This window comes from Prenolepis imparis, unplaced genomic scaffold (genome assembly GCF_030444845.1).
Source record: "Prenolepis imparis isolate NDT839.2.m4 unplaced genomic scaffold, iyPreImpa1.0 SCAF_10, whole genome shotgun sequence".
NCBI classification, from domain to species: Eukaryota; Metazoa; Arthropoda; class Insecta; order Hymenoptera; family Formicidae; genus Prenolepis; species Prenolepis imparis.
Window position 1 is genome coordinate 7,043,544 of NW_028141168.1, and position 112,670 is coordinate 7,156,213.

At 28.3% G+C, this 112,670-nt stretch overlaps 3 protein-coding genes across 5 annotated transcripts in view; 2 read left to right on the forward strand and 1 right to left on the reverse strand.

Annotated features, from left to right (window-relative positions):
- Nucleotides 1-32,099, reverse strand: part of Rsh (Rap GTPase activating protein radish) — a 145,065-nt gene extending 112,966 nt beyond the window's left edge. For 2 of the 3 annotated variants that reach the window (XM_083048154.1, XM_083048152.1), the window contains exon 1: nt 31,997-32,032. The gene's annotated coding sequence lies outside the window, so the exon portion shown is untranslated. Of the gene's footprint in view, nt 1-31,996 lie in introns of all 3 variants that reach the window. The other variant, XM_083048153.1, reaches the window with a different exon arrangement.
- Nucleotides 32,100-50,293: 18,194 nt separating this feature from the next.
- On the forward strand, nt 50,294-111,614 carry LOC145941826 (aminopeptidase N-like). Its single transcript, XM_083048157.1, has 10 exons — nt 50,294-50,369; nt 50,551-50,597; nt 51,397-51,689; nt 52,393-52,442; nt 86,307-86,780; nt 87,083-87,278; nt 87,662-87,812; nt 88,121-88,202; nt 110,971-111,149; nt 111,232-111,614. Exons 5-9 carry the CDS (start codon nt 86,446-86,448, stop codon nt 111,107-111,109), a joined length of 903 nt encoding a protein of 300 aa, XP_082904283.1. The 5' UTR covers nt 50,294-50,369; nt 50,551-50,597; nt 51,397-51,689; nt 52,393-52,442; nt 86,307-86,445; the 3' UTR covers nt 111,110-111,149; nt 111,232-111,614.
- On the forward strand, nt 89,264-92,171 carry LOC145942099 (aminopeptidase N-like). Its single transcript, XM_083048586.1, has 4 exons — nt 89,264-89,420; nt 89,904-90,184; nt 91,526-91,716; nt 91,856-92,171. Exons 1-4 carry the CDS (start codon nt 89,264-89,266, stop codon nt 92,169-92,171), a joined length of 945 nt encoding a protein of 314 aa, XP_082904712.1.
- Nucleotides 111,615-112,670: the final 1,056 nt, after the last annotated feature.

The following is a 112,670-nucleotide window of genomic DNA, read 5'->3' on the forward strand; positions in this document are numbered from 1 at the left end:
ATTATACATTATATATTATATATTATATATTATATATTATATATTATATATTATATATTATATTTATATATTATATATATTATATATATTATACATATATTATATATTATATATTAAACTCTTGATAATATGCATAACAAATTTTACTTTAATAAATTAATTTTATTTTAGTAAATTTTTGTTATTGCAAAAATAATACAGTAAATGGAGATAAAATTTAAAGAAAAATAGAGTCTCGAAGTATTTTTTTATCGTTAAATATGACATGAACAATCAAGTTTTTATGTATGGCATAATAATAATTAAGTGCTGACATATTGTTAACGTATCGCTCTAATTTTAAATTTATTACTTTTATCATTTAGAATTTGAGAAGATAATTGATATTAAATATGGAGATGCGCTAATTTAATATTATACTAGCACCTTTACCTCCGAAAAATTATAATAAATCGTAATTAAAAACAAATATATCAGAATTGATTGATAATTCACTTAATATGTGAATAATTGATATAATATGTACTAATTGATTGATAATCACTTAAAGATTTCAAAAATTTCATAAAATTTTTATAGATAATATTTTTTAGATAATTTTTTTATAGATATAGACACTAACAGGGAATATTATAACTATATAAATTAAAAACAAAAAGTTAACAGTATTAGTTTGACATCAAATTATTTCCCGAATTAACTGCTATCGAAATATCCTAGTTTCGAATTTATTACTTACGAAATATAAGCTCAAGAAGTAATTGAAAATGCTTCAACGTCTACATACAACGTTACGATACAAGAGAGAAACCATGTTAGTTCAAGTTAATTGCTCTTTCGATTTTCGTATCAATTAAAATGTTTCCCAGGTTATTTGCTGTCGAGATGTCAAATTATTAAATTATTACATCATACATTGAAATTTCTCGCAGTAGAGATGCAAGGTTGACGGAGATTTCGAACTGCACCCTTATTTAATGTACACGTGACTCATAAACGCGGACAACCATCTAAACATAGTCCGTGATTAACAAACTCTAAGCTTTTGTATCTCAAAATGAGTAAAGAGTTACTATTGCGAAAATAAGCGAGCAGTAAATTCTACGAATAATAAAATAATAATTTAACAACTTACCCCACGATTGTTCCGTTATTGTACGATATTTGCTCGAGTCTTCTCCTTTTCTCCTGTTTGTTCATTCCTTTGCTACTCCTTCACACACTCACTCGCGAAAACACAGTTAATTACGATCGCGCGCACACTTTAATGTAGCACTCCAGGTGTTATTAATTGCACACGACGCGAACTTCATTTTATAACCCGAAAATTACTAAATTATGTGCTGCTTTGCACTGAGAAATCGCGCGACCGAATATACTATTTCTATTATTTATGCATAGCTCACACATGCATTTTATTATCAATTTTATTATCTCTTGTTGTAACTGCGATAATCGTAAGGAATCATCGTTTGCTATTTTCTAGTAATTGTTGCGATAATTATTCAATAAAGATAACATTTGATCGCGTAATTTTCGAGACATAACTTTGATTTTCAGGTAATAAAATTGCAAGATAAAATAAAGTGCGCGTCATATATGATGTACATTCGGAATATTATGAAGAATATCACGTGATCGTTGTATTTGGATCATATTAATACGCGATCGTAATTAATATTTTGTGTTTTTCGCGAGTGAGTGAAGGAAAAACAAACAAAAGAGGAAAAACAGACCAGAGAAGACATCGAGCGACGACAATTCAATCATAGAGTGAATAAATTTATTCATTAAAATTTGATTAATTTATTATTTATTATTTGTAAAATTAACTGTTTGTTTATTTTCGCGATAGTAACTCAATTTGTATCATTTTAAGATATAAAAGCTTTGAATTGACCAATTATAGATTGTGTTTATTATTATTACGCACTTCGAGACTTAAATTTGACATCTCCACTACGAGAAATTTGCATGTATAGCATAATTAAAGTATTAATTTATTGCGAATTTATTGTTCTAATGCTGCATTTATTGTTCCTATCACAATTAAGGAAATTGAAATTAAATACGGAAGTGCTGACATAACATTATTTAGCATCTCAATTCGCGAAACAATACTTATAGCAAACAAAAGATAAAATTAATTGTTAATTAATTGTTAAAAAATATTGCAAATATTAATTGTTTAAAGATATTGCAAAAAAGATATTAAGTTTTTCTAAATTTATCAACACACATATAGAATTATAATTATAATTATATAATAATAAAGTAGTTAAAAGTTGACAATATTGGCATCGAATTGTTTTCAATTTATTGTTCGCAAATTAAATTTTAAAAAATAATTAAAAACGCACTAAGCGTTCCACAAATAAATTCGGCATATCTCGGTATACCTCGAGAGCACACAAATTCGAGAAACATTTTAACATCAAAATTGACATAGCATTATAATGGCATTAATAGTTTATTCTTTATAACCAATTAACAAACAATTATAATGGCAAAATTAGATAATTTTTTTATAACAACATGTGTCGGAGTGTTTTCCATTAATCCTTAAATTTATTTGTTCGAAATTACACACGCGGAATTTCGGACAAATTTTTTACAATAGTTTAAATGAGTTTGAATGGAATATTTAATCTCAGTTTTGATATGCAAATTGTATTATTCTCGAATTAATTGCGCTTGATTGTGAGAGAAATGAAATATAATGAGTTTCTTCAATTATTTTACGCGACGCGCGCGGCTAGTCTGGCCAACGACGTTCTTTTACTACTAGCAGACACGTGGCTCATCAGTAGAATAGATCAATTCATTCGTCAGCCATGCGTCGCGTCAATCCTGATCTTTACTACTGAAAAAAATATTCTCTCGCTATTAACAACTGTATATGCCTATATTGAATTAACTTAACTTTTGCAATAAGTAATATTATGTCGCATATTAAATCCATATACAATTTTTGCGTTTATTTCTGTTTTGTGCGGATGATTTAGCTGCAGAATCTCTCTCTCTTCACTCTCGATTTGATCCGCATTTTTTTTCGCTACGCTAACACTTACATCGGTTTTGAAATTTCTTTTTTTTTATTTCCACCATCCCGTAGCTGACGTAATGCGGATTAATCGGAAATATTCGTCGAACATGTGTGTGTTTGTCGAGTGGTCATGTAACGGCTCAACGAACGAACACGTTTCGAGATGGAGCGATTAATGCCGGTGCTATAAAAATATTGTTACTTGCGGCTGTTATAAATAATCGAGAGTAATATTATATAATATATATTATTGATGTCATACAATTTAAACGATTCTTTTTTACAAGCTTAAACAATTCTTCCTTACAAGCTAATTTAAAAGAAAATGCTAAATGTTTTATTTCCATTTTTATTATAATATTAAATTTCGCGCGATTGAACATTTGTCGAAATTATCGTTCGATATTTTGTTAAAACCACTTAAAGAAACAAGAATCGATGCAAAAATGTATTTCCGTGCAATTTTGTTACGTACTTTTATAAATGTCGGCAACAATGCAATTCTAAATATTGAAAATCACAGTATTCAACAATCTCAGCGGAAAAATGCGCAATATCGGAGAATTACGGAAGAAAGATAGAGAGAGAAAGAGAATCACATCCGAATTGTAAATAATTTCGATCGATTGATACGAAATCCTGAAAGGCATTATTCAAAATTTACGCGCTTATACACAATTGTGTCTAATTAAAATACATACGTGTTCCTTGTTTCGCAGTATATATTTGATATCGCGAAAACTGGAATATATACCCGAAAAGTTGGTCGCGAATCTGCAAAGGAAAGAGGCGGGGGGGGAGGACGCAAAACAACCAAACGTCACAACACACGCGTGCAAATAACCGCGTGTTCCGGCCAGATGACTCCGTATATATATATGTATATTGTATATACGGATTATTAAGCACCCGCCAAACTTTTTGATGCATGCGTTCGTTTATTAGGAAGTCCGTGAAATTCCTCGACGTGTTCCCGCCGCCGCGAAACTTTACGCATCTCACCCAGCATCAGGAATACTTGCGCGAGAGTTTATACTCCCCAAGATTTTATCCAGCGCAGCCCGAATTGGGAATCCTTGGGAGGAAGTTTGCGGTGCTTCATGCCGCGAGAAGTTCCGTCTCTCTACGGCCAAGCTCCGATAAACTTGTCGTAACATCACTCTCTCCTCCTTCTCTCTCTCTTCTTTTTCCATGTCTATTCCTCTATGTTTTCGATAACGATATTTGCGTTGGCTTTCCACCGCGAGCCTGGATGTTGTAATTAGCGGAGCGTGACATATATATAAAGCGCGATGCGCGGAAATAACGCGGAATTGCGCGGAGGAGCTCATCCGCGCTTCATTGCAGTTCGGTTTGGTTCCAAGCGCGCACAATCCCGCGTTATTTCTCGCGAAGCGTTTAGTAAAACGCGCCCGGCAATTTATAAGCGCGTAAAATCGAAATACGTATGTATGTTATATGCCGTATTATTCGATCGCGCGCGAATGCGTGCCCGGTATTAAAACCATGATGATGAATCCGGTATTTAAATTCATCATCCTCCTCTCGTGAGCGAGACGTAGCCTGCGTGTAACTGATTCCTGGTGCGGAATGCGATCGAACGCGGATGCGAAAGGTAATTTGAGCGTTTCGACAGATGAAAAAAATGCATTCCGTCCGGCCTCAGTTAGTAATTCGAGTAACCGATACATTGTTCTCCACACACACACACACACACACACACACACAATCTCTCGAATGACAAATATATAATATTATGAAATATTGATAAGAAAATCAAATCTGTAAATAATTCTACAGATTTTTTTCTAGTAAATATTCCTACAGATTTTTTTCATATTAGATTATTTTAAATGACATTAATATATATTATAATTATTATTGTATTATATATAATTGTATAATATATTAGTATAATAATAACGAAGCAAACTGTCAAGATAAACTTTAAATTTTCCACAATCTCTCGAATGACAAATATATAATATTATAAAATATTGATGAAAACCAAATCTGTAAATAATTCTACAGATTTTTTTCATGTAAGATTATTTTAAATGACATGAATATATATTATTATAATTATTATTAATATATTAGTATAATAATAACGAAGCAAACTGTCAATAAACTTGAAATTCTCACACACACACACAATCTCTCGAATGACAAATATATAATATTATGAAATATTGATAAAAACCAAATCTGTAAATAATTCTACAGATTTTTTTCTAATAAATATTCCTACAGATTTTTTTCATATTAGATTATTTTAAATGACATTAATATATATTATTATAATTATTATTATAATATATTAGTATAATAATAACGAAGCAAACTGTCAAGATAAACTTGAAATTTAGATTAATATATTTATATATACTTTTTTTACGTTCAAATAAGACCAGATATAATTTTTCTAAATATTTTTTTGAATTAATAAAATGTGAGAACGAGGACAAAATTTTAGTGGGCTCGTATCTATTTAACGAAACGTGAACATTTCGGTTTTGCAAGGATATTAAATTATTATTAGATTATTAAAATGGCCAAAGGTCAGTCCGCGTCCTCCATGGGTTATTTTTGCCGATATGGGGTATCTGATATGAAAATAGAAATTAGAATAATAACCACATGAGACGATCAAATCGTATAATATAACACCGCGGGTCTCTAATATCGGACACCTCCAGACTGATCTAACTACGACATTCCGTGCTGGAACAATAATTAAACAATCGCAATGAATGATATAATAGCGCTGTTAAATAAGCCTGCCAATCCTCTTAACATTTCTGTAAGCCTCGCTTATGCACAAGTTGTTTATGAAGTGTAGCAAGGCCTTTGTCATTAATTGTTCGATATTGCATCAGCTCAATGAACTAGCGATCGTCGATCGAACGGGTCTGAATAGACCTCGTGGAGGATTTTTCTTTTTTTAGAAATGTAAAAGTGAAGAGACATCGAAAAACCATAAAAGTAAATTAATAAAAACCCATAATAATGATAGAGAGAGAATTTCGGGAACATAATTGACCGTAATTGAAAGGGGACAGAAAGTACTTCATCATGTTACGAGATAATATTAAAGGCACAAGGGATTTACGAAAATACGACGCATAGAATTATGGGATTAGCCAGCGATGGATATCATCCCTTATTTGGCCGACTCGAACGTTAATTTTATTATGAAAAATAATGAATCTCTGTCTCAATCGGATTAGGAAACATTTTGACATTTTGCAGTTTAATTATGTCAAAATAAATCTATTTTGTATCCCTGTATTTTTGCACAACTCGGAGAGGAGCGCAATTAAAAGTTTTTTAATTAATAATTTTTTGTTTTAATCCCTCAAAAGTAACAATATGATGATTCCGAATTGTTTTGACTGTTAGTACTTTAGAATCAATTTGCTCTATATTCTCGCAAAAAAAAAAAAAAAATCAAATTCCGCTGTATTATAAAATAAACTACATATTTTCACAGTCGGTGGAGTATTGAGCTCTCTCTCGTTTTATAAATAATCGAATATTGTGGCAGATTAAATGCATATCCGTTATACAATCGCGTGTTTTTAGTAACGAAACCTGTTGATACACGTTCTTATTAACTCCACTATTCCGGATATCGAATCTATATACAGAGCATGTTGTTAAGCTTGCATTTAACGTCGCGAAGAATTATAAATAAATAAAGGAATATCTATAAATATGATGTCCGATTTAATTTTCATAGATTGCCAAAGTATCGGAAATATTTGTAGAATATGCAAAAGAATGTAGATGAAATACATCAGAAATTTTATTAGAAATTCTCTGATACGGTATGCACACGTACAAGCGATTCATTATTTGTTATCAATAATTTGGTCGCAAAAAATCGCGCGGCTTCTCGGTGTCGGCTTCTCTCGGCAGAAGGGACTGAACGCGTCTGGACGAGAGTCTGATACCGCTAAGAGGTGCAAGTGTCGACCCAGTTAAATGCTGGCCTGATAGTCTGACCCACTTTTTTGCGGCCACGTCGTCGGCGACGGAGTTCGCTTAGCGTCGCATCTGCGCCTAGTCGGGCGTGTGTTGTAGAGTACAGTTCTGTTTAAAGAGAAAGAGAGAGAGAGAGAGGGAGGGAGAAAGAGAAGTAGCCAGTCAGGTAGCTCGAACACAATATCGGGAAAACGCGTGGTGTAGAACGATGACGTGCGTCCCGTTGTACATACAGCTCGAGCACACGGCCAACAGGTTGTGCGCGTCCGCATCCCTGGCTCTCGTATAAATAGACACAGCCGGGATCATCCCTGGACCGACTGCGAGCCGTCCCGACTCTCCTCCTCCTCCTCGTCGCCCTCCTTCTGTTCTCTTGCCGCCGTCCGACACCCCTCGCGCGTCCCTGAAACTACCCCTGTCATTCGGTCCAGTGTGTTTTTCTCTCTTCGCTCTTTTTCTCTTTCTCTCTTTTATTCTCTCTCGTTCTCGCTTATTGATAATCGAGACTTCTCACGCAACCGGTGATCTCCCTCATCGATACCTTTCGCTCCTTTACGTGTCCTTATAGTGACAGATGAGACTCTCTCTCTGTCTCTTACTTCCTTAGAAGGGAAAGAGGTATTTGTTTATTTTTTCTTTATTTTTTTTGCGTGTTCATTCTTTCCATTTTTTTTGCGATAAGGCTCAAGCGATGAGCTTTCGGTTAATTATCGCGAGGTTCTCGCAAAACACTTGGATTTACTCCAAGTAAGTTGAATCGTCTAGTGCTAATTGATATTAACGAATCTACTGAAGGGTGAATTCCATCAATCTAAAAGTTTGAAATGTTATAGGAAAATAGGTAAAGATAACAATGACAGCTTACTATTGGTCCGAAAAGAGATGAAATAAATTATAATAAAATAATAAATGTAAAATTTTTGCTAGTTTTTGATTTAACAATTTATTTTGCGATAATACCTCGTCACTACTTTGACACATATATATTTTTTAATATATATAAATTAAATAAAATATTATTGTGTGCTCGATAGCAACATTATCAACTGAAAGGGTAAAATCCCATGCGGCTTTTTCAATTTCAATCAATTGCGAAAAGATGAGAACTTTGCGTACGATTGCAATATACTGGCCAGCTATTATTCGATTTATTTTCTTTGCGTCCACTTTCTGTTTCGCGACTTTTGAGAAAAAGAAACGTTGCCTCATGTGGACTACTAGACGATATTTCTGCTCCATTACCTCGATTTTCATGTAACAAGCATCTATTTTCTATTCGTTTTCCTTCGGCATCGACTACGACTTACTCGGCCTCTAAACGTTTTCATATAATGAGATCTGTCAAGTCGCGAGAGATGTGCTGCAAAAATCCTTCAAATACGATAAACATTTTTCTAGATGTAAGTTTCTTCTTCCTCTTGTCCTTTAGCTTTGTCAGCTTATGATATTCAAACTAACAAAACATCCTTATGCAAATAATTTTGCTATTTAAATCACAGATTTTGTGCAATTTTTATATTCTGAAAAATTTCTTTATTTAAAGTTTATCTGATAAATTTCTTTTTTTTTTTAAGCGTAAATTGATGTCATGGTTTTTGAGAACAAATTTGTTTGTTTTTTTCTTTTTTTTATGTGATCTGTGATTAAAACTCACAATAATTTTCAAAACTTTGTAATTCTACACTGATTATCGAACCGAAGAACTAAATAAATCAACCGGGTATAAACTTTTAAGGAAATAAAAGACAACACTGTACGATAAAAACTTTTCTTGTTACATGGAGTATTCGTATTGGAAAAGAAAGACATTCCAAAAAAATGTTTCGAGCAAAACTTGGTTTCATTTCCGTAACTGTCTACTATTTCAGATGCATATCTTAAATATTCAAGTTGAAAGCCGCACAGAATTCTCATAGAATCCTCGTTAAATCCTTATATTTTCTTATACGTATTAATTAATTAAATCTGTACGAATGTAATTACGATATGGCGAGTTTGTCAGCAGTAACAAACTAGCACATCTCGTTCCATATTGGCTTCTCATCAGTTTGAAGCTATTTACAAGATGTGGATCAGTTGTCCGCGATGGAGGGAAATGTACTTTAGAATATGCCTATTTGCGTCTCGCGAAGTAGTCATTGGTTTTCTTTATGTCATCGGGGAAAATGGCCGTTTCAGGAAGCATTGTGCATTTACCGTCGCGCGTTCAGTTCCGCATCTCTTCGAAAGTAGGACTCACGCGAAAATAGGACTCGAGTCACATATGTTGGGCAAATAATTTCTACGTTAACTTGAACTCGATATCGGAACCAGGTCGCCGATTGTCAAATTTAAGATAAAAGAGATAAAAGAACGTGAATAAAATTATTAAATAAAATTATTTAATATTTAAAAAATATTTTCATAGGTACATATTTCTCTGTATATTTTTATATATTATAAATATTATATTAGAATAATAGTGTCCAAAAATATATTTTCATATTATAAGAATGTCAATTATAAAATATAACTTGTATTGATAAAAAAATTTCCATTAAAAAAGAAACTCTCTCGTTATTATGTTATTATATTCAGTGGGGAAGTAAGAAAAAAACATTTTAATCTCAAATATTTAATATATGTAAAATAGAAAAATAGAATTGTGTGCAGATTCTCCGAAATCGAGGTAACCGATGTGAAAAAAAATTACATCGTAGCTTCTAAAGGCGATTAAGCGTTTTGCGCGTAAATAACGAGCGAGATAAAAACCCATGATTGCCCTACCGTTGACGGAAATTTAATTGAGGCGGGGGAATTAATAAAAGCAGAAAAAAATCGCACTTTTTATCTCTTTATCTCTCTCTCTCTCTCTCTCTCTCTCTCTTTCTCTCTCTCGTATCCATTATCCACGTTACAATAAATTATATGCGCGTATACGTAAATGACGGTTTCTTTCTTGCATGCATATAATCACAAACTTTATGTTCATAAGAAGTCTAAAGAATTGTATAATGTTTCAATGACATACACAACTTTGTGAATTAATTTTTAAATTGCGCCACTTTTGATTTATTAGATGCAGTTACGAACCTTTAGCCGGGCCTTTTCTGCATCTCTGATTAGCTGACAATTTATTCTTCGCACTTGCAAATAATCGTCATTGATTACTGCTTTGATATAAATCACGAGTCTACGATAGAAATATTGTATAATAAAATTATATGATATAGAATAATCGATATCGCGATTAGATAAGATTTGCACATCGTCAAAGAAAAATTAGTATAAATTTAATGCATCATAAAATAATTTATTGCTTTATTTATGTAAAGCTTATCATATAATTTTTTTATTATATTTCTTTTAATATTCTGTTATTATAAATTTTAATATAAATAGAAATAAAATTTAAGGAGATAATAATTTAGAAAGAATCAATTTTGAAGTATTTTTCTCTGTGTATCTTGGAAGATTAGATTTTGAAGTAACTTTTACGGCTGGCTATGGTTGACTACGACTACTTGCTAAACGTCCGAACCTCGACTATGACGTTTCTAAATTAAATTCTTTATCAAAGAAAAATTAGTATAAATTTGATGCATCATATATACACACACAAAATAATTTGTTGATTTATTTATGTAAAACTCAACATAAAAGTAATTTTTTTATTATATTCTTTTTAATCCTCTATTGTAAATTTTAATATAAGAAAGGAACAAAGTTTAAGGAGACAAATAATTAAGAAGTAATCAATTTTGAATTATTTCTTATGTGTGTGTATCTTGAAAGTATATGTTGAAATAAATTTTATGGCTGACTATGGCCGACTACGACTACTTGCTGAATGTCTTGAACCTCGACTATGACATTTCTAAATTAAACGACGTCTTTAGATCAAACTTGAAAAATTAATTCTTTATTAATCATCAAATATGAAATAAAGCTCTATACAGTTTTCGAGAATTTATATAATAGTTAAACATATTAATTGATTAAATTCGAATGTAATATTTTAAATTTGATTAATAAGGATTATTAATATAAATCACAATTATCTATAGGTATACACAACACTATATATTTTTATCTCATTTTATAAAATATAATTTTTATTATATTTTTATTCAATATAATTTTTATTATTATATTTTTATTGAATATAATTTTTATTATTATATTTTTATTAAATATAATTTTTACTATTTTCAATTTTTTCCCGTCTATAAATCGTCTGAAATTTCTGAGGACAGTCACATGCACTCGGCATTTTCAATCAGCTATATATTCGCAGTGTATCAAAGCCAAATCAGGCGGTGGATTGTTGTCATAGACATATAGCGCGAGATCTAAAGGATTTCGCATCTCCAATGCGATATGATCAGGATTGCAATTCCCGACTTCTACGAAGTCCCGATTTCTACGAAGTCCCGGTTTGCTCTCGCGATGGGATTTGCCACCGCAATACAGCCGTCGTCGTCGTCGTCGTCTACTAATTCGCACGTGTCGCTCGAAATTGACATTCGAGACTCGTCCTGTTGTGCTGTAATACCGTAAAACGTTCTTCACGTTCGCGCGACAAATTTTATACGAATTTCACATGCACGTTTTCCCTCATCTGCTGTTTTTCTCGCGTAAAAGCAGCCGCAATGCGTTCACGACGTGTTTTTCACTGAGGGAAACGCGTCCCATTTAAGCGCCCCGCGAAAAGAAAAGCAACAAGTAAAAGGGATAGGAATGGGAGGGGGTGTCGCCTGCCACTTCACTGCCGCGTGTGTCCTCCAAACCTCCCCATGTGCGTCAACGCTGATTAGCAACGAACGGGGTAAACCTCTGACTATACCCGCTTCTCGATGTTATATTAAAGCTGGCTCGGTAATTGTAAAATAAATAAAATTCTCGCGCGAAGAAAAAAAGAATAATTAAAAGAAATAAAAAAGAAAGAATTAAATGAAGATATAATTAAAACAGCCAAATGTAAAGAAGGCGATTGAATTAAAATAAGAATAATCCTGTGGTGCTAATTAAAATTATGTATTACAAAATTTTCGATTTGTTCAGATTTTTATTTTTGTTCTGCAAAAAATTTTTTTCTCACAAATTATATTTCTCTCTAATAACGCTTGATGCATGACTAATTGACTATTGACGTCTGGTTACAACGTTGTAAAATATAAATCACGTTATATATATGCATAGCTCGCGCGGATGAGGTGAAAATTGAGTCGTATATCGAAAAGTAATCTTCGATTTATATTGCGCGATCCCATCTAGATTTTTTAACGCGTGTCATGGGACACACGTACACACTTATCCGATTTGTGAATTTATCGCACACCTTCGAGAATTAATGTGACTTAAGAGTTTATGGCGCGCGTTTTTCTCATTTATTGGCAGCATGTGTATTAGACGTTTGTATCTTCGTATAAATTAAATATGAACAGATGGGATTGGAAACATGCAAAAAAATGCAGACACCTATGGAAAATATCGTCTGATTTATATCGGGCGATGTAAATGCAGTAGAGAGGAGGCTGCGCGTTTGGATAAATAATTCACCGTGATGTAACGCGCGATGTGACTAGATTGAATTTAATTATGGCTGATTCGCGCGCGCTATATACGCTTAAACGCGATGAATCTCAGTTCTTATTAAATTTCGTCACAGTGCGAATCATAAATGATCATCATTGCGAAACGCGTGCATATAAATTCCAAGATTTATTTAAGTGATACGTGTTAAATTGTGCTGTAACGTAATAATTGCTTTGCATAATATATCAACGCGCTGAGCGTGAATTTTCGTATTCCTATACGCTATAATAAATCATATTACTTCGTCAGAATAACTCTCTCGTAATATAATTAGCTATCGTGCAAAAATTATTATGCATATCACAGAATGCAAGCTTGAAAAAATTTGCATTCGCGAGATATCGCAAAAGAAATGTGAGATAAATAACAGCTGATTTTATCTTTCACCAACTTTATTTAAGTTACCGAGCAATTAATATTTTTCTCTCTCTCTTTCGTTCGAATAATTTTCTTGATAAGACTTCAAATTCGCCTTTTAATCAATGAGAAATCGGGATATAGAATGTGATTGCGCAGTATCGACTTTTATACTCGCTCTTACAATAATTCACTCGGTTGGTTTGTAAATTGTAATTTTTGAGAACGCGGTTCGTGCCAAACTGTGGCATCGCAAACTTGGGTCCCGGGTGTATTTTAACCCGGAAAAACTTTTCTCTCTCGCATCCCACGCGACGAAACGACACCTCTTCCCGAATCGTCGACGAGCCGTGAACCCAGTTTTCCCTTTTCCGCTCCTGTGAGAGTTATAAACTCGAGGACTTACCGATGGCACGATCGAGTGACACGCGATGAAATGGAACCGGATATACAGATGACAGTGCGATTAAATATCTTTTTTTTTTCGATTGGTGGAATATATAGATGGGTGTTTTTCGTCGTTTATTCTCTCGACGTGGCGTTAAACGTCGCTGTATAAATTCGACGCATTCCAGGGAACAGCGACTGGCCCTTTGATGTTTAGCGACACACACATACATACAGATCGTGCAGTTTATTTCCGTTTCTCATCTTTTTTTTGTTTTTTTATTGACTCCCGCGTCTGATAGCTGTAATGTTTGCGCGTAGGATGTATTCGTAATTTGCATTGAAAATGCAGACAAATTTCTATGATGCATTGATATACGATGTATTACTTTTCTGAACAAACGATATACCTACATAATAAATTTTCAATATGGGATTCGAGTGAAAAAATGTATTAAAAAGAATAATTTACTCTCAATATTAATTTAAAAAAACGAGCGAGATTTTATTTTTCATATTCATTTTGGTATTTTATTTATAAATTGTATAAAATAAATCGAGTAAATTTAGTTTCAATTATTCGCGCGTATTTTCCGAAATTTTGCGATAAAAAATCTTAAAGGTAGAAAAAGTGAGGGAGAGAAACGCGAACGCGCATAAAATTGTTTTCACGATTGAAATCTTTTGCGACTAAATTCATGAGTCAATGTTGGATGCTGGGGCGGATCTCGAATATTGTTGAGGAGAGCAAAGATTCTTCGGGCGTAATCGGAGAAAAGTATATGTATAAAGAAAAAACATACTTGTAGAAACTCTTGAACACGAGATTATCGTTCTTTTTCCCGATTATTCTTTAAATAGAAAGGAATGCGATGATAAACTTGTTAATTATCCTTCTCTTACTAATTTTAAAAGCTAAAAGCTAAAAGAAGAAATAACGCGACAAAAAATTAATTATAAATTATATATATATAATTATATATAAATTCTCTCAACTGGATTTTGCTTATGGTAGCGCCTGCACGTGTACACTGCAAAATATTATCTCTTATTCCTAACGGTATTTAACTTTATGAATTTATATTACAGTTTAAATTAACGAAGTAGTATATTACTATACTCCTGGGAGCAACTTCTTTGCAATTATATGCGATTTTATATTATGTTTATATTAAAACAAACAATTGTTGAAACGTGATGAAAGAAAAAATGTAATAATATAAAAATAATAATATGAAATAAATAATAAATAAGTCTCAGTTTATTTAGATATTTTAATATTTAAAGTTAATAATAATTTAATATTAATGTAAAGTGTTGTGTTTTCGCACCTTCGCAAAATATAATGAAATCTCCATTTAAAAAGACGTATAATAAATGGTGCCATGCTGTTTTATTCGAGAGATAGCAGTTCTTAGCACTTCCCATCATACCGCGCATTGTCCCGAGGATTTAACTGACAACTCAGAAATCTTAATACGGCATAATTTCCTCTTTTTTTTTATAAAACGAGTGTCTTGGAATCAATATATTCACTTGCGTCAGAGGTATTCTTGATAATTGAAATATTATCGGGCCTGAGTTATATTTGAACTTCAGAAAAAATTCCCCCTTGTGATAAACTAGAAAACAATGAAGCAAGACAATATTGCGAAGTATATTTTTTTATAATTCAAATATTTCCCATTGAAAATACTCGGGGAAATTCAACGAATTCTACAGGATGATATTAATTAGCCGGCGTAATCGAGTTTTGCGTAGAAATTATTTTCGGAAAAAAAAGATATACCGCGAAACAAGTAATAAACACGATATAGCAATTCCGGATGACCCAGTTTATTATTCCTCTTACGCATACGTATTTAATTCCGCTGTTATATTTAATGGCGACGGGGAAAAGTATATAGTATCACGTAAGATTTCCAGATGAACTCGCGAACGAGATACATACGTATAAGAGTACACAACGAGCACATATTTTAACAAGAGTGCTGTCTTTTTCTTCTGTGTTGCGCGAATCTCTTCTGTGAATTTTATTAAAGCGACGGCGTTTGGCTGCATTAAAACGGGAGAAGACTTTGTCGACGGTGAAAAGTCGGCTTTTATACGGAGAGAGTCGAGATTTCTCCATGAATTCCAATTACAATAATAATCCTCAATATATATACATATATACGTTCATCTACCCCGTATGGTAGCTTCTCTCATTTTATTGCACTCCGACCGAGAGTTCTCTCGCTGTGCTGTATGCCGCTTAACTTTAATTCTAAGTTGATGGATTTAATTCCTCCGAACTCTGGGGTGAAATTAGGGAAGCGAATTTATATAGAATTATCCGATGATGCTCGCGCGTAGGATTTGTTGCGTAATATGATCAAATATGTATCAAAATACGCAATCAAAATAAAAAAAACAAAAAAAAAACTAAAGCTTCTAATAATATCAAAAAAGAGATTTGATTAGCGCAATCGAGCTTATCTGATTTGTTTATAAATGATTAAAGCTCTCCTAGCGTAGTTCGCGATTCTGTGAAGCAAAATTCTCTCTCGCAAAACACATGTTACATCTCTCTTTCTGTATAAGAGCTTTAACGATCACAAACTGACTCTCTTGAATTCTTTTGATTTTCCTTCTCGCGACGAAACGGAGAGATGCAAGAAGGTTTCGAGTGCGTTTGACGGGAAAGAGAGAGAGAGCGAGAGAAAATGAGAAAGAACGCACAAGAGAAAGCTATTAATTACTTCAATTCAGTTGACAACAAAGCGCTTCATACGTGCGTCATAACGCGTTGTTGGACGAGCTTATCGTCGAGTTTGTTAGTCTCAATAGCGGTAAAATGGTGCGCCGTTACATCAAACCGGTATCATCAAAGTAACGTCACCAGCTTGCTTGAAATTTTAGCACGGCAGCAAAGCAAAAACGCTTTAACGTCAGGTTCCCAATTAGTGGCGGCGCGCACGACGAGAAGATACGATATACATATATTGACTCATTGTCAGTATATTTCGGCCCCGGGGCGAATCTTTCATCTCTTGTATATGAACGAAACGCGAATTGTAATCAAATTGCCCGGAGCCAGCCGATAACTAAGATCATTTGACAGCAAAGTATCAATGCAACGATCTGCTAGCAGATCGGAAAAAATGCCTCGATTAATTAATTTTGATTGACAATTTTTTTAAACTAGAACAACATAAGAGCGCGTTACGCGCGCGCCATTCTTCGGTTTTGTGTTAAAAGAATGATATTTTTTAAAAATAAATATAAAGTTTGTTTAAACTATTAATTGTTAATATTTTTTCGTGTTAATTTACTAATTAAATTTTAAAATAATATGTTAAAAAATTAAAAGTAATATAGTAATATATATGTAAATAATATATTATAATATCTTATTCTCCATATTTTTTGACAGAAATCAGCTGATAACTGTCAAAAATATTAATCGAGTTTAAAGTATTATAACATATTATTTAAAACATATTATATTATTTTAATTTTTATAACATATTATTATACTTTAAAAAGCAATTAGCGAATTGACGCTTTAATCAGCTGATTTCTGTCAAAATTATTAATAAAGCGAAAATTTGCTAATTAAATATTCTAGCTTACATATTTAAATTTATATTGTGTATGTTATAATGCGAAATAATAAGATTATTCCAATATTCTAATATATGTATGTATTTTATTTGTTACAGGTAGCATTGCGATTCACGCATCGCGTCGGGAGTACCGTGTAAAGTGTCGCGCGTCGGGAGTCCCGTGTAAAGCTTCGCGTGTCGGGAGTGTCGCGTAAAGTGTCGGATAATCGTAATTATTCGTATTTTCGCGAGTGTCGTGAGTGCTACGAAGGAGCAATGACGATCGACCAAGAGAGGAGGAGGAGGCCCGGGGAGGCATCGGGCGACAGCGGAGCAACTGTGAGGTATGCAAAATAAAAACATTTTTTCTAAACTGCATTGTTCGACACACACATATGTATCTACATAATTTGAATATTTTGTTTTCAGATCAATGTGCTGTATACTACAACTCCGCTGTTCTACGTATCGGTGAGTGAAAATTGTTTAATTTATAATATTTCTATAGCGATAATGGGGATATATATATATATATATGTTGAAATTATTAAAATAGTAACATATGTTTTAAATAATATGTTATAATATCTTATCCGCGATTAATATTTTTTGACAAAAATCAGCTGATAATTGTCAAAAATATTAATCGAATTTAAAATATTATAACATCCCTTTCTAAAAAAGGCATGTTAAGTCGATTCTCGCGAGTATTGTTGCCTCTTTTTCGTGATGTTGATTAGCTGCCTCGATTTGCGTTGTGCATTATATTTATAGCATCGAGAGGCTGTTATCGCGAAGGTTAGTAGTTTAACAGTTTGTTCAAAATAAAATAAAATAAAATTATATGTTTGAAATAATATGTTATAATACTTTATCCGCGATTAATATTTTTTGACAGAAATCAGCTGATAACTGTCAAAAATATTAATCGAGTTTAAAGTATTATAACATATTATTTCAAACTAATATTATTATTTTATTTAATTTTATTTTGAACAAACTGTCAAACTGCTAACCCTCGCGATGACAGCCTCTCGATGCTACGAATATAACGTACAACGCGAATCTTGACAGCCAATGAGCATTGCGGAAAAGCGATAACAATAAACTTCGATATATCAACTTTACATATCTTTTTTAGAAAAAAATAGGTAGGTCTATTGCTCAATACAATGATTTTTACTCGTAAGCAATATTGACCTAATTTAAGTAAGGAACTCGGTTATGGGTACACCTTTCTTGTTACGATGTAGCTCTAATGTCAATCTGGCGCATTATTGCGCTTGTCAAAGAGTTACTGGCCCATTGCGAAGTTTATATACAAGATCATTCATATAATGTCAACGTCCGAGATTTATTACAAACTCGGTATTACGGAAAATCGATTTTCCATAAATCAAAGAATATTGAACGAGTCGCGTCAATTAATATCATTTTTCGATAGCGATGCATGTTAATTTAGGTATGGAGTAGTTTGCTCCGTAACTAAAAAACGTGATTAAAAATATGCTAAAAAATGCGAGGGAAAAATATTTCCCGCTTTTAATCGATTCAATATATATTATTTATATAATAATCCTGAAAAGTTCGAGACTAATAATCGTCGGATTAAAGCTTGTTCTGGCGCATAATTGCGATACGCGATATTAACGAAATGTGAAGCACAGATAAATACGCGTTTAATTATAATTGCAAAGCAATCTTGCGCTAAAAGTTTGAAAACCGCGTAGATAGTTTGAACGTCAGCGGGCCCCAATTATGAAACGATTCCATTATGCGGTAAATCACGATGCGCACTTTACAATTTCAAGATTATAAGCTGTGTATATCTCTACTCTCGATTGGTTATATGAAAGCAGGATTGAGTTTGCATCCCGCTTATTTGTGTGAAAACAGGTAGGTATATACATATATAGAATAAAATTCGCACTGCATATTTAATTCTTTTGTTTCCTTAATCCAATAATCAATTCTTCTTTTTAGCTGCTTTATGTTAATTATCTAAAACATTCTAAAACTTTTGAACTCTGACACACTAAATATTTTTTCTCCTCTCCTTCGGAGTTTTTTAAAATTTCCATAAATCGATAAAATCGGATAGAGAGCATTAACATTTTTTGTCTCTCCTCAGAAAGATACCAACTTCCGTCAAGAACGATTTTCCAACTCTTCTAGTTGTCAACTTTCCTGATCGAAATTTTTACAAAACAACTCTTTGAGGGAGACTTTTAAAACTTTTAATCCACGATACTGCTTGAGCAGTGCTTATTTTAAAGACCGTTCAATTCAAAATTTTCCATAGAGGAAAGGAATATTAGTTACAAAAATAATATATACCGAGAAGATTAATAATATAATTTATTTCGAACAATTCAGATTTCAGCTTTCAACGAGAATTCAAAAGCCCGCGATAATTTTTACTCATATTAAAAAAAGTAAATTTAAATGTCCTTAATAAAATGATTAAATACTTTCGATAAAAGCTCGAAAGACGCGATATTAGTTTCATCGAGTGTAATTGTGACAGCCGATTTGATATCGGTGCTTCAGATCCCTCCGTAATTTTTGACGTTGGGGGCAAAACTTGGCCGGAAATTGTCGCCTTCCTATCTCGGGAAAAGGCAGGAGTCGAATCTGAATTGCCGGATTTCCGATTTCCGCGTTCGACGAGACAAGCTGTCGCATTTCTTTTCGTCGTTTTACAGTGCACCCTTTCCGCGACAAATATCTCAAAATAAATTGAAATTGTTTGATCATTATGCTAAGACTATCATACATGATGAAATGAAGAAACATTTTTTTAAATCCTCCCATAAAATCCTCGATAAAAATGGGCAAATATAAAGAGAGGTAGAACATAAAACTCATAATGACATCATGATGACGTCACTTAAAAATAATTTTGCAAAAAATTTTTTATATATTACAATTATTTGTTAATTCTATTGTTTACACATATTCTAACAATATTCAAGCAACATACATTTTTTGAAAGTCATATAATGCAATTCTTATATTAATATATCTTATATTAAGGGGCTTTAAATTTATGATTACTTTTGTCATCTTTAAATTATTTTTGAATCATTTTTATCCAGATAATTTTTAAGTGACGAATAAAATCATAATGACGTCATTATGAATTTTATGTTCTACCTGCAATCCTGCGTCTTACAAGCATTTTTTATAATTTTTTACAATTTTTTACAATTTCGATTAATCGAAAAATAATTGCCCTCGCCGATAGATCGTCTGAATAACCGAGTTGAACGATGAATTTGTTAGAGTTAGATGATGAAAGAGAACGTCGCGTGCCACTTGTTGTTTCAACTAGCCGCAGAGTTGGAACTAGAACATTTTAATCAGCGTGTGTGCGCGCGCGCTGATTTAGTTTAGCAAAGTTGCTCCGCTGCTTAAACAGGTGCGTGCGCGAATGTGTATGTGTCTTTGTAGGTAGGCATTGACATTTTTACACCGAGTTATAGATGCACGATGAAAAAGTTCACGAATATGTACCATCGATATACCGTAGACGGAGCCAGGGAAATTTATGCGTCCGTAGTTCGAGAGGAATTATCGTAAGATGTAAAAGATACTCATCGCACTTTATATATGCGCAGTTATTTTATGCATCATTTATGCACGACGGCACATTTTATGATTATGAAGCACGATATTGTCACGCTAAACGGGCTTCTATTAAAATAAAGCGGTACATAACTCAATAAATAAGAAATCTCGGTATATGTCAGTTCTCTCTCGCGTATAATTATTTATTTACTTTGATGCGCGATATAAAATTTTATATCTCTCTATTTGAGTAAACTATGGAAAAAAAGATGCTACAATAAAATAGCCAATTCAATTTTTTTTTCTTCAAAATATCGTATATATGTGCGTCAGCTCTGCAACGACTCAATTGCAAAATTTTTCACATTTTTTTCCTTCGCTTCGATATTCTCTCAATCAATATTTCTATGGTCAAAGAATACATAAATGAATATTTCCGATATAAATGTCCGAAATTCGAATATATATTCGTTCAACGAAGGACTATGGAAGGAACGCGACGATATACGCGTTAATGAACTGTCACAGCATAATTTCGGACGAAAAACGAAACGAAACGTTATTTCCGCTATTTGCAAATGAAGAGGCGCGGAGGATATAACTTTTGAAAAATACTTTGCGAGTCGCAGTTTTGCGAAAAAAAATTCCAATTTCTCAGATCGCGCGATAACACGTTAATATGTTACCGATTTAATAATACGTTAATATATGTAACCGAGAAACGCGAGTGAGAATGAATTTTATTCGCGTTGATTCGCCGTGCGCGAAATAAAATGCGCGTTTAAATGATTGACCTCGGGGGCAAATTGACAGGGATAATCGCGTGACATTGTGATTGGAGATTCCCGTCTGTAATGGATGTGCTCGAAGCGTTTATTTGTCGCATTTACGTGCGATCACATCGAGTTGTCGGCAGCAATTACTTCGTTTGTCCAAATTCGAGCGAATTATTTTATCGCGTTACTTTGTAAGGGAATTTTTGCTCGAATTCCCTCGCAATTGTGATTACAACCTCGTTAATATATTGTATATATATATATATTTTTTACCTATCAATTTTCCGCTCTAATCTTATAAATATTTGAATGGATAAAGTGATAAAGAGAGATTACGTAAATTCACTTTTAAAAAGGATAAAGTTTTCGTTATTTTTTATTATTATATACAGATATATATAATATATATAGAATTATTAAAGATCGCTTCCTTTATCTGTATATTTTTTATATAATTTAGTTTCTTTTTTCGGCGCAAATTTAATTTAATTATCGGCTTTTTTTTCAATTTTCAATACTGATTTGTACATATAATAATCTTTTAATAAATTTCAAAATTAAAAAAATTTTAAACTCAATAATTATAAATAATGTTCCACATTCATTCGCTTCTTTATCAATTCCATTTACGAATATATATTTATCAGTTTGTAAAACATATTTGATATACATTTTCGCAAGTACTCTATTTAATTTCACGTTGATGAAATTGCGAAAGAAATGGCTGAATAATTCCAAAGATTTCTCTAACTCATAGAATCGCGTGAATATGTGCTAATCAATAACTTTTCTTTTCCACGATACGTGCAATATATTCATTCCCTGTCGATGACGAGCAACGCCATTAGTGTAAGAACGAGATGAATATAATTGTCCAAGCTGTAATTTTCTCTCGCTCGAACTAGGACGTTACATATTCTTCGTATTCCGCTTATTGTTATCCACTATTACTTCTTCGAAGAGGCGAGAACGTAGCGAGAATTTATAATTACCGTCGCGGTGTTTTATCAAAGCGCGCGTCCTCTCGCCGATATATCGACTAAACCCCCTGCTAGTCTATCACCGTTAAATCCATTAATTTACGCTAAGTAGGTTAAACGAGAGGCGCTACACAACAAGACGAAATAAAATTAAATTTTATCTTGTCCCACGCGAGAGAGCTGCGAGGCTGTTCGTTTCTTTTTGTTGCCGTCGGCCATTCTCGAATCATTCTCGCCGATCGTTAACCGTCATCGTCGGTTTATTAATTCCAACGTGTCGACCAACACCGCCCGTAAATCACATTTCCTCTCTCGTTATTCGATTAGTGAGCCGTGCGCGGTTAATTAACGACTATCGAGTTATCGAAGAAAAGGAATCCGGCGGGATATCCACGAAAATCTCGTAAAGCCGAAATGTTCCAGCGATGACGATGCGATTCGCGATGTATTATTTAGTTTGTTTCTTCAATACTGCTCTCCATGAGAGATAATTAAATGGTGTAAAAAATTTAGGTGAAATAATTGACTGGCTTTATTATTATAAAAAAAAAAAAAAAAATATTAAATATTTGTGATATTCTTAATAATATAATATTAGTCAATGTCATGTTCTTCATAAAAAAAGTATTATAAAAATTTTAACAAAAAATCTGTCGTATTTATGATAAAAATGAGAGAATTTTTGATGTATTAAACTATTTTTATTTTCTAAATTAAAGTCAGATCCATAGATTTTTATCCATTGATATAACGAACAGTTTTTCATTATAAAAATTTGTTATGATAAAAAATTCGATCGATATAGAATAAATATAATTTAGCTTTACGAGGAAATTATCGTATTACAAACTTTCACAATATGCAGCATAATTCCACAGTTTTTAAAGTCAGCTTATCGCGCGTGCTTTAAGTGTTTAGCCAAACTTTACAAGTTTTTTTTATTATTATTTTATAATTAGTTGTATAAAAAATATACTAATTAAAGTGGCACGAAAGTAGAAGAGACTTTGTGTTCATCCTGAAAAAAAATTCACATTTCTTATTTCTCTTATATGTTTGCTCGAGAACGTCGCTGCAAGAGTAAACTGTGTTAATGCAATTAATTGCATTAACTTTTTTGATTTCGGTATTAAAATGTTTCTTGAATTATTTGCTCATGAGGTACATATTACATTGCCGACCTTATTTCTCATCGTTTAATATAAAAAGATAGACGTAGCGGCTAGCTCGTCGCACGAGAATATGTTAATGTTCTTGATATGAATATTAAAGAGCAATTAAATTCTCTTATGATATTGATCTCTCGAAACGTTTCCTGAATTAATTGCACTCAATCGTACGATTATTCTCTTTAAACTAAATGATGCGGAAAAAGATAAACATTTCCTATAGCGATCCCTCTTTTTTGCATCCACTTTGGAAGCCTTGTAACAATCGAACACATGAATTACGCAAGTGATTGAAAAACTTTGCGCCAGTTAAGCGCCTCCGAGTCTCTTTTTATCGATTGAATTTACGTTAATTTGAAATCCCATCTAAAGCTAACGCCGTAAGCTGTCCCTCTACGCGTCAAACGACGGAAATGGATTGAAATTGGTCGAACGGTTTCCGCGAGTTCAGATTTTGATGTCGTAAATGTGCGTAAAAAAATTACCTTTGCATAATTATTGCCCCCGATAAAAGAACCCATAAATTATTGATATTTTAATAATTTTAATACAATTTATTTTATTTTATTTAATAATTTATTTTATTTTATTTAATAATTTATCTGATTTTATTTAAAAATACACTTTAATAGTTTATTAAATTCAACTGTTTTATTGTAGTATTTTTCTATTGTAGCAGTTTATCGTAGTCCTATGAACTCTAAGCTTTCATGTTTATTTTTGGCATTTTGCGTTGCCTTTTGAAATCGCAAATGTACATTATTGTTGCATCGTGGTAACTCAGCAAAATACACAACTAGGACGATTTCGAGAGAATGCCGAGGTGTGTGTTTATGTGATAGCGAGAAGCTATTCGAAGGAACGGTGCTTTAATCTCGCATCGTTGATCAAAGGAAACGGCGACAAATCACATTTCTGGCTCTCGTCAGACCTTACGTAAATACCTGTAACTCGTTATCCTTCGAAGGATTACTTTTAAGGTTCGAGCGACATGAAACTGGACCCTACAAGGATCCATAACAGATATTTAACGAGAAAATGATGTAATCGGGATTCGTTGTTTGCACTCATTAGATAAATCAAATTTAGTATATTAAATTTATAATAAGAAAGACACACATTATTATATAATTATTAGATTATTTAATAAAAATTATAAAAATAAGTTTAAAACCTTTTAAGTCATCGATCGCGCGCGATTTATGATAGCGACGTTTCGTTTTAATGAACACATCGCGCTTTGGGTCTATTGTTTAATGCATTACATTTAATGCTGATATTGCTATGGTGCACACAAGGTACGTGCAATATAATCTCTCGCAGAAACGCATGTTTCATTCAGCCTACGGGTCCTTTATGTACGCCGATACGCGTGTCAGGCGCGAGCTTACGCGAACAGCTCGCGAATTGAGGCTGTCGCATCGCAAATACCGCCGTATAACCGGAATATCTGCGATAGCGATGGGGCGGGATATAGCGGGACGAGCCTAAACGGTCGATATCGCGAGGCGAAACCGGGGCACAATTCGCTTTTGCTTTTCACACAGAGAACAATACCTCGGCCGGACCACCGTCGGTTGTGCGACACACCTGCGTATAACGCAACTTCGCTTAGGAAATCGAGTTTGTCTCGCCTAGGTATAAAGTGCCCATTGTGGATATACACGAGGGAAAAAACACTTTAAACGGATACGCATGAATGTCCTTTCGATTTCGATTTTTTTCGACGAAATATCAGATTAATTCGAAATAAAAGACACTCGCATTTATCGATCAGAATATCTTTTAAAATATAGAATAGTAAAAATATTATAGAATTATAAAATATATATGTTAAAAATATAGAATAAAATATATATAATAAAATTATTATAGAATTATAGAATATTAAAAATATAGAATAATAAAAACTATACATAAAATATATTTGATAAAAATAATATATATTTATATAATAATAAATTAAAATATTTAATAAAAATATGTGTTACAGAAAGAGAGGGTGTTTGCGATATTAAAAATATAAAGAAATATCTTTTTTCTAAAGATTTTCCTTTACAGGAAAATCTAAATGTAGTTCTAACTTTTAATTTTTAATTTTTATTTTTGCTAAAAAATAAGTAGAAATTTTTGGAAAAAGAATTTTTTAATAATTTTCTGTAGAGACTCCTTTTAGTATAAAAATATTTGTCAATTTCCACGATCATTTTGTTCCATATTTTTCTTTCATACATGTAAAACAAAAGAATATTTTTATTTTTATAGAATGAGAGCTTATAATAGATTTTAACATCTCTCTAAAATTAAAATATTGAATTATCTTGTATCAAATCCACAAAATTCCAGAATTTCAAGTCTTTTAATGCCTTTAAACTCATTAAGTCCATTATATACATACATACACTTTTTAAAAATATTTATACTCTAAAACTCGCTCATCCAAAAAAGCTATGTTTTTCCATTTAATGCTCTTTCGTTGTAAATCCGCAATATGCGTTCGCGGTTCCAAGTGCGACTTCCTCGTACGAAAAAAAAACTCCGAATCACAATAAACGTTAACGCCCAAAACACGTTATGGAATGAAAAACAGGTCGACGCATTGATGCGCAATACCCGTTATCCGTTATTATATTTATACGCATGCATGACAATTTTTGGGGGAGATACATTTTTTTTGAGGGGGGAAAACACAAACTTTCAACTTGCCGTAGAAAATCTCGGGCATTCGCTACGACAAAATGCTTTGAAATAAATTCTTTCGAAATAGTTTTACCCCTTTTCCCATTTTTTATTATAATACATAATTTACGATTCTTTCTTCTTGTGTTGTTTTTTTTACCTACAATGAAGAATTATTTGACTTTTTGAGAAGAACTTTTTGTTTCATTAGATTGGTAAAAAGATTTTTTTATCGCGTAAAAAAAATAAGCACATACTGCGATAAAAAAAAGCATGATATAAATGAGTCGTTCACTCGAAAACCGACTTGAGTTTTTGCACAAAAAAATTGAAGATTCAACTATATGATTCAAGTTATTAAACATTTTGTTACTCAGGAAAATAGGAACATGTATATTAAAAAATATAAAAGCTGAACAGCATAATGTTTAATAACTCAAATCACACAGTTGAATCTTTAATTCAATTTTTTGTGCAAAAACTTAAACCGACTTAAATCGTTTTTCGAGCAAACAACTCAAATATTTAATAAATAGATTCTAAATTCCCTTTTATTTTATACATGCGAATTGTGCGAGAAGCTATAATTTAAAATCAAATACGATGGGATCGAGAATGCGATTGATACTACACCCCACGGTGGGATCATTCATCATTTCTACGCTGTAAAGCGTGTCGTGAAACAAGTGAAAAATCTCCGCGCAAATGTAACGTGACTTTCCTCAAACGCATTTCTCGGCATCTCTCATTTATCGGAGGCATTACTCTTCGTAGTATCCGCCTGATCGATAGTTTCCATATTCAGAAACACGTCTGTGTGTTCCCGGCTTAACTCTCGTTCCAACTCCAAAAAAAAAAAAAGAAGAAAAAACATCGCCTTTCACGTCATATTTTCGCCAAACTAATCTTTAAATTTATATTCAACGACGAAGGGATCGGTATACGATGCTTAGAGGATGCTGCGCAGGCCAATAAGAAATAAATTGTCGATATTCCGCGCGCTCTGCGCTTCGTGATCGGCATGTACTATCCTCCTTTCGCTCAGGATCTCGCTCTATCGCGGATCTTTGCTTATCCACCGGAGCGAATTCAGCAGCGACACGTGCCAGATGCTTTTATCGCGGCTGATTCGGCAGACTCTTCTCTCCGGTGCTGTAGTATCGTGACACGATCTCCACGCACTTGCGTAAGCACTCTAACGAGAGACGAGAGGATGAGGATGAAGAGGAAGCAATAAAGGCGCGTCGTAGATTGCACTTTCCCTTTTCGCTGCTGGGATAAACAGCGCGTTTTCCCCTCCGTAGTGGCTTTAGAATTATTGATCGAAGGGGTGAAATTGCATTTTCATTGGAGTAATGAATATCAATTTTATTAGATTTTTTGACAATTTTTTACGCCGCGATTTTTTGGCTCTTCGATTAGAATTTTACGTTTTTCTTTTTCGGACAGAACGATCACATCGTTCTCGACGTTTCACACGTTTATAAGAATTTATCGGGAAGCTTCTCGAGCGAAAAGATGCATCTGAGAGAGACGCTTACGTTATTCTTATTTATCAAACTGCTCATCTATCAAGATAAGGTCCATCGGACCGACTATGATGACATAATATTTTCCAGTCAATATTTGTCCGCGATTTTGCGTATTGATATGAAGAACCGGCGATGCACCAAGGAAATATCGAGTCAATATTAACGGCTTATTGTGATACTGATCCGTTATATACACCGACGTCGTCTTCGTCGTCAGCACAGTGGCTTTTATTACCTATATATCGATGTGTGTGCGCGCTCGTCTCAAACAATATAAATATCCGCCCCTCGGGAATAACTCGTGCACGTTGTATAGTGAGCGAAAATGGATGATGGCTCGCAAGCAGATCAAATGCATAAATGCGAATCGCAAGAGTCACTGTTTTTATCCATTTCAAGGATAAATAGAGACCATCGATTCGATCTTGTTTACCGGTATTATATACTCTCTATCTCTGTCCGCGATATAATGATACGTAAGATGAACGATGCGATTTATCTTGAAGCGAGCGATCCTCCCCGATATAGTTTTTTAATTTCGCCGAACGTCCAATAATCGTCTAACGCTGAAATCATGACGTTACTTTATCGAAATCCGCGAAATTTTTTAATAAAAAAAAGTTTTTATCTTAATCTCTTCATGACTAGAAGTCAAATATATGCAGAGCAGATATTATGTAAAATATTGGATGTGTGTGCGAAATTTATTTGCCTTTCCTACTTTGCTAATATTTCTATAACGCAAAATATTTTTTATTCGCTATTATAAAAAGTTAAGAGAAAAATAACACATTCACATGACGTTCCGCCTGTTGAGATAAATTCTGTAACATTATTTATTTGCATTTTATTTATCGAGGTCACGCGCGTATTACGTACGCAAAAATTGACGTCGCTACAACATGACGAAGATTGTAAATTATGTGAAATTACATTAAAAAACCAGAGAATGACATATGATTTTAAAATAAAATTAAACGCGCAGCAAATCGAATGTCGAGATTGATCAATTGATTCGATATATTATTCAACAATTACTCATAATGAATTATTTCGAGTATCGATATTTATATTTCGGGACAAAGCAGTTCGTCATTCTATAGTCTATGGTCTTTAAGGTCCATTGAAATAGTAGACCCTTGAATAATCTTTTACAAAGTTGTAGCGCGCGCGGGAGCCCGTTATTACGTTGTATTATTAACTTAACCCTCACACACATAAAGCTCTTCCTGCGTCAATGGATTTTCGCCCAACAATTATTATCGGTAATCCATATTGTGTTTTGTGTACAGATGCATAATATATTCACCTGCCACAATATTCTCTCCAGGCCCGACACGTGTGTAATCAATTGTTCGTTACAGAAGTCAGGGTTTAGTGTTAGCAATTGCCTCTACGTGATCGCGTGTATTTTAACTTCCACCTCTAATTATTATGACAGGGTCGAAATCGATCCTGACAACAAGCGTAGGTATTTTATGAGTTTTATGAAATATCTCTTCTAGTTTATTGTTTTTTTCCCCGTGTATTTTTCTTCATTTTATGCGTGACCTACTTTTTTCTATTTCGCCATAAAGATGAGAGTTATTAAACATAGTCAATTTATTTACGGTTTATTTATACTTGTCACGGTTCGATAAATAATAATTGCTTTTCTTTCAACCACGACAGGTTGAGGTTTAAAAAATTGTTATATATTACATGTCATTATATAGATATATTCTCTCTCTGAAATTTTAGAAATATTTGAGCTACAAATAAAAGAGATAAATATTTTGTCACAGATTATATATCTAACATTTTATAACAGAATATTTCGTATTTCTGGGTAACTATAACGGCTGCATACACAAGTGGATTTGGTGTAGTGCTTAGATATTTATCGTGAATCACATTTAGATATATATTATATGTATATATGTTCAAGGGAACAACGTATATTGTGAGGGGGTCCAAGCTTTTGATTCATTTATATAGAATGTCCCAAAAATCAGATATTTCTTTAACCAATATAGCTTTGTATATAATTGTCAATTGAAAATAACACTTTGCGGACTAAATTTTAAAGTAACAAATACAACAATAAAATTATATATTTTAAAATTAATTTTAAGTGTATTTTATTTTAACGCGCTTTTTATGTGTGATTCAAAAAAATTATATAATGTTAAAAATTATGATGATAAATTTATCGCTAAAAAGACAACTCGAATTCTAATTGAAAATTAAAAAAAATATGTGATTAAAAGAACATCCAATGCTTTTGGGACGCTCTCTGTGATACTTCGCGCACGAAATGCGCGAAAATATTCTCATGAATTTTAATAGATACGATATACATAGATAGATCTGATGAGTTTTAACGGAAGTAGGACCCGTGGTAGACGACCAGCTGATTCCTCTTCCGGCGGCGAAACAAGAGGACATCTCGTAACATAATCTCGCGCTCGCCTAACTTCGTTTCCTCGATCGTTCGAAACTTCCGACAATCGCGAAACCCCCGTCTGCCGAAACGGAAGTCCTTATTTCTTCGCTTCGAGAGTTCGTTGTAGCGCGACGGCACCTCGGATGATCCCACGTTACCATAATTGACTAAATCATTCGCGCGACACGATTCTGTGCAGAGGATGTAACATGTCGCCAAGTGAGAATCGATATCGTGATTTTGTCTCTTGTAAAACTTTGTACGTCTTCCGTGATATCTATTTTTTTATTTTTTTGTTGTCTAAATCTCCAACATCTTGTACAATTAACTTTTTTCAATCCTTGTAAGACTAGCGTGTGACTATTATTTGTATACCATTGGAAAATAATTTGAATCCTGAAATCTCGATGATTTAGTAAAATTGTCAGAAAACGGAGAGTAGCATTAAAATAATAAATAAATTTTTCATTTTTTTGTCGAATTTTACATCACATTTAACATCTTATTTTTTATGATATAAGTTATGAATAATTTTTTTTAATTTTGTTATTTAAGATTGAAATATGTAGTGTTGAAAAATTAAAAAAAAAGTGTAATTACTTTTATGTTTATAAATAATTTTTAAAGAATAAAAAACACGAAAGATATGGATGAGAAATTCAAGATCCTTTGGATTTATAAAAAAGATAGTATATAAATATATGGATATTTATGTTTTTAATATAAAACTAGTTTACACGATCGTTAACTCGACTTGGAAAAAAATTTCCATGAAGACTTTATTACTAACTTTGCCTGAGTTTAACTTACGAGATAACAGCATCAATAACAGCTTAAGATCTAAAAACTTTAAGTACATCTATCATCGTGATTTAGAAAGATACTTTCCGGCGACCGATATTTATATAAGATTAAATTTACATAAGATTTAAATCCGAAAAAATGTTATATTTTTGTGATGATAAATTACGAAACTTTACACGCAGCATCTTTCCCTTCAACATGTAATTTAATTCTAAACTTGGCAAAATTATTATATAAGTACTAAAAAAAAAAAAAAAAATTAAGAGATCTAATATATTAGAAAGGTGTGAAAACACATGTGCGAGCAAAAATTCTTCCTTACTCATATTATTATTTCGAGATACACTTATTCTTTATAGAAATGGAGCTAATAAGGATTGAAAAAGTTATGCAAATGTATCTTACGTAAATCTTAAGAATCGTCTCTCATATACAATGTTGCGAAAGTGTTTTACACAACACATGACTATGAGATTGCTTTGGCGATAAAGCTAAACGATTTGCCGCCAATAAAAAATTTGCCCCCAGCAACTTCCGATCAAGGAAACGAAGCTTTACGACTCACGCATTATTCGCTCTCCCTTTCTCTCTATAAATAAACAAATGAACATTTATATAACCTGAATTTCTAAAATTATTTTCTTAAACTTTTTTTCTTAATGGCGATAAGTAACATGATTATTTCACACAACTGCGCAAACTTAAACGATTGTTAAACCCGGATCAATGAAATGAAAGATTTTACAGATCGCACGTACTATCGGCATTCTCTCAAATTATTCCCTACAATTGTCTTCGCTGTTCCGACAATCGCGAGTGATACGAAGCGAGTTTTACGCGACGTTTTCCAGTCGGGCGCGTAAACTGAAAACGGAAAACTTGGCCGGTTTCGCGTACCACGGGACCTCCTCGCAGAAGAGATAAAATCGAGAGGTAAAAATCGCGACGAGAGTGGTAGGAAAAGAAGAAAAAAGGTAAAAAAGAGAGAAAGATAGATAAGAATCGACGGGGACACATTACATAAGAGACGGAAGAAGAGAAAGAGAGAGGGGGAGAGAAACCTAGCGGGGAAAGGTGGAATAGAATGAGAGAAGATCGGCGAGTTTGCAAATTTACTCACGATTGTGTGGTACGTTTTGGCGGTGCGGCAGGACTGTCGTCGCCGAGGGTGGAAAAGCACGTCGGATCCCCCGTGAAAGAGGCTCGCTCCTATCCCGGTCCTCATCGCGCAGACGTGCCTTCCATCCCCTCTGCGTTTACGTGTATACACGAGCGGAGAGAGAGAGAGAAAGAGAACGAGCTTGTGAGGGCGGGAAAATAGGGGGATGAGGGAGCGAGCAGGTGGAGGCAGAACGAAGGGATGAGGCTTCTCTCTTCTCGGAGCTCTCTGCGATAGGGGGGCACGTTTAGGGATATGTTTCCGGCCTAACAAGAGTTCGCGTAACGTGGAAATAAATCGATGCACCATATCCTATATGGGACATCGGTGCAGATGTAATCGATATATTTTACCGATTGAAAATTGAAAAAAATTTCTTTGCACTTCTTTACATGGTTTCTCTTTGATTCCTGTTGTAGAGAATAAAGAGAAACTGAGTCTCTAACTTGCTTGTCATAAGATTATAAAATTGCAAAGGATTAAATTATCTTGTTAATAATCGATTTTTTACGAGTTCTATTTTTTATATTGCTAGTCTTGTCAATTGTTGATATTAACAATTTGAGAAATAAATTTTCTTATGTTTTCTTGCGAACAAATAATTTTTTCAACAATTAATCGCGGAAGGATGCAATATATTAATTATCCATAATGTAAATCACTCCACAATTAAAGATTCTTATTATTTTCTTGACGTTCAAGATTGAGAGTGTAATTTGTGGATATTGAAGAGTGTGTTGCGATATATAAGTATTTGGAATAGGGATATTTGGAAAACATATATTTATTACAATCTCTGATAAAACAGTCCGCAATGAAAAAGTCATGTTGTACGTTCGATTCTTTCAACAACGCGAATTGCGTTGATTGCAAATAATTAATTACATCGCTCTATGAGTTTGCGGTGATTTTCGGTCAATGAAATATAAATTGTCGAACATGCCTTCTATTATACACGCGACAATGCACACACAAATTACATTAAATATTATGTCGCGAATTCGCGGCATGGCAGGCTCCCAGAATCCCTATTTTGTTTAAAATATTTCATGCTCGATTGTTGTCCCGATTCGCATGCGTCACATTTCGATACCCTCTTCCATATGTTCAACACTGTATAGCGAAAAATATGTATACTTATTTAATTATCGGTATGCCAAGAAGAGAGATCCGACGGCGAAGAATTAATATCGCGCAAAGTGAGCAAATATTTGATCACATTAATTGTATAACGATATTGCATTTGCCGAACAATATTACATTCGCTGTCTATATTGCGTGAGCGCGATATTTTACATATAAAATGTTCCGAATGTTACGTCGACAATTTAATAGTATGGCCTGATACCCGTATTTACATTTGCTTTTTTCATTTGTTTCGACGTACAAAGTTCAAAAGGACACACTATTGTTGCAGGCAAATAAGGTTAACATTTTCTCGAACACGTATATAATAATATAGATAATATGAGATTCATACATTAAAATAATAAATCGAAAAGGGTCTGGTGTATATAAATACAAATTCGAGTATGAAAAGATATATCTAGTAAGAGTTAGGCACAGATGTGCAACAAAATTATTTTTAAATTTCTTTATATTTATTTTGTCTCTATACTTTATATTATTTTAGTTTATATGTTGGCAGAAAAAATAAATATAACATCTAGCTCTTACTAGTCTATTTCATACCTGAATAATTCATACATATTATTTGATATGTGTGTGTATTTATGTTACGTAGTGTGTATTTATGTTACGTTTTGGAACATAAACTCAACACTCTTGTAAATGAAAATGGTCGAGGAACTATAAAGTATTGAACTCCTGACTTTAATAACATTATTTTTTTCTTTGATGAATTCGAAGTTGATTAGGAGGGAGGAAGGAGAATTTTTTTTTATACAACTTCTTGATCGAGATTATATACTTCGGTATAAATGAACCTGGAATTAAAATTCTAAACAGATAGAAGTCTATCCGAACTTCGATGACAAAGTTTTGCTTTTTTAACCTCTCATGTTCTATTAAAAAGAAATAAAAAAAGAGATAGCAGCCAGTTTTGTTGATCAAAGAAACTGCCTAAAATTAAGATCGAAAGTTTCGGGAGCTTATTCGAGAGCTGACTATGCGGGTGATGTCAAAGTTTTCATTGCTTAACCGGCGAAATCGGTAAAGTTGAGTTTCTGGGCCGACGTGATATAATGAAGGGATGGATAAGGGGGAGAAAGGATACATCGCCTAAATACGAAGGGTCAGAGGGAGTTTTATTACGGGACACAAAATTCTTAATCGCCAGGACGAGACAATATAAAGGGACGAGTTCATTAGGTAACTGTTCTTCCGCCGGAAGAAACAGATCCTGCAGGATTTCCCGAGATACCTCTTTGAAAATTGCGGCTAATTTTCCGCCGCTTAAAATCTTAATCTGTCCCGAGAGGCTCCGGCAATCGCCTCGTTAATATAACATTAATAAAGCACCCGAAAAATGTAGCGAGCGTTTTATTTTTCGATCTTTATACGATTAATAAAATTTGTTATCCATTTATAGCGAAATTTCTTCGCGAGATGCAGCTTCGTTCAACAATGTAACATCACTGTATTATGTGACGAAGTTTTTAATTACATTAAAGAGTTACTCGTTACTGCTTTCAACACTTTTTGTTATAATTAATACGTAATTATCGCACTGTCGTGTCTTTGAAATGCGGTATTTCATGTATCAGCAAAGTAATCATCTAATAAAACAAGAAGGCAACGTAAAGTCGTAATAAACTCATTTTGCTATCGCGCGAACTTTATCCGACACTGTAATTTTACATACGATGTTGTGGATTAATAATTGGATTATATTCGATTTTAGATATCGACTCCGTAATTAAATTTCACATTAAATAAATTCGGTTAAAAAGTATCTGAAGTGAATTTTCCGTCTGAAATTTTACCATAAATTCTGCGAGAATGTGGATTAAAGATTACTTTGGGTTCCTCGGAAGGAACATTTATTCGCACGCGAAACATTTATTCCTGTCTCGTATCGCATCTATACAAGAGTGATCCCTTCACATTTTCCCGGCTGCTGCGCCCTTATTTCAGGGGAAGAAGCCCCCCTTCGAAGGAGAAGAACCTCATCTTTTCGTCGCCCTTCGCGATTTCCACCTGTCTTCCTTTCATACACAGCCATATTTTCTTCTTTTTTCCCTACATTCTAACGCTCTCTCTTCGATCGTATTCGAAATATCTACTGTCCAAAGTATCACAAGAAATTAAATTATCGCAGCAAACGATAGTTCGAACAATTATCGTGTCTTTCGAAGATACACGTCTCATCTCGAAATATCCGTTTCTATAGGGTACAGTATAAATAAAAAAAAATCGATAAAGGATCATTGTCTCAATAAATGTTTGATGACATTCTGCTGAAAGAATCGTCGTTGTTTATCGACGATTTAACTTCCGGGAAAATACCTAAGCTTCCATTTACGAGACACTGAAAACGTAGCGTCCTAAACAATTAATTCTATTCGTGTAAATACTTACAGGTAATCCTCTCCAAGAGGCTATATTTCTGCACTATTAAGTACAATTTCTTAAGGGATACCGTATCGTTATATCCTTTCTATTTAAAATGCGATGTATACATGTGAATTATCTTGCATAGCTATAAATATGTATATCTAATCCTAATAAATTATTTTGTAGAATATATACTGGAAATTCAATGCGAAATGCTTCTTACACGCATTAAGATAAAATATTCTTGCCATTTTTATAACTTAGCTACGCACAGTTAAATATTTTCGCGGCTAATGCGATGAAATTAAGTCGCCGGGATAGACTGATTAATTTCAGCGTCGCGCGTAAACTACGCCGTTAAATCTTTATTTCGTGTTTAAGATGCGACGCAAACATTTGCCCATTTGCCAAACATACGGGTGGTGCGAATGACATTTCTCTCGCCCGATTTCGTTTTGCATAGATTGCGCGAGATACGCGCGATGAATCAAACTTTAGCACCGTACTAAAAGACACTAAAACGTTAGAAGTAGACAAGCTACTCTGTGTAATGGATGACAGGGTACCTAAATCTATAAACCGGAGGATATATATACTGGTAGTGGATCCAGAGACGTAAAAAGGAGAAAGAACAGGCGAATTTACACGGTCAGATCTTTGTCAATCAAGGTAAAAGAAGACTCGCGCACACTATAAACTTGATCTGAGTCTTGAATAAATAACTATACTTCTTTTTTTGACTTGAATCAAGATGTAAAACCTCTTCCTCCTCGTTCATTAATTATATCTTCGAATTATAAATTAAGATTTCAATTAAGTATCAAAAATATATAACGATTGAAAGAATTTTTTATTTTTTATAATTTATTTTTTTAATGTTTTAGATTAATTATAAGGATAATTAAAATTGAATTTAAAAAATGGACTGAAAAGATTTAATCAGATTATTACATGGAGAGAATTTTTTCTTAGAATTTACCCTGAAAATCATGATAATCGTGGAACAATATGATATGGAAAGAATTTTATGAGAATTTCTCTGATTAATATTTATCACAATAAAAAATAATAATATCTATCACAATAAAATATAAAATGTTTGATTAATTTTACTAAAAGTATGGTAAAATTAATTAAACATATTTTATAGATTACCATGATTTTCAGGGTAAATTCTAAGAGAAAATTCTCTCTGTGTAGCTTTTAAGTTTATCGGGAAATTCGACGCACTGTGTGATGATGATTGAATTAAGAAAAAAAAAACTGAGGAAAAACTTTAAAATTCGCCAGATTTCGAGCTGTACTGCATAATGGTACATACATGTTCTCTTTTCGCAAAAAAAAAAAAAAAAAAAAAAAGAAAAAACACCGTTCTCACAAATCTAATGAGATTACGTTTGTCTCGCCATGGGAGATGCGCGACGCGCTTTTCCGGCGTTTACCTGCGCTCATTAAGCGGAAACGCATCAATTATACGCCGTGTGCGCTTTAGCTACACCGGGGCTAAGAGAACCTTGGGAAAATCGCCTAATCAAAAAGTTGCGTCGGCGAGGTTCGTCCGCTCGTGAATCTTTCATGTCCGCGCGGGACCGCGCTCGTCCATTACGTTGCCGGCGACGTTTTTCCACCTGCTCCCGAAAGAACGAAAGAACGAAAAAAGAGAAATGTGTGTCGGAGAGCCAACTGAAAAGCGAGGTGAGAGGAAAAGCGCGACCGATTGAAATACGGCCTCCTCTTCCAGCCTCAGTCGCGACACTTTGTGACTCGCGTACTTTTGAAACACTAGATCAAGACTGAAAACGTAGAAAGAACCGTAAAAAAGTCCGATCTGATGTAAATCCGTTAATTAGAAAATTATATAAAGATTAATAAAATTGAAAATTATATTGAAAATTATATAAATGCATTTTGTCGCTAAAAGTTGTTCGAGATAAAGGTACGTCTGACTAAATCACGGTGATACTACTTGATTTAAAATATCAGCGAACGAAAGATCGAATTTCAATTTGCGGAGGATACATCGTCTCTTTGATTTATTTCTCGGATACCTCTGTATGCCTCGTATTTTTTTCATCACTCAAAACTGATACTGACAGAACGATATTTTTGTACATGAGAATTTTGACAAAAAACAGAACATCCGATTGATACACCCCCAGGCGGCTGCCAACTCGGTTTTTGCAGTCGATCCTTCATCCCTTCGTTCCTACACCAAGTGAAGAGCATAATAAGAACAAGAAAGAGAGCTCTATCTATTCGCGAAGGGTGCGAAGATCTTGATTCCTCGCGTATTCGAGAAATCGCACGTATTCCACCCAAACGTGCTCGTTCTCGATGCCGAGATGCTGACAGATTCATTAAAAAAAAAATATTGGAAGGAGAAAAAGAGAGGGGAATGGCACTGCTCTCTCGGATAACGATTGCTCCGCTAAGTTCATGGGATATTTTAATAAGGGAACGGGAGGGAGAGAGCTTATTCATATCCCCTGTACGGCGCAAGCGCCGAAAAGCCACCTGTAGCCCCAGCCTCCAATCAATACGTCACATATACACTGAGAGAGCGAGGCGATATCGTGGCAGTCTGCCTGCCTGCCTACCTCCCTGTCTGCAAGAAGGAAATCGGAACAGAGAGAGAGAGAGAGGGACAGAAAGAACGTGTGCGTGTGCCTGTGTCTGTGTATGCGTGTCGAGACCTACTTTGCGCCGGAGAAGTTGCTGCCTGTTGCTACTGGTGTCGACCCCTGCGTACTGATTTTCGGCGATCGCTCGCTTCGGAGCATCGAGATCGATATCACTTTCGCTATGCGAGGGCTCGCCGGGTTTAGCGGCGAAAATACGCAATTTCGGTTCGCCGGCGATGAATAGGGCGAAACAATTTTCCGGACGCGCATTCCTCCGCGTTTTGCCAGCCAGAGAGCATATATACATGCAACGATGCTGTCGCGATTAATTCCGCATTTTTTTTATCCGCGTGAGACAACTTTTTTCATTAATGCGCCATGATAATCTGAATTTTCGCGGATTAATTTTCGGTCTAAAAAGAATGTCCGAGTCAGCAGGATTTTTTTTAACCAAGATGTCCGCAATTTGCTGCCTTTATTGTAATCTATTACGTTATTTAATTATAATTATATATAATTTATTGTGACAAAACATAAGTTATTTGGGAATATTTGTATAAGCTGATCGAAACGTCATATCACGATGGATGAAAATTCAACTCACCTCACCGTATGTTGCAAGTAATTTTTGTACATTATATTGCGGGCCGCAAAGGGCGTCAATCTCTTGTTTCCTTACTTACACTTACCTAAGCGCCGCGGGCATGATTGCAGCCACTTCGTCGAGGTCACTTGTTACTCGGTAAGAGGATCTTTGACCCTCGTTTCACCGTGATGTTCTCTAAAGAAACTACATAAAATCGCTCTTCTTATACGGCCGCCGACTTGACTCCTACGTTCGTGGATACGAACCGGGTTTGTTACTTAAATATCAAGAACGACATAGACCTCCTAAGAACTTCCCAAGTCCAAAAAAACGCGCTTTAGGCCATGAATAATTATTTAAATAATTTTCGTGACATTCAAGTAATTTATACTTGAACAAAGTTGTTCATTGCAATGTCGTATGTCAGACATTTCCTATATTGTTTGACCACTCTGGCTCAAGAAGATAAATTTACTTGCTTGATTAATACATTTTAATGACACATTTTTATTTAATTTATTAAAATTTTTATTATTACAATATTTATTATAACTTTTATTATTACAACATTTATTATAATTTATTATAAGATTCTTCTTTAAAGAAAAATTTGAAATGGCGTGTCAAATGCCAACACGATTGTGGGAGAGAGACTCTCTCTATTGTACAAATGTCAAATTTCAATCATTTATTAGTACCATTATTACATCTTCTCCCTGCAACGTTTCATTTGCTTTTCATTGGCAATTTTGCATATCCCCCGCAAATCTCGGCGTTGAAAATTATTATCGCTGTCGATGAATCGATACAACACTGTTTCGCTTCAATATATCGTTAACGTTGCTGCCGAATAAATTAATTCCACGTAAGGCTCCAAACCGCGATATTGCCAATTAGTCGAAAGTTAAAAGTACGTAAACTGTGCATTTATTAATTGCAACATGAGTATGTAGTATCGTTTACAAATCGTCGAAAACCAACTCTCGATGCGACATCGGAAACGCGTTTGCTTTTTTCTTTTTTTGCGATTTTGATAACCGGTGCGAAGCGTAGAAACGCAAGCTGGTCCTTTCGGAGTCGATTGGTTGAGAGAGATTTATAGGCATATTTTTTTGTATTAAAAAACAAAAATTTATTCGAGTTTATTTCTCTTGTCACGACGCGGTTCCTGCAAAATTACATGCATATTGGGACATATTGATAGTTTTCAGCATTCACAGAAAGTTATATTCACGTGGAAAGTAAACTGTATATCGAAGCGTTTTTTATTTGATATCCGGTTGTTTAACGTTACTACGGCTATCGAGTATCGCAATAGCCAGTGTTATTTCTCCGTCACGCTCGAATAAACCGGAAAAATGTGTCCGTAAATGGTGTAATCACATGGAAGGAGGGAAAATTCACGTGAAATGTATCATTGAATACGATATACGATAACTGCGTTAAAATATGCCTATAGAAAATTAATAACAAAATAAAATATAATATTTGCGATAACGCGAATTCTTTTCATCGTTCTTGATCCCGCTATTTGTTTTTTCACATTTCTTTGTTTTTCACAAGCGCGCGAAAAAAATGTTTGTCTCTGTTGAAAAATGCATGTCCGGGAATGGGCTCTGTATCGAGTATCGCCGAGACAAAGAGAAGGTTTTTTGGAGATTTGTATTTCCGTCTTGTTTGCTGATGTAGCATCATCGATCGTTCATTCTGCCATTATTTTTCGTTGAGTTCCTTCGATATTTTTATCATATTCTTCTCGAGTGTGATCAAAAATAAACGTGAAAATAAAAAGAACGCGTTCGCTCTCGATAGTATAATATTTATCAGACGAGAGAGAAGAAGGCACAAGATTCTCTGACAATAAAGAAAATTATAGATTAGTTATCGATAAATTTTCTCAACATTGAATATAACAATATAAATGAAAACTCCATTTTCACCTACAAACATCATGTAATTTATCGTTCTTTGTTTTACAGCAATATTTGAACCATGACTTTTCCAAATAACAAAAAAAGAGGAAATAAAAGAGAATTTCGCAACGCGAATAGAGCGAAAAGGGCGATTCAATAATTAAATGGAAGCCAGGAGCGTAAAACCTCTCTTGAGGTCCTCGAGTGCTCTGACATATGGCCAGCACTTTGGGTTGATTCTTTCTCTGTTCGATGAGAGTCCACTGTGCCAATCACTCATTCTGCCAGTCTCTCGCGACAGGTCGTTCGATATTTCTATTATAGGTCTCTTCCGTACACGAGAGAAGTCGTGAAACGGCGCGATAGAGGGATGGAAAAAGAGGGGGATTCTAAGGGAAGAAGGAAGCGAGTTGAGAGGCAAGTTTTACCCTCTCGATAAGTGACGATAAGATTTTCGCGCTTTTCTTGTATTAAGTTATGCTCTGCACATTCTCTGAAAAATTATACAATACAATACCGACTATTATAAGAATAGTTGAAACTTTTATTAAATTTTATCCATATTTCTTCAGATTTGAAGATATTTGTTCCCTCTGTTATTATATTAATTTATTGTCTATAATTTTTATCAAATGTAAAGATATTTGTTTTCTGTGTCGTATTGATGATTTAGAAATTATTTAATTTTTCAAATTTATTATACATCTGTAACTTTTTGTTTTATTATTTTATTTATATTTTTAAAACTCTTTATATATACCTATATAATTAATAAAAATATATACATATGTATGTGTGTATCGTATTTTTGCATTCGCGTGAAAAACACGTGTGAAATATGTTGCTATTTGTTGTACTACAAAAGTGGACAATATCCCAGAAAAACAATTCAACGCGAAAATGTTCAATTCGCGAAGGACTAGTTATATACGAGTGAGAGATTGATTATCCTTTACGACTACTTTTTTTAGGACCTCTACACAACAATGTCTCGTAGGTTAACAACGTGCACTCGGCTGATACAAAATCTACGCGCGTATCTTTATCCTTCAACGTATCCAATTTCGTACGTGCCATTTTATCGATTTTATTATTATTTATAATGTTAAAGAAAAAAAGATCGGATTAAGGTCGCTTATCGGATTACAATTAAGGTCGCTTTTAAGTAGAGCGTTTTTTTTTACGAGAATTATTGAGAGAGATATTTCGATGATTTTTCTGATAAAATTTTGTTCTAATATTGCAGAGAGATTTGCTTCTTTTTTAGATTCTTTGTAGTTATGTATATATATTTTTTTTTAATTCTTATATCCCTGTCTTACAAATTTCAGCTTGACAATCAAAAATAAATACGCAAGTTTGTTTATCTTACTTTTTCTTTTCTTGAAACCTTTTCGCTACAAGACCTAAAAGCTATTTGTGATATGACGATAAAAAATAAATTAAAATTATGTTTTAAATTAAAATTATTATGTTTATAAAAGAACATTATATATTCTTTATTTTGTAAATAATTTTATCGTACTTTTCTTCATTTGAAATACTTGTATGATAATAGCTTATTGAATATTCACAAGAAACTATTTTATATACATAATATAAAAAATATTATATATAATAATCCTATATATCCTATTTTCATATTCTTCTTCTTTTGTATATCAGTTTCAGAAAAATCGTATTATCACCGTTATATGTTTTGTGCCAGGATAAAGGATTTTCCAAATCCGGTTGTCTCGATATTTTACGTTCGCATAAGCCACAAATCTCAGATCTTATTATTTCTCTCTCTTATTTTTATATCTCTCGTCATATTTTCCATCGTATTTTGGCCATAGTCATATAAAAAATTACTGGTGTACTATATATTCCCTCACTTTCATACGTCAACTCAAAAGCGTATTCCCTTAAATGCCTATCAACCTTTATGAATGCAGAATTATTCGCAATTTGTTCCGATAGAGATAACTGTGCTTGCTGGTTCTCGCACTCGATTATCTATACATAATTGGCTGATCGTAATAGATTTAAAAGCGCATCTCGATAATTTTTTAAATAAATAGTATCGCGCGTGCGAAATTATGATTGCTTGACATAAAGCTATGCCATAGAGAGATGGAGGACAATGCGATTTTATTTTTTCCGATCGATTCCACCGTATGACGGAGTGTGCAATTGGATGCACAAAGTCGCGAGAAATGCATCATCTCGACTGCAATTCAATTTTGCAATGTATATAAAGCTACTCTCTGCCCCGAAGATGCTTCACGTCGAGGAGTAGCATCACTAACCACGTTAATATCGGTTTCCAGGGGCAATTGAGCGAGCTTCGCTGTTGTACGCTGCCACTTGATGACGGCGAAGGGGTGAGGGAAAGAAGGGTCCATCTAAATATAACATTCCAGCGAGAGCTCGCGTGTATCGAGGCAAACCTGGATAATATCGATCTTTGAATGTGCGCGCTTGCGACACACGGTATTTGCGAAAATACAATACCTACCGCGAGAGAATATCGGAGATAGAAAGTATCTACCGTAGATAGTCAGACGCTGTATCAGCTGATGCTGACAGCAGAAACTGACAGTATGAACGAAAGATTATTCGATTGTGTGATAAGTGACTTTCAGGACATATATTCGCGAAAAATTAGAGTATATCATTTATAAAATTATAGAAAATAAATATAAAGATTATATAAAAATTATATATAGAAAAATTACAATGAAAAATAACTAACAATAAGAGAATTATATGATAATAGACTACATAATTTAATGGAGAATATAATGTATCCCTATCTAAAAAAGGCATGTTAAGTCGATTCTCGAATGTATCGAAGTCATCTCGAAAGTATCGAAGTGTATTGTTGCCTCTTTTCCGCAATGCTGATTGGCTCTCTGTCGATTTGCGTTGTGTGTTATATTCGTAGCATCGAAAGGCTGTCATCGCGAGGGTTAGCAGCTAGCAGTTTCACAATTAGTCCAAAATAAAATTAAATAAAATAATAATATGTTATAATACTTTAAACTTGGTTAATATTTTCGAGGAAAAAAGGCAACAATACTTACGAGAATCGACTTAATGTCTTTTTTAGAAAAGAATTAGAACAACACAAGCGCGCGCTACGCCATTCATCGATTTTATATAAAAAAGAATGATGTTTTTATATAAAATTTGTTTAAACTTGATTAATATTTTTTGACAGAAATCAGATGATTAAAGCATTACTTTGTTAATTAAATTTTAAAATAAAAATATTTTATAAAAATTAAAATAATAATTTTATAAATAATATGTTATAATGCTTTATCTGCGATTAATATTTTTTGACAGAAATCAGCTGATAGCTGTCATAAATTTTAATCGAGTTTAAGGAATTATAATATACATTATATAAACATATTATTATTTTAAAAGTTATAACATATATTCTTATTTTAAAACTTAATTAGCAAATTAACGTTTTAATCAGCTGATTTCTGTGACAAAAATATTAATCGAGGATAAGGTATTACAACATATTATTTACAACATATTGCTATTTTAATTTTATAGTTTGCTGAATTTTCCCGATAAACGATTAAACTTGAAAAGATTAAGGCCTCTATAAAGCCTAAAACATTTTCTGTTCTAGGCTTTATAGAAGAGATCTTTAAAAGATTTCTTCAAGCCTACAAAACGAGCCGACAGAAAATGTTTTAGGCTTTATAGAGGCCTTAATCTTTCCAAGTTTAAACGTTCTTTTAAAGATCTCTTCAAGACGAACTTTTAAGGATCTTTTAAAAATCTCTTTAAGACGAACAAAATGAGTCCTCAGCAAATGTTCTACGACTTACACAGACTTTAATTTTTGAATTCAAAGTTTAAACGTTTTTTGCGAAAATTAAGGCCAGTGTAAGTAGTAGAACATTTTCTTTGGGCGCGTTTTAAAGGTCTCTTCAAGATCTACAAAATAAGACCTCAGAAAATGTTGGACGACTTACCCAGGCCTTAATTTTCGCAAAAAACGTTTAAGTTTTCAATTCAAAAATTAAGGCCAGTGTAAGTCGTAGAAAATTTAACATCATAATGTGCAGACAATGTAATGTTGAAATATATGAAAGAATAATTTTTGGCGCGTTTTAAAATATTGAAAATTGAAACTTTTAAGCCGCGATTCCCATACAGCGCACAATTATATTACATATATTATATCAAAAAGTTTGTACGCTGGTATGCTGATGGTACCATCATAATGTGCAGATAATGTACTGTTGAAATATATAAAAGATTAATTTTTGGCTCGTTTTAAAATATTGAAAATTAAAATGTTTAAACCGCGGACCCCATACGGCGCACAATTATATTACGTGTATTATACCAAAAAGTTTGTAGCCTGGTATGCTGATGGTACCATTATAATGTGCATATAATGTACTGTTGAAATATATAATAGATTAATTTTTGGCTCGTTTTAAAATATTGAAAATTGAAACTTTTAAGCCGCGATTCCCATACGGCGCACAATTATATTACGTATATTATATCAAAAAGTTTGTACGCTGGTATGCTGATGGTACCATCATAATGTGCCGATAATGTACTGTTGAAATATATAAAAGATTAATTTTTGGCTCGTTTTAAAATATTGAAAATTAAAATGTTTAAACCGCGGACCCCATACGGCGCACAATTATATTACGTGTATTATACCAAAAAGTTTGTAGCCTGGTATGCTGATGGTACCATTATAATGTGCATATAATGTACTGTTGAAATATATAATAGATTAATTTTTGGCTCGTTTTAAAATATTGAAAATTGAAACTTTTAAGCCGCGATTCCCATACGGCGCACAATTATATTACGTATATTATATCAAAAAGTTTGTACGCTGGTATGCTGATGGTACCATCATAATGTGCCGATAATGTACTGTTGAAATATATAAAAGATTAATTTTTGGCTCGTTTTAAAATATTGAAAATTAAAATGTTTAAACCGCGGACCCCATACGGCGCACAATTATATTACGTGTCTTATACCAAAAAGTTTGTAGGCTGGTATGCTGATGGTACCATCAGAATGTGTAGACAATGTACTGTTAAAATATATGAAAGAATAATTTTTGGCGCGTTTTAAAATATTGAAAATTTGAATTTTTGAACCGCAAACCCCAAACGGCGCGGATTCAATTTACGTATATTATATCAAAAAGTTTGTACGCTGGTATGCTGATGCTATCATCAAAATGTGCAGATAATGTACTGTTGTAATATATACTAGATTAATTTTTATATATATGAAATATATGAAATATATATGGAATAATTTTTGGCGCGTCTTAAAATATTGAAAATTAAAACTTGTAAGCCACGAATCTCATACGGCGCACAATTATATTACGTATATCGTATCAAAAAGTTTGTAGGCTGGGATTCTGATGGTACCATCATAATGTGTAGACAATGTGCTGTTAAAATATATAAAAGAATAATTTTTGGCGCGTCTTAAAATATTGAAAATTAAAACTTTTAACCCGCGAATCTCATACGGCGCACAATTATATTACGTATATCGTATCAAAAAGTTTGTAGGCTGGCATTCTGATGGTACCATCATAATGTGTAGACAATGTGCTGTTAAAATATATGAAAGAACAATTTTTGGCGCGTCTTAAAATATTGAAAATTAAAACTTTTAAGCCGCGAATCTCATACGGCGCACAATTATATTACGTATATCGTATCAAAAAGTTTGTAGGCTGGTATTCTGATGGTACCATCAGAATACCAGCCTACAAACTTTTTGATACGATATACGTAATATAATTGTGCGCCGTATGAGATTATGATGGTACCATCAGAATACCAGCCTACAAACTTTTTGATACGATATACGTAATATAATTGTGCGCCGTATGAGATTCGCGGCTTAAAAGTTTTAATTTTCAATATTTTATGACGCGCCAAAAATTATTTTTTCATATATTTTAACAGCACGTTGTCTACACATTATGATGGTACCATCAGAATAGCAGCCTACAAACTTTTTGATACCATATACGTAATATAATTGTGCGCCGTATGAGATTTGTGGCTTAAATGTTTTAATTTTCAATAATTTAAGACGCGCCAAAAATTATTCTCTCATATATTTTAACATCACATTGTCTACACATTATGATGGTACCATCTGAATACCAGCCTACAAATTAGATATTAAGTATAAGTACAATCTGTTTAATTGCTAACGAGCATAACACATTATGTTATTTTATTACGCGATGTTAAACTTGAATAAGCGATATTCATAATTGCAAGAAATATTGATGGACGATCATCGAAATATTACTTAATACATGCAATCGCGTTTAATCTTTAATCAGTCTTCGAAATTTGAAATTAATATGTATATATGTCAGGTTCCGTACACACACGTATAAATGACATACTTGAAATTACAATCACAGTGATTACGAAATCGAAATATTGAATCGTATATAATATAAATTTAAATACACAGTAATAATTTAGACGATGGTTCAAGTACAAAAGTTACAGCCTATAATGGTTTTTGAATTTGGCGCGCGGCGCGCTGAGTGTCGACTTACGTAGTTACTACGTCACGTCCTTCGTTCCTCGCGTCCTCGCGCTTGTCATGGTATCGTGCTCAATCGGCTCCGCATTTTTCACGCGTTTTTCTCGTTAAGAATGAATTCCGCGTACAAACGAATGTTGGGAGTATTGAATCGTGCCACGGGCAATTAGCAGGAAGTATTAATTAACTCGTGCGATCACGGTTAATCAACCTACGACAGTCTGCATCCGCCGGGCTACGCCGCTTAGCCGCTTTTTCTCCGAATCGATCGATCTCATTGAACATTCTATTTTTTAAGAGGTATGTATCATTTGGCGTCATTTATTTGTACGAATCGCATCGCGTTCAAGCTTTTGTGCTTTGGGAAAACTATATTTTGTATGTGAGATATTTAATCAATACATAATTTATCGTTTTCAGATGATTGTGTCGCGCGCGAACCGCGCGAAGTTCGCGCCGCATAAAGTGTTGCATTACGTCACGATGTACTACGTCACAGCGTACTACTTCACTACATATCGCGAATATCGAAAGTGGCGGATGGTTATATATCGTCGTTATTTATCCGTTGTTATTTATGCAATCCGGTGCGTAGTGCGTGCAATCGGTGTCGAGAATGCCGTACAAAGTAACGGGTGATCGTTCTATCGTATTATTTAATGGGGGAAATCGAAATCTGTAATGCCTGGTCGATGGAAATGCATCTCGGCGAACGATTTCCGAAAAGACGCAACAATCAACGAGAATATGGCAGCGTTTCAACGACTGGTGAGCAAATTGACTTTATTTACCTGATTATATCATTGTCATTTACCTGAAATATATAGCTAGCATATGAAAATCGCTCATATAATAATAATATAATATTATTTATAGGAACGACTTTCCGAAGCGATGCAACAATCAACGAAAATATAACCGCGTTTCAACGACCGGTGAGTAAATTTATTTTATTTAACTAATTATACCTATCATCGAATTGATATCATCGCCATTTATTTGAAATATATATTAGCCAGCACATAAAAACCGCTAATATAATAATAACATAATATTGTTTAGGATATAAATTGATTTTTGAGATTAGCTCAGAAATAAATTTACATTATACATATATACATATATTTAAATTTATAATATTTTCGATAAGCACTCGCATTAAAAATTTCATAAATATCTTAAAGTTATTCTTTTTTTTTTTTTTTTTTTTCAAAAAACGCAATAATATAACATTGGTTAAAAAAATCTATTTTTTAAATTAGCTCAGAAAGAAATTTAAATTATACATTATATATATTTTCAATAAGCATTCGTATTAACAATCTCATGAATATTTTAATGACTTCTAAAAAGTCTCTAATGAAAATTTTCTATGGAATTTAATTAAATGAGATGTGTGAAAAGTTTAATCATTTTAATTACTTATTTGAAAGACATTGAATGCATTTTCATTAAGAATTTGACTCTTGCTTTATTATGTAATAATTTCATATTTGCTATATTGGTTCCATCTGAATATTTATATAATTAAATTAAATTAGAGGTGTGATAAGATTAATCATTCTAATTACTTATTTGAAAGACATTGAATGCATTTTCTTTAAGAATTTGACTCTTCTTTAATTATATAATAATTTCAGTACATTGTCTACACATTATGATGTATTGGTCCCATATTACTATATTGGTCCCATCTGAATATTTATATAATTTAATTAACTGAGATCTAAGATTATTTCAATCATCTTAATTACTTATTTGAAAGACTTTGAATGCATTTTCATTAAGAATTTGACTCTTGCTTCATTATGTAATAATTTCATTTTTACGATATTGGTCCCATCTGAATATTTATATAATTTAATTTAATTAGATGTTTGATAAATTTAATCATTTTAATTATATATTTGAAAGACATTGAATGCATTTTCATTACGAATTTGACTCGTGCTTCATTATGTAATAAATTTATTTTTACGATATTGGTTCTATTTAAATATTTATATAATTTAAATAACTGAGATCTAAGATTATTTCAATCATCTTAATTACTTATTTGAAAGACATTGAATGCATTTTCATTAAGAATTTGACTCTTGCTTCTTTATGTAATAATTTCATTTTTACGATATTGGTCCCATCTGAATATTTATATAATTTAATTAAATTAGATGTTTGATAAATTTAATCATTTTAATTATATATTTGAAAGACATTGAATGCATTTTCATTAAGAATTTGACTCTTGCTTCATTATGTAATAAATTTATTTTTACGATATTGGTTCTATTTAAATATTTATATAATTTAAATAACTGAGATCTAAGATTATTTCAATCATCTTAATTACTTATTTGAAAGACATTGAATGCATTTTCATTAAGAATTTGACTCTTGCTTCGTTATGTAATAATTTCATTTTTACGATATTGGTCCCATCTGAATATTTATATAATTTAATTAAATCAGATGTGTGATAAGGTTAATCATTTTAATTACTTATTTGAATAACATTGAATGCATTTTCATTCAGAATTTGACTCTTGCTTCATTATGTAATAAAATCATATTTACGATATTGGTCCCATCTGAATATTTATATATTTTGTGTGCTGCTACAATTTGAATTTTATTTATATGTTACAGATCAACATAACTGACTGTCTTGATAATCTGAGAGGAGGAGGTCTGGGAGACATTGGGCACCAGTCGAACAATCATGGAGTGAGTATTTATTGACTTTATTTAGTTCAATTACTAAATAAAAATTTATAAAATAAAATAAAATAAAATAATAAAATTATTATAAATCAAATAAAAAATAATTATAAATTAAATAAAAATTTAATAATTGTAAATTAAATAAAAATTATAAATTAAATAAAAATTTATAAAATTATTCAACTATATTTCTACTTGCTCTTTATTGTAGGCATGGAAAATAAAATCCAATGCGTACAATAATAATTTTTTAAAATATTAATTATTTTTGGCGCTACTACAATTTTAATTTTAATTGTATGTTACAGATCAACGTAACTGACGACTGATGATCTTGACAATCTGAGAGGAGGAGGAGGTCTGGGAGAGACGTCGGGCATCAGCGGAGCAACTATTGTGTAAGTATTTATTATTAATTCAATTATTATTAAATAAAAATTTATAAAATTTTTTAATTATATTGCTGTTTATTATTTGTATGCATCGAATATAAAATTTAATGCATACAAAATAATAATTTTTTTAAGTATTAATTATTTTGAGCAGTTCTATAATTTGAATTTTATTTATATGTTACAGATCAACGTAGCTTCAATGCAGTTAACTCCGCTATTGTGCATCGACCGGTGAGTGAAAAATTATTTTATTACAAAAGGTAACGGTTTTGTAGAGATTAGATTGTGTGGAAATGTGTAGATCTAGATTGTAGCTTGTGTATAGACTGTAGATTTTGTAGATAGTTCCGTTACCTTAAAATGAATGGGTTATTAAAGATTAAAAGTATAATAAAGATTATGAATACAGTTTAAGAATTACAGTTTAAGAAAAGGAAAAGAAACATTTTATATAGTAATACATAATATGTTCAATCTAATTTATTTTAAAAGAACATACTAACAATTATATTAATTGTATGTGTGATTATAAATTTTTAATGATTAAATAATTATAATTACTTATTATTATAATGTACAGATTTTATATTATATATTTTGTAATCCATTCATTTATGTTGATTGATCATTTGAGTTTACATTAGTTAAAATAAAGTTATATTTTAAAATATATAACATATCAGATATTTTGGGGATATTTTGAGAATATATAATAATTTTGGACTAAAAGAAAAAGTAATAGTGATATAAAATTTGCAGAAAAATTCATGATAATATCTTAAAATTTTTAGTACGAATTATGTTATTTTATTTTATTTTTTTTTACTTTTGTGATTCATCGATTGCGCTATCGTGTAATTCGGAAATAAACTGCAAACCGCGAATATATTAAAATTGATTATCGAATTTTCGCGGATTCATAACAAAGAACGTACAAAATTCCTTTTATATATAATATTAATTTATTATAATTTTCATTAAAGGGGGGTGTTATCGATATTATAGAATAGTAATTATTAAGAAATTACAGTTATTACTAATGAAGCACATATGGTGTGCTTGACATCGCCATAAAATTGAGCGATATGATCGGCAACACGACGGTCTAACAATAAGACACAATCGGACGGTAGTGTCGCGCGTTCAAGTGCGGGAGTGTCGTTCAAAGTATCGCGCGTTTAAGTGCGGGAGTGTCGTTCAAAGTATCGCGCGTTATCATCAATCAGCAGACTTTGACTTGAATTATTGGACAATCCTGATCAATCTGACCTGAGAGGAGGAGCAGGACTAGGAGGCATCAGGCATCGGCGGAGCAACTTTGTGGTGAGTGTTTATTATTTATATAATATTTATATAATATGATGTATATGTATAATATTTGACTTGTTATAAATCACGTATTTTTTTACGCATAGATATTATATAATTCTATTTATATATTGAATAATTTAAATAAAGGAAAATTAGAGAGAAATAACTCTATATGTATAAATATTATAATAAATTCTAAGTAATTGTTATTCGCCAGTGAGAATTTAAGAAAATAACAGGTAGACAATTATTTCGACCAAAAACTGGCATCAGTATTTTTATTAATTAAATTAAAACACTACGTTTCGATTATAAATTTTAGTCCTTTTCAAGTGTTGTTAATATAAATCGAATAAAAATCAAGAGAACGAGTACAATAGATGTCATTATGACATTCTGTCAATTACTGTTGAGAGACAGTAATTGACAGAATGTCATTTTAATTTAATTTAATTAATAAAGATACTGATGCCAGTTTTTGGTCGAAATAATTGTCTACCTGTTATTTTCTTAAATATTATAAGTTTTTTATATTTAAAAAAATAATCTTTACAAAATTTATAAAATTATTCAATTATATATACCTATCTACTGATTATTGTACGCGTCGAATATAAAATTTAATGTGTAAAATACTAATTAGATATTAAAATACTAATTAGATAATAATTATTTAAAACGCTGTTATAATTTATATTCTATTTGTATGTTACAGATCAACGTAGCTTCGATGCAGTTATCTCCTCTGCTGTTGAACATCGATTGGTAAGTGATAAACTATTATTTTATTACGAGGTAACGGTTTCATAAATATTTGATTGTAGAGATGTAGATTTAGAATGTAGATTGTAGACTGTAGATTGTAGATAGTTACTATCCGTTACCTCAAAATGAATAAACACACAATTAATTAGGATGAATATTTCAATTAAAAAAAAAAAAGATAATTTATATAGTCTTTTTTAAATATTTTCTATTATCGAAGTGAGAATTATTTTATTCATGTTTTCTCATATATTTAAATGCGCTCTTTCTTTCTTCATCTTTTTTAACAAGTTTTAATTATTAGGTGCAATGATTAATTTTTTTGATTGTTTAATGTCGCGATTTAATTATCATAACTTCAAGTTATGACACGTCTTTTTTTAAACACTGGAAAAAAACAAGTGCGCGCTACGCGCATTCTTCGATTTTATATACTAGTTACTAGAACAACACAATCGCACGCTACGCGCGCGCCATTCTTCGATTTTTTGTTAAAAAGAATATTTAAAAAAAAATAAAATAAAGTTTGTATAAACTTGATTAATATTTTTTCACAGAAATCAGCTGATTAAAGCATTAATTTGATAATTAAATTTTAAAATAATAATATGGTAAAAATAGTAATATAATTAAAATAGTATTATGTTGTAAATAATATGTTATAATACCTTCTTCTTGATTAATATTTTTTGATAGAAATCAGCTGATAACTGTCAAAAATATTATGACATATTATTTAAAAAATTAATAAGCAAATTAACACTTTAATCAGCTGATTTCTGTCAAAAAATATTAATTAAGCGAAAATTTGTTAATTAAATTTTAAAATAATAATATGTTATAAAAATTAAAATAATAATATGTATTAAATAATATAATATAATACTTAAAATACGATTGTTATTTTTGAAAACTATCAGCTGATTTCTGTCAAAAAATATTAATCGCAGCTAAGGCATTATAACATATTATTTACTACATATACTATTTTAATTTTTATAACCTATTATTATTTTAAATTTTAATTAGCAAATTAACGATTTATTTAAATTTTAAACTAATAATATGTTATAAAAATTAAAATAATAATATATGTTTTAAATAATGTCATAATTCTTTTTGACAGTTATCAGCTGATTTCTGTCATAAAATATTCGAGTTTAAAATATTATAACATATTATTTACATCATATTATCACATTTTTATGAAATTAATTTTATCTGCTATAAATATATAAAAAAAAATTTTGTACATTTTTTTTTATAACGATAATTTTTTCACATTAAATTCAACAATAATATTCAAAGAAATTATAATAAATTTTTTTTCGATGTAACACAAAGTAAAATAGATTAATGTATACTTAATGATAACAATATATATAATTATTATATTATATTTGTATAACTATATATAAAACTAAAAATTATGAATAAAAATTATTCAAATATATATATATAATCGCATTTTTAAGAGCAAATGTTCAGATCATTTTAATTACTTATTTGAAAAACATTGAATGCATTTTCATTTTGAATTTGACTCGTGCTTTACTATGTAATAAATTTATTTTTACGATATTGGTTCCATTTATATAATTATACAATTTAAATAACTGAGATATAAGATCATTTCAATTATTTTAATTACTTATTTGAAAGACATTGAATGCATTTTCATTAAGAATTTGACTTTTCCTTTATTATGTAATAATTTCATTTTTACGATATTGGTCCCATTCAAATATTTATATAATTTAATTAAATTAGATGTTTGATAAATTTAATCATTTTAATTATATATTTGAAAGACATTGAATGCATTTTCATTAAGAATTTAACTCTTGCTTTATTATGTAATAAATTTATTCTTACGATATTGGTTCTATTTAAATATTTATATAATTTAAATAACTGAGATCTAAGATTATTTCAATCATCTTAATTACTTATTTGAAAGACATTGAATGCATTTTTATTAAGAATTTGACTATTGATTTATTATGTAATAAATTCACTTTACGATATTGGTTCCATTTATATATTTATACAATTTAAATAACTGAGATCTAAGTTTATTTCAATCATTTTAATTACTTATTTGAAAGATATTGAATGCATTTTCATCAAGAATTTGACTCTTCTTTTATTATTTAATAATTTCATTTTTACGATAGTGGTCCCATTTAAATATTTATATAATTTAATTAAATTAGATGTGTGATAAGTTTAATAATTCTAATTACTTATTTGAAATACATTGAATGCATTTTCATTAAGAATTAGACTATTGCTTCATTATGTAATAATTGCATTTTTACGATATTGGTTCCATTTATATATTTATACAATTTAAATAACTGAGATTTAAGATTATTTCAATCATTTTAATTACTTATTTGAAAGACATTGAATGCATTTTCATTAAGAATTTGACTCTTGCTTCATTATGTAATAAATTCATTTTTACGATATTGGTTCCATTTATATATTTATACAATTTAAATAACTGAGATCTAAGATTATTTCAATCATTTTAATTACTTATTGGAAACACATGGAATGCATTTTCATTAAGAATTTGACTCTTCCTTCATTATTTAATAATTTCATTTTTACAATATTGGTCCCATCTGAATATTTATATAATTTAATTAAATTAGATGTGTGATAAGTTTAATCATTCTAATTACTTATTTGAAATACATTGAATGCATTTTCATTAATAATTAGACTATTGCTTCATTATGTAATAAATTTATTTTTACGATATTGGTTCTATTTAAATATTTATATAATTCAAATAACCGAGATCTAAGATTATTTCAATCATCTTAATTACTTATTTGAAAGACATTGAATGCATTTTCATTTAGAATTTGACTCGTGCTTTATTATGTAATAAATTTATTTTTACGATATTGGTTCTATTTAAATATTTATATAATTTAAATAACCGAGATCTAAGATTATTTCAATCATCTTAATGACTTATTTGAAAGACATTGAATGCATTTTCATTTAGAATTTGACTCGTGCTTTATTATGTAATAAATTTATTTTTACGATATTAGTTCTATTTAAATATTTATATATTTTAAATATCTGAGATCTAAGATTATTTCAATCAACTTAATTACTTATTTGAAAGACATTGAATGCATTTTCATTAAGAATTTGTCTCTTGCTTCATTATGTAATAATTTCATTTTTACGATATTGGTCCCATCTGAATATTTATATAATTTAATTAACTGAGATCTATGATTATTCCAATCATCTTAATTACTTATTTGAAAGACATTGAATGCATTTTCATTTAGAATTAGACTCTTGCTTTATTATGTAATAAATTTATTTTTACGATATTGGTTCTATTTGAATATTTATATATTTTAAATATCTGAGATCTAAGATTATTTCAATCAACTTAATTACTTATTTGAAAGACATTGAATGCATTTTCATTAAGAATTTGTCTCTTGCTTCATTATGTAATAAATTCATTTTTACGATATTGTTTCCATTTATATATTTATACAATTTAAATAACTGAGATCTAAGATTATTTCAATCATTTTAATTACTTATTGGAAACACATGGAATGCATTTTTATTAAGAATTTGATTCTTGCTTCATTATGTAATAATTTCATGTTTACGATATTTGTCCCATATGAATATTTATATAATTTAATTAAATTAGATGTTTGATGAATTTAATCATTTTAATTATATATTTCAAAGACATTGAATGCGTTTTCATTAAGAATTTGACTCTTGATTCATTATGTAATAAATTTATTTTTACGATACTGGTTCTATTTAAATATTTATATATTTTAAATAACTGAGATCTAAGATTATTTCAATCATCTTAATTATTTATTTGAAAGACATTAAATGCCTTTTCAGCAAGAATTTGACTCGTTCTTCATTATGTAATAATTTCCTTTTTACGATAGTGGTCCCATTTCAATATTTATATAATTAAATTAAATTAGATGAGTGATAAGTTTAATCATTCTAATTACTTATTTGAAAGACATTGAATGCATTTTCATTAAGAATTTGACTCGTGCTTCATTATGTAATAATTTCCTTTCTACGATATTGGTCCCATCTGAATATTTATATAATTTAATTAAATTAGATGTTTGATAAATTTAATCATTTTAATTATTTATTTAAAAGACATTGAATGCCTTTTCAGCAAGAATTTGACTCGTTCTTCATTATGTAATAATTTCCTTTTTACGATAGTGGTCCCATCTGAATATTTATATAATATAATTAAATTAGATGTGTGATAAGTATAATCATTCTAATTACTTATTTGAAAGACATTGAATGCATTTTCATTAAGAATTTGACTCGTGCTTCATTATGTAATAATTTTATTTTTACGATATTGGTCCCATCTGAATATTTATTTAATTTAATTAAATTAGATGTTTGATTAATTTAATCATTTTAATTATATATTTGAAAGACATTGAATGCATTTTCATTAAGAATTTGACTCTTGCTTCATTATGTAATAAATTTATTTTTACGATATTGGTTCTATTTAAATATTTATATAATTTTAATAACCGAGATCTAATATTATTTCAATCATCTTAATTACTTATTTGAAGGACATTGAATGCATTTTCATTTAGAATTTGACTCGTGCTTTATTATGTAATAAATATATTTTTACGATATTGGTTCTATTTAAATATTTATATAATTTTAATAACCGAGATCTAATATTATTTCAATCATCTTAATTACTTATTTGAAAGACATTGAATGCATTTTCATTAAGAATTTGACTCTTGCTTCATTATGTAATAATTTTATTTTTACGATATTGGTCCCATCTGAATATTTATATAATTTAATTAAATTAGATGTTTGATAAATTTAATCATTTAAATTATTTATTTGAAAGTCATAGAAAGCATTTTCATGAAGAATTTGACTCGTGCTTCATTATGTAATAATTTCCTTTTTACGATAGTGGTCCCATTTCAATATTTATATAATTAAATTAAATTAGATGTGTGATAAGTATAATCATTCTAATTACTTATTTGAAAGACATTGAATGCATTTTCATTAAGAATTTGACTAGTGCTTCATTATGTAATAATTTCCTTTTTACGATAGTGGTCCCATTTCAATATTTATATAATTTAAATAACTGAGATCTATGATTATTTCAATCATCTTAATTACTTATTTGAAAGACTTTGAATGCATTTTCATTAAGAATTTGACTCTTGCTTTATTATGTAATAAATTTATTCTTACGATATTGGTTCTATTTCAATATTTATATAATTAAATTAAATTAGATGTGTGATAAGTATAATCATTCTAATTACTTATTTGAAAGACATTGAATGCATTTTCATTAAGAATTTGACTCGTGCTTCATTATGTAATAATTTTATTTTTACGATATTGGTCCCATCTGAATATTTATATAATTTAATTAAATTAGATGTTTGATTAATTTAATCATTTTAATTATATATTTGAAAGACATTGAATGCATTTTCATTAAGAATTTGACTCTTGCTTCATTATGTAATAAATTTATTTTTACGATATTGGTTCCATTTAAATATTTATATAATTTTAATAACCGAGATCTAATATTATTTCAATCATCTTAATTACTTATTTGAAGGACATTGAATGCATTTTCATTTAGAATTTGACTCGTGCTTTATTATGTAATAAATTTATTTTTACGATATTGGTTCTATTTAAATTATTATATAATTTAAATAATCGAGATCTAAGATTATTTCAATCATCTTAATTACTTATTTGAAAGACATTGATTGCCTTTTCATTAAGAATTTGACTCTTGCTTCATTATGTAATAATTTCATTTTTACGATATTAGTCCCATCTGAATATTTATATAATATAATTAAATTACATGTGTGAGAAGTATAATCACTCTAATTACTTATTTGAAAGACATTGAATGCATTTTCTTTAAGAATTTGACTCGTGCTTCATTATGTAATAATTTTATTTTTACGATATTGGTCCCATCTGAATATTTATATAATTTAATTAAATTAGATGTTTGATTAATTTAATCATTTTAATTATATATGTGAAAGACATTGAATGCATTTTCATTTAGAATTTGACTCTTGCTTCATTATGTAATAAATTTATTTTTACGATATTGGTCCCATTTAAATATTTATATAATTTAATTAAATTAGATGTATGATAGGTTTAATCATTTTAATTATTTATTTGAAAGTCATTGAATGCATTTTCATCAAGAATTTGACTCGTGCTACATTTTGAAATAATTTCCTTTTTACGTTAGTGGTCCCATTTAAATGTTTATATAATTAACTTAAATTAGATGAGTGATAAGTTTAATCATTCTAATTTCTTTTTGAAAGACATTGAATGCATTTTCATTAAGAATTTGATTCTTCTTTCATTATTTAATAATTTCATTTTTACGATAGTGGTCCCATTTAAATATTTATATAATTAAATTAATTTAGATGTATGATAGGTTTAATCATTTTAATTATTTATTTGAAAGTCATTGAATGCATTTGCATCAAGAATTTGACTCGTGCTTTATTATGTAATAATATTATTTTTACGATATTGGTCCCATCTGAATGTTTATATAATTTTATTAAATTAGATGTTTGATTAATTTAATCATTTAAATTATTTATTTGAAAGTCATAGAATGCATTTTCATGAAGAATTTGACTCGTGCTTCATTATGTAATAATTTCCTTTTTACGATAGTGGTCCCATTTCAATATTTATATAATTAAATTAAATTAGATGTGTGATAAGTATAATCATTCTAATTACTTATTTGAAAGACATTGAATGCATTTTCATTAAGAATTTGACTAGTGCTTCATTATGTAATAATTTCCTTTTTACGATAGTGGTCCCATTTAAATATTTATATAATTTAAATAACTGAGATCTATGATTATTTCAATCATCTTAATTACTTATTTGAAAGACTTTGAATGCATTTTCATTAAGAATTTGACTCTTGCTTTATTATGTAATAAATTTATTCTTACGATATTGGTTCTATTTCAATATTTATATAATTAAATTAAATTAGATGTGTGATAAGTATAATCATTCTAATTACTTATTTGAAAGACATTGAATGCATTTTCATTAAGAATTTGACTCGTGCTTCATTATGTAATAATTTTATTTTTACGATATTGGTCCCATCTGAATATTTATATAATTTAATTAAATTAGATGTTTGATTAATTTAATCATTTTAATTATATATTTGAAAGACATTGAATGCATTTTCATTAAGAATTTGACTCTTGCTTCATTATGTAATAAATTTATTTTTACGATATTGGTTCCATTTAAATATTTATATAATTTTAATAACCGAGATCTAATATTATTTCAATCATCTTAATTACTTATTTGAAGGACATTGAATGCATTTTCATTCAGAATTTGACTCGTGCTTTATTATGTAATAAATTTATTTTTACGATATTGGTTCTATTTAAATTATTATATAATTTAAATAATCGAGATCTAAGATTATTTCAATCATCTTAATTACTTATTTGAAAGACATTGATTGCCTTTTCATTAAGAATTTGACTCTTGCTTCATTATGTAATAATTTCATTTTTACGATATTAGTCCCATCTGAATATTTATATAATATAATTAAATTACATGTGTGAGAAGTATAATCACTCTAATTACTTATTTGAAAGACATTGAATGCATTTTCTTTAAGAATTTGACTCGTGCTTCATTATGTAATAATTTTATTTTTACGATATTGGTCCCATCTGAATATTTATATAATTTAATTAAATTAGATGTTTGATTAATTTAATCATTTTAATTATATATGTGAAAGACATTGAATGCATTTTCATTTAGAATTTGACTCTTGCTTCATTATGTAATAAATTTATTTTTACGATATTGGTCCCATTTAAATATTTATATAATTTAATTAAATTAGATGTATGATAGGTTTAATCATTTTAATTATTTATTTGAAAGTCATTGAATGCATTTTCATCAAGAATTTGACTCGTGCTACATTTTGAAATAATTTCCTTTTTACGTTAGTGGTCCCATTTAAATGTTTATATAATTAACTTAAATTAGATGAGTGATAAGTTTAATCATTCTAATTACTTTTTGAAAGACATTGAATGCATTTTCATTAAGAATTTGATTCTTCTTTCATTATTTAATAATTTCATTTTTACGATAGTGGTCCCATTTAAATATTTATACAATTAAATTAAATTAGATGTGTGATGAGTTTAATCATTCTAATTACTTATCTGAAGGACATTGAATGCATTTTCATTAAGAATTTGACTCGTGCTTCATTATGTAATAATTTTATTTTTACGATATTGGTCCCATCTGAATATTTATATAATTTAATTAAATTAGATGTTTGATTAATTTAATCATTTTAATTATATATTTGAAAGACATTGAATGCATTTTCATTAAGAATTTGACTCTTGCTTCATTATGTAATAAATTTATTTTTACGATATTGGTTCCATTTAAATATTTATATAATTTTAATAACCGAGATCTAATATTATTTCAATCATCTTAATTACTTATTTGAAGGACATTGAATGCATTTTCATTTAGAATTTGACTCGTGCTTTATTATGTAATAAATTTATTTTTACGATATTGGTTCTATTTAAATTATTATATAATTTAAATAATCGAGATCTAAGATTATTTCAATCATCTTAATTACTTATTTGAAAGACATTGATTGCCTTTTCATTAAGAATTTGACTCTTGCTTCATTATGTAATAATTTCATTTTTACGATATTAGTCCCATCTGAATATTTATATAATATAATTAAATTACATGTGTGAGAAGTATAATCACTCTAATTACTTATTTGAAAGACATCGAATGCATTTTCTTTAAGAATTTGACTCGTGCTTCATTATGTAATAATTTTATTTTTACGATATTGGTCCCATCTGAATATTTATATAATTTAATTAAATTAGATGTTTGATTAATTTAATCATTTTAATTATATATGTGAAAGACATTGAATGCATTTTCATTTAGAATTTGACTCTTGCTTCATTATGTAATAAATTTATTTTTACGATATTGGTCCCATTTAAATATTTATATAATTTAATTAAATTAGATGTATGATAGGTTTAATCATTTTAATTATTTATTTGAAAGTCATTGAATGCATTTTCATCAAGAATTTGACTCGTGCTACATTTTGAAATAATTTCCTTTTTACGTTAGTGGTCCCATTTAAATGTTTATATAATTAACTTAAATTAGATGAGTGATAAGTTTAATCATTCTAATTACTTTTTGAAAGACATTGAATGCATTTTCATTAAGAATTTGATTCTTCTTTCATTATTTAATAATTTCATTTTTACGATAGTGGTCCCATTTAAATATTTATACAATTAAATTAAATTAGATGTGTGATGAGTTTAATCATTCTAATTACTTATCTGAAGGACATTGAATGCATTTTCATTAAGAATTTGACTCGTGCTTCATTATGTAATAAATTTATTTTTACGATATTGGTCCCATTTAAATATTTATATAATTAAATTAATTTAGATGTATGATAGGTTTAATCATTTTAATTATTTATTTGAAAGTCATTGAATGCATTTGCATCAAGAATTTGACTCGTGCTTCATTATGTAATAATATTATTTTTACGATATTGGTCCCATCTGAATGTTTATATAATTTTATTAAATTAGATGTTTGATTAATTTAATCATTTAAATTATTTATTTGAAAGTCATAGAATGCATTTTCATGAAGAATTTGACTCGTGCTTCATTATGTAATAATTTCCTTTTTACGATAGTGGTCCCATTTAAATATTTATATAATTTAAGTAACTGAGATCTATGATTATTTCAATCATCTTAATTACTTATTTGAAAGACTTTGAATGCATTTTCATTAAGAATTTGACTCTTGCTTTATTATGTAATAAATTTATTCTAACGATATTGGTTCTATTTAAATATTTATATAATTTAAATAACTGAGATCAAAGATTATTTCAATCATCTTAATCACTTATTTGAAAGACTTTGAATGCATTTTCATTAAGAATTTGACTCTTGCTTTATAATGTAATAAATTTATTCTTACGATATTGGTTCTATTTCAATATTTATATAATTAAATTAAATTAGATGTTTGATTAATTTAATCATTTTAATTATATATTTGAAAGACATTGAATGCATTTTCATTAAGAATTTGACTCTTGCTTCATTATGTAATAAATTTATTTTTACGATATTGGTTCCATTTAAATATTTATATAATTTTAATAACCGAGATCTAAGATTATTTCAATCATCTTAATTACTTATTTGGAAGACATTGAATGCATTTTCATTAAGAATTTGACTCTTGCTTCATTATGTAATTATTTCATTTTTACGATATTGGTCCCATCTGAATATTTATATAATTTAATTAAATTAGATGTTTGATTAATTTAATCATTTTAATTATATATTTGAAAGACATTGAATGCATTTTCATTAAGAATTTGACTCTTGCTTCATTATGTAACAAATTTATTTTTACGATATTGGTTCTATTTAAATATTTATATAATTTTAATAACCGAGATCTAATATTATTTCAATCATCTTAATTACTTATTTGAAGGACATTGAATGCATTTTCATTAAGAATTTGACTCGTGCTTCATTATGTAATAATTTTATTTTTACGATATTGGTCCCATCTGAATATTTATATAATTTAATTAAATTAGATGTTTGATTAATTTAATCATTTTAATTATATATGTGAAAGACATTGAATGCATTTTCATTTAGAATTTGACTCTTGCTTCATTATGTAATAAATTTATTTTTACGATATTGGTCCCATTTAAATATTTATATAATTAAATTAATTTAGATGTATGATAGGTTTAATCATTTTAATTATTTATTTGAAAGTCATTGAATGCATTTGCATCAAGAATTTGACTCGTGCTTCATTATGTAATAATATTATTTTTACGATATTGGTCCCATCTGAATGTTTATATAATTTTATTAAATTAGATGTTTGATTAATTTAATCATTTTAATTATATATTTGAAAGACATTGAATGCATTTTCATTAAGAATTTGACTCTTGCTTCATTATGTAATAAATTTATTTTTACGATATTGGTTCTATTTAAATATTTATATAATTTAAATAACCGAGATCTAAGATTATTTCAATCATCTTAATTACTTATTTGAAAGACATTTAATGCATTTTCATTAAGAATTTGACTCTTGCTTCATTATGTAATTATTTCATTTTTACGATATTGGACCCATATGAATATTTATTTAAATTAATTAACTGAGATCTAAGATTATTTCAACCATCTTAATTACTTATTTGAAAGACATTGAATGCATTTTCATTAAGAATTTGATTCTTGCTTCATTATGTAATAATTTCATTTTTACGATATTGGTCCCATCTGAATATTTATATAATTTAATTAACTGAGATCTAAGATTATTTCAATCATCTTAATTACTTGTTTGAATGACATTGAATGCATTTTCATTAAGAATTTGACTCTTGCTTCATTATGTAATTATTTCATTTTTACGATATTGGTCCCATCTGAATATTTATATAATTTAATTAAATTAGATGTTTGATTAATTTAATCATTTTAATTATATATTTGAAAGACATTGAATGCATTTTCATTAAGAATTTGACTCTTGCTTCATTATGTAACAAATTTATTTTTACGATATTGGTTCTATTTAAATATTTATATAATTTTAATAACCGAGATCTAATATTATTTCAATCATCTTAATTACTTATTTGAAGGACATTGAATGCATTTTCATTTAGAATTTGACTCGTGCTTTATTATGTAATAAATATATTTTTACGATATTGGTTCTATTTAAATATTTATATAATTTTAATAACCGAGATCTAATATTATTTCAATCATCTTAATTACTTATTTGAAGGACATTGAATGCATTTTCATTAAGAATTTGACTCTTCCTTCATTATTTAATAATTTCATTTTCACGATATTGGTCCCATCTGAATATTTATATAATTTAATTAAATTAGATGTTTGATAAATTTAATCATTTAAATTATTTATTTGAAAGTCATAGAATGCATTTTCATGAAGAATTTGACTCGTGCTTCATTATGTAATAATTTCTTTTTTACGATAGTGGTCCCATTTCAATATTTATATAATTAAATTAAATTAGAGGTGTGATAAGTATAATCATTCTAATTACTTATTTGAAAGACATTGAATGCATTTTCATTAAGAATTTGACTCGTGCTTCATTATGTAATAATATTATTTTTACGATATTGGTCCCATCTGAATATTTATATAATTTTATTAAATTAGATGTTTGATTAATTTAATCATTTTAATTATATATTTGAAAGACATTGAATGCATTTTCATTAAGAATTTGACTCTTGCTTCATTATGTAATAAATTTATTTTTACGATATTGGTTCCATTTAAATATTTATATAATTTTAATAACCGAGATCTAATATTATTTCAATCATCTTAATTACTTATTTGAAGGACATTGAATGCATTTTCATTTAGAATTTGACTCGTGCTTTATTATGTAATAAATTTATTTTTACGATATTGGTTCTATTTAAATTATTATATAATTTAAATAATCGAGATCTAAGATTATTTCAATCATCTTAATTACTTATTTGAAAGACATTGATTGCCTTTTCATTAAGAATTTGACTCTTGCTTCATTATGTAATAATTTCATTTTTACGATATTAGTCCCATCTGAATATTTATATAATATAATTAAATTACATGTGTGAGAAGTATAATCACTCTAATTACTTATTTGAAAGACATCGAATGCATTTTCTTTAAGAATTTGACTCGTGCTTCATTATGTAATAATTTTATTTTTACGATATTGGTCCCATCTGAATATTTATATAATTTAATTAAATTAGATGTTTGATTAATTTAATCATTTTAATTATATATGTGAAAGACATTGAATGCATTTTCATTTAGAATTTGACTCTTGCTTCATTATGTAATAAATTTATTTTTACGATATTGGTCCCATTTAAATATTTATATAATTTAATTAAATTAGATGTATGATAGGTTTAATCATTTTAATTATTTATTTGAAAGTCATTGAATGCATTTTCATCAAGAATTTGACTCGTGCTACATTTTGAAATAATTTCCTTTTTACGTTAGTGGTCCCATTTAAATGTTTATATAATTAACTTAAATTAGATGAGTGATAAGTTTAATCATTCTAATTACTTTTTGAAAGACATTGAATGCATTTTCATTAAGAATTTGATTCTTCTTTCATTATTTAATAATTTCATTTTTACGATAGTGGTCCCATTTAAATATTTATACAATTAAATTAAATTAGATGTGTGATGAGTTTAATCATTCTAATTACTTATCTGAAGGACATTGAATGCATTTTCATTAAGAATTTGACTAGTGCTTCATTATGTAATAATTTTATTTTTACGATATTGGTCCCATCTGAATATTTATATAATTTAATTAAATTAGATGTTTGATTAATTTAATCATTTTAATTATATATTTGAAAGACATTGAATGCATTTTCATTAAGAATTTGACTCTTGCTTCATTATGTAATAAATTTATTTTTACGATATTGGTTCCATTTAAATATTTATATAATTTAAATAATCGAGATCTAAGATTATTTCAATCATCTTAATTACTTATTTGAAAGACATTGATTGCCTTTTCATTAAGAATTTGACTCTTGCTTCATTATGTAATAATTTCATTTTTACGATATTAGTCCCATCTGAATATTTATATAATATAATTAAATTACATGTGTGAGAAGTATAATCACTCTAATTACTTATTTGAAAGACATCGAATGCATTTTCTTTAAGAATTTGACTCGTGCTTCATTATGTAATAATTTTATTTTTACGATATTGGTCCCATCTGAATATTTATATAATTTAATTAAATTAGATGTTTGATTAATTTAATCATTTTAATTATATATGTGAAAGACATTGAATGCATTTTCATTTAGAATTTGACTCTTGCTTCATTATGTAATAAATTTATTTTTACGATATTGGTCCCATTTAAATATTTATATAATTTAATTAAATTAGATGTATGATAGGTTTAATCATTTTAATTATTTATTTGAAAGTCATTGAATGCATTTTCATCAAGAATTTGACTCGTGCTACATTTTGAAATAATTTCCTTTTTACGTTAGTGGTCCCATTTAAATGTTTATATAATTAACTTAAATTAGATGAGTGATAAGTTTAATCATTCTAATTACTTTTTGAAAGACATTGAATGCATTTTCATTAAGAATTTGATTCTTCTTTCATTATTTAATAATTTCATTTTTACGATAGTGGTCCCATTTAAATATTTATACAATTAAATTAAATTAGATGTGTGATGAGTTTAATCATTCTAATTACTTATCTGAAGGACATTGAATGCATTTTCATTAAGAATTTGACTCGTGCTTCATTATGTAATAAATTTATTTTTACGATATTGGTCCCATTTAAATATTTATATAATTAAATTAATTTAGATGTATGATAGGTTTAATCATTTTAATTATTTATTTGAAAGTCATTGAATGCATTTGCATCAAGAATTTGACTCGTGCTTCATTATGTAATAATATTATTTTTACGATATTGGTCCCATCTGAATGTTTATATAATTTTATTAAATTAGATGTTTGATTAATTTAATCATTTAAATTATTTATTTGAAAGTCATAGAATGCATTTTCATGAAGAATTTGACTCGTGCTTCATTATGTAATAATTTCCTTTTTACGATAGTGGTCCCATTTAAATATTTATATAATTTAAGTAACTGAGATCTATGATTATTTCAATCATCTTAATTACTTATTTGAAAGACTTTGAATGCATTTTCATTAAGAATTTGACTCTTGCTTTATTATGTAATAAATTTATTCTTACGATATTGGTTCTATTTAAATATTTATATAATTTAAATAACTGAGATCAAAGATTATTTCAATCATCTTAATCACTTATTTGAAAGACTTTGAATGCATTTTCATTAAGAATTTGACTCTTGCTTTATAATGTAATAAATTTATTCTTACGATATTGGTTCTATTTCAATATTTATATAATTAAATTAAATTAGATGTTTGATTAATTTAATCATTTTAATTATATATTTGAAAGACATTGAATGCATTTGCATTAAGAATTTGACTCTTGCTTCATTATGTAATAAATTTATTTTTACGATATTGGTTCCATTTAAATATTTATATAATTTTAATAACCGAGATCTAAGATTATTTCAATCATCTTAATTACTTATTTGGAAGACATTGAATGCATTTTCATTAAGAATTTGACTCTTGCTTCATTATGTAATTATTTCATTTTTACGATATTGGTCCCATCTGAATATTTATATAATTTAATTAAATTAGATGTTTGATTAATTTAATCATTTTAATTATATATTTGAAAGACATTGAATGCATTTTCATTAAGAATTTGACTCTTGCTTCATTATGTAACAAATTTATTTTTACGATATTGGTTCTATTTAAATATTTATATAATTTTAATAACCGAGATCTAATATTATTTCAATCATCTTAATTACTTATTTGAAGGACATTGAATGCATTTTCATTTAGAATTTGACTCGTGCTTTATTATGTAATAAATTTATTTTTACGATATTGGTTCTATTTAAATATTTATATAATTTTAATAACCGAGATCTAATATTATTTCAATCATCTTAATTACTTATTTGAAGGACATTGAATGCATTTTCATTAAGAATTTGACTCGTGCTTCATTATGTAATAATTTTATTTTTACGATATTGGTCCCATCTGAATATTTATATAATTTAATTAAATTAGATGTTTGATTAATTTAATCATTTTAATTATATATGTGAAAGACATTGAATGCATTTTCATTTAGAATTTGACTCTTGCTTCATTATGTAATAAATTTATTTTTACGATATTGGTCCCATTTAAATATTTATATAATTAAATTAATTTAGATGTATGATAGGTTTAATCATTTTAATTATTTATTTGAAAGTCATTGAATGCATTTGCATCAAGAATTTGACTCGTGCTTCATTATGTAATAATATTATTTTTACGATATTGGTCCCATCTGAATGTTTATATAATTTTATTAAATTAGATGTTTGATTAATTTAATCATTTTAATTATATATTTGAAAGACATTGAATGCATTTTCATTAAGAATTTGACTCTTGCTTCATTATGTAATAAATTTATTTTTACGATATTGGTTCTATTTAAATATTTATATAATTTAAATAACCGAGATCTAAGATTACTTCAATCATCTTAATTACTTATTTGAAAGACATTTAATGCATTTTCATTAAGAATTTGACTCTTGCTTCATTATGTAATTATTTCATTTTTACGATATTGGACCCATATGAATATTTATTTAAATTAATTAACTGAGATCTAAGATTATTTCAACCATCTTAATTACTTATTTGAAAGACATTGAATGCATTTTCATTAAGAATTTGATTCTTGCTTCATTATGTAATAATTTCATTTTTACGATATTGGTCCCATCTGAATATTTATATAATTTAATTAACTGAGATCTAAGATTATTTCAATCATCTTAATTACTTGTTTGAATGACATTGAATGCATTTTCATTAAGAATTTGACTCTTGCTTCATTATGTAATTATTTCATTTTTACGATATTGGTCCCATCTGAATATTTATATAATTTAATTAAATTAGATGTTTGATTAATTTAATCATTTTAATTATATATTTGAAAGACATTGAATGCATTTTCATTAAGAATTTGACTCTTGCTTCATTATGTAACAAATTTATTTTTACGATATTGGTTCTATTTAAATATTTATATAATTTTAATAACCGAGATCTAATATTATTTCAATCATCTTAATTACTTATTTGAAGGACATTGAATGCATTTTCATTTAGAATTTGACTCGTGCTTTATTATGTAATAAATATATTTTTACGATATTGGTTCTATTTAAATATTTATATAATTTTAATAACCGAGATCTAATATTATTTCAATCATCTTAATTACTTATTTGAAGGACATTGAATGCATTTTCATTAAGAATTTGACTCTTCCTTCATTATTTAATAATTTCATTTTCACGATATTGGTCCCATCTGAATATTTATATAATTTAATTAAATTAGATGTTTGATAAATTTAATCATTTAAATTATTTATTTGAAAGTCATAGAATGCATTTTCATGAAGAATTTGACTCGTGCTTCATTATGTAATAATTTCTTTTTTACGATAGTGGTCCCATTTCAATATTTATATAATTAAATTAAATTAGATGTGTGATAAGTATAATCATTCTAATTACTTATTTGAAAGACATTGAATGCATTTTCATTAAGAATTTGACTCGTGCTTCATTATGTAATAATATTATTTTTACGATATTGGTCCCATCTGAATATTTATATAATTTTATTAAATTAGATGTTTGATTAATTTAATCATTTTAATTATATATTTGAAAGACATTGAATGCATTTTCATTAAGAATTTGACTCTTGCTTCATTATGTAATAAATTTATTTTTACGATATTGGTTCCATTTAAATATTTATATAATTTTAATAACCGAGATCTAATATTATTTCAATCATCTTAATTACTTATTTGAAGGACATTGAATGCATTTTCATTTAGAATTTGACTCGTGCTTTATTATGTAATAAATTTATTTTTACGATATTGGTTCTATTTAAATTATTATATAATTTAAATAATCGAGATCTAAGATTATTTCAATCATCTTAATTACTTATTTGAAAGACATTGATTGCCTTTTCATTAAGAATTTGACTCTTGCTTCATTATGTAATAATTTCATTTTTACGATATTAGTCCCATCTGAATATTTATATAATATAATTAAATTACATGTGTGAGAAGTATAATCACTCTAATTACTTATTTGAAAGACATCGAATGCATTTTCTTTTAGAATTTGACTCGTGCTTCATTATGTAATAATTTTATTTTTACGATATTGGTCCCATCTGAATATTTATATAATTTAATTAAATTAGATGTTTGATTAATTTAATCATTTTAATTATATATGTGAAAGACATTGAATGCATTTTCATTTAGAATTTGACTCTTGCTTCATTATGTAATAAATTTATTTTTACGATATTGGTCCCATTTAAATATTTATATAATTTAATTAAATTAGATGTATGATAGGTTTAATCATTTTAATTATTTATTTGAAAGTCATTGAATGCATTTTCATCAAGAATTTGACTCGTGCTACATTTTGAAATAATTTCCTTTTTACGTTAGTGGTCCCATTTAAATGTTTATATAATTAATTTAAATTAGATGAGTGATAAGTTTAATCATTCTAATTACTTTTTGAAAGACATTGAATGCATTTTCATTAAGAATTTGATTCTTCTTTCATTATTTAATAATTTCATTTTTACGATAGTGGTCCCATTTAAATATTTATACAATTAAATTAAATTAGATGTGTGATGAGTTTAATCATTCTAATTACTTATCTGAAGGACATTGAATGCATTTTCATTAAGAATTTGACTCGTGCTTCATTATGTAATAATTTTATTTTTACGATATTGGTCCCATCTGAATATTTATATAATTTAATTAAATTAGATGTTTGATTAATTTAATCATTTTAATTATATATTTGAAAGACATTGAATGCATTTTCATTAAGAATTTGACTCTTGCTTCATTATGTAATAAATTTATTTTTACGATATTGGTTCCATTTAAATATTTATATAATTTTAATAACCGAGATCTAATATTATTTCAATCATCTTAATTACTTATTTGAAAGACATTGATTGCCTTTTCATTAAGAATTTGACTCTTGCTTCATTATGTAATAATTTCATTTTTACGATATTAGTCCCATCTGAATATTTATATAATATAATTAAATTACATGTGTGAGAAGTATAATCACTCTAATTACTTATTTGAAAGACATCGAATGCATTTTCTTTAAGAATTTGACTCGTGCTTCATTATGTAATAATTTTATTTTTACGATATTGGTCCCATCTGAATATTTATATAATTTAATTAAATTAGATGTTTGATTAATTTAATCATTTTAATTATATATGTGAAAGACATTGAATGCATTTTCATTTAGAATTTGACTCTTGCTTCATTATGTAATAAATTTATTTTTACGATATTGGTCCCATTTAAATATTTATATAATTTAATTAAATTAGATGTATGATAGGTTTAATCATTTTAATTATTTATTTGAAAGTCATTGAATGCATTTTCATCAAGAATTTGACTCGTGCTACATTTTGAAATAATTTCCTTTTTACGTTAGTGGTCCCATTTAAATGTTTATATAATTAACTTAAATTAGATGAGTGATAAGTTTAATCATTCTAATTACTTTTTGAAAGACATTGAATGCATTTTCATTAAGAATTTGATTCTTCTTTCATTATTTAATAATTTCATTTTTACGATAGTGGTCCCATTTAAATATTTATACAATTAAATTAAATTAGATGTGTGATGAGTTTAATCATTCTAATTACTTATCTGAAGGACATTGAATGCATTTTCATTAAGAATTTGACTCGTGCTTCATTATGTAATAAATTTATTTTTACGATATTGGTCCCATTTAAATATTTATATAATTAAATTAATTTAGATGTATGATAGGTTTAATCATTTTAATTATTTATTTGAAAGTCATTGAATGCATTTGCATCAAGAATTTGACTCGTGCTTCATTATGTAATAATATTATTTTTACGATATTGGTCCCATCTGAATGTTTATATAATTTTATTAAATTAGATGTTTGATTAATTTAATCATTTAAATTATTTATTTGAAAGTCATAGAATGCATTTTCATGAAGAATTTGACTCGTGCTTCATTATGTAATAATTTCCTTTTTACGATAGTGGTCCCATTTAAATATTTATATAATTTAAGTAACTGAGATCTATGATTATTTCAATCATCTTAATTACTTATTTGAAAGACTTTGAATGCATTTTCATTAAGAATTTGACTCTTGCTTTATTATGTAATAAATTTATTCTTACGATATTGGTTCTATTTAAATATTTATATAATTTAAATAACTGAGATCAAAGATTATTTCAATCATCTTAATCACTTATTTGAAAGACTTTGAATGCATTTTCATTAAGAATTTGACTCTTGCTTTATAATGTAATAAATTTATTCTTACGATATTGGTTCTATTTCAATATTTATATAATTAAATTAAATTAGATGTTTGATTAATTTAATCATTTTAATTATATATTTGAAAGACATTGAATGCATTTGCATTAAGAATTTGACTCTTGCTTCATTATGTAATAAATTTATTTTTACGATATTGGTTCCATTTAAATATTTATATAATTTTAATAACCGAGATCTAAGATTATTTCAATCATCTTAATTACTTATTTGGAAGACATTGAATGCATTTTCATTAAGAATTTGACTCTTGCTTCATTATGTAATTATTTCATTTTTACGATATTGGTCCCATCTGAATATTTATATAATTTAATTAAATTAGATGTTTGATTAATTTAATCATTTTAATTATATATTTGAAAGACATTGAATGCATTTTCATTAAGAATTTGACTCTTGCTTCATTATGTAACAAATTTATTTTTACGATATTGGTTCTATTTAAATATTTATATAATTTTAATAACCGAGATCTAATATTATTTCAATCATCTTAATTACTTATTTGAAGGACATTGAATGCATTTTCATTTAGAATTTGACTCGTGCTTTATTATGTAATAAATTTATTTTTACGATATTGGTTCTATTTAAATATTTATATAATTTTAATAACCGAGATCTAATATTATTTCAATCATCTTAATTACTTATTTGAAGGACATTGAATGCATTTTCATTAAGAATTTGACTCGTGCTTCATTATGTAATAATTTTATTTTTACGATATTGGTCCCATCTGAATATTTATATAATTTAATTAAATTAGATGTTTGATTAATTTAATCATTTTAATTATATATGTGAAAGACATTGAATGCATTTTCATTTAGAATTTGACTCTTGCTTCATTATGTAATAAATTTATTTTTACGATATTGGTCCCATTTAAATATTTATATAATTAAATTAATTTAGATGTATGATAGGTTTAATCATTTTAATTATTTATTTGAAAGTCATTGAATGCATTTGCATCAAGAATTTGACTCGTGCTTCATTATGTAATAATATTATTTTTACGATATTGGTCCCATCTGAATGTTTATATAATTTTATTAAATTAGATGTTTGATTAATTTAATCATTTTAATTATATATTTGAAAGACATTGAATGCATTTTCATTAAGAATTTGACTCTTGCTTCATTATGTAATAAATTTATTTTTACGATATTGGTTCTATTTAAATATTTATATAATTTAAATAACCGAGATCTAAGATTACTTCAATCATCTTAATTACTTATTTGAAAGACATTTAATGCATTTTCATTAAGAATTTGACTCTTGCTTCATTATGTAATTATTTCATTTTTACGATATTGGACCCATATGAATATTTATTTAAATTAATTAACTGAGATCTAAGATTATTTCAACCATCTTAATTACTTATTTGAAAGACATTGAATGCATTTTCATTAAGAATTTGATTCTTGCTTCATTATGTAATAATTTCATTTTTACGATATTGGTCCCATCTGAATATTTATATAATTTAATTAACTGAGATCTAAGATTATTTCAATCATCTTAATTACTTGTTTGAATGACATTGAATGCATTTTCATTAAGAATTTGACTCTTGCTTCATTATGTAATTATTTCATTTTTACGATATTGGTCCCATCTGAATATTTATATAATTTAATTAAATTAGATGTTTGATTAATTTAATCATTTTAATTATATATTTGAAAGACATTGAATGCATTTTCATTAAGAATTTGACTCTTGCTTCATTATGTAACAAATTTATTTTTACGATATTGGTTCTATTTAAATATTTATATAATTTTAATAACCGAGATCTAATATTATTTCAATCATCTTAATTACTTATTTGAAGGACATTGAATGCATTTTCATTTAGAATTTGACTCGTGCTTTATTATGTAATAAATATATTTTTACGATATTGGTTCTATTTAAATATTTATATAATTTTAATAACCGAGATCTAATATTATTTCAATCATCTTAATTACTTATTTGAAGGACATTGAATGCATTTTCATTAAGAATTTGACTCTTCCTTCATTATTTAATAATTTCATTTTCACGATATTGGTCCCATCTGAATATTTATATAATTTAATTAAATTAGATGTTTGATAAATTTAATCATTTAAATTATTTATTTGAAAGTCATAGAATGCATTTTCATGAAGAATTTGACTCGTGCTTCATTATGTAATAATTTCTTTTTTACGATAGTGGTCCCATTTCAATATTTATATAATTAAATTAAATTAGATGTGTGATAAGTATAATCATTCTAATTACTTATTTGAAAGACATTGAATGCATTTTCATTAAGAATTTGACTCGTGCTTCATTATGTAATAATATTATTTTTACGATATTGGTCCCATCTGAATATTTATATAATTTTATTAAATTAGATGTTTGATTAATTTAATCATTTTAATTATATATTTGAAAGACATTGAATGCATTTTCATTAAGAATTTGACTCTTGCTTCATTATGTAATAAATTTATTTTTACGATATTGGTTCCATTTAAATATTTATATAATTTTAATAACCGAGATCTAATATTATTTCAATCATCTTAATTACTTATTTGAAGGACATTGAATGCATTTTCATTTAGAATTTGACTCGTGCTTTATTATGTAATAAATTTATTTTTACGATATTGGTTCTAGTACTCTGCGTTGATACCACTGCTTATCGAGATCTAAGATTATTTCAATCATCTTAATTACTTATTTGAAAGACATTGATTGCCTTTTCATTAAGAATTTGACTCTTGCTTCATTATGTAATAATTTCATTTTTACGATATTAGTCCCATCTGAATATTTATATAATATAATTAAATTACATGTGTGAGAAGTATAATCACTCTAATTACTTATTTGAAAGACATCGAATGCATTTTCTTTTAGAATTTGACTCGTGCTTCATTATGTAATAATTTTATTTTTACGATATTGGTCCCATCTGAATATTTATATAATTTAATTAAATTAGATGTTTGATTAATTTAATCATTTTAATTATATATGTGAAAGACATTGAATGCATTTTCATTTAGAATTTGACTCTTGCTTCATTATGTAATAAATTTATTTTTACGATATTGGTCCCATTTAAATATTTATATAATTTAATTAAATTAGATGTATGATAGGTTTAATCATTTTAATTATTTATTTGAAAGTCATTGAATGCATTTTCATCAAGAATTTGACTCGTGCTACATTTTGAAATAATTTCCTTTTTACGTTAGTGGTCCCATTTAAATGTTTATATAATTAATTTAAATTAGATGAGTGATAAGTTTAATCATTCTAATTACTTTTTGAAAGACATTGAATGCATTTTCATTAAGAATTTGATTCTTCTTTCATTATTTAATAATTTCATTTTTACGATAGTGGTCCCATTTAAATATTTATACAATTAAATTAAATTAGATGTGTGATGAGTTTAATCATTCTAATTACTTATCTGAAGGACATTGAATGCATTTTCATTAAGAATTTGACTCGTGCTTCATTATGTAATAATTTTATTTTTACGATATTGGTCCCATCTGAATATTTATATAATTTAATTAAATTAGATGTTTGATTAATTTAATCATTTTAATTATATATTTGAAAGACATTGAATGCATTTTCATTAAGAATTTGACTCTTGCTTCATTATGTAATAAATTTATTTTTACGATATTGGTTCCATTTAAATATTTATATAATTTTAATAACCGAGATCTAATATTATTTCAATCATCTTAATTACTTATTTGAAAGACATTGATTGCCTTTTCATTAAGAATTTGACTCTTGCTTCATTATGTAATAATTTCATTTTTACGATATTAGTCCCATCTGAATATTTATATAATATAATTAAATTACATGTGTGAGAAGTATAATCACTCTAATTACTTATTTGAAAGACATCGAATGCATTTTCTTTAAGAATTTGACTCGTGCTTCATTATGTAATAATTTTATTTTTACGATATTGGTCCCATCTGAATATTTATATAATTTAATTAAATTAGATGTTTGATTAATTTAATCATTTTAATTATATATGTGAAAGACATTGAATGCATTTTCATTTAGAATTTGACTCTTGCTTCATTATGTAATAAATTTATTTTTACGATATTGGTCCCATTTAAATATTTATATAATTTAATTAAATTAGATGTATGATAGGTTTAATCATTTTAATTATTTATTTGAAAGTCATTGAATGCATTTTCATCAAGAATTTGACTCGTGCTACATTTTGAAATAATTTCCTTTTTACGTTAGTGGTCCCATTTAAATGTTTATATAATTAACTTAAATTAGATGAGTGATAAGTTTAATCATTCTAATTACTTTTTGAAAGACATTGAATGCATTTTCATTAAGAATTTGATTCTTCTTTCATTATTTAATAATTTCATTTTTACGATAGTGGTCCCATTTAAATATTTATACAATTAAATTAAATTAGATGTGTGATGAGTTTAATCATTCTAATTACTTATCTGAAGGACATTGAATGCATTTTCATTAAGAATTTGACTCGTGCTTCATTATGTAATAAATTTATTTTTACGATATTGGTCCCATTTAAATATTTATATAATTAAATTAATTTAGATGTATGATAGGTTTAATCATTTTAATTATTTATTTGAAAGTCATTGAATGCATTTGCATCAAGAATTTGACTCGTGCTTCATTATGTAATAATATTATTTTTACGATATTGGTCCCATCTGAATGTTTATATAATTTTATTAAATTAGATGTTTGATTAATTTAATCATTTAAATTATTTATTTGAAAGTCATAGAATGCATTTTCATGAAGAATTTGACTCGTGCTTCATTATGTAATAATTTCCTTTTTACGATAGTGGTCCCATTTAAATATTTATATAATTTAAGTAACTGAGATCTATGATTATTTCAATCATCTTAATTACTTATTTGAAAGACTTTGAATGCATTTTCATTAAGAATTTGACTCTTGCTTTATTATGTAATAAATTTATTCTTACGATATTGGTTCTATTTAAATATTTATATAATTTAAATAACTGAGATCAAAGATTATTTCAATCATCTTAATCACTTATTTGAAAGACTTTGAATGCATTTTCATTAAGAATTTGACTCTTGCTTTATAATGTAATAAATTTATTCTTACGATATTGGTTCTATTTCAATATTTATATAATTAAATTAAATTAGATGTTTGATTAATTTAATCATTTTAATTATATATTTGAAAGACATTGAATGCATTTGCATTAAGAATTTGACTCTTGCTTCATTATGTAATAAATTTATTTTTACGATATTGGTTCCATTTAAATATTTATATAATTTTAATAACCGAGATCTAAGATTATTTCAATCATCTTAATTACTTATTTGGAAGACATTGAATGCATTTTCATTAAGAATTTGACTCTTGCTTCATTATGTAATTATTTCATTTTTACGATATTGGTCCCATCTGAATATTTATATAATTTAATTAAATTAGATGTTTGATTAATTTAATCATTTTAATTATATATTTGAAAGACATTGAATGCATTTTCATTAAGAATTTGACTCTTGCTTCATTATGTAACAAATTTATTTTTACGATATTGGTTCTATTTAAATATTTATATAATTTTAATAACCGAGATCTAATATTATTTCAATCATCTTAATTACTTATTTGAAGGACATTGAATGCATTTTCATTTAGAATTTGACTCGTGCTTTATTATGTAATAAATTTATTTTTACGATATTGGTTCTATTTAAATATTTATATAATTTTAATAACCGAGATCTAATATTATTTCAATCATCTTAATTACTTATTTGAAGGACATTGAATGCATTTTCATTAAGAATTTGACTCGTGCTTCATTATGTAATAATTTTATTTTTACGATATTGGTCCCATCTGAATATTTATATAATTTAATTAAATTAGATGTTTGATTAATTTAATCATTTTAATTATATATGTGAAAGACATTGAATGCATTTTCATTTAGAATTTGACTCTTGCTTCATTATGTAATAAATTTATTTTTACGATATTGGTCCCATTTAAATATTTATATAATTAAATTAATTTAGATGTATGATAGGTTTAATCATTTTAATTATTTATTTGAAAGTCATTGAATGCATTTGCATCAAGAATTTGACTCGTGCTTCATTATGTAATAATATTATTTTTACGATATTGGTCCCATCTGAATGTTTATATAATTTTATTAAATTAGATGTTTGATTAATTTAATCATTTTAATTATATATTTGAAAGACATTGAATGCATTTTCATTAAGAATTTGACTCTTGCTTCATTATGTAATAAATTTATTTTTACGATATTGGTTCTATTTAAATATTTATATAATTTAAATAACCGAGATCTAATATTATTTCAATCATCTTAATTACTTATTTGAAGGACAGAGATCTAAGATTATTTCAATCATCTTAATTACTTATTTGAAAGACATTTAATGCATTTTCATTAAGGATTTGACTCTTGCTTCATTATGTAATTATTTCATTTTTACGATATTGGACCCATATGAATATTTATTTAAATTAATTAACTGAGATCTAAGATTATTTCAACCATCTTAATTACTTATTTGAAAGACATTGAATGCATTTTCATTAAGAATTTGATTCTTGCTTCATTATGTAATAATTTCATTTTTACGATATTGGTCCCATCTGAATATTTATATAATTTAATTAACTGAGATCTAAGATTATTTCAATCATCTTAATTACTTGTTTGAATGACATTGAATGCATTTTCATTAAGAATTTGACTCTTGCTTCATTATGTAATTATTTCATTTTTACGATATTGGTCCCATCTGAATATTTATATAATTTAATTAAATTAGATGTTTGATTAATTTAATCATTTTAATTATATATTTGAAAGACATTGAATGCATTTTCATTAAGAATTTGACTCTTGCTTCATTATGTAACAAATTTATTTTTACGATATTGGTTCTATTTAAATATTTATATAATTTTAATAACCGAGATCTAATATTATTTCAATCATCTTAATTACTTATTTGAAGGACATTGAATGCATTTTCATTTAGAATTTGACTCGTGCTTTATTATGTAATAAATATATTTTTACGATATTGGTTCTATTTAAATATTTATATAATTTTAATAACCGAGATCTAATATTATTTCAATCATCTTAATTACTTATTTGAAGGACATTGAATGCATTTTCATTAAGAATTTGACTCTTCCTTCATTATTTAATAATTTCATTTTCACGATATTGGTCCCATCTGAATATTTATATAATTTAATTAAATTAGATGTTTGATAAATTTAATCATTTAAATTATTTATTTGAAAGTCATAGAATGCATTTTCATGAAGAATTTGACTCGTGCTTCATTATGTAATAATTTCTTTTTTACGATAGTGGTCCCATTTCAATATTTATATAATTAAATTAAATTAGATGTGTGATAAGTATAATCATTCTAATTACTTATTTGAAAGACATTGAATGCATTTTCATTAAGAATTTGACTCGTGCTTCATTATGTAATAATATTATTTTTACGATATTGGTCCCATCTGAATATTTATATAATTTTATTAAATTAGATGTTTGATTAATTTAATCATTTTAATTATATATTTGAAAGACATTGAATGCATTTTCATTAAGAATTTGACTCTTGCTTCATTATGTAATAAATTTAATTTTACGATATTGGTTCTATTTAAATATTTATATAATTTAAATAACCGAGATCTAAGATTATTTCAATCATCTTAGTTACTTATTTGAAAGACATTTAATGCATTTTCATTAAGAATTTGACTCTTGCTTCATTATGTAATTATTTCATTTTTACGATATTGGACCCATCTGAATATTTATTTAAATTAATTAGCTGAGATCTAAGATTATTTCAACCATCTTAATTACTTATTTGAAAGACATTGAATGCATTTTCATTAAGAATTTGATTCTTGCTTCATTATGTAATAATTTCATTTTTACGATATTGGTCCCATCTGAATATTTATATAATTTAATTAACTGAGATCTAAGATTATTTCAATCAATCTTAATTACTTGTTTGAATGACATTGAATGCACTTTCATTTAGAATTTGACTCGTGCTTTATTATGTAATAAATTTATTTTTACGATATTGGTTCTATTTAAATATTTATATAATTTAAATAATCGAGATTTAAGATTATTTCAATCATCTTAATTACTTATTTGAAAGACATTGAATGCATTTTCATTAAGAATTTGACTCTTGCTTCATTATGTAATTATTTCATTTTTACGATATTGGTCCCATCTGAATATTTATATAATTTAATAACTGATATCTAAGATTATTTCAACCAACTTAATTACTTATTTGAAAGACATTGAATGCATTTTCATTAAGTATTTGACTCGTGCTTCATTATGTAATAATTTCCTTTTTACGATAGTGGTCCCATTTCAATATTTATATAATTAAATTAAATTAGATGTATGATAAATATAATCATTCTAATTACTTATTTGAAAGACATTGAATGCATTTTCATTAAGAATTTGACTCTTGCTTCATTATGTAATTATTTCATTTTTACGATATTGGTCCCATCTGAATATTTATATAATTTAATTAAATTAGATGTGTGATAAGTTTAATCATTCTAATTACCTATTTGAAAGACATTGAATGCATTTTCATTAAGAATTTGACTCTTGCTTCATTATGTAATTATTTCATTTTTACGAAATTGGACCCATCTGAATATTTATATAATTTAATAACTGATATCTAAGATTATTTCAACCAACTTAATTACTTATTTGAAAGACATTGAATGCATTTTCATTAAGTATTTGACTCGTGCTTCATTATGTAATAATTTCCTTTTTACGATAGTGGTCCCATTTAAATATTTATATAATTTAAATAACTGTGATCTATGATTATTTCAATCATCTTAATTACTTATTTGAAAGACTTTGAATGCATTTTCATTAAGAATTTGACTCTTGCTTTATTATGTAATAAATTTATTCTTACGATATTGGTTCTATTTCAATATTTATATAATTAAATTAAATTAGATGTGTGATAAGATTAATCATTCTAAATACTTATTTGAAAGACATTGAATGCATTTTCATCAAGAATTTGACTCTTCTTTAATTATATATTAATTTCAGTACATTGTCTACACATTATGATGGTACCATCATAATGTGTAGTCAATGTATTGTTAAAATATATGAAAGAATAATTTTTGGCGCGTCTTAAAATATTGAAAATTAAATCTTTTATGCCACGAATCTCGTACGGCGCACAATTATATTACGTGTATTATATCAACAAGTTTGTACGCTGGTATGCTGATGGTACCATCATAATATGCCGATAATGTACTGTTGAAATATATAAAAGATTAATTTTTGGCTCGTTTTAAAATATTGAAAATTAAAATGTTTAAACCGCGGACCCCATACGGCGCACAATTATATTACGTGTATTATACCAAAAAATTTGTAGCCTGGTATGCTGATGGTACCATTATAATGTGCATATAATGTTGAAATATATAATAAATTAATTTTTGACTCGTTTTAAAATATTGATAATTAAAACTTTTAAGCCGCGATTCCCGTACGGCGCACAATTATATTACGTATATTATATCAAAAAATTTGTAGGCTGGTATTCTGATGGTACCATCATAATGTGCAGATATTGTACTGTTGAAATATATAAAAGATTAATTTTTGGCTCGCTTTAAAATATTGAAAATTAAAATGTTTAAACCGCGGACCCCATACGGCGCGGATTCATTTTACGTATAATAGATCAAAAAGTTTGTACGCTGGTATGGTGATGGTACCATCATAATGTGCAGGCAATGTACTGTTGAAATATGTAAACAAATAATTTTTGGCGCGTTTTAAAATACTGAAAATTGAAATTTTTAAGCCGCGGATCGCATACGGCTTTCATTTACGGATTCATTTTACGTTTATTAGATTAAAATAGTAGTACGCTAATATGCTTATGGTACCAAAATAATCTACAAGCAATACACTATTGAAATATATATACGATTAATTTTTGGCTCGCTTTAAACAATTGAAAATTAAAATTTTTAAATCGCGGACCCCTTATGGAGCGGATTCATTTTACGTATATTAGATCAAAAAGTTTGTAGGCTGGTATGCTGATGGTACCATCAAAATGTGCAGACAATGTACTGATAAAATATATGAAAGATTAATTTTTGGCTCGCTTTAAAATATTTAAAATTAATATTTTTAAACCGCGGACCCCATACGGCGCACAATTATCAGCTGATTTCTGTCAAAAAATATTAATCGAGTTTAATGTACTATAACATTTTATTTAAAACATATTATTTTATAATTTTTATCACATACTATTATTTTAAAATTTAATTAACAAATTAACGCTTTAATCAGCTGATTTCTATCAAAAAATATTAATCAAGTTGAAACAAACTTTATATAAAAATATCTTTTTTTTTTATATAAAATCGAAGAATAGTGCGCGCATTGCGCGCACTTGTGTGTTGTTCTAGTATAATAAATAATATATAATATATAATATATAGTATATAATAAAAAGATGGTGTAATGTACATTTCTTTTAAATAATTAAATATAATTTTTCTAACATATTCTTTTTAGATATATATATTGTTCGTGACAGTATATTGATCAACTATTATTTTTTGACACTAAATATAGTTTTGTAATAACTTGTAAAACTTAGAGATAGTAGAGATGAGAAAAATGTTTTAATATGATTAAAACGGATGATTTTAATACATTATATGAATTAGAATATTTATAAAATATTATTTAAAAAAATTACAATGAAAGATAAACATATTAATGTACTCTGAAATGGAAAAGTATTATTTCCAACATGTAAAGACTAAAAATTAAAAATTACAAACATAGGAAAACATAGGAAAATAAATTCATTTCTTTATATCGTTTATTAAATTGTAAAGAAGAGTTCACTACACAATTAAACTATATAATAATTAACATTAAAATTTTCAATTATTCTTTAAAATATGGAGGTAAATTTTATTCCAACTGTAAATTTCATAAGACTCGACCTTCTGTAGGATTGAACCTTATGTATTTATATATTTATTATGTTTGTTACATCGAAACATTCTCATTTCTCGATCACCTCTAGAACCAGTAAGATTACGACAGTGCTGATAGAACGGTAGATATAAAAATTAACGCTTCATAGTGATAAAACGATATCTGTAACTAATTCTTGCAAAAAAAGAATTGTATTATAATTAGTATAGATCTTTTTTAAATATACAGGGAATGTCACCACACGGAAATATAATATTATGTATCTATCTCGAAAATACATATAGACAATACGTAAAACGCAATTTAATTATTATTAAAATATGAACACGATGAGCATATTTACTAATTTCTTTTAAATTATTTTTTTCAAAATTGTCTATAATTTTAATAACGTTCTTCTATTTCTATTCTATTTTTGCTTTCTAATAGAATAAATTTTCATCAATTTTATATATATATATATATATATATATATATATATATTACATCTAATTTAAAACATAAATTTTATTTCTTATTATATTATTACGAAATGTCTTTGAGAGAGAGAAAGAGAGAGGGATAGAGAGAGAGAGAGAGAGAGAGAGAGAGAGAGAGAGAGAGAGAGAGAGAGAGAGAGAGAGAGAGAGAGAGAGAGAGAGAGGAAGAGAGAGTTCAAAAATTTTAAATTAAACAGGGTACTTTTTTAATATTTAAATTTATATTTAATCTACACGTTTCTAAATGGATAACAGAAAATTTAATAACATATTGCAGTGTTAAAAATGATTCTATATATTTTTTCGTAATGACAGTTACTAATTTGCAAGATTTCTTTAAACTTAAACAATTAATGATTTGATATACTTATTTAAACGAGTAACGAACAAACGACAATTGTTAATTTTTTCGTTATTAAAAGAAATATGCACGATATAAAATAAATTTTTATCTACTTGAACAATTTGAATCATGTTTCATTTAGATTGTTCTACATATATGTGTATATATATATATATATATATATATATATATAGATATATATAGATATATGTATGTATGTGTGTGTGTGTGTTTGCGCGTGTGTTTATGTGTTTGTATGTATGTATGTATGTCTAAAGAGGCACAACAAAAAAAATTGAAAGAACTTTAATTTTCCGTCGTTGGTCGTTATTTGATGCTAGTTTACTGAGGTGAAATATCCATCTAACAAAAAAAAGAACAATAAATCATGAAAATAGCATGTTGATAAACGTAGGTCGATTTATCACAAGATATACATCACGGATAAAATTTCCAATATTTCGAGAAAGTTAATACATACTTCTACTAATAGATTTTTAAAGATATTTATTATAAGTTATAGTACTTTATAGATTTTTAGAATATTTATAAGTTAATACTTTATAATTCCTAATTATAAGAAAATTAATACTTAATAAATTTGCTGTAAATGTTATTGTCTAAATTTTATTTTAAATTTTATTTTAAATTTGTTTTTCTTTCAGTAAGGAAAATTATTTCAGATTTCTAGAAGTTCACATGGCGTTTCTAAGAAAGTTACTCTATTGCGGTCTAATATTTATCACCGCGACAGCTTTTTCTGTCGGTGAAAACACGAACAAATCATCGATTGAATTTGATTACTATTTAGATGATGTACCGATGCATTACAATATCAATTTAATATCATTTTCCGAAGCAGACAAAATAAAAAATAACACCGTTATAAAATTAAATACCACCATCGATATTTTTCAACCAACTATAAAAATAAGTTTAAATTCATCTGATTCAATTTATTATGTTTTTGGAAAGTTGATTGAAAATAATGCTAATCATACTACATATTTAGTTGATCACATTGATTATAAAAATGAAACGCAAATTTTGGATCTTTATTTCAAAGTTGAGGTATCACGTGGAAATTACATATTGAATATAATTTGTATTAATAAAGTTAATATCACAGAAGACAGTGTTATTTTCTTAGAAACTATGTACATACAAAAATTTAAAAATAAAAGGTGAGTAAATGTTAATATGTGAACAGGAAATTGTAATTAAATATTATTTCTCGTTGATTTTTATAAGATAAATACATAGTATAATTATATTTTGTACAACATTATATATATATAGTTAAAAATTTACTGTTATTTTAATCAATATCAATCAGATATCCTAGATGGTCGGAGACAACAAATTTCCGGACGATTGATGTCCAACGATTCTTTCCATTTTGGGACAAACTAACAATAAGAGCCACCTTTAACATTTCCATAAAACATGATCGCAACTATCAAGTTTTCTCAAATATGCCGACACGTCAAGAAGAAATATTAGAATCCGAAAATACAAAAACCAATTTGCAGTGGACACACTTTGATTCTACTCCTGCAATGTACACTCATCTCGTGATGGTTATGCTTTCACCATTTTCACTTCACAATTCTAGTACAAATGGGATCCATATGTGGTACAGATTGTACTGTGCAGAGCATATAAAATTTGCACAAAGGATTGCACTCAAAGTCATGATGAAATTAAAATTCGAATGGTTTAAGAAATTGGAGGTTCCAGAATTGCAACTTGTCGCAGTCCCAAATTTGGAAAACTATATTAATATGAATTTCGGACTCGTCATAATTAGGTAATACAAAAATTAGAAATAAAATATTATTCTATTGAAAAACAATTTTTTTAGTTAAAATATGGAAGAGATACATCAAAATGCACACGCGTGTGTGTGTGTGTGTGTAAAAAGAAAACATGTATGATGCATCACATTATATAATCAGTTTATAAAATAATAATTATTATGTCATATCTTTTTTTATGTTAAGTTCAGGAAAGATTATTACATCAGAAAAACATTGAGATTATTATTATCTAGGCAAACTTAGGTTTATTGTTCGAGTATAAAAAACTTGATTTATATGTATATTTTTTTAGAGAAGCAAATATTATTTATGATGAAAATCTACATTCTATTGCGCAAAAGATAGACGTGGCACGATTGATAGCGCGTGGAGTAGCACATCAATGGTTTGGTAATGTAATTAATCCATTGTCGTCTCATTTGTGGTTAAACAAAGGTCTTACTACATTGTTTGGAATGGATGCGTTGGATACCGTCAATGCTCTCGAGGTGATTATATATTCTTAATGTATATAATATTAATACTCCATTTATTCGATTAAATGAAATCCTTATATCATATAATATTAAAAATTTTTAAATAATATATATTTATAACATTAAATATAAATTGTAAAAGTTGTTAAAGATATTAAATATCAATTGCTTGCATGTCTTAAGAGACTACTGTGCGCAAATTGATCGATACTTTTAAATTGTTATTATATCTCAAATATAAACAGAAATTTTTTTAGCTAGAAAATGATACTTATACTGAAATTATAATAATTTACGTACAGCAGTGCTATGTTTTCTATTAATATAAATATTTCTTTTAATTACATAAATGTATATTTATTGGATCATTAAAACGTAAAAATTTTTCTTTTTAGCATTACGAAAATTCCGAAATGTTGAATTTATTTATAGTTCAGCAATATGATTCTCTACATTCATATGAGTGGGTACTTCAAGAGTCTTTATCAGAAGTTAGCAGTCCTTCTGTAATTACGTCAATTATCTCCTTTTCTCATTACATCAAAGGTAAAATTCAGTAAATTTCAATTATAATGTAATTATAAATATATTATTTTTCTCTTATATACTCTATCAGAGTACAATTAATATACTATTAAACTGCAGATAAAACGAGCATTATTTCTATGCTATTAATTTTTTCTATCTTCTTATAATATTCGCATTTAAAATTTATAAACAATCGTTAAATATTTTTATTTATATGAAATTAATTATGATTACAAAGCTATGTACATTGCAATTTATTGTGTATGTAAATTTATCAAGTATTTTTAAATCATGTATATAAATTACGCTATTGATATGAATTGTAGCGCCCTTAATATTGCGCATGATACAACATCTAATTACTAAAAAAGTGTTTTGGAAGGGTATCAATCAATATTTACATATGCAGTGAGTATAATATTATATTCTGTATGTACAACTCTAATCAAATTACTTTTTTCTTCACCTTCTTGACGATCATTTTTTTTCTATTTATATAAACAATTCAGCTTTCTCTTCTTTGTCTTTAAAACTTTCTTCTCTTTCGTCGTATTGTAATAAAAGGATTTGGCTGGATAAGATAGGCAAATCCATCCGGGCATACCTTTCTATTTTTATTTTCAGATTTACTATTTTCCTTCAACTGCTTTATCTTGCTTTATTTCATCTGTGCGATATTTTTGATGTGTTTTCAAAATATACTTTATTATTGTCCAGCTTTATTTACTTCATTAAAAAAAAATGGAATTCTCTAAATTTCCTTTTCTTTTCTTATTTAATTTTCATTATTTGTCAAATTTATATATATTTTACGTCTTATTTTTCTACTTTTTAAATCTTTCATTCTCTTTCACAACTCTCTCATCTTTCACAACTCTTTCATTCTTTTAATCTAAATGCATAATTATATACTCGGAATAAACTAATCGTTTATGTATCTCTATTTATTTGTATTTTAATTTCACGTTATAAGTTATAATTTAATTGCTTAAATTAAGAGTTTAATTCTATTAAAAAAGATATGTTTAAGTATGTATTAAGTTAATGTTTAAATATTTATTAAGTTATATTAATATATTATAAATATATGGAATATTAATATAATATTATAAATATTATAATATATTATAAATTATAAAATACGCGTATATAATTAGATAATATTTTAATATGTTTAAATGCATAATTTTCAATTAGTACAGTTTTATTGTGTCAATAATGCAAAGTTTTACGAATATAGTGCGCTTAATTTGACGTCTCCTGATGATTTCTGGACCATTATGCAAGTTGCTATAAATGAATCATATTTCGAGCCTATAAAACACACGATTCCTTTAAAAATGCTAATAAATTGGACGAAATATACGTATCGTTATTGTCCTGTATTGAAAGTACTGCGAAATTATGCTACAAATAGTATGAATATAACAATAAAAAATTACAATCTAATTAAACAATACATTTTCTGGATGCCTTTAACGTTTACTACGGAGAGTACACTTAATTTTATGAATTTGAAATCTCCGTTTCACGATGAGAGATTAATACTTATACAAGCGAACAAGCAATTTAAACAAGTTGATATAATGCAAGATGGTTGGATAATGTTTAATTTACAACAAGCTGGTAAATATTAAACAATAAATTATAATTTTATATATATTTAATACAATTTAAGTATTTACGCCATTATACAATTTCATTTGTATCTTTTATTAACGAGAACACATATCTAATATAAACATATATAATTAGATAATATCATCACATACGAAAAAATATTAAATGAAATAACTTCTATTCTGTTACTATTGACTCGGTGAAATTTATTCAGTCCTGTTTATAATTTGAACATTATTTAAGCCGATATAAATGTAAAATGTTTCACAATTCGTTATACAGTTTAATTTTATGAAATCACAGTTATCAATTTACAATGTTATAATTGATCAATTTAAAATGTTATAATTAATAATTTATTTTTTTTTATTTTTCCTATAATATAATATAATACTTACAATTTGTTTAACAAAATGCAGATTCTGAACAAATTTCTAATTGATGTAATAATATATCAAATGTATTTATTCGTATTATCATATCACACAGGACACTATCGTGTTAATTATGATCCCGAAAATTGGCGAAGAATCGCAGATTATTTGAATTCTGGACAATATACGAAAATACATGTTCTCAATCGTGCTAAAATCATCGATGACGCATTTTATTTTTTATTAAAACACGAACTCGATACTTCCACATTTTGGTTATTGACGAGATATCTTGCACAAGAGACAAGTTATATAGCATGGTATCCTATGATTAAAGTTATTGAATACATGTCGACTATCTTTCCATTTCCAGATGAAAAAGTCGAATTAATCAAGGTAATTAGCAATAGATTTCATTAATAGAATAATATTGAAAAGTTTAAATTATTTTACTTTATTTATAAAATAAAAAATATATGTAACTGAAAAAATTTAATTTTTTTTTAAATAATCTTATTCACATAGGAAGTTTAAAAACAAAAAATTCATAACATTAAATTTATATTTTAAATTTATAATAACATATACTGATGTAACAAGATAGTTAATTGGTTATATTTATACTAAAATTTAAATTCTACATACGTAGAGATATTTTAGTAGCATAAAGTTTATTACGAGCTGATTACTGAGCTGCTTATTACAAGCTGATACTTTTATATTCCACCTTAATATTATTGAACATTTTCTCCCTTTTACTGCTACTCACCCTTCTCATCTTATTTTCTTTCTCTGTCTCTCTCTCTTTCTCAAATATATTATAATTTTCTTTATATCATAATATACATTCTGCAATTTAAATATTTTTACAAATGTTTAATGAAAACTAAGACAGTTTTATAATTATGTAATTTTAACATGATTTTTGTATTAACAGTTTTACGATAACCTTTATTTTCTTAAAATTTTTAAAATTTAATATTTTATAGTAATTGATAGAATAATCAAAATATTAAGAAAATATAAAATCTTATTTTATACTATAATATATATAAAAAAAGGTTTAAAATTATACATATTTAATACATACCTATATTAGGTGTGTCAACTGAAAATCTTAAATATTTTTATCTCGTTTATTGAATACAAAAGGTACACACTTACATTATATTTTTACGTAGTTTCCATGGCGTGCAATGCAAGTGTTCCAGTGCTTCGGTAGTGCACGGATAGTTGCACTTACAAAAAAAGTCTTTACCTTTTCTTTAAAAAAGTGTGTGTGTGTGTGTGCGCGCGCGCGTGTTAAAATGTATATATACGATAGATATATTTATGTAGTATATGTATACATAATATATATAGTATATGTATATATAGTGCATGTTTTGTCGGAAAAATGAGATTAAATATATAGCGCATAATGTAGCAACAATAAAAACTTAACTCTACTAATACACTTATAAAAAATATTATAATGAATCGAACGAATCGAAACTTGTACTGCTTTTGAAAAAAGAATTGTACTTTACATTCTGCGTGATTACGATTTTTCAGTGCTGCTATATTATGCGCTACAAATTTAATCTCATTACTTTTCTGACAATTATAATTTAACGAAATAATTTAATAAATTGAACATAACTTAATTTATATATTCGCATTAAAATTATAATATTTCTGCCTCTTGTGATCAATATTTATGAATCAATATAAAATATAATATTAAATAATTTTCAGGATAAACTAAATATTATGTTAGATGGTCTGCTTTCGAAAATAAAATACGAAGAAACATTGGAGGAGGAGGATTTTACTAAATGTTTAAGACAAGAAGCCATTAAATGGGCATGTATTCTTGATAACTCGGATTGTCAACGAAGGGCTAATAGAAAATTATTAAATCGCATCGAAAAGCTAGAAACAGACAAGTAATTTTCTTCATGTTGTGTTTTAGACGGTTTTACTTATATTCTGTGCACTAACTTTTAATAAATTGTAGGATCAAAAAGCAATATTATAAGCTAAACTTTTGTAACAAACATTTTTTTTTTTTTTCGAATGTTATAGACTTTTGCCATGGTGGGAAGAATGGATATACTGTAAAGGTTTGATGTTGGCAGACTCTCAGACTTGGCATACGATCAAGAATATGACATTAGTACAAACCAATAAAACTAGATTTTTAAAATTTTTAACTTGCACTCAAAGTAATCATATTATAGATAAATATTTAAACTTAATAACATCACATAATGGAACATGTATTGAAATACCAGTCAAAGATTGTGTTAACAGTTTTCTTTACATTATTGCAAAACATTCGAAAAACAATAATGTATTTAAGAAAATATTAACCAATTTCGATAAATTAAAACCGAGGTAATAACCAGAAAGTTATTATTTATTTTTTTTTTAGAAACATATGTTGCTCATAATTACGAACGTTACGTAACAATTATAAACTTTGTTTTGTTTTTAAAGAGATATCAATGAATTGGCAGTACTTATTATTATTATTAACAATGTGTATTCTGAGGATCAATTTAAAAAGGTAAATTTTATAAATTTAGTTATATAAATCTTGTTATTATTCCCTTAATATATATATGTTTGCAACTTTTTTGTAAAATTAATGTCTTTACGATAAATGCATATTTCTTATAAAGTATCAAATCTTTATAGTAGATCGACATTTTAGAAAAATCATTGGTTTTTGTAAAATGTCAACTCATACATTTCGACATGTTTATTTGTAAAATAAATCTTTTGCTTTATTTGTGAAATGTCGATCTACAGATTTGGTATTTTATAAGGCTAAACTTTTCATAAAGAAATTGATTTTATAAAAACATCTATCACCTTATAATCATATGCACATACGTGAGCGCGTACTCACACCCACAAACACACACGCACGCGTGCGCGCACACAAATACTATATTGTATATATGCGTATGTGTATGTGTGTGTATATATAGTAAAATATATAATATATAATAATTTAATTTAGCGTTATAATAGTCTAACGCAACAGTATTTTTTCTTCATAGTACGATTAAAACGAAATATATATATGTATATATATATATATATATATATATATATTTCGTTTTAATGTAATTATTTCTTTTATTCAAGCTATGGAAAAGAACTATTGTCGCGTTAGGCTATTATAATGCTAAATTAAATTATTATTTATTGATAATAAATGTTGATATAATCTATTTTAGATCAGAAATATTTCGAAAGATATTATCAGAGAAGAAGCGCTTAAATATGTTCTTAAGGTAAAAATGTTACGTTAAATAAACATATATTATAATAATTATATATTAATCTCTTAATTTTAAGCTTATTTATCTTTTGTACATTTCATATAAATAATATTTGGTTCCGCAATTATATATTAGAATCGATCGAATAAATCATGTTAAACTTTTAAGGAAAAATAAAATTATTGCTTGCTAATGTTGAAATAATCTGATTTAGATAAATGAAGATAAAAAGAACATTTTTGGCATGTATAAAACCCTTTCTGAACAATGGATTCGCAATGTTGAGGCCAAACTAGAAATCCGATTGTCTGAAATTGAAAATAAGTATATAGGATACATTAAAACATTATATTGAATTAATTATATTAAAATATTGTCATAATTAAAGGAACTAAACTTGAATAATTAATGAAAATCAAAATAAATAAATTAAGTCAATCTTATGTATATGTAAATGTTTATGTAAAAATTGTTATGACAACGATTTATATATTTTTGTTTTCTTATTTTTAATTATCTATATGTGTAATTTATCTGCTTTAAATTATTTGTTTTATATTTTTTAATAATATTTAATATTTTTAAAATTTATATTATTATAGTTTATATATTATTTATAATATTATAATTTGTATAGCCTATAATTTGTATAGCCTATAATAAATTAATAATATTAAATATAATTGTTTAAAAATTCGACTGGCAAATCACATCTTACATATTATTAAATATAATATTTTTTAAATATTAATCTTAATATTATTACATAATTTCTTTTATATCATCAATAAATAATTAATAAGTTTACATTATGAATAATTAATAACATTTTATATGTTACATAATAAATGATAAATATTATCATTTTATAGTAACATGAATAATAATTATTTATAAATTAACATATGTTATTTATTATATATATTGATTTTATTAGCTACTTATAATCTGTTATATTTTTGCATATTTTGATTTATAATAAATTTTGTGACTGTTTTAATACTATTGCATGTACATTTTTAACTATTTGAATAGCTTTGTAATCAAAATAATAAAATAAAATCTTTAATAATATTAAATCTGTCTTCTTTAGCTTACTATTTGCACAATATAAAGTTTGTTTGCGTGTTAAATTAAGACAAAATATATTTATTTATAAAAAAATATTAAATATTTTTACAAAATTATCATGTTTAATTAGTTTTAATAACTAAAGCTATGAAATTATAAAAATTTTTAGATATCATCTGCCATATATACTGTTCAATACTACCACAATAATATACTGCAATTATATATTGCATTAAATTTTGTAAACATTTTTTTAAGAAAATAATATATTATATGTATAATAATATATTTTATCTATCATTAACAAATATTAATGAATAAATTCGCATACAAATATGTGTTTAAAAAATCTTTGAGATTTGCATATGATATATTATTATATTTTATATTACGTGTATATTTTATAAATAAAACTATACTCTGATGATTCTAGATTCTTTTGTAAAGATTAATAAAAAAATAAAACATAAAATCTTATAATAATAAATTAATAGAAAAAATAATATATATTAGAATTTAGATTAATACTTTTAAAATACATTGCCCATGTATACATTACAGATATATGTTTTATCATAGCGAATAAATATGTAGGTAGTGGAAAAACATGTGATAAATTTTTCGAATATTACAATATATCTTAAGGAAATCGTGTTATTATTTTCCGATAACGAAGAACATTTTCTTTTCTTCTGCTGATAAATATACGACGTAAATTCTTGCTATGTGAAACATTATAATCTTTATTTCTTTTCGTAACATAATTTTTTCAACAAAACTTAAATTTTATTATATATAAATCAATCATATGTTATTTATTATATAAAATGACATATCTCGATACAAACAATTTTTTTCAATTCAAAATTTTACATTGTGAAATTAGATATATGTAAAAGAATACAGAATACTACATAAATGATGTCAATATCATTGACATTGAATTTAGTAACGAAGATTTATTTCTGTTAAATATTTATAGCAATAATTTTACTGTAATTTAACAGAGGATCTAATACTGTAAGATGTCACTACCAGTATGAAAATCATCACCACATTTTATCTTTTTGAGTAAAGAGCAGTCGCATTTATTCTTAATCCAGTTTACAGGTAGTGAGAACATTGACATATATATATCGAATATATATAAATATTTTTATGGCGAAATTTTGTCATCAATCTCTTTACAAAGCTTTCGAATTTCTTGGTCAATAAGGCGAAAGCAGCTGAACTAGTTAAAGTAGTTGAAAGTGTTTTGTAATTGAAAATGCCATGTTAGCCACAATACGATGTAACGCTCGTACTGTGTGAATGAAAATTGTTACAGCTTTCGAAAGAACATCACAATATACATGGTACATCGTTTGGGGAATTAGCGAAACTTATATATAAAATATAACTTGTACATGTTAGGATGAAACTGAAATTATTCGCGACATCTTTCAAAGTGAATTGACTTGAATTTGAAAAACAATGAATTAGAAATAGGAAACGTGATTTGTAATATACTTATAATAATATCATCGCATGCTATTGATATTTTAACTTAATAAGTAATTAAGAAAAAGAAGTAAATCATTATAATAAATTGCTATTTTTTTCTGTTAAATGTTTAGAATTCATTTCAACAATTCAAGGCAAATTAATATTATTAAAAATCTTTGATAATATATCACGCAATTTTCTTAATTTTAAACTTATGACAGCAAATATTATGAAATCTTTTTTATCTTTAACTAAATTTTTATTAAAAATTTATGTCTAACTTAAATCTAATAGTCATTAATTTTATTAATAGACATTAATTAATATTCATTAATTTATTAATTACACAATTTTTAAAAATTAATAAAATAAACTTTAAAAAGTCGTCGTTTTATAAATTATATTTTTCTGCTAGAAAACATAAAATATCTTAACTTTGAGAAATTGAATAAAAAATTTATCGATTTTTACATAAATAGTAATTTGTCTTGACATATTTACTGTACAAAAATGCGATGCGATATATTAAAATTGAATCACACAATTTACAATTTAGTAACAATACAATAATGAATAAGTAAATAACCACACAACTTGTTGCTTGTGTGACGCGCGTAATATTAAATTTAATGCGACATGATATTAAAGAGGAAAAAATAAATATTTTATTATTATAAATAATCGTAAGAATTCGCAGCACATTCTTCTAGCGAAATTATATGTATATACATCACTCACACACACACAATTTTCATAAAATCATTTATATTGCGCAACCATGCGTTTTCGATTCTCTAATATGCGATTATTTGACACATGATACAGAAAAAAGTTATAAAAAGCGACGTATGAATCATGTAACAAAAAATAGGAAATCCCGGCAAATATTTTTGCATAGATGGTTCAAATTTATCCTCAAACATTAATTTGAAGCTCTATAAACGATTTACATTAAATACGCACATTGAGGACTTAAAACTTACATCGTTTGTAATAAATAAAATAATTTATTATGTATTCATAATTGAGAGAAGTTTCAATAATTAAACTATTTTAGTTTGCTTATAAGTCTTAAATTTAATTGCTTCGCGCTCGTGTTAATAAATCGATAACTTTCTCTTTTCGACATTTTAATCTGTTCCTAGATCAAAACGACACACTGTTTCTTTTAAGTCCTCTCATTAGTCATCGCTTTGTCTTATTTCATCTGGCACTGCTCCACGAGATGTTAGTATTAGAAACGCAAAAACGTCATTCTAGCATGCACATGACGATTTACTAACGCAATTCTAGCGTAACTATACACGTGCCTCTCACATGTTGATTAAAAATAAGTTGTCACATCACTATCTGCTGATTCAGATAAGAAAAACCCGTGTCAAATTAATTCCTCTGATTTTTTGCGCTCACCTGCGTGAACGCAGCCTTGAGAACGCTACACTTAAATAGGAAAAATATGTAAAAAGCATTCCGCGCTAAAACTATTTCGTAGATCGTAGAACGTTTTATGAATGTTAGATGAAATTTTTATCTCGTTAAATATGAAATTTGAAAAAAAAATTACATAAAATTCATTGTCAAACTCTGAAAACATATGCCTAATTTACAACAGTTTTCAATGAATACTATTACTATCATTAATTTGATTAAAATAATATAATCATATTACACAATTTTTGAAAATATAAGAAATTATTTGTCTTTATATTATATGCATAAATATAAAATGTCTATATCCACTTAACATTTAATTTGACATCTATCCTACAAAGAAAAAGAAAATTACAGTATTAATATTTATAGTAACAGTAATAATGAGAGTTATATAATTGATACATTGATATTAACATAATAATAATAATGTTAATCTAATAAACATTATTGCTCTAATAAAACGATAAATCTTACTTAAATAAATATAAAAATGTCACACATTTCTCTTTAACTCCCCTATAAATGAAATTACGATGGATATTATACTTTGCTTGGGAACTTTATCAGAATAAGCTAGCAGAAGTTAACAGAAGTTAGCTCAAGACATAGACAGTAACAAAATGTATGACTAATTTCTAATTTCTAACAACGTTATATTTAAATATCGAGGGGAAAGAACAAAGTACGGTGTCGAGGAACCTTGGCGTATAAAACGTCGCGCCGGAAAGGAACAAAAAGAGGTTTCAGTCACCCCCGTTGTACGTACAATCCCCTTAATAGAGACTCGCGCGACGCCGATCGAACGTCGTGCATGTCGAAGGTTCTCGAGATCGCATCTGTTCACGAAAGCACCCTCACGTGATATCGCTGTAATGTCATACATCCCAACGTAATATATAATATGTACGACCCGTTATACACTGGTATCAGACGCTCTAATATCTGTCCTTTCGAATTCTTGAGACAAGATTGTGAGATGCACTTATGAATCTTTTGCACTCGGCATTTAAAAGCCATAAATATTGATTAAATTTTACATGAATCTAACTTGTGTGTATCTTTGATACAGCAGTTAATAATTTCATGGATTTTTAATAAAGTTGCACTCTGCGCATTTCGTGAGAACAACTAAGAGGTAATGAAAGTTACAAAGATGCATTTGCTTTACCGAGGATCTGCAACTTTGTAACTGTATTGTTGACAAGTATACCTCAGTTACTCCAGTTTCTGCAAACTTCCGTTTATATATTGGATTCTTGGACTAAATTGAAGTTGATGTTTTCCTCGCCCAAAAAGTGACAGGTCATCAATAGCTGTCAAATTTTCGATCGATTAAACATTTAAAAATCTAAGCTCTAACTCTTTAGGAAACATCACAAAATTTTAATCTTCCTTTAATTTCAAATAAATGTTATAACTCCAACCCTTAGATATAATATTTAAAGCTTGCAAAATAAAAAGTGTTAAATCGATTCGTGATTAAGGAAGATTAAGGATTAAGGAAATTGGAAAAAAAATTCAAAAGCATGTTTATAATTACTATATGTAGATTTCTTTATTTGACATCAATAAGATAAAATCTCATCTTCCGAGATTAATTTCTAGCTACGTCCCTGCTACACATATCTCGTACTTGCGTAAATAGTTATTTATATATTCTAGTCTAGACTATATTAATTATATATATATGCAAATACACTTTATCTAAATATACATATATATATTCTAGATAATCAGAAAAATGAATATCACGTAAGTTTATTTGATATCTAATATTTGTATCTGCATTTTTTAAATATTTCAAAAATAGAGGCGGAAAAAACTTGCTTATAACATAACTTATTATCTTATGATTATAAGTATAATTAATGATAGAGTTATCGAAAAAAACAATTAATTAAAATTTTTTAATTATCTACCTAACAGTTGGCAATTACCTAACTTCTTGAAAGATTTATAAAATCAGATTCACGAACAGATTAAAGAATATACATATACGGCTCGTCTATCGCATAATTATTAAATAAATAAAGTGAAAAAAAAGTTCACGCTCCTTATAACAGAAATATGCGCATGTTATTAATATTTTTTTATTAAAAAACACGTGCTCCTTGTTGCATGTGTCATGTAACGCAATTTTTTCCTCGCTGGTGGAAAACATAATCGTAAAACAATTTAGTATCACATACATCTTGAAAGATCGATACGTTGTAAAAGAAAAAAGTAGCTCGAATCTGTTTATCTCACAATCTGTTAACCAATATACAAAGTTATTCGTGCAATAAAAGATGTATGTAACACCATTCCGAGAAACGTAAAAAAACAATTAAAAAAACCGCAGATCTTTCTTTCTTCGAGAACTTTTTTACGACAAACACCTCTCACGTGTCGTTGTGCGGTCTGAGGTTTTTTGTGTGTCAGACACTATAGTAATTACATTTGCTTAAGATCCGATCCGATTAAAGAAAAAAAAAAGAAAGAGAAACTTTATGGATGGCGATGGTGACCTTTCTTTCTCGAGGATGGCAAACGAGATTATCGAAGATTAAATGCCAGCAATATTTCGATAATAATTCAAATTAAAATTCGTAGAATTATAAATCTAAAAGGAAGATTTTATGCGGTTAATCTCTGCACAGACTTTTTTTTAACTGATAAATAATGATATGTAAAAGTGTTTTCATTATACTGCATATACATATTTAAAATTAGATTAATTAATAATGTTACATCGCGTATACGTAATATAATTATATATAATGTTATTAATATAATTATGAGCAGTGTGGATGGTCGGTTATTGAGACCGAGTTCGTTAGAGCGAATTATTAAAATAACGCTGATATGGCATCGTCATGATTTGCATAATCGTCATCCGGAATCATCGCGACGTAACGCGATTAAAATTAAACTTGACACGAAAACCCGACGAATTATAAAATCACACCGACCAATGTCATTAAGACAAACGGCGTGTCGAGTAGAAACGTTCGCGGTGGTTCGCATTATTAACAAAGCTCGGATTAATCCTTAAACAGTGGCATCTCGCGCGGAATGAAATGTCAGTGGGTACTCGTAAAAAAAAGCGTCCGTAACATTTTTTTCAATTAAATCTCTCGCGTCGTTTTTCTTCGAGAGAGGCGGGAAATTTACTAACTTACGATTGAAAAAAAAATCCAACAACGGGGTTTATTTAATTCACTGGAGATGACTCGGATCTCGCGGATTTCACCGTCAGAGAGCGAGATGTTAATTACTTAGCGCGTCATAAACTCTTGAGGTATCTTTAATTATTCTTAAAATTAACTGTGTGGTTTTTTACTTGTCACTTCAAGATGCACTACATATGATACCGTGGAAAAAATAATATCGAGTAAAAAAAATAACGACGCGCATGTGAGAGATTAACGAGATATACATCGTATAAATTGATGCAATTGTCTCGTCTAGCCGGTCCGCATGATCGTTTTTATCTATCGTCTAGCCGCGTCCGCTGATAATTTAAATAATTCAAAATTATGATAAACTTCAATTAAAAAAAATTTTTTTTTAACAAGCCGAAAAAAGATCCACGTGCGTACGAAGAGATTTTTCGCGGTGGCATTTCGCACGAGATAAATTTCTGCATGTCTTTCTCTCTCGCTTTATCTCTTGGATGACCGTATTGGATGTCGTAGGAATTTTCGAGGGCCGAGGTGACGGCGGCGATGCTTCTTACGTTGGTGCGATAAAACGCGCTTCAAAGGAGGAGGCTGAAGAGCCTGGTGGGGCCCCGGGATTGACGTCATTCAATGACGTCAAGCAGGACCGTGTCGAAAGTTCACAAGAGCCACGCTCGTATCGAATTGTGAGAGAGAAAGGGAGAGGTATCCTTTTGTCCCGAGAATCTCTCTCCGGTCTCTCTTATATTAGTAAAATATATAAATATCTTTATTCGATTTTGCATCAAAGTTGCATCGAAGTTGCATCAATATCGATCGGTGACATCAGCGGAAAATGTCAGTGAAATATTTATTTTTGCATATTTATAAGATTGCTTTCCAATGCTTCTTTAAAAAAAAAAAAAAGAATTTTTTTAAATACAAGAATTTAAAACAATTTTTTATTCTTCTAATTTAATCGTTTTTTTATATGTCGTTTAGAGGGAATATCTCGATAATCAATTGGAAGGGATACAAATACTATATACATAGCTACACATATGTATTATTAAATATATATATATGCATAAATTTACATACTTTATAATAGAAATCTCTAAGACTCCCTAAGAATAGATCGCTACTATATAAGCACACATAGGAAACAAGCGATGTGAAACAGAGAGAAGTCAATATTTAATCACGTCGTTTAAAAAAAAAATTGATATCCACAATTGCAACTACCGTATAACGCTAACGAAAGCGTCGCTTTTTTAATTCCAGCCCAATTAATCCGCTGTTTCTCTCGTAATAAAGAACAGAAGTTTTGAACAGAGCCTCGCGCTCCTTTCGCGCTTTGTTCCCGACATCGCGAGGATTTATAGCGGCTCTCTTTAGGAAAGTCTTTCAATCTCTCGCGTTTTTCCGCGCGACAAGTCGCTCGAGTAATTGAACATCATATGATCATTTTATTCAAGAGAGAGAGAGAGAGAGAGAGAGAGAGAGAGAGAGAGAGAGAGAGAGAGAGAGAGAGAGAGAGAGAGAGAGGGACTGATTTATTTATTCAACGCGAACTGGTTGTTTATGTCGAGCCGATACTTAACGAGGGAATCACGCGCGAATGGCCACGCAGATGCAACGTGCGGCTAAAATCCTAGTCATTTGCCGAGTATTATTTATTAATGCGACGTCGCCGGGAGATGGGCACGATGCCCGGTGTCTCCTCGTCATGTCAGGCCGATGATTCACGAAATTATTGCCGCGACGGCCGTGCGTTTCCCGCGGCGGAAATAGCGCGGCGGAATGGGCGCGGGTGTGAATTTCGTTTTGTTATTTTGCGGATGGGACAGTTCTAAAATCGTATGATTAAAGACGTGGGACCAAACGCGCGGAAGGAAAAAAGCGGAAAGAGAAAGAGAGAAAGAAAAAGAGAATCTGCTACTTAAAAAAAAAAAAAAAAAAAAAAAAACAAGCATTATTACACATAATTTACTACCATTGTTTTGTACTTTAAAAGTTTAAAATACAATCAATTAAAATAATTAAAAAATTCACTTTTAAAGTAAAAAAAAAAATTTGAAAAATAAAAAGATTCTAAAATAATCGTATAATTAAAGACCTAACAGGGGAAATGAAAAATTGGAAAGAAAAAGAGAGAGAGTCTGCTAATTTGAAAAAAAAGAAAAGAACAAGCATCGTTTTATCTTATTACATAATTTACTACTCTATGCGATTGTTCTGTAATTTAAAAGTTTAAAATACGGTAAATTAAAACAATAAAAAGATCAACTCTCAAAGTGAAAAAGAAAGAATTTGGAAAATAAATTCAGACTAATATTATAACATGTAAATAATACGAAGAGAATAATTATCTAATTAAAATATATTTTTTTATTCTAATTTTTTTAATCATCGAGATATATCATCGATCACTGATTTACATGTGATTTACATATGTTAACTTGTATATCTTCACATTTTGAATACAAATATATCTCTCAATTATATTATATATTCTTCCTATATTTTTCTTTTCTATTTGCATTTGTTTTATTTCTAATTAACATTTTTTGAAAATTATTAAAAGCCTTTCATTGAATAAAAAAAAATGTATAGCTCTCTTCTAATAATAATCATATATTCCCATCGAGACAATATTCTTTTCATTATAATGTCGGATAAAAATTAATTAACAATAACAAATACTCGTGGAAGTAGAACGTAAATCAAGGTACGTAAGATATGGAGCATAAGGACAAAAAGACAATGAAAATGAAAAGAATAAAATGTGTATCAAATGCAGAGTGTCTGTCACGACCGCAGTTAAAGGTTAAAGAGTGCGAGCCTGTTGAATGAAAAATATAATAGCTCGCGACCTCGACGTGCAATATTCATTCGAAATTGCCTTCGTAAAAAATATAACGATGACGTGCAGCGCGAACGAAGAAGGCAAACACACACGTTCACGGTCGCGTTTATTATATAATAATAAGCTGTTTATTTGTGACGAGAGTGCATATTATAGATTGGACGGATTAAAGATTTAAAAAAGCTTGATCGTTCCTAAGTATCGTTTCATGACTAATTAACTTGTAGTAAATTGGCAATAATCGCTCTAATTTTATATCGCTGCCAATTAGAAATATAATTCACGTCTATTTTTACTCCTCGTGAGAAATATCGTACGTTAAAGAAATAGAACTATAGATTTAAAGAAGGAAACGAGATATTATTTGTAAATGTGCCGTAAATATTACAATATCTTTGCTTCATAATAATTTTATAATACAGGCACAAGTATATAGATTTATATATATTTATATTATACATTTATATTTTATATAAGCATATATATAAGTACAGTTTAATATCTAATCTAAATAGAGTATGTAATCCTAATTTTTATAACAAAATTTAATTAAATTTACTTATTTTTATTATTTTAAAAATTTTTTAATTAAAATTTTAAAATTAACATCTTTTATTATTATATTTCACCATAAATAAAAATTTTTTTAAACTTTAAAATGTTATATCCGATCAATTTAATTAACTAGAACAACACAAGCGCACACTACGCGCGTGCCATTTCTCAATTTTATATAAAAAAGAATGATATTTTTGTGTGTTTAAACTTGATTAATATTTTTTGACAGAAATCAGCTGATTAAAACGTTAATTTGTTAATTAAATTTTAAAATAATAGTATGCAATAAAAATTAAAATAATAATGTTATAAATAATATGTTATAATACTTTAAACTCGAATAATATTTTTTGACAGTTATCAGCTGATTTCTGTCAAAAAATATTAATCGCGGACAAAGTACATATTATAAGTATATATTATATTATTTACAACATATTATTATAATTAAAATAATAATATTTTGTAAGTAATATAATATGTTATAATACTTTATCCGCGATTAATATTTTTTGACAGAAATCAGCTGATAACTGTCAAAAATATTAATCGAGCTGCTCGATGCTGTGAATATAACGCACAACGTGAATCGAGAACTAATCAGCATCGCAGTAATAACATGCCTTTTTGAAGAGATTAAATTAATTAATTTTTATTATTAGTTTAACCGCAATTGTTGACACCTAAATTTATTAATATAATAATGAAAATAATAATAATGAAATTGATGAATAAATAATAATGAAAATTATAACTTTTTGTTATAATTTTCATTATAATTATATTCATATTTTCAATTATAATTATACATTTCTATATATAATAATAAAATCAAAAAATATCAAGAAATTATCAAAAATGTTTAGCCGGAAAATCGCAAGAAATAATTGAAAACGAGCAACGCGGATTAGAGAGGACACCCAATATGGAATTTCAATTTAACTTATAGGATTTCTCGGTCTAACTGAGGTCTAGCTGAGTTTGTTGTCTGCTCTCTCGATTCAATTACATTCGCTTCAAGTAATTCAGGAAAAGAGATTCCACATATGTTCAAGAGCACGTGCTCATCGTCCATACAACAAGTTCCGCCTTTCATCATTGCATTATGCAATTGAGAGCCGCGGTCGTTATCTGTCCTTTTTCACCGCGTTATCCAATATAATGAGCTTGCTTGACAAACCGCTTTTGTTCGTTATAGAATTAAACTTCAATTCTCGTGAAACGAGAGAGGAGAGATTGTCAGCTTCTAACGCGACGAGGAAAATATATCGTATCGATCGGTGGAATAAAAATTTCATGCAATCATATCTCGAAATAGTAAATAACAATAATTAACAAAAGGAATTGGTGGTAAAATAACAATGAAAAAAAAAAAAAAAAGAATTGCAGGGACACGATTCCTTTACGATTCTATTTGACGTCATGATAAGACGAAATAACGAACGTAGGAAGTAGTTATACCAATCGTTAAACTGTAATACGATGAAAATGTAAACCTTCTTTGCAGTCAATATTTACACAATGAGATATTAATTACTGTACCAGACGGGACTTTGATGTAAACATTTTACTCGCGCAATTTCCAACTTCATCGAGCGATGACAAGATATTTTCTTCACAGATTCTTCCAAAACATAGCATGTCGGAAATTTTCTTCGCGTTCAATGCTTTCGGTCTTCTCGGTACATAATGTTGTTTGCAACATAGTGTGAATATCGCGTGCACTTTCTTGCTCTGTATGACCCGAAGCGCTATTATGTCAGCAATGACGCACACGTAAAATTACAACCTTATCTTCGGGGAATGTTGATATTGAACTTAAGATTACAACGTTATTTTAATTTTGATGCGTGCAATTTTGTATGCGTTATAATATGCAAATAGAAACTTACGCGCGCGCATTTATCGTTTTCGGAGTATATTTGCTTAGTCACATCTCATATATATGCCTAATCATTTTAGTAGACTTCACTATAATACATTTTTAATTTGAGAATTAATTACAAAAATATTTAATGTAAAATATTTTTGAAAAATGAGAAAAACTTTATGGAATCCAATATATACGTAGAAAATATTTTTTGTGGACAGCATTTGGATAAACATTTATAGTAAACTTCACTAGAACAGAAATTTTTAACTTGAGAATTAATTATAAAAATATTTAATGTAAAATATTTTTTAAAAATGAGAAAAACTTTACAGCAACCAATTATAAATACGGAGAAAATAATTTTTGTGGACAAGATTTGAACAAACATTTATAATGGACTTCACTATAAGATTCTTAATTTGAGAATTAATTATAAAAATATTTAATGTAAAATATTTTTAAAAAATGAGAAAAATTATATAGCAGCTAATTACATATACCCAGAAAATATTTTATTATATAAAGTTCTATTTTAAATTTTCATCAGAAATGAACAATTCACGTCTCTCTCTATACATGTAAGGTCTCACTTTAATACAGAAGTATCAAATATTCAGAACTAGGAAGAACAGATCTATAAATTTTGTGTTCGATTTCGAATATCGAGATGAATCGAAAGTTCACTAAAATATGCAGTGCTTAACGATGTGTTTTATAATTCGAACCGATGTATGAATATCCAATTTCGTTGCCTGTGTGACTAGCGTCATCGGGCGTCTTGCGTCGACGTATCTTCTGCGTAAATGTGTGCAAAGTGCGTCACGAAGAAAATTACTAAAGTCCGCTGAGCGTAAATCATATATGTATATACCGAAAACTGATGATGACGATTTAAAAAAACAGATGCAAATATATCGTAGAAACGCGATGATGTCCGCACACGAAAAGTCTCTCGTGTAATTAAATCAATAATTTAGAGAAAGAATTACGTCCATTCGCTTTTTATACGAGATATTGATAAGGGTTCAACACGCGAACTTAGGTATTTCTAATGAGAAATTAATAATAATTAATAAGTTAATAGTCTAAGATTTTTACAGATAAAAAGGTCTCTCTCTCTCTCTCTCTCTCTCTCTCTCTCTCTCTCTCTCTCTCTCTCTCTAGATATATTTACCTTATTGTGTTTTAATTATAAATATATAATAAAAATATATATAAATCTATATACTTGTGCCTGTATTTAATTAAATTTAATTAAATTTTGTTATAAAAATTAAGATTAGATACTCTATTTAGATTAGATATTAAAATAATGTACTTATATGCTTATATAAAAAAATATTAATTTTTTATTTTCTATAAAGAATCATGATATTCCCCCCAAAAAATTATTATTCATTGCTTATATAAGTTTGGAAAGTTTTAATTTGCTGCAACTTAATGTTTTGAATTTTAATTAATATTACATATGTATATATACTCTATTCAACATAATTTAAATAATATAGTAATACTTAGCATATTTTTCATATGCAAAATTGATGATATTTCGCATGTGTCATTTTTCTACGTCAATTTTCTGAAAACATTCGATGCGCCATATATCCGTAACAAAAGTTTCGGACGAAATGGGTATAAAAGTAGAATATATCTCTGTATCTGTTTGCGCTACTTCCGCGTGAAATTTCGTGGGGCATCAAAAATCGACGGATTCTCCCACGACTTCTATTGATTTACCGGCGTACTCAAAGTTGCTCGCGTGCAAGCGCGAAATCAAGCAGAGACCGACCTACGACAAGTCGAGGTACGTGGGTGGCGAAGGATTTGTCAAAGAAAGAGAGAAAGAAAGCGAGAAAAAGAGATTGCGAAATTCAAGTTTTCGCAAATGTCGACAGGCATTACCTCATTTCCATCGCTCGACTTACTCACCGGAAACATCTTTTTTCACGACGACAAGGAAGTCGCTCTCTCCTTCTCGCGACCTTACCTTGACGTACTATCGATTTATCCGACCATGAAGATTCTGGTGTCGCGATGAGAAGGACCGAATCTCGAATGCGATCTACAACAAGAAAAAAATGCGTATGCGTAAGTTTAATACATGAAGGATGAATTGACGCGATTAATACTCTTTATGTGTTCTCTTCTTTGAATATTCCTTGAGTTTTGAATGAATGGATCATGTCGTACATGAAAAGTTCTTCAGAAATAAGTTTTTCAAAAGTGAGAAAAATTCTTGCTTATTATTACATTTTTCGTGTCATATAAAAATTGTTGAGAATAAAGTGCAGCAGATATTCAATACTTGCGTCTTCGAATTTAACTATGTTTTCAGTTCTATAGGAAGAAGATTATTAATTTTCCCAACTTATGTTTGCTTTACAATAACTAGTTCTCGAATATCTCGCAAAATTGAGGTTGCTAAATATTTCTCGACATTTCTCGATATGAAAATGCATTTTAAATGAAAGAGAGAGAACAAGGAGACAGAGAGCCAAATTTTATGAATAAATTATATTATATCAAAATAATGCTTTCCATCGTGAGACAAAATATTGGAATAATAAGGAAATGCAGTGTATTATATTTGCACAAACTCAATTATAGTTGATCCCTTAGTAATAATTTTAAGAAAAATTATCAATTTTAAGAAAATTTATTCTTTAATTTTAAGAAAAATTATTATATACGAACTTGATATGCGAGTGTCTGTATGTAAAAAAAATTTGATTTAACTTATATACTTATTGTAAAAGTTTTTTTTTTTTGAAAAATAAACTTTTCTTGTACGTCGAAATTATATTACATTCTATATAGAAACTCCACGAATAGAAGGAGCTTTAGAAAATATATGGAAAGAGTGACTGCCTTATGGTTGCCTGAAAAAGGGGAGTCAAGATTCTACGCGGATCCTCCGAAAATTATGCAAAGCATTTGCAAGTAAATAGAATTGCTTTTCGAAACTTGGAGAAATATATCTCGAAATATAGTTTTGTTTCGCAAAATATATAGAAAGGCAAATTGGGAGCGCGCGATGAGATTCAACTAGGGAGAGAGAAAACTTCTCGAGTGACTGACCTCTACGAAACTCACCTGGGGGAAATGTCATCTCGAAATAGAGCTTTATTGCGTGTTCGTAAAAAAAAAAGTGTGGCTGCGATTCTCGTTTATGCGAATGTAAAAATACAAGAAGACGTACAGAGTAATTTACAGCACCGACGACGCATTAGAAGTGTCCCTGACGAAAATGTGCGTCTGACGTCAATTTTCTAAAGAAAGAAAAAAAAGGATGGAGAGATCGATTGAACCCATGGCCAGACACGCGACCGTCATCAATTATCACCAATCTTCTTTGAATCGTTTCATCGAACTGACTGATCGCGGTATACAGAAAGGGACTGAGAGAGCAATCTATATAGTCCGCGTAGGTTTTACAACCGCAATTATTTTATTAATTGTTAAGGCTCCTGGGTGCTCACCGCGGCCATATTGGATTGTGACGTCAGAAGCGAGAAAGCACACGCTGAAAATTCTTAGATGCCATTTTTTAATGAAAAGATATTTCGATTAAACAGCACTTCAGATGGCTTTAGCACACTCTTAAAAACACCCGAAAACTATCCTTTTCCCTTTATAATCAATCAACATCTGTAAAATGATCGAGATATCAGACTTTGACATGCGGAATGACTGCAAAGACCAGACGGACTGGGCTTCATAATATTACATTTTACAGCTGTTGATTGATTATAAAGGGAAAAGGATAGTTTTCGGGGTTTTTTAAGAGTGTGCTAAAGCCATCTGAAGTGCTGTTTCATCGAAATATTTTTTTATTTCGAAATGGCATCTAAGAAATTTTAGCGTGTTTTCTCGCCTCTGACGTCACGATTTCGACATGGTCGGAAAGGAGCCAGGGAGCCTTAAGGACGTCAATTTAAACACACTTTAAACAGAATCTACTTCGTTCAAAGCGACCGACGTCGATGAAACAAATATACGTAAGTTGCAAGAATGATTTGCATCTATTTCTTCGCCAATTTTCTTGCTTCTGACGTAATACTCTGGTACATTTGACGTAAATGTATATCGAAAACTCTCATTATATAAACGACTGTTTAACGTAAGTTTTATCTAACAGACATGCATAGTATTCTACTTTCTAAGAAATAATTGACGTTCGACCCTTCTGTCAATGCAATAATTTTTCACCTTTTCGTGGGTACCCACATTGAGAGAATTTTTTCTTAGAATTTACCCTGAAAATTATGGTAATCGTGGGACAATATGGTATGCAAAGAATTTTATGAGAATTTCTCTGATTAATATTTATCACAATAAAAATAATATCTATCACAATAAAATATAAAACATGTCTAATTAATTTTATTAAACTGCATAGTAAAATGAATCAAACATTTTATACATATTTTATTGTAATAGATATTATTATTTTTATTGTGATAAATATTAATCAGAGAAATTCTTATAAAATTCTTATAAAATTCTTTGTCCCACGATTACCATGATTTTCAGGGTAAATTCTAAGAGAAAATTCTCTCTGTGCACGTATCAATCACGTATTTTTGACACTATGACAATTTCTTGATAATAGCTGGGCATTCTTTCTCATTATATTTTTAGAAGCTTTCGAAAATGCAAAGGCTCTCTTTGTATTTTATTTCGGACGGAGAAAATTTTCGATTTAAAAAAAAAATTTTTTTTAATTTAAAGTTGCTTCGGGTACCCAGGTACCCGTTCATTGACAGAAGGATTAAATCTGACACAATGTACACGTGGCCGATTTTGTAGACAGTCGGGCTCGCCGCATCGCGTTCCGCCTCCGCACTCGCTATAATTTAAGATTTAAGCGATCCACCGTTAAAACGGCGGAACGGCTCTTCCGCACGATCGCATTACATTCGACTCGTAACAGAGAACACGAGTATCACGAAAACGCGCCGCAAATGTCACAAAAAAAAAAAAAAATTTAGATATTGGCACGTATGTGTTAAATGGCTCTGAAAATCGAATAAAATTGTATTTATCGAATGCAAATAATTCCGAGATCTATATAGATTTTAAATTATTCAGAACATACACAAATTTCATAAGAAATATGTCTAAAAAAAAAATTACTTGTAAATTTATGAATATATTTTTTTTAGAAATCTATTATTGAATGTGATAAAAGAATTTCATATAAGTTAATAGCATTTTAATAATTATTTAATTTTTATCTATGTAATATTAATATATTATATAGATAAAAATTAAATAATTAAATAATCATTAAAATGCTATTATTATATGCTGTTACTTATATGAAATTCTTATATCATATTCAATAACAGATATTTCTAAAAAAATATATATTCATAAATTTTCAAGTAATCTTTTTTTAATTAATAAATTATAAATAATTTCTTCGTGAGAACATTATGATATATGTTTATAATGTATTATTATATTCTTTACAGAATATTGCACATTTATATAATGTGCAGTCTCTTGACAGATGACGAATACAGACTGTACGAAGCTATATCGATTTTCCGAGTTAAAAGTCTGACTAATTCACGGTCGCATCTACTTAACACGAGAGACGCGCCGCTTTAGTGACGTACGGGCAATACTCCAATGTGATCTTTTGTTCCGAGTACGTTAATTGTCATCTTTGAGGAAGAGTGACATTAGTTTTTCTACGTCCATTATAGAATGATAATTTTTTTTTGTTTCAGGATATACGTAGATTCATATTCAAAGAGCAAAGGACATTTATTGGTTTTACGGGCGCTCGATACTTGAAACATACCGACAAAAGTCCGTTGACGTCAATTAAGTCCAAACAAAGAAAACCATCGCCGCAATCATTATTGTGAATTACCGATCTTCCACGAAACGCAATTCAGGGATTGATGAAAAGAGCTGAATTATACGCGCATTTGTATGTGCATAATTTTCTCTATAAATCTCCAATCTCTATTATTCCTTCCTCTTTAAATCTCCGTCTTACTTAAATAAATCTTTCACATTTTTTACCTGTAATTTCGTATATTCCTATATATTGCGCTTAATTAAAAATTAAATTTAATATTTTCCCTATTTTATGTCTCAATAAATATTCATGCGAAAATGAAGCTAAATTGCTGTAAGAAGCTAAACTATTAAAATGCATCTGCATTCTAATTGTAAGTATAGTTATAAATGTATCGATTCTCTCGTAAAAATTTGACTTTTAAAAAAACTTTTATTTTTTTATTAAAATTTTGACTTTTCGTAAGATTTGCGAAATCTGATTAATCCGTTTCTGAGATACGGAGAGAAACTTTAAACATACATTCGCTCACTTTTACATGCAGGAATATATATGAAAACGTTACGTTCTCGCCGGCGAGAAATCGGCGTTATGAAAGTGGAAAGGAAAAATTGAAGATTTCAACAACCGTGGCCCGTTTCGCTCTGATGAATGACACTTATATCTTCGCATTATTACAGTTTCTATTTCGGTTTCGTCCAACTCGATCCAACACTGACGAATACGAACGTCATATAATACCGATCGAATCACATGCTCATTTCCCTCAACCCAAAATACCCTATCTGAGATAGGAATAGAAAGAATAATAAAAGCCCCTCTACGTAAATCACTGTTATTCTCAAAGCGCGTCATCAATATGAATTTATTACGTTACATATCAGTCCACGAGTAAGACTATCATGCGACTATAACGTGTGCAAGGCGCTCCAGTATCTTCGATTTTACTTTACTAATGGCAGATTCCTCGATCGATCTAAGATTGATCGTTTCTTGATTAAAATTTTTAGCCAAGTAAAAGATACGACTGTGATTTAATCGGATTTAAATTTAATTCAACAAGAAATTGATAAATTGCATTTATATTCATTAACTATTGTGTATAAAATTAATAATAAAAATAAATTAAATTAAATAAATACATAAAATAAAAATAAGTAAAAATAAAAAAATTAAATGAAAATAAATAACATTAAAATAATATAAAGAATCCAATTCTATGGTTTTAATAAAAAGCTCCCGAATCAATTTGCAATCAGCTGTTTTGCAATAGGCAAGTAGTAAAATCGGTGAACTAGCAAAATTTACGTTTATCTTAGAAAATTGACAAACCGCCTTTATATTCACATAATATCCGTCTGT

What these genes read in the sequence shown, in the direction of transcription:
- LOC145941826 (XM_083048157.1), top strand. Translation starts at nt 86,446, where the DNA reads ATGCCGACACGTCAAGAAGAAATATTAGAATCCGAAAATACAAAAACC. An exon ending in TTCGGACTCGTCATAATTAG is followed by an intron (nt 86,781 to 87,082) that starts GTAATACAAAAA and finishes ATATTTTTTTAG; the next exon opens with AGAAGCAAATATTATTTATG. An exon ending in CTTTTCTCATTACATCAAAG is followed by an intron (nt 87,813 to 88,120) that starts GTAAAATTCAGT and finishes TATGAATTGTAG; the next exon opens with CGCCCTTAATATTGCGCATG.
- LOC145942099 (XM_083048586.1), top strand. Translation starts at nt 89,264, where the DNA reads ATGCCTTTAACGTTTACTACGGAGAGTACACTTAATTTTATGAATTTG. An exon ending in AAAAAGTCGAATTAATCAAG is followed by an intron (nt 90,185 to 91,525) that starts GTAATTAGCAAT and finishes AATAATTTTCAG; the next exon opens with GATAAACTAAATATTATGTT. An exon ending in GAAAAGCTAGAAACAGACAA is followed by an intron (nt 91,717 to 91,855) that starts GTAATTTTCTTC and finishes CGAATGTTATAG; the next exon opens with ACTTTTGCCATGGTGGGAAG.